Source organism: Mauremys mutica, chromosome 24, assembly GCF_020497125.1.
Source record: "Mauremys mutica isolate MM-2020 ecotype Southern chromosome 24, ASM2049712v1, whole genome shotgun sequence".
Lineage (NCBI taxonomy): Eukaryota > Metazoa > Chordata > Testudines > Geoemydidae > Mauremys > Mauremys mutica.
This window is the reverse complement of record NC_059095.1, coordinates 1347586-1467298: the sequence shown is the minus strand read 5'-3', so window position 1 is coordinate 1467298 and position 119713 is coordinate 1347586. Positions and strand designations below refer to the sequence as shown.

At 62.2% G+C, this 119713-nt stretch overlaps 3 protein-coding genes across 7 annotated transcripts; all 3 read left to right on the top strand.

Moving 5' to 3' along the window:
• The first annotated feature begins 983 nt into the window (after positions 1-983).
• JUND (JunD proto-oncogene, AP-1 transcription factor subunit) lies at positions 984-2249 on the top strand. The gene has a single exon (XM_044998733.1). The coding sequence runs from the start codon at positions 1209-1211 to the stop codon at positions 2175-2177; it is 969 nt and encodes a 322-aa protein (XP_044854668.1). The 5' UTR covers positions 984-1208; the 3' UTR covers positions 2178-2249.
• A 6318-nt stretch (positions 2250-8567) lies between these two features.
• Positions 8568-17626, top strand: LOC123355891 (uncharacterized protein PB18E9.04c-like). The gene is made up of 4 exons (XM_044998734.1): positions 8568-8948; positions 15380-15784; positions 16811-16971; positions 17514-17626. Exons 1-4 carry the CDS (start codon positions 8891-8893, stop codon positions 17559-17561), a joined length of 672 nt encoding a protein of 223 aa, XP_044854669.1. The 5' UTR covers positions 8568-8890; the 3' UTR covers positions 17562-17626.
• A 5837-nt stretch (positions 17627-23463) lies between these two features.
• PDE4C (phosphodiesterase 4C) lies at positions 23464-111745 on the top strand. 5 transcript variants are annotated; one of them, XM_044998446.1, is made up of 17 exons: positions 23464-23734; positions 27246-27322; positions 43032-43249; positions 89783-89974; positions 90599-90635; positions 91381-91454; positions 91746-91795; positions 94263-94375; positions 98990-99083; positions 103654-103832; positions 104350-104448; positions 105302-105466; positions 106500-106599; positions 107059-107213; positions 107930-108052; positions 108497-108679; positions 109257-111745. In XM_044998446.1, exons 2-17 carry the CDS (start codon positions 27281-27283, stop codon positions 109830-109832), a joined length of 2400 nt encoding a protein of 799 aa, XP_044854381.1. In that variant the 5' UTR covers positions 23464-23734; positions 27246-27280; the 3' UTR covers positions 109833-111745. The 5 variants fall into 5 exon arrangements, with proteins under 5 accessions (XP_044854381.1, XP_044854383.1, XP_044854384.1 ...); XM_044998448.1 differs by lacking the exons at positions 23464-23734; positions 27246-27322; positions 43032-43249 and adding an exon at positions 51594-51918; XM_044998449.1 differs by lacking the exons at positions 23464-23734; positions 27246-27322; positions 43032-43249 and adding an exon at positions 71354-71975.
• The last annotated feature ends 7968 nt before the right edge of the window (positions 111746-119713 follow it).

Sequence of the window (119713 nt, the reverse complement as noted above, 5' to 3'; positions counted from 1 at the left end):
GTTTGCCCGAAAACTGAAGCTTTGGTGAAAACTCTTTGTGAGTGAAAGGTTTGTTTTGCCACTGAGCTAGCTGACCCTGCCTGCTTCTTGCACCAATGGGTATTTTCTGGGGTAATGGTATATGGAGCTTTAATTGCTCTATTCTTAAGTGACAGCTGAAATCTCAGCTCCTCCTCACAGCTCCCTCCTTTCCAGTTTTATTGGATTTTTAAATCCCACCCCATCCAACTAGGTAATTGCACATCACTAGACGCCTCTCCCCCAGAATCAGCCTGTAATGAACAAGTGCCAGCCCTGAACCACCCCACGGCCCTCCAGCCTGGCAACAGTTCAGCGGAGCCTTCATTTGTGCCATCGTGTTACCATGGAGAAGGTAAATTAAGTCAAAACATCCCCTCTGCTAAGGTGAGGTTTGGATGTGAGTGTCTGGCACCTGCTTCCTCCTTGACACGGGGAGGAGGGAGCTGCCACTGCTGCTGGGTCCCCAGCGGGGGTGCAGGAGGGAGCGGTCCCGTCCCTGGGGGCTGTGACCCCTGGCTGGTGCCAGCCGGTCTGAGCAGCTGAGCGGGTCCTGCCCGGCCTTACGGGGGTCCCTCTCCCTGCCGCACCCCGGGGCGCTGCACCCCAGCCCAGCTCAGCAGCTGGGGGCCGGGGGGAGCCTGAGCCGGGGGCGGGCTGAGCGCCAGGCCCGCCAGCTCCCAGCGCGCCTATAAATATCCCGGGCCGGGCCAGGCCGGCTCCGCAAACACCCCCTGACCCCGCCCCCTATGACATCAACCCAGGAGGCTCCGCGCTGTTGTGCCGTTTACAGGCCGGTCGCCATGGTGACGGGGGGCGCCAGTGGGGGGGCGTGGCGGCCATGCCCCGCCCCCATGCAAATGTGCCCCGACGAGAACGTCATCTGCAGCCAATCCGGGCCGCACGCGGTGACCTCATCGGGCTGGCGCTGGGTATTTAAGGCGGCGCGGGGCGCCCCCCCCGACGCGTGTGTGCGAGAGCGCGGAGCTGAGCGGCGGCCGGGTGCAGCCTGCAGCGCCCGGGGCCGGAGCGGGACCGAGCCCAGCGCCCGGGGCCGCTGCAGCGGAGCGGGGCCGCCCCGCCCCCCCCGACCAGGACCGACCCCCGTGCCCGCCCCCCCGGCGCAGCCTCCCGCAGCCGGCGCCCCGCGGGCGCAGCAGCCCGGCGCCCCCCGCGGCCGGCGGGGGAGGATGGAAACACCCTTCTACCATGACGATGTGTTGAGCGGCTTCGGCAGCGGCTCGGCCCCGTCCCGCGGCAGCAGCAGCGGCCTCCCCCGGCCCTTCCCCGGCGGCAGCATGATGAAGAAGGACGCGCTCGGCCTCAGCGACCAGGTGGTGGCCACCCTGAAGGCGCCCGGCCAGGCGCTCCACCAGCTGCGGGGCGCGGCCGGCGGCGAGGGCCCGGCGCTGCTGAGCTCCGCCGAGCTGGGGCTGCTGAAGCTGGGCTCGCCCGAGCTCGAGCGGCTCATCATCCAGTCCAACGGGCTGGTGACCACCACGCCGACCAGCAGCCAGTTCCTCTACCCCAAGGTGGCGGCCAGCGAGGAGCAGGAGTTCGCCGAGGGCTTCGTCAAGGCGCTGGAGGATCTGCACAAGCAGAACCAGCTGGGGGCGGGCGGCGGCGCCGTCGGGGGCCCGCCCGGGGACCTGCCCCCCGCCGCCAGCCTGGCCCAGCCGCCGCCGCCGCCCCCCGAGCCGCCGGTCTACGCCAACCTGAGCAGCTACCCCGGCACGACGGTGAACTACGCCACCGAGACCGTGCCCTACCCGCCGCCGCCCGGGCTGGGGGGCGCCCCGCCGCACCCGCGCCTCCAGCCGCCGCCGCTCAAGGACGAGCCGCAGATCGTGCCCGAGGTGCCCAGCTTCGGCGAGAGCCCGCCGCTGTCGCCCATCGACATGGACACGCAGGAGCGCATCAAGGCGGAGCGCAAGCGGCTGCGGAACCGCATCGCCGCCTCCAAGTGCCGCAAGAGGAAGCTGGAGCGGATCTCGCGGCTGGAGGAGAAGGTGAAGAGCCTCAAGAGCCAGAACACGGAGCTGGCCTCCACCGCCAGCCTCCTGCGCGAGCAGGTGGCGCAGCTCAAGCAGAAGGTGCTGAGCCACGTCAACAGCGGCTGCCAGCTCCTGCCGCAGCAGCACCAGGTGCCGGCCTACTGAGCCCGTGCCCGGGACTGAGCGCCGGGCTGGGCCGGGGGCTGTGCGTGCCCGGGCCCCGGGACTGAGCGCCGGGCCGGGACTGAGCCCGGGCCGGGGGCTGTGCGTGGCCGGGACTGAGCGCCGGGCCGGGCGCCGCAAGACTCGGAACTGCCCCTGCCTTGCAGGGGGCCGCGGGCGCCGTGGCCAAGCTGGGGGGCCTTGCTCCGTCAGCCGGGACCCGCCTCTCCCGGCGAGCGCTGCGGCGCGGACTCCTGCCCTCGCCAGGGACCGGACAAGCTCGGCCCGCGGGCTCCGAGCGCACCAATCCACGAGACTGCAGAGAGAGCCGGGCCGGGGCGGCCCCAGGCGATAAGCTCCAGTGTTCTGTTGTTTGAAGTGTTCTCGCTCTATTTATGTTTATACTGGGCCCAATGTCCCCCCCCCCTTGTTCTATGCGCCACATTCCAGTGTGCAGTAAAGTCTTGTGCCAGGAGCTGTCTCTGCTGTGTGTGTCCTGCTGCGGGGGGGGAGCCCGCCACCAGCTCTGCCTGCAGAGCCGGGTGTGGTGGCTGCTTGCTGGGCGCTGGCCTGGCTGCGGGAAGGGGGCTGCCCCCTTTGCCCGACCTGAACTACGCGTTGCAGAGGGGAGGAGACGCTGCACCGGGCTGCAACTGGAGCGGAGGTGTAATGTGTGGTCAAGCGCGCCCCCTCCTGCCCGTTGTGGAAACCGCATCTATGCGCCCCCATAGGAAGAGGCTTCCTAGCTGGGTTCCTGCTGAGTAGGGGTTTGCCCTGGAGCACCTATCACCAGTGACTGCCCTTGGGGGAGCGAGGGGAGGTGCGCTCGGAAATGGGCAGTTCCTTGTAAGGACGCCTGGCCCAGTTGCAAGTCAGCTTGTTCATTTCAGGCTGCCTTTCCCCCCGGTTAGTAGTGGCAGTGACTGCTGGAGTCTTGCTGTTATGTGAATTAATAGTCAGGCCTTGGATGGATGGATGGGGGGGAACTGAACTGTCAGGTTTTTGGCTCCATCACCCTTGGCCTGGCGTGCACAGAGAGGGGTAGAAAGAAGGAAATGAGTTGTGATAGAAAATGGAAGTGTAAGGGGCTGCTTCGTTTCTTAGAAATCCTATGACTAGGCAAATTGACAGCTCTGCAACTTTCTTCTCAGGAAACGAACTTAAGCCCTATACACACCGATTGCCTTGGCCAATGGCCCGGGATTCTAGGTTACAGGAAAGGTCCAAAAGATTTTTCCCGGGTGGCGGCTCTGCCGTACTAAGATTTGCAGCAAACTGGTCAAGAGCTTAAAGGAAAACGCCTCTTTCAAAGTGTAAAACAGTGTCAGAAAGAGTGGGCCAGATGAAACTTTCACACTGAGGTGTCTTAGTACCCACAGCGGGGTTGGTGGTTTCTAGAAGGGATCATCTTGCAAAATCAAGACCACAACAGCTCATTAGGTGAGTTGTGGTCTAGGCTCTATTTTTACAAGACGTCTAAGTCACATTAAATTTTATCCACTTGGGGTGTGACTGCCTGTGAGCCTGGTGTGGGGCTGCTCGTACCGGGCTGTTTAGTAAAGGAGCATGAGGAGCTATTTGGAAAACAGGAATTCCAGGGTTAACGTGATCATGCTCAGGTTAATTTTCATAGGGCCAGGAAGGTAGGTGGTGATGTACTCTCATGGTACAGCTCAGGCTGAGACGAGTCCTCGACCTTCTCCACAGCAGTCTGAGGATCCTTTTGAAAAACTAGCCACTTCTAATAGGACTCAGATGGGGTGTGTACAGCTTATATGGTACTTGGTTGTGCAATGGTAGGCCCAGAGCTGGCTGACGTCACTGATACGGGTGCATAATCAAAATAGGAAACACAACCACTGAGGTGGATTCCAGCTCTGCTCAGGCCCTAGGGCAAAATAAGGGGAAAGGCAGTATTGGTAGGAGCTTTATTTTCAGCATTCCTAGACAACATTGTAAAATGTTTAAAGAATGTGTCCTTAAAGGCTGCACTTTGTTGTGGGAACAAGAGGACAGTTGTCTCCACTGTAGCAGAGAACCCCCAACTTCTGTTCCCAAACCTGCGCTGACCCAGGAATGAAGTGAACAAAAGAGCAGTAGTCGTTTGAGTGCTGTTACCAAATGGTGACAGACAGAAAATTGGCAGGAGCAGCCGTTTTCTAAGTAATGACGTGTCTAGGGAATGCCCTGTGGGGCAGTGTACAGCATCAACATGGCATAAAACATAGTTTGGGAAGGGCTAAGTGATGCTCGGCCACCTCTAGGGTGAAATAGCAGGTTAAGGGGGCACGGCCCCATGCATGTCCCATGGTAGTGTGCTGTATTGAGAATACTACACCCAGGTAAGGCACAGAGAGCAGCATGGAATTGCCCCGTTTGGAATTTAGCCAGACCCAAAGGGCTACCTCCTTTGTTCCTGCAGAAAGTGCAAATGGGCTTTTTACTGGCCTCCCATTAGATCCCAGGGGAAGCACTTCCAGCAGCTCTGGGCCTCTGAATAGCACATGGGTCTGGTACTGGCCAGCTGGGAGGTGCCACCTCCTGAATGGCCTGTGCCCCTGGCCCTCATGGCCGCTTGGCTTGGCGGGTAAAGGGGAGGATGGTTTAAAGCTCTTATCATTTCTGCTGGGAGACTGCTTGGCACTGAGTCTCTTCCTCACTTGTCTAAACAGATGACAAAACTGAGGGGAATAAAAACCCATTTGCAGCCAATATAAATTAAACCGCCAAGCCAGCCCAGAGCAGGGACTCCACTTCCTGGCCCCAGCCAGCGATCCCCACCCTGAGAACAGCTTGTGCTGGATAAAAGAGCTGGAAAGCCTCCTTTTGGGTTTTGCCTGGAAAGGAATAAACTTTGCTTTCCCAGAATGAAGGGACTCGCTGGTTGGATTGCCCCTAACTGCTTATTGTGCAGGCGATGGGGTCAGACTAATCCCCACCCAGCTGCCAGCGAAAGGCTTTTCTCAGACTGGGTGAAATAATCTAAAGTGATTTGTCCATGCTTCTGTCCTTAAGCCAACCAGAAACTAGGGATGGTGGAACCAAACACTCTGCCTAGGAGCCAGACTCCGCACACATACCCCCCCCCCAGTGACCCTGGGCCCCAGCGTATGGGCTGATGGTAGCACCATGGCAGGATTAGGCTCAGCAGTCCCCACTCAGGCAAACAAACCAGTTCCTGGAGTCCCCAAGAAGTTACTGGGTGACGTGTTCAGGTTGCCTTCATCTCCCGCCTGTGGTGCTGTCACGGTGCTGGGATCATTGCTTCATTCTCTCCATCTGCTTTGGCCCTGTGGGGTTCAAAGTGCTCCCTTCCCATCTGCCTGCCTGCCACCAGCCATGGACCTGGGCTGTCCTAGGGCCCCTCCTTCGTGCCACTGGCCCTCTGTCCCATTGCTGTCCATGGGGCACCAGCCAGAGTGCTCTGCTACCTGGACAGCTGCAGAGAGGGTGTGACCAAGTGGGGCTGTTCTTAATGTTTCCTCTGAGTACTGTGGGGGGGGGGGGGCTCAGTTTCTGGCCGACCCTCTGTCTCCTGGCAACTAATGGCCAGGCCCTTCCCCCTGCAAGGGGATGCTAAAGGTGGGGGAGAACAAAGAGGTCAGGTGACCTCCTGGCCTGGGAAAGGAACTCAGCAGAGAAGGAGGGGCTGGAGGGGGTTTCATTTGGGAGCTGGCTGGGGACAGGAAGTGATGGCAGAGGTGGGTGTCTGGCTCGCTGCCCCCAGGATGGACCTGGCTGAGGGGTCTGGTTCATGGTACCTACAAGCTCTGTTTTAGCCCGTGTTCCTGTCATCTAATAAACCTCTGTTACCGGCTGGCTGAGAGTCACGTCTGACTGTGAAGTGGGGGGGCAGGACCCTGCCTGGGTGGACTTACTGTGGGAAGTGTACAGAGGGGCATATGCTGAATGCTCCAAGGTCAGACCCAGGAGGTGAGGCCGTGTGAGCTTCTTGCCCTGGAGACAGTCTGCTCCAAGGGAGAGGAGGCTCCCCAAAGTCCTGCCTGGCTTTGTGGGGAGCAGTTCCAGAGCAGCGCCCAGGGACTCCGTGACACACGGAAACATCTGTCTTCCTTCCCCCACCGTGCACAGACATCCAGCACACTGATACTCCTGCCTCTTGGGTTTGCAGTCTGGGCTGTCCATCCCTCCCACCCCCGACTTATGCCCTGGCTGCCCCCAAAGACACAATGCACAGGCCGGTCTGTGTGATTGGCTGGGGCTCAGCGCCAGTAGAACACGTCTCAGGGCTGAGGTGTTAGTGAAAGCAATCCCAGTCCATGGGGAGGGACCAGGCCCTGCCCCCGTGTGGCTGAGGGCACTGGCTCTGCTTCCACCAGTCTTAGCCACCACAGGGCATGAAGTGCACGTTCCACCTGCAGCTCACTCGCCCACCCTTTGGCAGCAGTGGTGAAGGGCCAGGTTTGTGTGCACTGGCAGGGGGGATGGCATGGGGCACTCGGAGAAACCCAGTGCCCACAGGGTAGAATCGCCCAGGCACCTGGCAGAGCAGCTCGGTCTGGGCTCTCGGGGAGCTGGGGGACTTTTCAGGGTCCGGATGCCCGTTTAATAACAAAAGGTGCCAGGGAAGGGACGGGCGGGCTGGGGACAGGAGCCAAGGTGGCTTCCTCTTGCCCTCCACAGAGATGCTGCAGGGTGCGGTCAGGTTTAGGGTGTGCGGTCAGGTAGAAGGGGCAGGGCTAGAATCTCCCCTCCCCTCCCCCTCTAACCCAGGGGACATGGGAGTTAATAGTGCCACTGTCAGGTGCCTGCTCTCACATACAGGGACAGCACCGGGCCTGCAGGAGGCAGGGCCCCAGGGACATCTGTGCATGTGGCAGGTGACACCACCTGCTGCTGGGCAAGTGCCTCTCCCAGTGCACTGACTGGCTAGGCTGCAATGGGTGTTTCCCCCATAAATCCTGCCCCTTTGTCAGTGGCCTAGCACCCTTTTAAACACAGCGGTGACTTCCCTGTATGCATCCCAGGTAGGCCCAGTGCAATGGGGGGGGGGGACATTTGCCCCCCAAAACTATTTTCACAGGATCCAAAATTTTCAGGCTGAAACTCCTAGAAGGTTATCTGATGTCAAGCATTGGACAGCTGCAAATGGGAGAGTCTTCAGTCTCCATGTAAATTATAAATCCCAGCAAAATACTGACACAGGAGCCAAATCCCTAACACTTTTGTGAACTCTCAATCCCAGATTTCACAGTGCTTTGACTAGCTCCATGGCTCCTGGCACAGTGGTTGTTTTTGAAATGGTGACATCCAGGTCCCCAGAATACTCACTTGTCCCTGCTGATGTGGGGCCTGGCTTCTGGAGTGCAGAGCCCCTGCCCTGCCCTTGGGAACTGGGGGCCGCAGAGATGAGGGGCTTTGTCACACCTTTAAGCTGCTGTCTGAGAAGCACGGGGCTGGTTCCATGAATACTGACCCCCTTTGTAAAGCGCTTCCGAATCTGCTGCAGAAAAGCACTAGGGAAGAGTTGCCAGGTAGCACTAGGATTACTTGTGGGAATGGGGACTAGTGATGTGAGGAAGGGGTTTCAGGCTCTGCTCTATGTTTATGGAAACAGCTGTGTCCTCTACTGAAGCCACCTCTGGGGTGGAGCACAGGTCAGGTCTCTCCAGCAACCCTTCACGGCCAGGCTCTGCCACGACTCTGCCCTTCTCCCTACTGTCCATTCCTGGTGCGGGCCAAGCCAGGCCAGGGGCTCTGGTCCCTCTCCGAGCTGTCCTGAGTGTCCTTTCAGGCAGGGGGGCTGAGAGCCTGGAGTGAGTGACAGCCAGACCCCATGATGCCTATGCTTTCTCCCCTCCCCCCAGGACCCAGGCCCGGCCAGGTGAGCAGCCCCTGCTGGGGGTGGAAAGCATTCCCCGAGCAAGGGATTTGGCAACTAGGCAGCTGGCCCAAAGGGCACCAGTGACAAATAACCAGCTGATGGGGCCTGCAGGCCACTAACACCTATCCCAGAATCCTGCAGGGCACGGCTACCCCCATCCCCCAAAGGGAGCAGACAGGAAACAGCTTCGGGGGCGGCTGGGGAAGGACACACTGAACTTGCTGGCCACCCAGGGGAGTGGGAAATGGAGGGAGCTGGAAAGGGCCTGGTGGGTGATGCCGGATCTGGATAACGGGCTGTGGAGGGGGAAGCTTTGGCACCCGTTCTTCCAGCTGCCTGTGCATACTAATGATGGGGAAACCGAGGCAGAGAGCGGGGCAGTGACTTGCCCAGGCTCGGACAATAAATGAGTAGCAGAGCTGGGAACAGGAGGCAGGAGGCTGGACAGGAAATAAGGAGTGAATGTTTAACAGGGTGGGTAAGGAACCACTGGAACGATTTAATCAGGGAGGCCCTGCCCCTGGGGACATTTAAAGCAGGACTGGATGCTCTGGGACTGACTTCGGGACGGCTCTGGCCTGCGCTTGGCAGGCGCTCAGCGGAGAGGACCTGGAGTGGCCCTAACCAGTAGGCCCCACTCTCCTCCCAGGACTGGGCCGAGGACCCAGCAGTCCTGACTCCCCAGCCCGGCTGGTGTCTGGCTCTCGCCGGGTGCAGCCGCCTGTCCGGGGCCCCGGCTGGGGCGGGAGGGACCCGGGCTGCCCAGCAGGGGGCGCGGCGGCCTCAGTCCAGGTGCGGCGGGGCTGGAGCCCGGGGCGGCGCCTCCTGCGTGGCAGGATCCAGGCAGGTGTCCGGGAGCGGAGCCGCCAGCATGGCCCGGGGGACGCGCTGGCTGCTGATCGGCTGCGGCTTGTGCCTGGCGCTCGCAGGTAAGGGAAGGGGCAGCCCCGGGGGCCGCGGAGCAGGTCCCGCCCGGGGGGAGCCCCGGGGCTGCCTCCCCACCGCTGCACGGCAGGGTCCTTCCTTCCTGCTCCCCGGGGGGGGATCTGATGAGTTAATGCAGAGTCAGCCCCCCCCCGCCTCGCTCTGAAGGGGGAGGGGCAGTCGGGGGGTCTCTGATGAGTTAATGCAGAGTCAGCCCCCCCGCCTCGCTTTGAAGGGGGAGGGGCAGTCGGGGGTCTCTGATGAGTTAATGCAGGGACAGCCCCCCCCGCCTCGCTCTGAAGGGGGAGGGGCAGTCGGGGGGGGTCTCTGATGAGTTAATGCAGAGTCAGCCCCCCCGCCTCGCTCTGAAGGGGGAGGGGCAGTCGGGGGGTCTCTGATGAGTTAATGCAGGGACAGCCCCCCCCGCCTCGCTCTGAAGGGGGAGGGGCAGTCGGGGGGGGTCTCTGATGAGTTAATGTAGGGTCAGCCCCCCGCTTCTCTCTGAAGAAACTTTCTAATTCTAAAGCTTCTCGGGTCTGGGAGCTGGTCGCCCCAGGGAGAGTCTGGCTCGTCGGGGAAGGTTCCCAAACTCTGCCCTGGGGCCAGGCAGATTTCCCGCCCCCCCCCTTCCTGCACCAATATCCAGTGCTCTCAAGCCAGCTTCCCCGCCCCTCCAGGGTGCTGGAACAATGTGAGCAGTGCGGGGGCTGAGAGCCACTGAACCAAACCCTAAACCCTGGATATGATGGGAACCCCGTCAAGCCAGGGGGTGCGGCAGCCCCCCAGCTCCAGCACCAGTTCCCCCCCCTAGTTTGTGAGAGTGCCTGGGGCTGCAGGCTTGTGTGTTTCTGAAACGGAACGGGGGAGGGGGATGTTGAGAAAGTCACTGTAGAGTTTGTTACCCCAGTGTTGTGAGGGGGGGCGAGTGTGTCCCCCCCGCAGTGCCCCCCACCCCCAGCACTAGACCAGTGACCCTCCCAGCCGGCAGCACTGCTGGTTTGTTGCAGGACACTGGCGCCCTGGAGCTCACTCTGCTCGGATGCTGACAAACCTGCTTGGCCGGTTGCAAAGGCTCCATGTGCTTGGCCTGTCCCCTTTATTGATGAATTCTTAACCCTCGTTGCACTGGGCAGCTCTGAAGTGCAGTGAAAGATCTGCCATATTAACCCTTTCATGGCTGACCAGTGCTTCAGAAACTGCTCTGCTCTGCTCCTCCATCTCTGTCCTGGGCTTGGGAGCTGAGACCCGTGGCGGATTCTGGAGTGCAGAGCCAGGCATTCAACCCTCCAGTTACTTACTCTCCTCCCCATGGAGAGGGGGTTCCCCTCCCTAAACCGAGCAACTGTACAGAGCCCTGTCTGTCCTAGGGCTGGGATGAGTGGGGCCAGGCCTGCCTGCAGCCCCGCTGGACTCACTCTGTCTGGTGCAGGAATGGTGGTTATGGGCCAGAGCAGACCCGATGCTCTAGGCTGACCCCCTGCAGAGCACAGGCTGGGGACGCTCCTGCAGCGATGCCTGTGCCCAGCCCAGTGGAGCTCGGGAGGAGCTCTTGGGGAGAGCTGCCCAATCTCCATTTATAGCTGCTGAATGACAGAGAACCCAGCACATCCACTGGGCCTGACCCGGGCAGTCCCGCGCCCTGTGAAATACGAGCTCCTTAGGTCCAGTCCGAATTCGTTTAGCTTTGGCTTCCAGCCACCGGGTCTCGTTCTGCCTTTGCCTACTAGATTCCAGCCCTCTGCTGTCAGGAATCTTTCTCCCTGTAGGAGCCTGTCGGCTGTTCAAGTCCCCTGCGGCTGAAGGGGGCCCCCGCCCCCGTCTCTCACTGCCGAGCAGATTTTCCAGATCTTGAGTCGCTCCTGTGACTCTTCCGAGCCCTTTCAATTCGCCCCGTCCCCACGGCTGTCCGGGGTGGGCTCACCGGGGCTGGGCACAAGGCCGGCCGCCAGTCCGGCTGCATGAGATTCTCTCTGGCGATCAGACTCCACTGCGGGGAATGTTCAAGTGACGAGGCGGCTGGTCACCACCCTTCTGCTGGGCACCTGAGGGCTGATCTTTGTGCCCTGCTGAAGCGACTGTCAAAGTTCCCGGCTTTGGTTCCAAGTGGTGCCTGCAGCTCTCTTGGGGATGGGGCGGGGCGGGGGGGGGGGGCATTTGTCTGATGTAGCCAGAGCCAGCCCAGGGCTTCCCGTTGCCTTTAGCAGGTGCCTCGTGGCAGCAGAAGGTCTTGCAGATTCCATCTCCTCTGTCCTGCATCCCCTCCCTCCCTCTCCACAGGTTCCGGCTCCTCTGCTGCCCCTCCCCCCACCATTCATGGGACCAATCTGCCCTATGGCCCAAGTCTCAAAACTTGCAAACGCTCCCACTTGCTCTCCTGTGACTCCACGGCGGCTTTCCTAGCTGCCTCTGACGGTGCTGCCCAGCTCCCCTCCAGCATCGCCATCCCACGTGCTCAGCGTTCCACTCAGAGCCTGGGCAGGGGCTTGGTACGCGTCACCAGGGATACCATCCTGGTATCCTAACGGGCCAGGTGGGCCTCTCGCCTAACGAGCCAGCGCGTACCAAGGCAGGGCTTGGCTGGAGTGGTTCACGGTTCAGAGATCGGGAGGGAATTCCCTGGGGCCTAGCTCAAGGCTTGAGCCCGGGGCTGCAGGGCGCTCTGTGGGGCACTGGAATGGGGCTTCAGTTCTGTGGGTCTGACACAACCTTCCCAGGTGAGCGTGGGGGAGGCACCTAATCTCTGCCTTGCTCCCGCTCTGAGATGGGGCTAAGTCGCTTCCCAGGCTGCTCAGCAGAGGCCTCCAGATTTCCCGGCAGCAGAACCGCCGGACGCTTAGCTGCCCAGGACAGCTGCTGCTCTCAGCTGCCTTCCCTGGTTGGATTGAAACTTGTAACATGAATGTACCCAGACTTTCTCTGGCTCCGCCTTGCCTCCCATGATTGATGTGGCAGCCGTTTAATGGGGTTAGGGCTTCTGGCACAGTCATGGGTTACAGTGATGGCATTTAAAAATGGACTAATAATTCCTTGCGTCTGGAAGGGCTGGCGGAGCCTTGACAGCCTTGCAGACAAATGGGGTAGTTAGGAACTGAAAACCCTCCAGGCTAAAACAAGTGAGGGCTGAAACTCAACGGCACCACTCCAGGAATGAGTCATTTCGAACAGGAAATTAGCACTTGCCTTAGATCCTAGCTAGAGCCAGTGCCCTGTAAGGTGGTGGAAGGGCAGGTTGTTGCCTTGATGCCTGTGCTAGGAGCCGGTGTGAAGGAAACTGCTGTACCCTAAACTCCTAAGGGCCAGTTTACTCTGAAAGCTGTCAAATCGCAGGGGGTGGCCACTTGTTCGCCTCAAGGTGGCCTCCTAGTGAACAGAATCTGAGGGGAAGGACAAGACTAAGTTAACTTCTCACAGCGCACAATCAACCTGTGGAACTCACTGCCGGGGGATGTTATAAAGGCCAAAACTATAACTGGGTTCAAAGACAAACTAGGGCCGTTTCTGGAGGATGGATCCATCAGTGGCTGTTAGCCAGGATGGGCAGGAACCCAACCCCATGCTCTGAGTGTCCCTGAACTCTGACTGCTGGAGGCTGGGACTGGACGACAGGGGCTGGATCACCCAATAATCACCCTGTTCTGTTCATTCCCTCCGAAGCACCTGGCACCAGCTACTGTCCGAGACAGGACACTGGGCTCGCTGGACTGTTGGTCTGACCCAGTGTGGCCGTTCTTATCATCTTAACTGAGTGCAGAGATGCATCTGACAGGGCCAGAGCTTGGTGCAGAGCCGTGGAGAAGAGATCACAGGAGGCCGTGGTGGGTAGCTGAGAGCACCCACAGATCTCCTGTGAAATGCTGACACTCTTCAGGAGCTGGGGGTGTGACGGCAGGGCCAGGGACGTGCACCCTGGATTGGAAGCCCTGCGGGTCACAGACTCCAGGAGGCCAAATACACGTGCCTGAGCAAACAGAAGGTTTTGTTTTCATAGCAATGAAAGGAGACTCCAGACCTCCCCGTCCACCTGGTCTGCCGGTGAGCTGGGGGTTTTGGGGTGTGAGTGAAACGTTCTGGGGGGGCCTAAATATTCCCTCTCAAAATCCACCCGTTCTGCCAGCCAGGTGCACCCACCTCTGCCCTCAGTGGGCCGTGGTCACCCTTCCTGGGGGTCCTACGTGCCCAGAATCCCAGTCATTTAAATGGGGGTGCCCTTGAGCTGGAACGTCTGAGGGCTCTGGCCACTCTGCTGCAGGGTGGGGACCGGCTGCTCACACTGCCAACAGGGCAGCAGCTTGGGAATAGCAAATGCCATGGTGCGGATAAAGCGGGCGGGTCCATATTGACTTTGCATCAGCCAGGAGGGTGGGGCGCAGCCTGGGTGGAGGATCAGATACTTGTTCCCAGCTGTGCATGCAACAAAAGACACCTGTCTCCCACCCAGTCTGTACCTGCCAGGGAAACGGGAGTGTTACACACCTGCCAGCTTCAGCAGGGCTGGGGGCTGGAAGGACCTGTAGCTGTTTGCACCGTACTCGCTGCTGCTCTGGGGAGGGCTGGGGAAAGAGGCACCAACGGAGGTGACTTGCCCCAGGCCCCCCAGGGAGTCAGTGGTTAGAATCTGGGAGTTCCTGGCTCCCAGTCCTGTGCTCAGGCCTCTCAACCCTGAGGCCTCTGTGTTCTTGTGGGAAAATGTCCTAGGAACCAGTTTCAGGGTTGACAGGTTGCAGAGTAGCAGCCTTGTTAGTCTGTATCTGCAAAAAGAACAGGAGAACTTGTGGCACCTTAGAGACTAACACATTTAGTTCAGCATAAGCTTTCGTGGGCTACAGCCCACTTCATTGGATGCATGGAGTGGAAAACACAGTAGGAAGATGTATATATACCCAGAGAACATGAAACACTGGGTGTTACATACACACTCTGAGGAGAGTGATCAGTTAAGTGAGCTATTACCAGCAGGAGAGAAAAAGAACTGTTGGGAGTGGTATGAAAATGGCCCATTTCCAGCAATTGACAAGGAGATGTGAGGGACTGAAAGGGTGGTGTGGGGCAGGGGATAAACATGGGGAAATAGTTTTACTATTCAGTAAATGGCCCATCCACTCCCAGGCTTTATTCAAGCCTAGTTTGATGGTGTCCAGTTTTCAAATGAATTCCAGTTCAGCAGTCTCTCCTCGGAGTCTGGGTTTGAAGGTTTGTTGCTGTAATATCAGGGCTGCCCAGAGGATTCGGGAGCCTGGGGCAAAGCAATTTCAGGGGCCCTTCCATAAGAAACAGTTGCAGTACAATAGAATAGAATAGAACAGAACACTATATTCTCATGGGGGCCCCGGGGGCCCGGGGCAAATTGCCCCCCCCCCGGGTGGCCCTGTGTAATATTGCGACTTTTCGGGCTGTAAGCGAGTGGCCAGGGAGGTTGAAGTGTCTCCAACTGGTTTTTGAATGTTACAATTCTTGACCTAGAGCCCGCGGTGCTGAGAGAGGGAGGAAGGGGTCACAGCAGGCCCCTCTCCAGCCTGGCTCCTCTGCAGCCTGGGGCTGGTCCTTTAAATCTTGTGCAGCATCTGCGTCCTCGTCCGAGGGAGGAAACGCCCCTGCCCCTGCCCCCAGCACGGGGCTCAGGGCGCAGCCTCCAGGCAGCTCCCATCTCTGGGGTGCTGAATGCCGTGCCGAGGACGTGCTGGCCTGAGTCTGGCAATGCGGGGCTCTGGGGGCAGGGGCCAGGCAGCTCCCATCTCTGGGGTGCTGAATGCTGTGCCGAGGACGTGCTGGCCTGAGTCTGGCAATGCGGGGCTCTGGGGGCAGGGGCCAGGCAGCTCCCATCTCTGGGGTGCTGAATGCCGTGCCGAGGACGTGCTGGCCTGAGTCTGGCAATGCGGGGCTCTGGGGGCAGGGGCCAGGCAGCTCCCATCTCTGGGGTGCTGAATGCCGTGCCGAGGACGTGCTGGCCTGAGTCTGGCAATGCGGGGCTCAGGGCGCAGCCTCCAGGCAGCTCCCATCTCTGGGGTGCTGAATGCCGTGCCGAGGACGTGCTGGCCTGAGTCTGGCAATGCGGGGCTCTGGGGGCAGGGGCCAGGCAGCTCCCATCTCTGGGGTGCTGAATGCCATGCCGAGGACGTGCTGGCCTGTGGACCTGAATTTCCTGGGTGAAAACTGTATTGAACCCCAAACCTTCCAGGCATCCTCCATATGCAGGGAAAGGCCCTTGGGGAGGGGATGAGAGGGTAGGTGGAGGTCCCAGGCTGATGCGAGCATGAACGTGATCTGATGTGGGGGCCCTCAGCTTACTGTCACCACCGGGCCTCCCCTCCTAGTGCTGGGATCATCCTGGGCTGAGCTGGGAATGCCCCTGCAGCACTGCAGTGTCACAGAGCACAGCATCCTGCCACAAGTACTCCTGTCCTGAGAGCAAACCTGGTAACTGATTCCCCTTCCTCAGTTAGGAACGCTACTGCCACAACAACTGTCCCCCAGCAAACCGCGTCCAGCCGGCACCCATCCACCACGGCTACACCACCGCACAGCCCCCTGAGTGCCACCCAGCAAACCACACCCAGCCAGCACCCATCCACCACGGCTACACCACCGCACAGCCCCGTGGCTACCTCCAGAGACACCTCCCTTTCCGCTGCCCTGACCGACAACACCACTGCATCCACGCAGAACAGAACCACAGCAGCAGCTCCAGCCTCATCCAGAAACCCAGAATCTGCTTCCAGCTCTCCCCTGTCCCCGGCCAGCCCCAGTCACACCAACACCTCAGCTACTCCTGCTGCCAGCTCCAGTGAGACGCACTTGACTGAGCAGCTGGGGCCCAACAGCAGCACAACAGCCAGTGGCTCAGGTAAGAACCAGGCTGCAGGGAGGTGGGGTTTGCGTGGGGGCGAGAGGCGCCAGGCAAATGGCTCTGCAGGCCTCTGGCCCCAGGACAGGTGCAGCCCAGCGGTAGCAAGGCAAGCTTGCCTCCCCTGCCCCCGGGGAACCCCCTGAGTCCTTGACTTCTCCCCAGAGCCTGCCACAAGGGGAGGCTGGTGCTCACCCTGGGCTCTGGACAGAGGCCACCAAAGGATGGCAGCGGTCAGTCACTTCCGCCCTCTGTATGCCAGCCAGCGCCGCTAGGCGAGCCATTGTCACTGCCCTCAGGCCATGCAACCATGCTGCACGGTACGGGGCTCCCAGGGCCCCCTGCACCAAGCCCTGGTCAGGGGACACAGCTGCCAATGCAGGGGGGGGTGAGTGTGGGTGCGTTTGTGCGCAGGGCGCGTTACTGACTGAACGCTTCAGCAGGGGTCGCTGTCTAACTCTCACCACCAGATGGCGCAGCTGTCCCGTGCCGCAAGGTGGAGGAGACAGGTGTTCCCGCTAAGTGGGTGGGTACCTGGGCGGGTGAGATGCCCGATCACATGGGCAGTGACCTCCTGGCTCTTCTGTGCCCTGCCCCCCAGAGCACCTCCCAGGTGGTTGCAGTTATCTCGCTAGAGCAGCATGGCTGGCCCCCCAGAAATCGCACAGAGGGATTCGAACAGTCTCCAGCTGTAAGAGCTTGGGGGGGGTCTCTGCCTGGTGTTTCTGGGCCAGGGGTCCCTTTCCCAACTCCTCAGACCCAGAAGCAAGAGAAACTCTCATTTAAAAAGTAAAAAATGTAAAGCTGCAGCTCTGCAATCCCGGGGCTCCGGGGGACTCGCCTGAGACTCGCAGGAGCCAGCAGCGCAGAGCTGGTCTCCAGCCTCCCCCCACCCCACAATGCAACTCCTGAGCCCCAGCTGGAGCCCAGTCCTGCAGCCATGGACACGTGTAGGGTCAGCTGGGGGGGGGAAGCCGCTGAGCAGGGCTGGGGAGGTGTCTAAGCTGAGTTCTCCGTCCCCTCCAGCGGTGTCCTCCCTGAAGCAGCCCACGCTCTCCCAGAGCCCCGGTCTGGTGGCCGTGATCTGCATCTTCGTGGCCATCCTGCTCATTGCTGCTGGGGTGGTGGTGGTGAAGCTCTGCCGCAGGAGGGAGCCGGCATTCAAGAAGCTGGACGAGGTTCCAATGGTGCGTAGCTCTGCAGAGGAGCTGGCCTCTGCCCCGGGCCCTGCCCTGCTGTCCGTGCATCTGTCCCGCCCTGTAGCAGGTCCTAGCAGCTCTGCCCTGCTATTGCAGCGTCCCCCAGAGGGGCACAGGCAGAAAGAGCTGCCCCCTCCTCCACTGAGGCGCCCGGGCCCGGGCCAAGCGGGAGCTGCTGTAGCATCGCTGTGCCTCCGCGGCCGGCTGAGCCCGCAGCAGCCCAGCACTTTGCACCGTGTCCAGGGCTGGCTCTGCCTCCTGCCGGCACCCACGGGAACAGTGGTTGTTCTGCGGCGATGGGCGGCAGCCTCCTGCTCTGCACGGCTGCACGGCCGCCAAGTGTGGGTGCTGCTGTCTGTGCACGGGCCCAGCGGTAACAGCCCGAGGCTGAGTGCCCCCGGGGGGCTCCTGGCCCAGCCCCACCACTGCCGTGCTCTGGGGTAGCCGTTCCCTTCACTGCCCTCCAGCTGGGGGGCTTTTCCTGACTCTGAGTGGCCTTGGGGGCTCACCCTCCTCTCTCTCCTTCGCAGGGGAAGATGACCGAAGACTCGCCCTTCGCTCGCTACCCTCCAAAGTAACCGGCGTCTCCCCCCGGCGGGAGCTGAGCCCACCTCGTGTGGGGAGGGCTGGGGGGGGATCTGCAGCAGCAGGGCGGCTCCAGCTCCTGGCGGCCTGGCCAAAGCTCCCCTACGGCTCAGGGACTCGGTGTGAATAAAGAGGTTGCTGGTTCTGCTCAGTTTTGCTGGTCTCCGCTCCTGCTGCCTGTGGCCCCTGCCGCTCTCCCCACAGCTGCAGTGGGGGCAGGGGTGGGCGAGTGAGTGAACCCATCCCCCCTGCACTATCAGCTCTGTGCTGCCCTTGGGGGGCATGGGGGGCACCGGCTGCCTGACAGAGACCCAGGGAGGGAGGGGGAGCCTGGCCCCTCTGTCGCCCCACACAGGATCCACCCCAGGGTGCCTGGCCTGTCTTCCCATGTGCTGCAGCTGCCTGTGCCTGGGCACTGGCTGCTCGTCTCCATTGAGAGCCGTGTCCCCACCCAGCACTAGTGCCCCCTTGGCAGTGTCAGCCCTGGGCCGAGTGCTGCTCTCCTCGGGGGGCTGGCGCAGCCCAGGCCCAGCCGGCTCTGCCCCAAGCAGGGAGTCTGCTGGGCGGGGTCCTGGCTCCCAGGCTCAGGCCTGTGCTCACACAGTTGCTGGCCAGCCCTGAGGAGCCGTGAGAGGACGACGGCTGCGGGGCTGAAGTTCCCTGGCCCCGCGGCTCAGCTGGGAGCAGCCCAGCAGGGGCCTGGCTCTGGAGTAACGGGGGAGCAACCCGAACTCAGGGCCGGGCACCAGGGGGTCAGCACAGCGAGTCCTGCTCCGGTTCGAGCCACGGGCAGCAACTCTCCTGCTGTCACTGGCCCAAGGCACCTGGAGGGGGGGAGAGACTCCCACTAGCCAGGTAAAAGGGAGACACGCCTGCATGGCAGCCAGCTGGGCTCCGGCCTTCGGAGTGGGCCCTGCCCCCCATGTGTCTGCCCTGGCTTCCAGCTCCTCTGGTGCCTGCTCCCCAGGGCGTTCCCCCACCTGCTCTTCTGGGGGAAACTGCCCCTTTAAATCTGGGGGAGGCCTGTGGGGCTGGGGGCTGCGCCCCTCCCATCACCTCACCATGCCCAGGGCTGATCTGGCAGGCCAGGCCCTGCCTGTGCCCCCCAGTGCCCTGCCTGGCGTGGGGGAGGGGGGCATTCGAGCAGGCAGGCCGGCTTGGCTCCGTTGGAGGGGCCGCGGCAGGCGCCGGGGGGGAGCCGCGGAGAGTCAGCACAGGCTGGTAAGGAGGCAGTTTCCCTGTTGCCCCTGCCTGGGGGGCCGGCCCTGCTCCCCTGGGCCAGCGGGGCGGTGGGGGGGAGCAGTACAGAGCGGGCAGAGAGGAGGGGGCTAGACGCCGGCTCCCTCCCCTGCGACCAGGCTGCGGCTGGATCTGTGCAGCTCTGGCTCCATCGGACGCCTGAGCCGGGCACCTGCCGTCTCTACAGCTCAGCAACCCCTTGTTCCCTGGCCAATGCTCCTTCGCCGGGAAGCCAGGCCTGCACCCGGGGCCAGAGCCTGGGCCTCTGGGGTTCTAGTCCCGGCTCTGGCTTGCCGAGTGACCTTGGTCCAGGCCCCGCCCCTTGCTGTTGCGTTGCCCGAGTGCCGTGGGGCTATTGCTAGGGGCATTTGCCGCTGTCAGTTACAGGGTGGCTGGGACTGCGCTGTGCCCTGCTGAGGGGCAAGGACCTGCCCCTGCCCTGGGTAATTGCTTGTTTGCTGATGCCCATCACTCAGCCCAGGCCCCAAAGAATCCACTGCCCCGGCTTTCTGGCCAGCCCTGCAGGGAACGCGAGGCTGTCGGCAGAACCAGACCGCCTGGCATCACCCAGCGTCCTGGGGGCCATGGGCCTGAGCTGCTCTAGGGGGTCCTGAGCCTCAGTGCTCCTGGTACACGGCTCCAGCGAGCCCCCCGCCAGCCCCTCCTCCCTGGGCCGGCTCCGCGCTCTGCTGGTGCCTGCCTGGGGTTCCCAGGAGCCGTTCTCCTGGCCCAGGATAATTGCAAATCACCTGCAGACACCTCAGAAGGGGGAGCCCTGGGAACTGCCCCTCCCCCAGGTCCAGCGGTGGGCAAGGGGGGCGGGGTTCCCTGGCACAGGGGCTGAGGGTGACTTTCCAAGCCCAGTGTCTGGGCATAGTACTGATCTCTGGCCCCTGATCTGAGCCCCCGGCCTTGGGCAGAGCAGGCCTGTTGGCATCTTTCCAGGCGGTTCCACAGGACGCACAGGCTGAGCGACGGCCCCAGAGCTGCGGGGCCCAGCAAGGTGGTAGCTGGGACTGGAGACAGCTTCAGGGGGAGAAAGGAGGGGCAGCTGCCCCCTTTATGCAGGCCATGCTGGCCAGAGGGGCCGAGGCCTTTGTGTTGTGCTGCGAGTGCAGCCACGCAGGAGACGTTTGCACCAGGCTCCCGCGCAGAGACTCCTGGCTCCGGGTTTCCCTCCAGACCAGTGTCCCAGGGTGGCTGGCCAGGCAGCCATGGGCCTCGTGAATAGCAGAGGGTGAGAACTAGGAATCAGTGCTGGGAACGAAGCCTCCGGCTCTCCCAGACCTGTTTCCTTGTGTAACGTGTCAGCTGGCTGGGGCTCCATCTTCGTGCCAGGTCCCCGAGCCCCCATCAGCGGGTACAGGAGGCTCTGGGGGCGTGCGGCGTGGCTGGCTCCTCACAACACCCAGCACCGGCGCACTGCAGCTGTGGCTGTGTCCTCAGGCGTGTGACCCCCCCCCCGGCAGCATGGCTGGGGGGTCATGGAATGGGGAGGAGGGGGGCTGTAGCCCCAGCCCAGCCTGGGGGCAGGGGGCTGTTTTAATGAAATGCAGTGACCAGGGCAGGAACATGCCTGGCCGCTCACAGCTGGATTTGGGCAGTAAATCAAACAAGGAGAAAATTAAATTTCCCCCAGGAAAACAGCTTGTGCTGGAACTTGGCTTTCATCTGGCCAAGCGGCTGCTGCGCGTGGGGGGAGGACAGAGCAGAGACAGTTTCCTGGACCAAGGTCAGGCAGGGCTCTGTCGCCTTATCTCTGACATCAAGCTGGGAATGGTGCGGCAGGAGCCCAGCTGCCTCCACGCCCACCCCTCGCCCTGCCGTGGGCAGGGTGCTGCCCAGAGGGGCACCGGGTCCGTGCCTGAGGATGGTCACAATCCCTCTGCTCACTGCTGGTTAGCAACCGCGTAAACCTCTCCTGTTCCCAGCGCCTCGGCTTTACGGCCCCTGGCTGCTGCTGGGCAGGACTCAGTGCAGTGTTATCGGCGGGGGCCTGGTCCTGCAGGAATCTCTCCTCGGGGGATTTTCGTCCCGCTGGCTGGCGGGGCGGGGCTGGCTCCTGGCATCTCACTGCGGCACCGAACTCCACTGTGCCGCTGTGAAGAATGGCTCCAGGGAGCAGCGCTGGGGCCCAGTAGGGGGCGCTCTCCCCTCTCAGCCATTACAAGTGCCCCCCCAGCGGGAGCCCGGGGGTTCTGTGCTGCTGGAGGCGCCGGTTCCCAGCCCCTAATGCAGGTGTGTCACGCCGCAGGGCACCTAAAAGGCTGCCCTTTATTTCTGGCTGCTCCCGAGCAGCCGTCAGCCCCTCTGACCAACAGGAGCAAGGCCGAGCGAGCGCTTTATGCTTGTGCATGGCTGGGCGGGGGCTGTCACCCAGATGCACTTCCTGCCCTGGGCTGTAAAACAGCTGCCAAGTCCCAGCCCAGAGGGGGCTGCATGTCACTGCTGGGGGAGTGGGCCCTGGATGTAGGAAAGCCCTTCAGGGACTGAGAGGTGCTATGGAAAGGGAGGGAGCCAATGTCCCAGTGCTGTGATAGCTGGGTGCTCCCGTACCCTTGGGGGGTTAAAGCCCTGTGGCCTGGTACCCTGCAGCCCTGGCCCCAGCTGCATTGCTGTATTCCCGAGCGACACAAACCAGTCGTGCTTCACCTCACGCCCCCAGACAGCCTCGCTGCTGCTCAGCTTCAGCCAGCCCCCATGTGATGTTCCAGCTGCTGAGCAGAGGGTTCCCAGAACCGACTCGCCCAGGGTCCTGGCCAGCAGGGAGTGCCTGGGAGCGGAGAGACGCTCCTCGCAGGGCATCCAGGTGTCATTACACATGTGCTGCAATTGCAAAGTGTTCCTGGCCAGGTGCCTGCTGGTTATTTATCCAGCCCAGCGGCTCTGGGGAAGGTGACACAGAGTCACGCTGCAGCAAGCCGGGCGGATCTGCTCACCTGCGTGTGATACGGGTGCGAGGCACCGGCGAGGCATTGCTGGCTCCAGCCACACGGGCTTTACCAGAGCGCGCTCACTGGTGTAACAGTCGCCCTTGCGAGTCTTCGGGGGACATTTCCTCCCGTGCAGATGCTCCTTCCCTGGGCGAGGCCTCTGCCAGGACCAGCCATTCCTCCTCCTGCAAGGACACCACCTCAGCTCATTCTGCTCTAGCCCCTGGGCACGCGGGATGGTAGCGCCAGGTGAGCGCGAATGCTGCAGCTCTCCTGGCAGCTGTGCCAGCTGGCTGGTGGCGCCAGGCCGCTGAGGGGCGGCTCTGGGAATGTACCAACCTGCTTATCGATTGTGCTTTGGCGTAGTTTCCACAAAGTATTTATTTCACCATTAGCAGGTTAACTGCCCTGCAGGGCCGAAGGTCTCAGTCCGGTGATTCTCATTATGGGCTGCAGACTCCCAGCCAATAGGGAGGCAGCCCCTCCCAAGGGGCCATGTAGCTTCCCTCCCGCTGGAAAATCCCCAAGGAAACAGTGTTGTAGCTGAGCTGCTTGGTGTGAATGGGCTTTGTTCCTTCCAACCGGCCGGGGTAAAATAAACACCCAGAGCTGCGGCCGTGGGGGACCAGCATGACGCCGGCTGCCTGGAGCCTGGTGGCTTGGCAGGGACAGGGACAGGCACTGTTGTGCAGCGTGTGGTCACAAGCAGGCCCTTGCTCCGGTCTCGCTGGAGGCAGCGCCCACTCCTAGTGAGCTCGAGGGGTAAGGCCAAGTGTGAACCTGTTTCAGTCCAGCCCAAGGGCAGTGTGATGGGGTGTGTAAAGACGTGTGTGGGGATCCCTAAACACTGGCCTTGTCCACACACGCCCTGCACTGCCTGATCTGAAAGTGGTTTAGAACCAGTTTAGTCAAAGCAGCACAAAGCGCCGTGTGGACGCCCTTGCTGGCCTGAGCTGAAGTCAGCGAGGATTCGGTTTAAGTCCAGTGAGAGGTGGCTGCACACAAGCTGCACCGGTTTGAGCCAGGCTAAAACCCACCGTTAGTGGATCCAGGGCAGGCTTGGGTGCAACAAACCCCTGATGTGATGCCAGCTCATCTCTGGAGTGGAGTGTGTCCCCCTGTGCCCCCCCCCGCCCCTCGTGTCTCTGCTGAGCTCGGCACGTGGCAGCGCAGGTCACCCCTCTCGCCAGGTCAGCGCTGTGGGCGAGAGAGCTCCGACGACATGCTGGGAGGAGCCGGCAGAGCTCGGCTCTCTGGGCAGTGAGGCTCTGGCGGAGACCAGGGGCAGCAGGGACCGATGCTCTGGGCGCCTGCTCCGTGGCGTGAGACGCCCCCATCCAGGGACAGCTTACAGGCAAAGGCCGTACTGCTGGGGCGAGGGGCCGTGGCGTCTCAGGCAGTGCGGAGCAGCCTGGCCTGTCACAGAGATGGTGGCTGCCCGGAACCGCTCTCTGCACAAGGGGGCAGCTGGCCTGGCAAGTCTCGGTGTAAAAAGCAGCTCCAGGGGCCAAAGGCTGAGCTGGGCGTTGGGTTTCACTGGCTCACCCCCTGCCGTGCACTAATCCCTCGGCTTTCGCAGCATAACCAGTAGCGCGCCCGGCCCCTCCCTGTGCAGAGGAAACTTTGCCAGGTCTCTCAGGCCATCAATAAATCAAAGTGGGTAGCAGACGTGTAAACACTCAGAAAGCAAATGCCTTTCTCCGGCTGCTGGAGGGTGGACTGGCGCACGTGAGGCTGTGTGTGACCGCAGCTCCGGGCCGTCTGCAGGGTCTCTGCTCTGAGTGGGAAGCACTGTCCTCTGGGCAGCGAAGAGTTAAGGGGCTGCACTAAGGAAGTGTAGAGAAAGCTGCATGTTCATATCGCTTGCTCCAGACCGTGCAATTGCCCGCTGGCTCGCATGCAGCCGGGCACGGTTTGCTAAACACTTCCCCTCCGCTTGCTCCGGCAGCCCACAGACGGATTCAGCGTCCCTGCTCCGCTGACAGCCACTCAGCGTAAGTCTGCGGGTGTGGGGCAAGCGCAGGCAGGTGGGAACGTGGCTTTTGTTCGAAACTCAAACAACAGCGGGCAGAGGTTGTGCGTTGTCGAGTCTTGGGGGCAGGGATCCCTGGGATTCTGCTAGCAGCCAGGCCTTGTGCGAGGCTCCCTGGCTGGTTCGAGGTGCACTTGGTGGCAGTGGGTTTGCGTGTTAAGTGCCTGGCGTGTGGAGCAGTGCCAGGGGCAATCGTTTGCAGCTCTGACTTGCCTGGAATTTCTGGGCTCCCTCGCTCCTCTGCGACCTCGGCTTGCACTGTTGCTGGCATGTGCCCTGCAGCTGGGCTGCGGCCCACGGGGTGTGTGGACAGGAGGGCGACTGCCCCTCCGGTGGGTTTTCCAGATTAGCTCCAGGCTGTCAGTTCGCGCAACCACTCAGGGCAGGGGCCCGTCAGGAGGCTGCAGGTCAAACCTCGCCCCTACCTAGGCCAGAAGGTCCCACTCTGATCACCGAGGCTGACGGCCAGAGAACTGCCCCCCTGTGATTCCCAGAGCCGAGCCCTCCGGTGGGACCCAACGTCCCGGAGAGCTGGGCAGGTCTGTGCTCTGGGGCAGAGCAGCTGGAGCTCCCAGGCCGCAAGCAGAGATTCCTCCTTCGCCTGCCCGTCTAGCTGGCTCCCTTCGCTCTGGGGGCTGCAGGGCCAGGCGGGCCTATGGGCTCGGGATGGAGGGGCTGCAGGCAGGAAGGCTGGCGGGGCTTTCCCTGCCCACTCCACTGGGAGGGGGTCCCACAGCACAGAGGGTGCCTCTGTCACCCCCACGGAGGTGGGGGCAGGACTGGAATAATGGGGGGCTGCCGTTGGGATTGGGGGGCATCAGCAGAGCTGTGAGGGGGGCAGCTTGCACCATTCCTGGCTCCAGACCCCGTTGGTTTAGACCGAGAGAACCGGTCGGGGTGCATGAGCTCGTCCCCTAGGGCCCACCGCCGTGGGCCAGCTCCCCCACCCAGGCCTGGCTAAAGGCATGTCAGGCTCTGCTGCACCCCAAAGACAACGTGGTGCTCAGAGGCAGCGATGCCTGGACAAGCAGCCGCAGATGTGCCCCACTCTGACAGCAACTCCTGTAGGGACTTGCAGGGCCAGCCCCTGGGATCTTGTCAAGGTGGCATCCTGTGCCCTGCTGCCTTCCTCTGAGCCTGGGATTCCCTGGGTTCCCCCCCAGCCCCTGCTAGCAGCAGCAGATTGAAGTCACATATGGCTCCCAGCCTCTCCGGCATAGGGCCCCTCCCACTGCAAAGGCTGCAGCCCCTGGGTGTTTCCGATATTCCCCAGCCAGGGTTCAATCGTCTGAAGTAGTTGGGGTGTTCACAGCAAGGGTCTTCCTGAGGGGCCTGGGCTGAGCTGTGAGCACCTCCATACCCCTCCGGTCCCGTCCCGCCCGCCTGACTCTGACTGCAGGGGGCCCGCTGCACCCATCCCCTCTCCCCGTTTGGCACGACGCAGCCTGCTTCCCTGCAGCGCAGGGGCTGGCAGGGGCGGGGACGCCCTGGAGCCCGGAGCCGGTTGTTCGTGCTTCTCTGGACCAACTGGCTGGTTGAGGACACGCTCTGGGCTGGGTTGTGTGCTGCAGCGCAGGGCCCAGGGAGCAGGTCGCCTTGAGTAGCTGCCTCTCAGATGCCGCAGGAAGCTGGACTTAGTCTCCCCGTCCCCCCGGCACTGGGGCTGCGCTGGGGGAGGGGGACCCAGCCCTGCCTGGTAGAATTCGCACCTGAGCACCTCCTCCACTGGGGCCCTACTGGCCCAGCCTGGCTAGACGCCGCTAGGCCCCGTGGCCAGACCTGCAGGGAGCTGGTTCTGAGATGCATAGAGCTGGGGGGGCATCCACTGGTTTGCAAATGCTTAAGTGGGGCTCGGCCAGGTGCACATTCCTGGGGGAGGAACGCTGCCTCCTTCCACTGTTGCAGCCAGAACAACCTCCCCCCGCCGGACCCCGTAGGAGGAGGGGGCAGTAGAAGGGAGCTGGTGCCGTTCCCTCTCCCCCCAGCTCAAGGCTGGTTACCCCGAGAGGGAATGAAATGGCAGCTCAGTTCTGCGCCGGATGGCCTGGCCTGCTGCCAAGTGCAGCCCGTTCCCGGGGCAGGCTGGGGCCCAGAGCTGCCTGAGGATTGCTCAGCAGCACGGCCCTTAGCAGCTGTTTTCTCATTCTCCCAGGCCTGGAATTTAATCAGCCCCTGGTGTGGGGGGGAGATTTATAGAGCCCTGGGGCCGTGAGAGAGACTCCTGCTCAGCCAGATTTTTATCCCCTTCCTTGGCTGTGCTGCAGGGGAGTGTCTGACTGGTGAAGGGGCTTGAGGCTGCTGAGGGCAGGAGATGCCCCCCTCCAGCTCTCCTCCACGCTGCTGGGGGCTGGGGCTGATCAGGCTGGGGGTGATGCCAGCTGCCACAGGGCCCTGGCGCTCTGACAAGAGCGAGTCTTTGTCGCCCTGTGTCTTTGTACGTACGGCGGAGAGACTGTCCCAGGTGCCCCCTCCCGCTCGCGGCAGCTGGGCCCGGGGCGATCCCAGGACAGCCGGGAGTCCCGCTGCGTGGCGCCAGCAGCAGCCAATGCGCGCGGCAGGAGGCTGTTTCCCTCTCACTGGCGCTGTCCCTGGCACTCCGCCCGATGCACGCCGGGCAGCGTGGGTCCCTCTGCATTGTCCATTCTGCTGTGATGAGCGTCCAGACCCTGCGGTGCTGGGGACCAGGCCCCGGCCTCCTATGGGGCATGGATCAGCAGGTGCCATCCCGCCAGGCGCAGCCCCCACCCGCTCACTCTTTGCTGTTTGATCCCCCACAAATTAACATACAAGAAATGCCCCTAAAAGAGCAGGAGGTGCCTGACCCCAGGCATGTGGGGCTCACCGGGGCTCCGTCCCCTCCCGCTCCAGGCCTCCGACGTTCGGACCTGAGCAAAACCTTCCCCTCCACCCCCGGCACAGTCTGAAGCCAAAGGCCTGGGGCTGGTGTTACTGGGGCAGCCGTGACCCTGGCGGCATTGAGGGCGTCTCCTTTCAGCAGCTCCCAGAGAGGCCCGGCAAGCCCTGGGCGATGGATTGCTGCCGGGGTGGCGCTGGCCCTGACGGGGGGCGGTCGCACGGTTTGGCTGTGCTGAGAGGCCGGAAGGTGCCGTGGCTGGAGGTGCTTTGCCCCTCCCCCGGGGCACTGGCTGCGAGGGGTCTATTGATGAGGAGGGTTCAAATTAGGGGGCCAGTGGCTGAAGTCGTGCTCTCAGCTGGGGCCCGACAGGGCAGGTATCCTGCAGCGGGGGGTGATCTACCCCCTCCCCCACAGCACCCATCAGAGCCGCCCCATTGCTCCGGGCTCCAGCGCCTGCAGGTCTGGCTTCCACTTCCCGGGGGTGAATGGGGAAGGCCATCCCCTGCCGGCCTCCCCAGATCCAGTGAGGGGCGGGCAAGACCCTGAGCTAGAGCTGAGGGCGAGACCTGCCCTGTGCATGACAAGCCCTGACCCTCTCCCCCTCCTTCGGTTGCAGGGGAAGGCCCAGGGCCAGCCGGAGCAGGGGCCGGGATGCGCCGGAGTCGGACAGCCCTGTCCTTCCTGAGCATGGAGGTGAGCGGCTGGAGGCGGCGGGGGTGGGGCACCCCACTGGGAACCCAGCTGGCCAAGCGGAGTGGCTCACGGTCACCGGGGGCGGCTTGGGACTAGAGCCCGGATGCTGCAGGAAACGGCCAGACTGGGCCCCGGTGCGGGGAGGGGAAAAGGGTGGATGGTGCTAACAAAAGGAGCGGGGGCTGGCGTTGGGAAGGGGAGACCCCGGTGGGTGGTGGGGCCCGTAACCCCTACCCCGGGGGGGGTGTCAGCGTCGTACCCCCCTGGGCTGGGGGGAGGGGCCTCTGGCTGCCATGTCCCTGTGGCCCAGCTGAGACCAGCTCCAGCTCGTGTCCCCCGCCCAACAGAGGCAGCCCGGCTCCCCGGGGCTGAATGAGCTTTGCAGCGTGTGCCGGGGCGGAGAGCGAGGGCGGCTGAGAACCTCCTCGGAGCAGCTGCCCCCAGCTGCGCCTGGTCCCTGCCTCAGGAAGGAAGGAAGGAAGGAAACTTTCCCCATCTCACGGCCTCTGCTGACACCACCAAGTGAGCGTTCATCCCCACACTGAGCGTCAGCCCCAGCCAGGACAGACAGTGGCAGCTGCATTGATGAGGAAGCTCATGACAGCTCCTCCTTTCACGTCCATCCCAGTCTCATAAGCAAACCGTGGCATGTGGGTCGAGGTAAAATGACTCAGGTGTGTGCGTGACTGGCCAAAAGACAGAACTTCAGGGGTTACCCAAGGTTCGCTGTCTAGCTGGGAGGTGCATCTCATGGGTCCCACAGAGGCCAGGCCTGGCTACTTTCATTAGTGACGTGGATAATGGAGCGGGGAGTCAGCTGGTAAGAGCTGCAGATAACATCAGGCAGGGAGGGGTTGCAAGCACTTGGGAGGACAGGAGACTTGGAGACTTGGACGAACTGGAGAATTGGTCTGAATCCAACAAGATGCAACTCCATAAAGACAAGTGCAAAGTGCATCACTTAGGAAGGACAAATCAAATGCACAGCTACTAACTGGTGAGGTGGGAGCGCTGCTGAACAGGATCACAAATTGGATGAGTCAGTGATGTGATGCAGTTGCAGAAAAGGCTAATCTCATTCTGGGGTGCATGGCAGGAATGCTGGATATAAGACATGGGAGGTATTTGTCCTGGTTTACTCGGCACTGGCAAGGCCTCAGCCGAGTCCTGTGTCCAGTTCTGGGCGCTGCACGTTAGGGAAGATGGGGACAAATGGGAAAGAGTCTGGAGGAGAGCGACAAAACTCACCACAGGTTAGAAATCCTGAGGTTAAAAAACCTGGGTGTGTTCAGTCTGGAGAAGAGCAGGCAGAGGTGGGACCTGGTGACAGTCTGCAAATCCGTGAAGGGCTGATCTAACCCGGACGTGGCCAATTGATCTGTGTGTCCACTGCAGGTGGGGGCTCAGGCTGCAGCCGGGAGATTTGGCTTAGAAATGAGGAAACGTTTTCTAAGGCCGGGAGTTGAGCCCTGGAACAGGCTCCGCAGGGAAATGGTGGAGTCCCTGTCTCCGGAGGGTTTTAGGACCAGGCTGGACAAGTCCCAGTCAGGGCGGGTCTGGGTTTACTAGGTCCAGGCTCAGTACAGGGGGCTGGGCTCGGTGACCTCTGGAGTCGCTCCCAGTCCACAATTTCTGTGATTCTATGTGATGAGCAAATCCTGGGGCCCAGGAAATGGGGGGTGGAGAGAACCCCGGTGCTGCGGTGATGGCTGTGGCTTGGTGTGACGCAGGAGGGAGCGGGGTGGATTGACCTGGGAATGTCGTTTAGTGTTACTGGGGCTGTCTGCGTGGGGGATGGGAGATGGGGGTGACTTTGGGTGAGGGACGGTACCTGAGCCTGTAACCTGAGCCAGGAGGGGGATGGGGGAAATTGGACAAAGGGAGAGGGGGAGAGGGAGGGGGAGGGGGAGAGAGCCGGCTGGAGGGGTTTCTGGTTTCAGTTCTGGGCTGGCTGGGAAGAGGCAGGAACCCAAGTCTGGGGTCTAGGCTCCTTGCCCCCAGAGGGACCTGGCTGAGGGGTCCTGGTTGTACCTACAAGCCCTGCCTGGGACTGTGTCCTGTCGGCTAATAACCCTTCTGTGTTACTGGCTGGCTGAGAGTCCCGGTGAATCGCAGGAAGCCGGGGGTAGGGCCCTGACTCCCCCACACTCCGTGACACTTGGGGTAACAGCTTCCTCTCCGCACTAATGGGCCTCTGCCCTCAGGCCCCTTGCACTAGTGACTTATGGTGGCTAGTAAATTCATGGTGGCTAAGTCCATAAATGGCTATTAGCCAGGATGGGTAAGAATGGTGTCCCTAGCCTCTGTTCGTCAGAGGATGGAGATGGATGGCAGGAGAGAGATCACTTGATCATTGCCTGTTAGGTTCACTCCCTCTGGGGCACCTGGCATTGGCCACTGTCGGTAGACAGATACTGGGCTAGATGGACCTTTGGTCTGACCCGGTACGGCCTTTCTTATGTTCTTATGGGCGTGTGAGCACGGCCTGGGGGCCGGCTCTGACCGGCATGTGGTGTCTAGTGGTTAAGGTGCCCGTGCTACATGGAGCCTGGCAGGGGCCAGCCCAGCGCTGCGGTTTGGCCTGGCCAGGGTGGGGAGCTGCTCTCACAGCCGCTGCACTCAGCTTGGCTTGCTTAGCGCCTGCTGAGGGCCCCACCAGGTCCAATTGACCACAAGTGCCTGCCTGATTAGAGATTTAGCGCCAGCTCCTGCTGCTTCATTAACCTGAGAGGCCTCCTAATGCGAGAGCTGCTGACCCTCAGCCCCGTGCTGCAGCGAACAAGCCCCAGCATGCTCCGGCTGCGCCTCCGTCTCCGCTCCAGTGCCTTTCGGCTGGGGGGCATTCGAGCACCTGGACTAAAAGCCACTTTGCTTGTTTGGATCCTGCGGTTCCCTGGTTACGGCTCAAGGAGCCAACACGCAGCAGGCGGGCGCTGCTAGCCAGCTCCCTGCCCACTCGCAGTCTGTAGGGCCCCAGCAGGGGCAGGAAATCCCCCCCGCCTTGGTGTGAGCTCAGCCCTGCAGCGCCCGCGGGGCCCCTCACACACCACTCCCCGCAGGGACCTGGGTTCTCCCCTCTCCCTCGCTGGAGGAAAGGCGGCAGCATCCCCAGCACAGGGAGTTGGCTATCGAGCTCCCTTGACATGAACACGACGGTGAGCGTGAGGCACATTCTCCCCGAGCTAACCGGGATTAGAGCACTCGGCGGGAGTTAATTATACCCCAGTGGGCGGTTAATTATTATCATGCCTGGGATAATTGTACTTTCGGCCCCTAGAGGAGTTTTCCACTGCGCTAGGAGGCTGGTGCCCTGTGACCCCGGACCCAGCTCTCACCACCGGGCCCTGCTTTGCCCTGGCATGGGGGGCAGGCTGGAGGAGTGGGGAGAGGCTCTCTGAGGCGTGCCAGTGGATCAGGCCGGGTAGTGTGTGGGAGGCGCCGTGCTGGCCCCAAAACATTCAATTTAAAGCTAAAAATCTTCAAAGCCCCGCTCCCCTCAGCCGAGATTTTACCCTGAAAAGGGAGACGGGCCAGGGCCTCCCTGCAGTCCACAGACTGCGCTGTTGCCATTGATTTTCTAAGGAAGGCGCCCAGATACCCTGGTGATGGGTGACAGGATAAACCTCTTGGCTGGAGTGAGAGAGCCCAACCCACTTGCTTTGGGAGCGAGACACCCTCCCAGTGCATCATGGGGGACTCCCTCCCAACCCGCACAGCAGCTGTGTGCCCCACTACGCCCAGGGCCTGCGCACGCCAGTCTGCTGCCTCGCTCCGGCCCTGCCTTACTCCACGAAGCTCTTTCCTAAGGTGCCAGGGCGCTGCCCCCTGTTATTCCTCCCTGTGCCTGGACCGAGCTCCTTACTCACCATAGCTCAGCTCGGCTCTGCCAGGAGCCGGCCGCACGATGCCCTGACCCTAACACGAGCCCTCCTTGCTAACGGGGAATGTCCCTCTGGCCATTAACCGCCTTGGTGCCGCAGCTCCTGGCCGGCCGCTGCCAGCAGCAAAGCTCGTGGCACAACCCATCTCCTCGGAGCGAAAGGGAGGGGCATGATCCAGTGAGCCATTGCCGAGGAAGACCTCCCTGTGCTGGCCGGCCTGGGCCCAGGAAAGCAGCCCCTGTGCACAGGCTGCGGCCCCAATGTGGGGGCGGGCAGGAGCTGCGGCGTCACACACCGCCGTGAAAAGCCGGCTGCAGCGTGTAGCTACGCGGCTCAGTGAAAGGGGGCACAGCTTGGCTGAGCGGAGAGCCCTGTAGGGTCGGTACTCGGGTTTGTGTTCTTACTCCCCTAAGCCGGGCCGCCCCGTCTCCACTGCTGTTTCTAGCTGTACTGGGGGGTACGCAGGTTTGGGCACTGCCCACCTTAAACAGCATGAGACCGAGCTGAGAGCTGTGGTGCAAAGCACGGGTCAGGTACACGCTCACCATTGCCCTCTGCTGCCGGGCTCAGTCACTCCCCTGCGCTGAGGAGCTGCTCCCAGAGCCCAGAGCGGAGGGCCTGGACTTTGGGCCAAAGCCTGCCCCATCCATGCACAGCAGGCTGGGGGGTCTCTGCCCCCAGCTGACCGCTCTCTGGAGCTGCCCCTCCCTTTGCTAGCGGGGCCTTCACTTGCTCTCCAGTTACGTCGCTGGCTCCCAGTACCCTGACCCCTGCCTTGTTCCCCGGGTGCCCCCCAACGTGGGGAGCTGTGTTCAGCCCTTTGCACACGCAGCACCCTCAGGAAATGAGCCTTCCCTTGTCGTTCGCATTCTTCAGCCTAAAAAGGGAAGAGGCTGAAATGTCCTGGTCTGGAGGCATTTCACAGCTGGGTTAACAGCAGGGCCCTTCTCCGGAGCTGAGGACGGGACGGGAGGCAGCTGGAACAGAGCGTCTCACCCTGCAGCAATGAGTCATTAACGGGGCAAACCCAGCAGCGCTAGGCCCCACTGGCCAGGCCCCTGGCCTCTCTCACGAATTACGGTCGTCCATCTTCGCTGGAACAACGGAGCTGGTGTGACCCGTGTCTGCCGGCACCTCTCCTGCAGCCCCCCAGCTCTCTGCTGCTCTGACCGGGGCTCAGAGCCCCAAAGCTCCTACGAATTCATATCCCAGTAGCAACGAAAGGCCCCAGCCCGGACAGGGGCCCCATTGTGCTTGGCACTGCACCCCCTTTGCTGGAAGGGCTGCTGACCAGCCGGAGGCAGGGGAACGGCACAGAGAAGGGAAGGGACCCGCAAGGTTAGTGACAGAACTAGGAACAGAACCCAGGTGTCCTGGCTCCCTGCTGGCCCCTAGACCAGGCCCTGGGTTCTTGGGACAGCCCTGGAGCCCCCTGCCACGTGCCCAGCGCTCCAGACCTAGCCCTGGCATAGGAGGACGAAAGCTTTGCCCCTCTGAGTGCTGGAGGGGTTTCCTGGCAGGGGAAGGGCAGTGTGAGGTGAGACAGTCACTGGGCCTGCCCCCGCCTGGGGAGATGCAGCCTGGCCTCAGCTGCCCTCGCTGAGCCCCGTGTCAGGCCGCCAGCTGCCGTGCCTGTCCCCAGCCCTGCTCCTGCGGCGAGGCAGAGTCCTAGGAGCTGCGAGCTGGCCGGCCGCGGCTGAGGAGAGCCCTGCCGAGTGGCTAAGTGACGGGCTCCGTGTTCTGAGGCCCCCAACAGCGCCGAGGCCATCGATCAGCAGCGGGTGCTGGGCAGCCCCTCGGCTCTGACAGGCCCTGGCACATCGGGTAATTCAGATGTTCAGCGCCAGCCCACGAATGCAGCTGAGGGTGTCATTAGCACCGAGCGGCTGCAGCCGCTCCCAAGGGGCCAGGAGCTGTGACTTCTGGGCCGGGGGCCTCATCAGGGCAGCTTGCGCTCAGCAGATCCTGCCACCCACATGGGCCCCCCTCCCTCTGCAGTGGGGCGAGGGGGTTGGGCTGCTCTGCACCGAACCCCTGCCTGCAGACACCTCCACGTGCGACCAACGGGCCCGGCTGCTTGTTTGAGGCGCCGGGCACCGCCTCAATAGGCGGCAGAGCCTGGCGCTACTTGGAATGCTTGGGTGTGGGGTCTGCACAGGCCGGTCTCCCTGGAGCCCCTCCGGCTCACCAGCCCCCTGGGTCCCCTGGCCAAGCCGCGGGTGAGCTCCCAGCAGCCCCTGGCACCCCTGGCGGCCAGAGTTTTGTGTAGACTCTTTGGTCCATTTGCTGCCGAGGACTGAACGGCCTGGGACTGCTCTGAAAGAGACGGTGCTTGCGACCCCCCCAGCTGTGCGTGCGCACGACAATCGGGGAGTGAGAGCTGAGCACTGGTCCCGGTCCTGAGCACAAGAGGGCACAAGGCTACTAGGCATGGGGGTGAGGGAGCAGCCTGACTCCTTGCCCCTCCACTAGTGAGGCGGGGGGGACGACTCCATTCTGGGCCCAGCAAAACACAGCCAGTCCTGCCCTTCCCTTTGTGGGAGCCCTGCTCTGTGCAGGGGCTAGGTGCTGGGAAGCGGGACCCTGGCAGCAGCAGCCAGTCAGGCTGGGAGCTCATGCCATGGTGGGAGAAGCAGGAATGATGGTTCGGAGGCCAAGTCTCCTCCGGCCTGGATGTAAATGGAACCAGCTCTGGGGCGAGTTAACCCATCCCCCCTTGGCCCACCGGGGCGAATGGCTGGTGTCTGTTTGGAGCCTGGGTGTGTCTGGCTGAAGGGAAATGCAGGAATATTTTAAAAACTTGCTTTTAATCAAGAGAGAAACAAGGAAGTTTTATGCAAAGGCACAATATTGCTCTAACGCTGCTGCGCGAAATGCCTGTCTGATCATTTGCAAAAGATTCCATTGTTGCTGCTTTCATGATGCCTGACAGACAGCTAGAGAAATAGCTGTAATTGCAGCCTGCCTCTTGTGGGGCTCTGGGCTCCAGCTCTGCACTCCAGCTGCTGGAGGGGAGACAAAGCAGCCGTGAAGGCAGCGTCTCCGTCACCCACTAGCACACACAATATTTTGGCAGATTCCCTGTCACTCGTCTGCTTCTCTGTCACTGCCTGTCAGGCTGGGTTAGGGAGCCTGGGGCGGGTGCATCTGCCCCTCCCCTGTGCTGATGAGACAGGCGAGGCAGGGACACCGGCGCAGCACCCTGGGCACTGCAGAGGCGGGTGTAGCTGTGTCCCTGGCGGTGCCAAACCCCAGTGCCGCAGACCCCAGACGTGCGTGGAGCTGTTTGCACCACACTGACCCAACAGACATTCTAGGTATCAGCGTGACAATCCTGGACTCCTATGACAGGTTCCAGGGTTGTGGAGTGCCTGGGGGCCGAGCCTATGTGGGGGCTGGGAGCAGGGCTGATATGTGGGGGGGTTGCTATGGGGAGTTTGGGGCAGAGCTGATGTGGGGGGGGTTACTGTGGGGAGTTCGGGGGCAGAGCTGATGTGGGGGCTGGGAGCAGGGCTGATGTGTGGGAGGGTGACCAAGTGGGACTGTTCTTAATGTTTCCTCTGAATACTGTGTGGGGGCCTCAGTTTCTGGCCGACCCTTTATCTCCTGGCAACTAATGGCCGGGGCCCTTCCCCCCTGCAAGGGGATGCTAAAGATGGGGGAGAACAAAGAGGTCAGGTGACCTCCTGGCCCGGGAAAGGAACTCAGCAGAGGAGGAGGGGCTGGAGGGGGTTTCAGGCTGGGGCTGGCTGGGGACGGGAAGTGAGGGCAGACGTGAGTGTCTGGTTCGCTGAGCCCAGAATGGACCCGGCCGAGGGGTCCGGTTCTCTGTACCTACAAGCTCTGGTTTAGACCCTGTTCCTGTCATCGAATAAACCTCTGTGTTACTGGCTGGCTGAGAGTCACGTCTGACTGCGAAGTGGGGGAACAGGACCCTGTGGCCCCCCCCAGGACCCCGCCTGGGTGGACTCGCTGTGGGAAGCGCACGGAGGGGCAGAGGATGCTGAATGCTCCAAGGAGAGACCCAGGAGGTGAAGCCGTGTGAGCTTCTTGCCCTGCAGACAGGCTGCTCCGAGGGAGAGGAGGCTCCCCAGAGTCCTGCCTGGCTTGGTGGGGAGCAGTTCCAGAGCAGCGCCCGGGGACCCCGTGACGGGAGGGGCTGCTGCGGGGAGTTCGATGGCAGAGCTGATGTGGGGGCTGGGAGCAGGGCTGATGTGGGGGGGCTGCTGTGGGGAGTTCGGGGGCAGAGCTGATGTGGGGGTTGGGGGGGTTAATGAATCGCTGAGCAGGGGGATGAGCAGTGGGGTTCCGGTGACCCTTTCCTGCTCCGTCTTGTGGTGGGCGCGAGGCCCTGCTCCTGGGGCTGTTTTCCTTGCTGAGGCCGGCTGGGATCATGGAGTAGATGTGAGCACTATTGTCTCTCTACCCCAGGGCCCCCCGCATCCACCCCCCCCCCGCCACCTGCCTGTCACTCACCTGGAGCGCGGGGAAGGAGCCGGCTGCCCTGCTGAAATGCCATCATGCCGCAGGGCCGGCGCTGCTGCTGCTGGCACGGGCTGGTGCTGGTGGTGGCAGCTTCTCAGGCCTGCAGGAGAAAAAACGTCTGGTCAGGGCTGGGGCTGAGCAGGGAGCGGGAGGGGGGTTGTTCACCCTTTTTAGCCAGCACACAACATAAATAAACCATCAGCCTCCTCGCACACTCACACCCGCACACCCTTCTCTCACACCCCCACCCTTCCCTCGCACCTCCCTCCCCTCACACCCCACACACACGCCCAGTCCCACCCTTCCCTCGCACCTCCCTCCCCTCACACCCCACACACACGCCCAGTCCCACCCTTCCCTCGCACCTCCGTCCCCTCACACCCCACACACACGCCCAGTCCCATCCTTCCCTCGCACCTCCCTCCCCTCACACCCCACACACACGCCCAGTCCCATCCTTCCCTCGCACCTCCCTCCTCACACACCCCACACACACGCCCAGTCCCACCCTTCCCTCGCACCTCCCTCCCCACACACCCCACACACACACGCCCAGTCCCACCCTTCCCTCCCACCTCCGTCCCCTCACACCCCACACACACACACTACGCCCAGTCCCATCCTTCCCTCGCACCTCCCTCCCCTCACACCCCACACACACGCCCAGTCCCACCCTTCCCTCGCACCTCCCTCCCCTCACACCCCACACACACGCCCAGTCCCACCCTTCCCTCGCACCTCCCTCCCCTCACACCCCACACACACGCCCAGTCCCACCCTTCCCTCACACCTCACACAAGCTGCGGGGGGGGTGCTCGCTGCCCACCTCTCCTCCTCCCGCCATTGCCTTCCTCTCTCAGTGGGGCTGCTCAGACCAGCGCTAGGTCTGTTCCTCTGCTAGGACTGGAACGAGCCTTTCTGGGCCATTGACCAGAGACACGAGCTGCACACCCAGCTGTTGCAAAGGGCCTTTTCCTTCCAGCAGCTGCTGCTCCGGCTGGGTCTGGGGAAAGGCTGAACAGGGGCCCGGGGCAGGTGACGGCTCTGGGTGGGCTGGAAGTGAAGGGTTTCCTTCAGCAGCTGTTCCCGGACCATCCGTCATGGCTGCTCTCTGGCCAGAGGGCCCTGTTGCGTCAGTCAGGGATTGCTAATTAATGGCTTTATTTCTCCTAATTACGTTTAAAGGCTTCCCAAGCCCACTAACCATGTTAGGGCAGGGTGAGGCCAGCAGCTGGGAATCCTGTCTCTGCTTTTCAGGCCATCACTCTAAGTGCAGCCGTCCAGAACAAACGCTTCCAGAATTTGCCCTGCCCTGTGACTGCAAAGGGCGAGGGCAGGTCGTGTTCCTGGCTCCCCGGCCAGCCTGTTATTGATAGCCAGGGCCGGGCCATGGGAGGGGGTCCCTGGGGTAGCGCTGGGGGAGCAGGAGCTGGGACTGGCTCGTGCGGGGGGCACAGTTCTGATGCTGGTGCGCGGAACAGAAAGGGGAACAATACCGAACGGCCAGTCTGAGCCAGCCCCAGCTCCAGCACAGGGCTGGGCACCCTCAGCTTCTGCCGGCTTCCCTGGCCACACAGGACAGTCTGCACCCTGCAGGATTAGGCCTGAGATCGGTACCAGAATCGCAGGCACCTCTGGGCTTGGGTGGGGGGAGGACGCGGGCACAGCCCCTGCGCAGGTCCTTAACACCTCCCTGCCAGGCGTCAGGCCAAGGGTCGGCCTGGGTGCGACTCCCCTACGCACTGGGGATTGCAGCGGGGAGGAAAGTTGGACCCTGGCTGTTCATGGCCTTGCCTTAAGGACTCGCCCACGGTCACTGGGCGGAGCCAGGGCTGGGCTGCCCCTGCTGGGGTGGCCGTGGGTGACTCAAGCCGGCTGCTTGGCCTCAGCATGCAGGCTGGCATGCGCTGCCTGTGGCTCAGGGCTGGAAAGACCGCATGGCACATGCCCAGATGCTGGTGATGGGATTGCTGGACCCGTCGGCCTGGGGGTCGACGTGGGCTAGTGAGCTTGGAAGCGGCACGTGGCCCAGGGAGGGGAGATGCGGCTGCGCCTTTCTGCAGCAGCCTGTGGCATTTCCAGCAGAGTCAGGGCCTGAGCAGAGCCACAACTACGCAGCCAGCCACCCCCGCTCCGCTGGCACCGCACTGAAACTGGCCGTCTCCGTGGCGCAGCGCCCGACACAGTGTCTGCTTGGTGCGGAACAGCACCAATAACGACTCGGTGCTCAGGCCTCAAACCTGCCATGGGAGAGCCGCAGGCAGGGCTGTCCTCCAGGGCACGGTCATGTTGTGGCTTTGTCTGGGTATTCCCCACGCACGGGAGGGGGCTGACCCGCCTTGGTCCAGCTCCTCATCTGTCCATTTGTCCCAGTGCAAAGAGAATTTAAAATACTTTGCGAGCAAAGTTCCATCCCAGACCCACCTATCCGCAGTAACCTTATCTCTGTGCACTCCCTGGGGGTGCTTCCAGGCAGGCAGAGTTAAGGGTGTGCAGCATGGGAAGTGTCCCCAGAACTCCCAAGGGCGGGGGGGCCCCACGGGTCTAGCACCCAGGCCAGTAGAACTAGCAGGCAGCTGACAGGGCCAGGCTGCCACCCAGCAGCAGTTGTAACCACCTGGCGCTCCACTTCCCAGGACCTGCTGTGGATACAGCCAGGGAAGTTCTGCCTCCAGGATTTGACAGGGAGCAGCCCCAGGGGCCTGACTGGCTCCCTGCCCTATACGAACTCCTCGGCTTCGCCCAGCCTCAGGTTTGCCCTTGCTCTGACTGGTGGCCCTGACGGCCTTGGGCGGGATCCTGGCAGTGGAAGGGCAGGAGGAGCCCAGGGTAGCGCTGAGCCTGCAGCCTGAACGCACACGAAGGAAGGTTTGCGTGCGGTTTGCCCCTGGTGTTGTGAAGGGCCGTGGAAGGGGCTCCCCCTCTTCTCTGCTCAGGGCTGGCTGCCCCGCTTGGCTGGCAGCTGCTCAAGGCTCCTAGTGGCCTTGGTTCCCTGGCTCAAGAGCAGAGAAGCAGCCTCTGAACTTCATGCTCTAGAAAGCTGCTCCCTTCCAGCCTCACACCTGCTCGCGGCCCTGCGGGAAGCTGTCTCCTGCCATGGTGCGTGCTTTCTGCCTTGCTGCATCTATCACTGCCAGGCTGCCATCAGCTTAATTAACCACTGAGTTTGTTCTTATACTTCTTTTTGTAGTTAAAGGAATAGTCCCCCAGACATCCATCAATGTGGCAGCAGACGCAGCTTGCTGTAAGCTGGCTGCAGGTTTGTTAAACAGAGTGATTTACTGGCACCAGGACAGTGTCATTGCAATTAGCATTGTAAATAAGAGCTAATTAATGTCAACCTCTTACAAGGGTCCTTTGCAACCTGCAATGTGTGCAAGGCTAGTGCTCCCTCCCAACAACCATCCATCACAGCTAGGACCCGCGCACAAGATCAGATACCCCTTCCCGCTTCTCAGCACTGCAGGAGTGGTGAGACGAGCAGGACAGGAGGACTTTGCTCTGCCTTTCTCCCAGGAGGAGCTCCCAGCAGTCCTCACTACCGCCAGCCTGGTACTGCACTCAAAGGAGCATTCTGTGTTCAGCTCATCGAGACAGACAAAGAGGAACTGATCACAGAACTCAGCATTAATAGTAACTTAGGACAAGTGACCATGGCTGGATCACATCTATGATACGCAAATAGAATAAAGCCTAGACCAGTGATACTCATACTTGCTGATTTAAAAAGGCCAATTTCACGAAGCGGAAAGCAATTATGAGCCAGGTCAGCTGGGAGGAAGAATTTAACCAGAAGAATGTGAATGATAATTGGGACTTGTTTAAGCCACACTACTACAATTGAGAAATAAGACATATTGGTTTAAAAAAAAAACTGGTTTAGAGGGGAAACAAAGTCAGTTAAGGGGAAATTGATAGTAATGAATATAAATCAAAAACTAGGAAGTGTAGAAAATTGATAAGGGAAGCAAAGGGAAATAAGGAGATGTCTATCGCCAGCAGAGTTAAGGACAATAAGAAGGAGTTTAAGTTTATTAGGAACAAAAAGAATTTTGACAATGGTACTGGTTCATTACGAAGTGTAAATGGTAGAATTATCAATAATAATGCAGAAAAGGCCAGAAGTGTTCAATAAATATTTCTGTATTTGGAAGAAAAAACAGCTGATGTAGTCATATCCTACAGTAACACTCTTTCCATTCCACTAGCATTTCAGGAGGATGTTAAACAGCAGCTACCAGACTTTTAAAAATCAGCAGGTCCAGGTAACATCCATTCATGAGTTTTAAAGGAGCTGGCTGAGGAGTTCTCTGGACCATTAATGGTGATTTTCTACAAGTCTTGGTACACTGGGGACATTCCAGAAGACTGAAGGAAAACTAATGTTGTGCCAATATTTTAAAAGGGCAAACAGGATGACCCAGGTAATTATAGGCCTGTCGGCCTGACATCAATCTTGGGCAAGATAATGGAGCAGCTGATATGGGACGCAGTAAAGAATTATAGGCGGGTAACCTAATTCATGCAGATCCATGTGGGTTTATGGAAAATGGGTCCTGTCAAACGAACGTACTATCCTTTTGGTTTTTATGAAATTATGAGTTTGGTTGATAGAGGCAATAGTGTTGTGATAGACTTAGACTTCTGACTTGGTAGCACATGACATTTTGATTAAAAAAACTAGAATGATATAGAATTATCATGGCACACGTTAAATGGATTAAAAACTGGCAAACTGCTAGGTCTCAAAATGTAATAGTAAATAAGCAACAATTGTCCATCAGGTGTGGGGTCCCGCAGGAACTGGTTCTTGGCCAGTGCTGTTTGACACTTTTATTAATGACCTGGAAGAAAACATAAAATAATCACTGATAAGTTTAGCAGATGACTCAAAAACTGGGGACACAGGTGACTGATTCAGAGCAATCTGGATCACTTGGTGCAGGCACACAATGTGCATTTTAATATGGCTAAATGGAAATGTCTACATCTAGGATCAGAGTGCCAGCCATACCGCCAGGACAGGCGGCTCTATCCTGGGAAGCAGTGAGCGGGGTGACGGATTTGGGGGCTGTTGTAGAAAGACCTTTGAAAATGAGCTCCCCATGCAACACTTTGGCCAAAAGGGTTCATGCGACCCTGGGAGACCCAAACGGGCCTCTTGAGTAGGAGCAGAGCGGTTATGTTAGCTCTGTACTGGGCGCTGCCGCGACCGCTGCTGGAATCCTCTGTCCAGTCCTGGTGCCCACCATTCAGGAAGGATGTTGATAAATTGGAGAGGCTCAGAGAAGAGCCACGAGAACGATTACAGGATTAGAAAACCTGCCTTAGAGTGATGGACTCAGAGCGCTCAAGCTACGTAGCCTAACAGAGGGCAGGGTACGGGGTGACTGGCTCCGCGTCTATAGGTCCCTGCCCAGGGAATGAACGTTTCATGCTGGGCTCTCCACGCTAGCAGAGACGGGTCTAACACGAACCGCTGGCTGGAAGTGGAAGCGAGACGGGTTCAGACTGGAAATAAGGTGTGACTTGTTACCAGTGAGAGTAATTAAGCACTGGAACAATGTACCGCGTGTGGCAGCGGATACTCACTCCAGCACTGACAGTCAAGCTGGGCTGTTTCTCCCAGACCTGCCCTAGGAATCGCTGGGGGCTGGTCTCTGGCGAACGTGCATCAGGAACCCAGGGCACCCTGCAGAGGTGGAGGCCCAGGGGACACCCAAGCTGGCAGAGAACCACTGTGGCCAGCAGATGTCACCAGTGCCCTGCACTGCCTGCACCCACAGGCTCAGTCGGGCACTAGGGCGTGGGTGCGATTCCCAGAGTCCGGCTGAGTCAAAGCTGGGGGGTGGTTAAACTCCACCCCATGCCTAGGAGAGGGCTCCGCCTGCTGCTGCTCCCTCAGATTGGGGGGGTTAAGCCAGCAGGACCCCCCCCCCCGGCTCTTTCCTGCTCCCTAGGGCCCGCTCTCCAGCTTCAAAGGCAGCACTGAGGATAGCCCCCACCCTCGCCCCGGGAGCTCCACATGGGGCAGCAGCTGCCTGGCGGTGTGGCGCTTTCGCCAGCATCTGCTGCCCAGGGAGAGCAGTGCCTGGAAAACGCTGCTCGCCCCCTCCCCAGCAGGCACCCCCCCATACGCATGGCAGAGCCCTGGCTGCCAGGCCAGCTGTGCCACCGTCTCCTGAAACACCCTCACTGCCCCTTGGCGCACCAGAGGCCCAGACGTATTGATTTGGGGATATGAGTGAGAACAGGCTCTGGTTAGAGCCACCCCCGCTTTCCCAGCCCCTGCCCCACTCCCCTCCCTGGGCTCACGCCAGAGCTGACCCGCACCCCAGCTCCAGTCGCTGGGCCCTGCTGGTGAGCGCTGACAGTCCATGGTCAATCCACAGAGCCTTGTCAGCATTCATCGGCAATGCAATTTATTTTGAGAGGGCTTTTTAATTAGTTGAAGTGATGAGAGAATCTCAAAGAAAGAGACTTAATTATCAGCTGCCCAGACCAATCAGCAGGCATCAGTGGGCCTGCGGAGAAGCAGCATCAAGTGCATCTGACCAGCTGCTTCTCCCCTGCCAGCCAGTGAGCCCCCATCTTCTGCGGGGTGGGGGGGGCTGGAGCCTAAGATATACAAGTGCCGAGGGCCAGGCCTGGGTGTGCATGTGTGTGCTGTGCACACACGCGTGTGCTGTGCACACACACGTGTGGGGGGATTGTGTGCACATGCGTTTGGGGGGTTGTGCGCAGACTGTACTTTGCAGTGGTGGTGTAGCCATGTCGGTCCCAGGATATTAGACACACAAGGTGGGGGAGGGAATATTTTTTATTGGACCAATGTCTGCGGGTCAGAGAATCTTTCACACCCCACAGAGCTCTTCTCCGGGGCTGGAGACCTGGCGCTTCTCTCGCTCACCCCAGAAGTGAGTCCCAGACAGTATATTCCCTCACGCCCCTTGTCGCTCTCTGTGAACTGAACTACCACTCGCTGCAGAGAACAGCGCTGAGCCGATCAATGCCCTGGCAGCAGCATCTCCTGCCCCACGTCTCCCCTCAGCCATGCGGGTCCGGGGCCACCACGCCTGCTGTCCTGCCCCAGGAGCCATGCGCTGCCATGGTGCACCTGGGCAGGCCGGAGCCTGAGACTCAGCTGCCCCACCTCAGCCTGCACTCCTGGGCCTGGGCCAGGGCTTGGGGTGAGAGCGTGGGAGTCCAGCCCAGCCGGGGGTTGGGGAATCCGGCCCAGGAGCCGTGGTGCATTGTGCCATCAGGGCTGGCTCCTGATGCCGGAGCACAGCCCAGGAGCTCGTCACTGCCTGCAAAGCTAACGAGCCTCATTCTCTCCCCAGCGATCCAGAGATTCCCCAGACCTCGGCACCTGCAGCGCAGCGCCCCACATGAACGCCATCAAGCGGCGTTTCTCGGGGACCCCGCTGCTGCCGCCGCTGGCTTGCCGCCATGTGGCGCTCAGCGAGGCCGGCAGGCCCCCGGAGCCAGAGGGCCCCAGGGTCGTGTTCACCATCGAGGAGAGCAGGCCGAGGAGCAGCCAGGAGCCTGGCTTCTTACGGTAAGGCGGGCGCTTGGTGGGCCCCGTGCGCCTCGAGGTCTCCTGTCAGGGCTGGGGATAGCCTGGCCTTCCCTCCTGGTGGGGTGAGCTGGGAAGCTCCATCCTGTGCAGCAGAACCCGGCTCCCGCGCTGCCGGCCCTACCTGCTGAAAGGCCCAGGGAGGTGGAGAGGCCCATCGGGGCTCCAGCTCCCCCATTGCCATCTGCTCCATGAGGGGGCTTGGGGAGCCTTATGGGGGGCATAGAGCCAGCAGGATTTAGGCCTGGACCCCAGTACCCAGCACGGTTAGTGACGCTGCTTCAGGGAACACGGTGAATGTACCTGGAGCTCTGCAGACACGCGAGATGGAACGTGCCCGGAGGAGGGGTGGGGCAGGGCGGGGGGTGTCAGCTCCCGGCGGGGCCGGGGTGTGTGCAGCAGGGAACATTATGAACTGGAGTTTCTGCCGGAGAGAGGCACAGGGAGGGGAAATGGCTGCAAAGCGCCCAGGGACCTCAGTGCTTCCTGCAGTTTGTGTGGGCAGCTGCTGCAGAGGCGCGTGTGGGGACCAGCAGGCTGGGCCGGTTCTCGTGGATTTCATTCAGTCCCATTGTTCAGGAAACAGGCTTCTGGTGGCCCAGCTGCTTCCCTCTGTCTCAGGAATGCAGAGCTCCTGATAGCACCTGAAGGAAATCCAGAGCCAGCCTGTGGGTTTTACAGCACGTTAAAATATTGCTGTTAAACCAGAAAGCTTGGTCTTCCCCAAGGAGCCCCTGCAGGATGCTAGGAACTTACCCAGCTGGACACACTGAGCAAACTGCCTGCCAGGGCAGAGCTGCCACTCCCAGAGCAGCTCATGGTGATGCCCACAGCCTGCCCCCGGCCCCCCCCGTTACGGTGACATCACCATGCCTGGGGGCCCTAATGCTTCAACAGAGCCCTGCTCCTGCCCTCGGGCCAGCGGCCCCTCCATCTTCTGCTGCTCGTTAGCAGCCTGGCACCCGTCCCAGGCAGCGCTCCCGGCTCCGGTGACTGGCTAACCTACTTGATATTCATTCCCCACAGACCTGTTCCCAAAAATCTATTGCCTTGCTTTGATTCAGCTCTCACTGATAGCCCGGCACATATTTCATGCTTAGTTTTAAACTTGGCCAGGAGACGGAGCAGATGCACCGCGGAGGAGCGGGGGCTGGGAGGAGATCCCGCATTTGGAGCACTCTTCCCCTCCTGCCTGTGGTCCCCCTGGCACAGCTCCCTGCCCCGCACCGCCTCCCCCCCAGAGCCACATTCTTCATTTCCTTGCCAGGACTATTGATTGCGATTGTTCCACCACAGCAGATTGTCTCTGGCTGCTTCTCTGTGCTGGAGCCCGGCGCCTCGCCTGCCTCTCGCACATTTCGGGGGGGGGGTGTTGGGTTTTAATTTCTTTTTGTGGCGAGAAAAACAAGTGGCAGCAGCCCCACCTCACCTTCCCTGCCCCGCCGCGCGGCCTTGGTGCCAAGATCGGATCGGTGCTGCTTTTCATGGGGCCCCCAGGGATGCTTTGCACAGAACAGAGCTCGGGGCCATGTTATGCTGCTGGTGACCTGCTCTCCCCGGATGGGGACCCAGCTGGGAAAGAGGGGGGTTTGGGGCAGTTCTGCCCCTCTCGGTCGAGGCTGCTTTGTTTGTGGTTTTTGGCTTCACTCCCCCGTTTTGCACCAAGGCCTGATGGCACCATCCCCTGCCCCTCCGCTGGCAAACTGCGAGTCCCACTTGGCTGGGCCAGGGAGACGAATATGGGATGAAATCCTGGCTCCACTGAAGTTGGTGACAAAACCCCCATCAACTTCAGGGAGGCCGGGCTCCCACCCTCACTGCATAAAGCAAATGCATTCAGTGCCCATGCGGCTGCGCACCCTGCACCACCCCACCCCCGCTGCTGAAGGACCAGGTGGCTGCTTTGTTTCAGACGGAGCAGGTGCCCGCGCTGCCCACGGAGGCTTCGCCATGCATGGCAGGGGGCTTCACCTCCTGGTCCAGACAGCGGTTGCTGTCACATGAAAGCCCAGTGTGAGGGGAGGGGGATACTTGGCACCGTGCGCTCCTCTCTGTTCTCTGCATGGCCCCGCTCTGCTTTGCGCTCTGCCAGGCATGTTCCCGTGCCTAGGACAGACAGTGAGCAATAACCTCGGAGAGCCTGGTGCCTCTGCCTTTGCCGGCTGGCAGTGAACTGGGTCTGGCCACTTTGCTTGTGTTTTAATGGGAGCCCAGAGCTCTAGGCTGTCCAGCGTCTCTGCGTTTGGCCTGGCACCAGCCCGTGCGTGGTACTGAGGCCTGGCTCCCAACAGGGCCAGGTATAAATTGCTTTGGGGGAACAGGTAAGAAACTGGTGCTGGCCCATCAGAGGCATGCGGCTGTTCAGACGCAGTGCGGGAATCCCTGTCGGGCCCAATCCTGAGCTCTGCCCATTGGCCACACTTGGCTTCCGCTCAGGGTCCTGCCATTGTTCCATGTGCCCCTCCGTTGGAGAAGAGAGAAATCCCGGAGCCCTGCAGCCGTTTGGCCCCCAGCATGAGCACCGCACGTTGGTCCGGGAGGAACAATGGTCAGGACAAAGACACAGGCAGAGGCACTCCCGTGACAGCGAATCATTTCCTTTCCAAATCGCTCCTTGGTTATAACAGCAGTTTCCCAAGGCAGGTTTGAGAGCGCGGCTGTGGGGAAAGGCTCCCAAAGCCACCACTAATGTTGGTGTGCATCTGGCGGCTGCTGGGGATGGTGAATAAATAAACAGGATAATTAAGAGGACTAAGCCAGAGCCAGCTGAGCCCCAGAAGGGGGGATCTCTGCTATTCACAATGGTGCTAAACATGGGCACCGATGGGGAAAGCTTTGCACTCACTCACTGTCTGACCCAAACTTCACAGACGTCTGACGTCACCGGGCCTGGGGGACGCTCGCGGGGTGGGGGGGTGTTGGTAAGGGGCGTGGCAGTGACTGCTTGAAGCCCAGTGGCACGATCCCAGTGCCGGCCCCACACAGGTGTTTGCCACTGTGCTGGATGTTGTGAATGAAATCCCAAAGCCCGTGTGTCGCAGCTGCTCGGGCTGAGACAATCTACGTGTCACTGTGTGTCATTGGTAATGCCCGGCTCTCAACCGGGGTTGGGGTTTCCACCAGGTGGTAACATGCGAGTTGTGTGTATCCCACAGCACCAACCATGCTTGCAATCACCACAGCAGGTTGGTCCCAGAGACTGGGGGGAGGGGGTGACTTTGAGCAGGGAGAGGGGTTAATTTTGGAATAACTTGTCCAATAGGGATGTCTCCCCCTCACCCAATCCCTTAATGGCTGCTTCCATCCTGAAGCAGAAGAGTTCACACCCACCAATGTGTGTTTATTCTGTCTCATCTAAATACGGGTGTTCCTCATCATATGAGCGTCTAAACCTTTGCTACCTAAAGCATCAAGTAGTGACTGCTGCCATGTGCAGTGTACTGGTACTGCAGGGTGCTGAGTGCAGAGTATTGATACTGCGAGTTGTAGAGTATTGGTGATGAAGGGTGCTGCTGCATACAGAGTACTGGTACTGTGGGGCACAGGGTGCTGCTTGGTACAAGAGTACTGGTACTGTGGGTGCTGTGGGGTGCAGAGTACTGGTGCTGCAGGGTTCAGGGTGTTGCTGGATGCAGAGTACTGGTACTGTGGGTGTTTCTGGGTGCAGAGTACTGGTACTGTGGTATGCAGGGTGTTGCTGGGTGCAGAGTACTGGTACTGTGGAGTGCAGGTTGTTGCTGGGTGCAGAGTACTGGTACTCCAGGGTGTAGGGTGCTGTGGAGTCCAGAGTATTGGTACTGTGGGGTGCAGGGTGTTGCTGGGTGCAGAGTACTGGTACTCCAGGGTGCAGGGTGTTGCTGGGTGCAGAGTACTGGTACTCCAGGGTGTAGGGTGCTGTGGAGTCCAGAGTATTGGTACTGTGGGGTGCAGGGTGTTGCTGGGTGCAGAGTACTGGTACTGTGGGCTGCAGGGTGTTGCTGGGTGCAGAGTACTGGTACTGCAGGGTGCTGTGGCGTCCAGAGTACTGGTACTAGTGGGACTGATGGGAGATTTGAGATAATGAGCGGACAAAGGTAAAGCCTTAATCTTTGCAGGGCTCTTTAGTATCGGGCTTTCATTGGCACACTGCATTCAAAAGCCCTGGGCACGTATTTATAGAGCCCTGGAAATAACACCTCAGCACAATCCTTGCCAATCGCTTGTTAGTTTGTAGGGGGATTGCAGTGCTGAGCAGAGTCCCCCAAAGCTGCTGGGCTTTGCTGTGTCCCGTCCTTGTGGGAAGTCTTTCATGCCAAGAGGGGTGATGGCGCATTCACGCCTCCCCAGCCCTGGTAACCAGAGGGAGAGCTGGACTTGGCGGGACCCAGATGAGCCGTGTGGAGCTCAGCACATGTGATTCCCGTTGAAGGCAACAGGCCAGGCACCTTTGTCAGTATTTCACTTGAAACACCCACAGCCCAGCGTGGCTCTGCCTGGCTCCCTGAGGGGAGGCCGTAGCGGAGAGGCTGCAGCTCAGCACGGGCAGAGTCACATCTCAGCTCGTCCTGAGTGTCTGCAGCTGCAGGGCTCACTGAAGAGCAAAGGACAAGGCTCTTGCTCAGGTCTGGGGCTGGGGGGCTGCCTCCTCCCCGAAGCCTTAACCCGTCACCTCAGCCTGTGAGCACCAACAGGCCTAACAGACACATGCAGAGTGCCAGGCTGGCTGAGGAACCCAGGGGTGGCAGGGCCCGGGCACTGGCCGAGGGGCAGCAAAGGGCGTGCGATGCCTGAGCCTGGCTCTGCCGCTGGCTCTCCAGGGCATGTCCCTGATTCCTTCATGGAAGCCGGGGGGTCTCCTGAATTGAGCCCAGTGCCAGCAGGCCCAGCGTGGCTGATGGAGCAGGAGCATGGGCAGTGCAGCCTGGCACCGCCCTGTCCCTCTCGCCCATGGAACCAGGCAGAGCACAGGGCACGGGGCACAGCAGCAGGATCTGCTCCTGAGGCCCTGTGACGGAGCAGGAAGCAGGGCGGATTTGACCTGGGAACGTTGCAGGGGGGTTACATTGGGGATGGGGGACTTCCCTTGAAGGAAGCTCCCTGAGCTGTAACCTGAGCCAGGAGGGGGGTTGGGAGAAGTGACACCTTCTGCCCGGGAGACTGAATAAAGGACAGGAGGAGCAGGGGGAGAGCTGCTGGAGGAGGTTTTGTTTCCAGTCTTGGGCTGGGGGGTGCAACGCAGGGAACCCCAAGCCAGGGTCTAAGCTCCCTGAACCCCCCAGAAGGACTTGATTGAGGGGTCCTGGTTGTACCTACACGCTCCGCTTGGGACTGTGTCCTGTCGTCTAATAAACCTTCTGTGTTGCTGGCTGGCTGAGAGTCCCGGCGAATCTCAGGAAGAGGGGTGCAGGGCCCCGACTCCCCCACACTCCGTGACAGGCCCCTCTGCCCAGGTCTGGCCTCTGGCCACGGAAGTTACAGACCCCAGTGGTAGGAATAAATGGTCAGTTTTCAGAATGGGGAGGGGTAAATAGTGGTGTCCCCCAGGGGTCTGTACTGGGCCCAGCCCTATTCAACATATTCATAAATGATCTGGAAAAGGGGGTGTCACGGGGTCCCCGGGCGATGCTCTGGAACTGCTCCCCACAAAGCCAGGCAGGACCCTGGGGAGCCTCCTCTCCCTCGGAGCAGCCTGTCTGCAGGGCGAGAAGCTCCCACGGCTTCACCTCCTGGGTCTCTCCTTGGAGTATTCAGCATCCTCTGCCCCTCCGTGCGCTTCCCACAGCGAGTCGCCCCAGCGGGGTCCTGGGGAAGCCACAGGGTCCTGCACCCCCACTTCGCAGTCAGACGTGACTCTCAGCCAGCCAGTAACACAGAGGTTTATTCGATGAGAGGAACACGGTCTAAAGCAGAGCTTGTAGGTACAGCGAACCGGACCCCTCAGCTGAGTCCATTCTGGGGGGCAGTGAGACAGACACCCATGTCTGACCTTCACTCCTCGTCCCCAGCCAGCTCCAGACTAACAACCCCTCCAGCCCCCCCCCTCCTCTGCTCAGCCCCTTTCCCGGGCCAGGAGGTCACCTGATCCCTTTGTCTCCAACACCTTCAGTTGGCACCTTTGCAGAGGAGGGGCCCAGGCCATCAGTTGCTAGGAGACAGAGTGCCAGGCATTTAGGTGCACTGGCCCCTTCCTCTGCAGCAATCACACCCCCTGCTCCCACCACCTGGCTACTTAAGAACTGCAGAGGGGACACTGAGGCCCCACACAGTATTCAGAGAAAACATTAAGAACATTCCCAGTTCGTCACAGGGGGTAAACAGTGAGGTGGCAAAATTTGTAGATGATACAAAACTGCTCAAGATAGTTAAGACCCAGGCAGGCTGCGAAGAGCTGCAAAAGGGCCTCTCAAAGCTGGGTGACTGGGCAACAAAATGGCAGATGAAATTCAATGTTGGTAAATGCAAAGTGATGCACATTGGAGAACATAATCCCAACTATACATATACAATGCTGGGGTCTAAATTAGCTGTTACCACTCAAGAGAGAGATCTTGGAGTCATTGTGGATAGTTCCCTGAAAACATCCACTCAATGTGCAGCGGCCGTCAAAAAAGCGAAAGAATGTTGGGAATCACCAAGAAAGGAAGAGAGAAATATAAATCCATGGTACCCCCACATCCTGAATACTGCTGCAGATGTGGTCACCCCATCTCAAAAAAGATATATTGGAATTGGAAAAGGTTCAGAAAAGGGCAACAAAAATGATTAGGGGTATGGAACAGCTTCTGTCTGAGGAGAGATTAATAAGACTGGGATTGTTCAGCTTGGAAAAGAGGCGACTAAAGGGGGATATGATAGAGGTCTATAAAATCATGAGTGATCTAGAGAAAGTGAATAAGGAAGTGTTATTTACTCCTCATAACACAAGAACAAGGGGCCACCAAATAAAATTAATAGGCAGCAGGTTTAAAACAAACACAAGAAAGTATTTTTTCACACAACGCACCGTCAACCTTTGGAACTCCCTGCCACAGGGTGTTGTGAAGGCCAGTACTATAATGGGGTTCAAAAGGGAGCTAGATAGATTCATGGAAGACAGCGCCATCAATCGCTATTAGCCAGGCTGGGCAGGGATGGTGTCCCGAGCCTCTGTTTGCCGGAGGCTGGGAATAGGCGACTGGGGATGGATCACTTGATGATTCCCTGTTCTGTTCATTCCCTCTGGGGCACCTGGCACTGGCCACTGTCAGAAGGCAGGATACTGGGCTAGATGGACCTTTGGCCTGACCCAGTCTGGCTGTTCTTACGTTCAGTGCACTCTGACCTGGCCAGCCTCCCCCGTGGGTGTGAGAGCAACTGGGCTGCCTCCCCCCATCCCAGCCCGCTAGTCCCTGCATCTCCCCTCCCCCCATCCCGTCCCGCTGGGCCCTGCATCTCCCCTCCCCCCATCCCGTCCCGCTGGGCCCTGCATCTCCCCTCCCCCCATCCCAGCCCGCTGGGCCCTGCATCTCCCCTCCCCCCATCCCAGCCCGCTGGGCCCTGCATCTCCCCTCCCCCCATCCCGTCCCGCTGGCCCCTGCATCTCCCCTTCCCCCATCCCGTCCCGCTGGGCCCTGCATCTCCCCTCCCCCCATCCCGTCCCGCTGGGCCCTGCATCTCCCCTCCCCCCATCCTGTCCCGCTGGGCCCTGCATCTCCCCTCCCCCCATCCCAGCCCGCTCGTCCCTGCATCTCCCCTCCCCCCATCCCGTCCCGCTGGCCCCTGCATCTCCCCTTCCCCCATCCCGTCCCGCTGGGCCCTGCATCTCCCCTTCCCCCATCCCGCTGGGCCCTGCATCTCCCCTCCCCCCATCCCGTCCCGCTGGGCTCTGCCTCCCCATCTGCAGCAGGGGAGTGGGGCCGGCAGTGTCTGTCCAGCTCCGGGCAGTGCCCCGGCTTCTGGGCCCGTGGGGGGTGGGGGGCTCTGGCAGAGGGGTCTGGGCTGGGTTTGGCCCAATGACAAGTGTCACTGTCTCTTCACGGCGGGCGGTGCCTGGCAGCGATGGGGGGGCCCCACCCAGCCTGCCCCAGGAGCGGCCCCCGCCCCTTCCCCAAGCCCCTCCAGGGTGGCCGGCTGGGCCCCGGGCCATGGCCCGGCTCCTGCCCCAGGGCGCTTCCAGTGCGGCCCGAGGCCCCGGGGATGGCCGCGCCCAGCGCCTCGGGGCCGGCTGCGGGCAGGCGGGGCGGGGCGGGGCGGGATTAGCGCTTCCCCCCGCACCTGCGCCGAGCTCCGCTCCGCTATATAAGCGCCTGGCGGAGCGCGCTGCAGCCGCTGCGGAGCCCGGCGGCCGGGAACCAGGCGGAGGGGCCGGGGCAGGCGCTGGCCGGCGGGGCGCAGCCGGGAAAGTTTCCGGCCGGGGGCTCCCAGGAACTTGCGGTGCCGGGGGCGCCTCGGAGCCGCTTCAGCACCCGGCGGGCGGACAGCGCCCCGGGCCGGGCCATGGAGCTGAGCCGGGAGGGGGCCGGCACCGCCAAGCCCCCCAAGCACCTGTGGCGCCAGCCCCGCACCCACATCCGCATCCAGCAGCGCTTCCACTCCGACACCGAGCGGTACCTGCTCCGCCGCGCCCCGGACGGCGCGCCCCGGCCCGGCCTCAGGCGGCCCAGGATGTCCTGGCCCTGCTCCCTGCAGCGCCGGTAAGAGCCGCGCCCCGCCCCGCCCCGCGCGGGGGTCCGGAGCCCCGGGTACTCCGGGGTGAAGTGTCTCTGTGTCCGGGGGCTCCCTCCCCAGCTCCGGGACCGCGCCCCAGAGCCGGCCCGGCCTAAGGCACGTGTAACGCCCGGGCCGGGCCGGGCTGCCTGCGGGCGTTACGGGCTGAGCCGAAGCCGAGCGAAGCTCTCGATAAGGGGGGTGGAAGGGCTTGTACCCGGAGAGCCCCTGGCCGGAAATCAGTGCGAGCCGGCAGCTCTGTTCTTCTCCCCGCTGCGCGCTGAGCCGGTCCAATCTGCCCCCTCCTGGGTCCCGGGGAAAGTCCAGCGCGAGCTGCCAGCGGCTTCGCGGGGAAGGGGCCCGGGTCCGTGCCGGGCCCGGGGAATTCTCCCCCCATCGCCACGGTCAGGGAGTGACTAAGGACGGGGCGGGCTGGGAGGGAACCGGTCTCAGACCGAACAAGTGAGGGGCCCTGGAGACATTCATTCCTCGGCTGCCGCTTTCGAATATTTATTTGGTTTCTGCTGCATGAGTAAGATTGATGGTGGCTCAGCTGGGTTGGAAATCAAATCCTTCAACTCTGGGGCTGCAGGGCTGGTAAACAGCAGCCGGTGGGTTTGGGTTTGTTTGTTCTGTTTTACAATCTGTGTATCCAGCAACACAGACACGAGTCTTGTGGTAAATCAGCTAATCCGACTGATCAGCCTCCTGGGAAGGAGCAAAGGGTGTCATTATTTCTGTCTGTTAGCAACTCCCCCCCCCTCCATCTGTACATTGCAGGGGCATCTGCCAAGAAATCCGCTTCCGGGGGGCCGGTTTCAGGCCGCTGAAGGCTTGGCTAAGGTTGTCTCCGTTCGCCGCAATGCCTGTCCTGGGCTGGTGGGCTGCGGGGTGAAGTCCTGGCCGCACTGAGGGCCATGAGAGTTTTGCCAGGATGGCCGTGCCGCCGGGCATCTCCCAGCGTGCGTACTTCTGGCATTGCTAGCTCGGCACTCGCTCACTCACCGTATTTATACTCTTTGCTGAGAACCGGCGTCGGGGGCTGGGTTTCACCCACACGCGCTCCAGGGAACTGGCAGGGCTGTAGTGTGGGGATTACACTGCCTGCAGACATGCAGCCTGGATGCTGGGGCATTTCCTAGTCTGAGAGCCAAGCCTGGCACCAGTACTGTGCCCCTTCTCCCTCAGGCCAGGGCTGTGGCGGCCTCTCCCCCGCTCGGCAGGGGCCCCATGTTTACAAAGGAGTGACCGTCCTAGAGGAAGTGACCCAGGGGGACCAGAGGCCCTTCTCCCGCGCCCCACTGTGTGCGGAGCCCAGCAGATGGCCGGAGAAGCGCAGCCCTGCTAGGCAGCGCTGGAAGGACAAGCAAAGCCAGCATAGAGCTGACTGAGCAGAGCTTTTTCTGGAGCAGCCGGAGGCCTGCCCTCTGACTCAGCCCATGCTGGGTGATCCCTGCTTGGGTCTGGCCAGCGCAGAGGCAGGTTTTCTCCAGGGCCTGGGGGGAAGCGTGAGCTGGGGTTTAGCACAGCCCTGGTGCTGGGGTGGTGGTTTCCAGCTGCATTTGAACCAGAGGCTGGCTTCCATTTCCTGAGGGTTGATTGGCCAGTCTTGGGATATTCAGGCCAAGGAACCTGGGGACCTGGCCTGAGCTGCGTCCACACTGCAAAATGATGACATTTGGACTCAAGTCCCAGTGGGACTCTGGCTTGGACCCACCCCCTCTGCCAGGTCCTGAGGGCTTCCTGGCCCAAGTCAGACAGATTGGTGTGGGCTTGGGCTCAAGCTGGAGTCTGAGCTTGGGCTCACATTGCAGTGTAGACGCACCCTCCTCTGCACAGGCCGTTAGGTGAAATGGGGTGGAAGTGACTAGCATGGAAGGGCTCCAGGCTGTGGGATGGTCTCCAAAGGCAGGGGCAGCTCTGTCACTTGGGACTTGACAATGTAACTGGACCAAGCAGGTCTAGCCTGAGCTGGCTGTGTGTTGGCAGGGGTGGGAGTGGGGGGCATGATCCTGTCACTCTCCTTTCTGGGCCGGGGTTTCTGGTTTTATTGTTCTCTGCAAGCCCAGCTGATCTTTCCAGGCCTGCTGGCAGCCTCTGGGCACAATCTGCCACCAATGTTCTTTTGCCTTTTGACAGGGATTCACTTGGCCTGCGCTTCTGACTGGTCGTAGGCACATGAGAGTGGAGCAGGTGTCATGGCAGGAATCCTGACTCTGAAGTGGCTATTGAAAAATGAGTGGGATTTGTGTTTGCCCTCCTGAGAGTTGCCCTGGAAGTTAGATTCTCCAAGTGCTGCTTGGATAGTCAGGAAGGACCAGAATAAAGCCACTGAGGGTCCAATCACACCCCAGTCCCAGCTCGGACCCCAGACACCTGGTAACTGCACCCAGCTGCTCAGATATCCAGAACTAGCTGCATAGATTGTTCTCCGCTGAATTTCAAATAACAAGTCTGTGAAAAATGTCACCTGTCAGACTTTGATCTTTAGCTGCAGCCGCTCAGAATGTGCTGCAGTGAGATCACAGCGGGATCCTTATTCTAAACGAACGGCCTTGGTACCAAGAGGCCAGGAGCCCACGGGGTGGGGGGAAGCTGGTGCTCTGGGGGTTTGTGCTGAAGCCAAGTTTGACATTTTGGTTTTAAAAATGAGGTTCATTTCCCACATGGTGTGATGGTGACCAGCGCTCCTCTGTCTCCGTGGGCTCCCCCAGTGGCATGGGGATGCGTGTGGCCATAAGAATGGCCAGACTGGGTCAGACCAAAGGTCCATCTAGCCCAGTATCCTGTCTTCTGACAGTGGCCAATGCCAGGTGCCCCAGAGGGAATGAACAGAACAGGGAATCATCAAGTGATCCAGCCCCTGTTGCCCATTCGCAGCTTCTGGCAAACAGGCTGGGGACACCATCCCCGCGCAACCTGGCTAATAGCCATTGATGGACCAACCTGTCCTCCATGAACTTATCTAGTTCCTTTTTTTAACCCTGTTGTAGTCTTGGCCTTCACCACATCATCGGGCAAAGAGTTCCACAGGCTGACTGTGGTGTGTGAAGAAATACTTCCTTCTGTTGGTTTGTTTTAAACCTGCTGCCCATTAATTTAACTGGGTGACCCCTAGCTCTTGTGTTATGAGAAGGAGTAAATAGCACTTCCTTACACCTAATCTGCCAGGGGGTGCTCCCCCCGGCTCCGCCCAGGCGCTTCCCCCACTTCACCTCTTCTCCCCCCCAAGGCCCCACCCCAGCCCTCCTCCTTCCCGCCCTGTCTCTTCCCCGCCCAGTTCTGCTCCCCTCCCCCAAGCACGCTGCACCCTCACTCCTCCCCCTCCCCCCAGCGCCTCCTGATGCTGCGAAACAGCTGATCTGTGGTAGGTGATGGGAGGGAGGGGGAGGTGCTGATCTGTTGGGTCCGCCGGCGGGCAGGAGGCACAACGGGAGGGGGAGATTCTGGTAGGGGGGTTGCCAGTGGGTGCAGAGCTCCCACCATTTTTTCACCCATGGGTGCGCTAGCCCCAAAGCACCCACAGAGTTGGTGCCTATGCTTCCTTATTGACTTTCTCCTCATCAGTCATGATTTTATAGCCCTCTGTCGTATCCCCCCCTTAGTCATCTCTTCTCCAAGCTGAGGAGTTCTGCTCTTGTTAATCTCTCCTCACACGGAACCTGCTCCATCCCTTCATCATTTGTGTTGCCCTTTTCTGAACCTTTTCCAATTCCACTATAGATTTGCAACAGCTAAACTTCCTGTCTGGGGCTATCCCAGAGGGATTCTTCCTTTCAGAGCCAAACCCACTAACTCGCCAGGGGGCTGGTGACAGAGGGGGCGAGTCCTTCGGAGACCCTGCTTGAGAGCTTGGCATCTTTAGCCATTACAAAATACGGTTTTCCCGAGGAGCTAATTTCCAATATTTGTGCCGCCTGTGACTCAGGCCCAGGTAATTCCGCTGACAGACACATCTCAGTGACTCAGCTGAGCGGGGAAGAGGGTTGGCTCATGTAGAAACGGCCTTGAGTTAAAATGGCTCGGAAGTTAACTCGGCCGCGTTTCTTTTCCAGCTCCCTGACTCACTGGTTTGTAAACTCAAAGTTCCCTGTATTTAAATAGCTTCTTTGTGGGGTATGGAAAGGGGGAGGGGAGAGTTCTTCTTCCCTGTTCTCTTCTGTTCCATAAACAATTGAAGTGAAGAGCCTTGAGGTGGCCCGGGCAGGTGCTCTGAAGCCAGCAGATGCACCTGCAACCTTAGCTCTGCCCATGCGTTTCTGCAGCATCCGCGCCCAGCCCAGTGGCAGGGAATAGCCTACGGGGTAGCAGCATTCTCCGATGGCTTTGGGGGCTGAGCGGGGAGTGCCCTGCCCTGCATAGATGGGGGTGGATGCAGGCCGGGGAGAGGGACTTCTGGACTGGGGCAGACGAGCCGTGAATCCGGGAGTTCCATTCTCTCCCCCCCCCCCCCCAGGCAGTGTTCTGCAGCTGTTGTTCATAGCCCAGGCGTATTGGCGTGTGCGGACAGTGGTTGTGAATCACACCCGAGCCCTGCTGGGGTGGGGGTAGTGCTGTCGGGTAGACAGGAGCCCGTAATCCGTGCAGGAGCGATACGGAGAAGTGATTGCAGGCACTGAGCAGGACACTGGAGAGGCTGCAGGGAGGTGGTTTGCTATAAATATGGCTGTGATTTTCCCCCCCGCCCCACAGACTGTGACCCCCCCCTCTTTCCCCCACCCCCCAGCCTCTGCCCCCCTCAGCGGGGGGAATGTGTTCCAGTAGCCCAGGTGACGAACCTTCCTTCCATGGGATGCCCCCCAAGGGTGATTTCCCTTCCCCACCAGGTTACTGGATGCAGGTTTCCGTGCTGCTCACTGAGCAACCAGCCGGAGTGTCTCTGGTGCAGAGAGCAGGTGCGAGCACCTCTTTCCTGGACATGGCGGCAAGGCCAAAGCTGGTAGCTCCGTGCCAGGTGGTGCTTCCAAGTTCTTGCCATGGTGGGCGGTTAATGCAGTGCCGCTGGCTCAGACAGGCTCCCCTCCCACTGGCCGAGGCCTCCGCTGGCCGGCCCTGAAATCATGGATGCTAGAGACGGGCAAAGCTGCGTAGGCCCCTCCGTCCGGTTCCTGGCAGTGCCGCCCAATCCTCGTGTGTGCATTCACTGGAGTGCTCCCACCCCTTCCTGGGGCGAGGGATCATTCCCAGCGCTCTGCGTCTCTTGGGAGGCTTTCCTCACGTTCTACTTGACTCTTCCCCTCTTAATTTGATCCCGTTGCCCAGTCCTTCCTGGGGGTTCAAACCCTTCCCCTGTTTCTAAGCTGTCTGGCTTCCCCCCCCACCCCTTGGCGTAGCCCCTTCTAACTAACCCCGTCTACCCCAGCCCTGAGAGCCCTGGGTCGAGCTGGTCGCTCTTCTCGGCACTCCCTCCAACTTGTCAGCTGTGGCACTGAGGGGATGGGGATGGGGGGGATGTCAGAGCTGTACTGGGGGGGCTGCCCCCTCCCTGCCCTGTAGCCTGGTGCCGTGTGTGCTGCTCGTGCAGGGGCACTGCAGGAGGTAAAGGGCATCCTAGGATGGCACAGTCCCTGCCCCAGAGAACTACCCAGGATTGGGCGTCTCTTCGCGAAAGCCCCACTCTTGCTTGGACGGAAGTTCTGGGCTGGAGATGGATCGTTGGGGGATTCTCTGGCCTGTGTGGTAGAGGGGGGCAGCCTGGAGATCTCTTCTGTGAGGCCGTTGCACTAAGTGAGGAGTGGGGTGAGGGAGCCGGGGTAGGGTCGGGGGCCCCGGGGCAGCGAGTGCGCGCACACACCAGTGGTTCCAAGGCTCACAGTTATTTAATGCCATTGTTTATTTACTCATTAAGTTGATTAAAACAAGGGCAGGTGCCGATTTCCTCGTCACTGGCACTAGCAAAGCCACTGCCGGGAGCTATTTCTACACTCTGTTCTGCGTGCTATCTAACCAGCATTGCGTTTCCTTGTTGTGAAAACCGACTCAAACCGAGGGGAACTTGCACAAGCCGAGTCTGTTCCCAGGCCTTCGCCGTCAGCCAGCCAGGGTCTGCAGCCTCAGGCCCCTGCTCTGCTGCCTTTGCCATAGAGATGGCGGACAGAGGCCCAGGTGCGTGTGCGTGTGCAATGGATGTGGCTCCTGGAGCTCAGTTTAGATTTGAGAAGTTTGCACTAACCCCCTGCTCCGTGATGAGTAATCAAAGACTTGATAGAAACACCCACAGAATCAGTCAGGAACCTGTCCCCTGCTGGAGTGGGACGCTGCCTGTCTTCACAGCCTCGCAACCTGTCTCTGCATCATCAGATGCAAATGCCACCGGCGCTCGGCATTGTCTGCATGTTCTGGTTGAAAGCCGAGAATCAGGGCTGAGCCGCGGCCCTGGGCAGGTACAATCTAGCACCCAAAGGTGCAGCGGCTGGGGAGCGATGTGCTCTGGGGTTAGCATCCCTGAGCCAATCGCCGGGGCAGCCAAGTTGTTGTTTCTCAACAGAAAATGGATTTTGTGCCTGACTCTGGAAGAAAATGGTCCTTAAGCACCTGTCTCAGGAGGGGATAAATGATGGTGAAATTAAAGAGACGCTTCCTGGGAAGGGTTGTTGTGTGCAAAGCCCTCGGGCTGTTTTTCACTAGCAGGGGACACAGCGAACATGGAAAGGCTGTCATCCCCTCACCCCTAAGTTTTGTTTAAATCAAGGGAGTGGCTGGTGCAGACGCAGCTGCCTGGAAATTGCTCTTCAAATGAAAAGACACAATCCCAGCCCCTTTCCTCTGCCAAGTTATCTTAATTCCCAGTTGTGAGGCTCTGACGCGGGATCTCTGGGTGTTGGTGATTACAGCCCCCAGCGAAGGATGCTGAACGAGACCTTTGCCCCCAGCTCTGCGTAGGAGCCGCTTGCAGAAAAGGCCATAAAGGCGCTCCCTGCAGGGCCCCAGGGAAATGACGGTGGGGTGCCGGGCAGGGTGCTGGCTTCCGCGTGCTCTGCCAAGAGCCATGCCTGCTGCCCCCCAGCAGGACAGAGGTGGCGCTTGGAAGGGATCATGCAGGAACAGCCACTTGTGTCACCTGGGGGTTAGAAAATCAAATGGCTGCACAGTGCAGCTCCTGGTGCAGGCCCGGAGAGCCAAGGGGGGACGGGTCTCAAGCCTGATCCCTGCTAGGTGTGTGCTCCCACGCCCAGCAGTGCCAGCCGTGCCCTCGGTGCCAGTGCCTGTTAGCCGGGTTCAAGCAGCTGCAGCAGCAGTTTTGCCTGTCTGCAGGGGGGGCAAAGCTCTGCCTTGGGATTCAGGCGCTGGCCAGCAGCCTCCTGCGGGTGCATGAGCAGGGGGACAGACTGCAGAGCCTGACTTCCCAGGGGGGGCTTCTGGGGGGCCCACCTCTTCAGCTGCCCCTGATCCCACAGCTGTCCCCAGCCCTGCAGCTGTGACAGCCAGGCGGTAACAGAGGTCACCCTCTGGGCTGACTGCTCCGGCCTGAATCCTCTCCCAGCACCTTTGCTCTGGGGACTGTGGAGCGCCCGAGCCCTCCCCTTGCCAGGCACGTGGGTGGCGGAGCTGGGCTAGAACCCAGGAGTCCTGAACTCCAGCCTCTCCCACAACCACTGGGTGAGACCATTGCCCTGTTCTGTCCTGCGAGTTGGAGGCCTGAAAGAAGACTAACCCCGAGTGACTCCATGTTCTGGCTGGGATGGGTCCACAGGGCGATGGACCCCTCTTTCCCAGGGCTAGGGAAGGGCTTCTCGGAGCCAGTGCAGCTCCTCAGACCTCAGCCTGCCAGAGCGTCACTGCCCGGGCTCAGCTCTGCCCCATGGCGGGGAGCTGCAGTCTGAGGCCTGGCTCAGAGCCAGCGGTTCTGCCCCCCACTGCTCAGCTCTTGCCGGCCAGGTGCTCATGAGCTGAGTCCGTGCCCTGGTGTAACGGAATGTCCCATTGACTGATGGGGGCCGGTTCCACTCCCCATGCTGGAGAGCACAGAAGGAGACGCCGTCCTGGCCCAGGAGGCTCTCTGCATCGGGCAGGGTGAGCAGCATGAGAAGCCCAGGGCTGGACGAGCCATTTCCTGCTGCAATGGACACAGAGGGGTCAGTCTGGTCCACAGTCCAGTGCCTTGGCCTTGTGCGATGAAGTGGGGCTGTTCTGGCTGTGTGCTGTGAATGCTGAGTGGGGAGTCTTGACCTGGGAAGGCTGCAGGGGAGTTTTGCTGGGGAAGGGAGGGTACCTGAGAACCCAGGAGGGGGGTTGGAGGCCAGGTGACACCTCTGCCCAGGACACTGGAAAAAGGCTGGGTGAGGAGCTGGGGGGAGGCTGAGTGAGAGGCTGGGGGGAGTTTCAGTTTGGAGCTGGCTGGGAAATGGAGAGGGGCCCCGCCGGGGCTTGGGCTTCCCAACGGGGCTGTGGCCTCCCTGGGGCCCCAGATGGATCTAACTAAAGGGGGTCCTGCTGTCTGTACCGGCAAGACCTGTTTTGGGCTGTGTTCCTGTCAGCCAAATAAACCTTCTGTCTTACTGGCTGGTGGAGAGTCCTGGTGGATCACAGGAAGCCGGGGGTGCAGGGCCTTATGTCCCCTCACACTCCGTGACCCCTTGGTGCCCATCTCTGGGGCTGCAGGGCCTCGGGCCTCCTGAAAAGGCTTCTCGCCACGAGGTCTGCATGGAGCAGGCTGGTTTGCCCTGCTCCCAGCTGTCACTGACACACACCGGCCACACACTGAGCTGCTGTTTCCGCTCGCTTCCCCACAATCCAGTGGGCAAGAGGAGACACCCCCCATGTGGATACAGGTCACCTGATGGAACCTGCCGGGCCGGAGTGTGCTCTGGGGGGGGAAGAGCTGTCGGGCCTGGGGAGCCCCTGGGGCTGGTGTTCAGTAATTAGGAGGAAGCAGGACATGGGTGGGAGTCTTGACAGGGTGTTAACACCGGGGCACAGATCTGGGGTGCAGAGCTGGCCGGAGGAGGGTGGGAGCCAGGGCACGGAGCTGGCTGGTGGTGGGGTGTGGAGCTGGCCGGAGTGGGGTGCAGAGTTGGGGTGTGGAGCCACCTGGAGAGGGGCAGGAGCCAGGGTGCGGAGCCGGCTGGAGGAGCGTGGGAGCCGGGGTGCGGAGCCGGCTGGAGGAAGGTGGGAGCCGGGGTGCAGAGCCGGCTGGAGGAGGGTGGGAGCCGGGGTGCGGAGCCGGCTGGAGGAGGGTGCGGAGCTGGCCGGAGGGGGGTGCGGAGCTGGGGTGTGGAGCCACCCGGAGAGGGGCAGGAGCCAGGGTGCGGAGCTGGCTGGAGGGGAGTGCGGAGCCGGCTGGAGGAGGGTGGGAGCCGGGGTGCGGAGCCGGCTGGAGGGGGGTGCGGAGCTGGCCGGAGGGGGGTGCGGAGCTGGGGTGTGGAGCCGGCTGGAGGGGGATGCGGAGCCGGCTGGAGGAGGGTGGGAGCCGGGGTGCAGAGCCGGCTGGAGGAGGGTGGGAGCCAGGGTGCGGAGCCGGCAGGAGGGGGGTGCGGAGCTGGGGTGTGGAGCCGGCGGGAGGGGGATGCGGAGCCGGCTGGAGGAGGGTGGGAGCCGGGGTGCAGAGCCGGCTGGAGGAGGGTGGGAGCCAGGGTGCGGAGCCGGCCGGAGGGGGGTGCGGAGCTGGGGTGTGGAGCCACCCGGAGAGGGGCAGGAGCCAGGGTGCAGAGCCGGCTGGAGGGGAGTGCGGAGCCGGCTGGAGGAGGGTGGGAGCCGGGGTGCGGAGCCGGCTGGAGGGGGGTGCGGAGCCGGCTGCAGGGGGGTGGGAGCCGGGGTGCAGAGCCGGCTGGAGGGGGGTGTGGAGCCGGGGTGCGGAGCCGGCTGGAGGGGGGTGTGGAGCCGGCTGCAGGGGGGCACAGAGCTGGAGCCATTTATAAAAAAGGTTGGAAAATGAAATGTGGCCCAAAGCGCAGAGGCCTGGAGGGTGACCTGAAGCAGAGCCCTGTGCTGGGGCTGCCCCGTCTTGCCAGGGAACAGGACGTGCCAAGCCAGGGGGCTCAAGCAGAGCTGGAACGGGGGTAATAAGTGACTGTCCTTCTGCGTAGAAGATTCTTGTGTCTCTCACCAAGGCCCTGCTGCACCTGGTGGCCCCTTCCAGGCAAAAATCCCAGGCCAGGCCCAGCCTCTCCTGGAGCAGGGCCCAGTGTCCTGGCAGGGAGTGGAGGCGGGGGTGGGGGGGGGAGAGCTCTGGGCCTGGGGAGGCTTCTCCTTGCGTGTTGTGATTTGCTGCAGTTGGACCCAGCTGGGTCTGGCCTCACAGGCAGGGGCTGGGCCCAGCTCCCCTCTCCCAGGGAGGGAGCCGTTCCCTGGCCTTAGGGCAGGTTCTAAATCGCTGGACTCACAGGGCAGAGCTCACACTGTGAACCAGGAGGGCTGGAACCCGGAGGCTCGAGTCTAGGCCGTGACTGGGCTGGGGGGGCTACCCCGAAGGAAGAGGGGGACCCCCTTGGGGGTCTCCTCCAGAGCTGGGCCGTGGCAGAGCCCGTGTGGAGTGGCATGGCCGGGGTGTGCAGCAGATGGGTCTGGACTTCTGGGATTCTCCTCCCTGCCCATATCGCTTGTCTTCGAGGGTGGCTTCCCCTGGGGCAGGGACCTTCCTCCAGAAATCCACATCCTTTTCTGCTCTTTCTCGCTGATCCTGCAGCGGATTCAGGGTGTGGACGTAGCTTGGACTCTGGCCCACAGGCTGTGATCTGCATGTGCTCTGAGGAAATATACCTGACCTCCGGCCCGTGGGTTTCTGCCTCAGGCAGAAGAGGACACGGTGCCCTCTAGCACCAGGCCGGGAATCCCCGCCGAGCCCTTGCCTGGTCAGCGCAGCCCAGGCTGCTCTTGTGCCAAGCGGTGCCCTGGCAGCTGGCTCTCCGGTGGCTCTCCCAGGGCTCCACGTGCTCTTAGCCTCCTGATCTTGTTTTTGTGCCTTCCCAGCCAGGCTGAGCAGCCAGAAATAAATCAGTGACTCAGGCCGAGTAAACACAGTCTCCGAGCAGGTGTTTTCCCAGGGCGCCGCTCTCTCCGTGCGGGAAAGTGACCTGCCCTGTCCGCTGGGGCGGGGGAACGGGGAGCCCCTTTCTCACGGCAGAAGTCAAGACCCTTCTCAAAGCCTTGCAGAGAGCGGTGTGATCCCACCCGCTGGCCGGTGGGCGTTACTGGCCCAAACCTCCCACAGCAAGGGGGCGAGGCCTGGCAGCCCCATAACCATCCTCTCTGTGCTGCGTGGTGACCGAGACCCCGGGCCAGGCCCTGCTCCCCTCAGACCCTGCCCCCGCCCCCCTCCACGCACAGTGGGGGAGTCAGGGCCCTGCACCCTCACTTCCTCCGATTCACCCGCCCCGCTCCCTACTGCGTCCCAAGCGGCTTGTGGGCTCTCTGGGGCCGGAGCTGGCTCTCGCTGAGTCTGGGCTGGGCAGGCACTATCGTGTCCCGAGCTGGGGTGGGTGCTGCTCTGGGAGGTTCTGCTCCCCGTGGCCCTGTGCAGGAGGGAGGTGATTACCTCCCCTCCAGGCAGGGATGGGCGCCCGGAGAGGAGAGCTGGGAGGAAGAGCTGGTGGTAGAACCCCGATCCCCTGAGCTGTGGAGAGCTGGGGGAATCCTGTGCTGCCGGGCCCTGGGGCTGCCCTGGCAGCACCTCACCGGAGCTCAGGGTCTCTGCATCCCCGTTGGGACAGTGAGAGCAGCTCCGCCATGCTCGGGCCATGGGGACCCTCCCTTGGCAGTTCAGACCCCACGCTCTGCTGGGCGCTGGTGCCAGATGCTGCAGAGTGAGGGGTCTCAGAGCCCCTGCCCAAGGGGAGTGTAATGCACAGAGAGGGGGATGGGCAACGCCATGCTCAGCTGGTGCCGCAGATGGTGTTTGTGGGTGGGACTCTGCTCTCTGCTCTCAGTTAATCCCAGGGGGATGGCGCCTGCCCCCTGCCCACCCCTTCTCGCTGCCCTCTCAGCAGCGTGGCTGTTGGGATTCTTTGTGGTCCCTGGCTCCAGCCTGCCCCCTGCCCTGCCCCGCACTCTCCTGGCCTCTCCTGGCTGCTGCATCATCCAAGGCTGGGCTGAGCAGGGAGAGTTTCGCTGCCAGGGCTGCAGGGAATGAGCTGGGGGCCCTTCTGCTCTGCATGGGCCCCGTGTGCCCCTCTCCTCCTCAGGGACTGGGCCAGGGGCAGCCACCCAAAGAGGCAGCAGGCGTTTCCTGTGTAGCTTGCAGCGCGTGGAACCTCCTGGCCCAGGCGGCTGCCCAGAGTGCCCAGGGGCAGCTGGGGGCAGGGCTGGTTGTTGCTCATCCATCAGGAGCGAATGAAGAAGCATGAGGCCGGGGCAGTTAGTGGTAAGCGGCCCCGGGGGGCCCCGCAGCCAGAGGGTAATTTAATTGCACTCGCCTGCTGTCCCTGCAATGCATGGCTGAGCTGCCAGCAGGGGACAGTGCCCATATATAACCAGCCCTTAGGAAGGGGCCGTGGGGCCTGAAAAATGGCCTCGCTCACTGGCGTGCAAATTAAACAAGTCTGTCACTGTCTCTGCACCTCCCCCACTGCCTGGCACAGCCCCCGCTCACCCCCACCCAGGCTGGGGGGCTCCCACAGCGGCCTGCTCCCTCCAGCTCAGCGACTCCCTGCGCAGGGCGGGTGAGAGCCCCCAGCGGCTCTGTGCCTCACGTGGGCTGAGCCTCACAGCACCCGCAGCGTTTCCCCAGCTTCCATTAGCCTCCCTCCTTCGCTGTTCAGCCCTCCCCGTGTCAGGGAGCCTGACGCTGCCCTGTGCCAGCTCTCTCCTTGCTGCATGGTGCAGCCCTGCCTTTCCTGCCCTCTGCGAGCTGGAGAGACGGGACTCGGGAGGCTGAAACCCTGGCCTGCTTCTGTCCCCCTCTGCCCAGTCTGGCAGTGTCTGAGCTGCCAGCCCATTGCCATGGGAGCCGTCACAGAGCCAGCACTGGGCCAGCACGCCTGCCCTCCAGCCTCGGCCCCCAGCCCCGTCAGCTGGTGTCAGCGTTAGGGCTGAGAGGTGGATTGCCAAGAACACAGGAATTCTGCTCCAGCCACTGGGCAAATGGCCTGTGCAGCAAGGGGAAAGCTTCAGCCACCATTGTGCTGCCTGAGGAAGGCTGAAAGTGCTGGGTTCCCTGCCCTGCTCTGCCAGCCCCTCCTGCCCTGGCTGACCCGCTGTGTTTACACTGGGTCTGCGTTAATCCATGCTTGGCTGCTCGGGGTGCTGAGAGTCCAGCCTCAGGGAGGGGCCGCTCTGCTCCCTGGGCATTGAGATTGGCATTGAATTACCCCCCCCCCCGATTTCACCAGCGCCAGCCAGGGAGCCATGCACCTGCACAGCAGGGGCGTCTCTGCACTGCGGGGTCTGGCTGGCCCCTCGCTCCCCCAGTGCCGGGGATGGGCGAGGCTGCCAGGCGTGGGTGGCTGCATGCGATGCTGAGCAGGGAGAACTGGCACCGCTCTGGGAGTCAGACCCGGGCGGGGGGATTTGGGGGCAGGGGCAGCAGGTGGGAGTGGGGTCAAGGGACATGGATCTAGCTGGTGAGGCTGCTGCCATGGAGGGGCCCACGCGTCAGCCCAGCAACCCCTGCCATCTACGCGCAGCGAGGGCCTGAGTTTGAGTCCTGCCGTCCTAGAGTTGCAGCCAGGGCTCTGGGCAGGCTGTGGGCGGCAGGTGGAAGCAAGTCAGCTCTGTGCTGCCATCTAGTGGCATTGCCTGGAGCATCAAAACCCTCAGCTCTTTCCATGGGGCACTCCTGTTTATGGTTCGCTTTGGGGTAGGCCCTCCTAGGGCCCCAATCACGGGCCCTGGGTCCCTGGCGCTAGGCGCTGTACAAATCCAGGCACACAGCCGGTCCCTGGCTGCAGAGCTGGCAGTCGGAGTAGCTTTAGTTAGTACAAACTCTTTGTGGCTCTTCTGCCTGGGGACTGTGGCAGGCGCCTACTGGGGACGAGGACGTGGAGTTAGAAATGACCAAGTTTGAGGCAGAAGTCAAACTCAAACAGCTTCATGGGAGCAAATCGGGGGGGCTCAGAAAATCTCCATCCAAGAATTTTAATGGAACTGGCCTGTGAAATTGCAAGGCCAACAGCCAGGGTTTCTAATGAATCGCTAAACTCGGGCTTGTGCCCTATGACTGAAGAATTGATTTAAGTTAAGGGCCAATGGTGGCACATGAACAAATGGATATAAACTGGCCAAGACACCAGACAAACGTTTCTAACCATCAGAGGAGTGAAGCTTTGGAGCAGTGGGAGCAAAAAACTGAACTGGCTTCAAGACTGAGCTTGATGAGTTTATGGAGGAGACAGTCTGATGAGCGAGGGAAACATTCTAGAGCCCAGAACCATCCTCCAGGAGCTTAGCTGCCCTCCCAGGGCCTTGCCTGAGTCAAGGGGGGGATGTGTCTGAGGCACAAGGGGTGGAGCAGGGGGTTACCACACACACTGGAGACCCCCCTGGAGTCGGTCACTGTCCTGGGGCCTGTATTGCTCTCATCGGTGTGAATATCACCAGCCAAACCCCAGAGAATTTGCTTCCTGAATCCTTGTTTCGTTTTGTGACCCGGACAAAGATCCCAACCTCCCCCTGCTGGGGGGGGCAGGGGGGAGGACCCTAATCATGGAATCATAGAATATCAGGGTTGGAAGGGACCTCAGGAGGTATCTAGTCCAACCCCTTGCTCAAAGCAGGACCAAACCCAACTAAATCATCCCAGCCAGGGCTTTGTCAAGCCTGACCTTAAAAACCTCTAAAGAAGGAGGTTCCACCACCTCCCTAGGGAACCCATTCCAGTGCTTCACCACCTTCCTAGTGAAAAAGCTTTTCCTAATATCCAACCTAAACCTCCCCCAACTTGAGACCATTACTCCTTATTCTGTCATCTGGTAACAGTCTAGATCATCCTCTTTGGAACCCCCTTTCAGATAGTTGAAAGCAGCTATCAAATCCCCCCTCATTCTTCTCTTCTGCAGGCTAAACAATCCCAGTTCCCTCAGCCTGTCCTCATAAGTCATGTGTTCCAGCCCCCTAATCATTTTTGTTGCCCTCTGCTGGACTCTCTCCAATTTATCCACATCCTTCTTGTAGTGTGGGGCCCAAAACTAGACACAGTACTCCAGATGAGGCCTCACCAATGTTGAATAGAGAGGAATGATCACGTCCCTCGATCTGCTGGCAATGCCCCTACTTATACAACCCAAAATGCCGTTGGCTTTCTTGGCAACAAGGACACGCTGTTGACTCAGATCCAGCTTCTCGTCCACTGTAACCCCTACGTCCTTTTCTGCAGAGCTGCTGCCCAGCCATTCGGTCCCTAGTCTGTAGTGGTGCATGGGATTTTTCCATCCTAAGTACAGGACTCTGCACTTGTCCTTGTTGAACCTCATCATATTTCTTTTGGCCCAATCCTCTAATTTGTCTAGGTCCCTCTGTATCCTATCCCTACCCTCCAGCGTATCAACCACTCCTCCCAGTTTAGTGTCATCTGTAAACTTGCTGAGGGTGCAGTCCACGCCATCCTCCAGATCGTTAATGAAGATATTGAACAAAACCGGCCCCAGGACCGACCCTTGGGGCACTCCACTTGAAACCGGCTGCCAACTAGACATGGAGCCGTTCAGCCTGACGATCTAGCCAGTTTTCTATCCACCTTATAGTCCATTCATCCAGCCCATACTTTTTTTTAACTTGCTGGCAAGAATACTGTGGGAGACCGTATCAAAAGATTTGCTAAAGTCAAGGAATAGCACGTCCACTGCTTTCCCCTCATCCACAGAGCCAGTTATCTCCTCATAGAAGGCAATCAGGTTGGTCAGGCATGACTTGCCCTTGGTGAATCCATGCTGACTGTTCCTGATCATTTTCCTCTCCTTTTAAGTGCTTCAGAATTGATTCCTTGAGGACCTGCTCCATGATTTTTCCAGGGGCTGAGGTGAGGCTGACTGGCCTGTAGTTCCCCAGATCCTCCTCCTTCCCTTTTTTAAAGATGGGCCCTACATTAGCCTTTTTCCAGTCATCAATGGGATCGCAGGGAGAACAGAGGAGCTCAGCAGAGCTGGGCTGTCTCCTGCCGGGTGCATGTGCAAAGCAGTGTACAAGGGTGAGTCACGTGAGGGTGCCATGGTCCAGCTCCGAGCACTGCTAGTGCAGACAGCAGAGTTTGCAAACTCTCCAGGGCAGAGGCTTCTCTCAGTCCTTGCTCCCAGCAGCACCAGGCAAGCGCATGGCATGAGAGCAGTGCGTTGTGATGATGATAGTCGGTCAGATCCTTGTGTGACGGAGCAGGAAGCAGGGCGGATTTGACCTGGGAACCTTGCAGGGGGGTTACATTGGGGAGGGGGGACTTCCCTTGAAGGAAGCTCCCTGAGCTGTAACCTGAGCCAGGAGGGGGGTTGGGAGAAGTGACACCTTCTGCCCGGGAGACTGAATAAAGGACAGGAGGAGCGGAGCGGGGGGAGGGGGAGAGAGCTGCTGGAGGAGGTTTTGTTTCCAGTCTTGGCCTGGGGGGTGCAACGCAGGGAACCCCAAGCTGGGGTCTAAGCTCCCTGAACCCCCCAGAAGGACTTGATTGAGGGGTCCTGGTTGTACCTACACACTCCGCTTGGGACTGTGTCCTGTCGTCTAATAAACCTTCTGTGTTGCTGGCTGGCTGAGAGTCCCGGCGAATCGCAGGAAGAGGGGTGCAGGGCCCCGACTCCCCCACACTCCGTGACACTTTGCAGCCGGCCACTCGTGTGCTGGGGGCTGCCTGAATCAGGGTTTCCGGGTTTGGCTGTGGGATACCCCAGACCTGCCCACAGGGAGCGGGGGACCAGAGCCCTCCACACCGGGCTGCTGATCTCTCCCGGGCAGGCAGTGCCAGGCTGGCTGCCCAAAACCAGTTAGAAGGTTTGGGTCGTTGTGTATTTGAGTCCCTGCAGGGGGAATGCCCTAATGTGGGGTCTCTTGCTGCCCTGCTCCCAGGCCCCAAACAGCAGCGTTCAGTGCCCAGCGTTGCCTTGTGGGCCTGGCCCAGCCGCCTGCCAGCAGACAGTGGCACTACAGCTCACCCTGAGTCCTCAGGACAGCGGCAGGCTGAGCTCTCCCCGTGTGGCAGGCTCCCCCTCGAGCGCTGGGACTGCATCCCCCGCTGCTGCATCTGCCAGGCCTGGCCCCAGTGCCAGTCAATCATGCCAACCAGGTCTCCTTTACCTGCTGCTCAAAGAACTCGACAGGGCTGGTGCAGGACTGCCCGTGGCTGGTTAGATCCTGCCATGCTGCAGTCCTCGAGGGGCTGCTGCACTGAAAAGCAAGGCAGCTCCTCTGCGTGCGGAGGCGCAGGGTGATACAGGGAACGGTGGCGTGAGCTGGATGTTCCTGTGACTCATGTTAGACATGGCAGCCGCGGGGAGCTCAGTCCCCATGGCCCAGTCGGCCCGTGGCCTCCCTGCTGAGTCAGACTCCCAGGGAGCCACTTGATACGAGCTGGGAGGGCCGTTTCCGGGCCCCATTGCATACTGGAGGACCCTCCTGTGATGGGTCTGCAGGGCAGGAGGTGCGTGGGGGGGTGACAGCCAGCTGGGCCTTCTCCGCCTTCAGGGAGCTGGCGAGGAGTTAACGATGCGTCATCTGAGCTGCAGTGAGACGTTCAGTGGAGACAGACAGGGCTTCAGAACATGCTCCTTGAAACGGGGGCCCCACTGCTGGATTGTGCTGGGGCCTGGGACTTGGGAAGGGTCACGAGGTGGGAACCCAGGTCCCCAGTCCAGTTCCAAGACTGAGTGCCTGCAATGCTCCCCCCCCCGGCGCCCCTTTCTCTGCAGGGTAGCAGGGCTCAGGTGCTGGGGCACCATGGGGCGGTGAGAGAGAGCTCTGGGGAGGGAGGGGTTCCTGGCCCCACATGCTATGGAGGGTGGCCAGGGGCTCCTTGCCTCAGGGCAGCTGCCATCCCTTCATGCCCTCCCGTGTTAACCGCTCCCGGCCCGGTGGCGCCGAGCGTGTCTGGTTCATTTGTCTGTCTTGGCCCAAGGCCCAGATCTCACCCACTCTCCAGTACGAACTAGGGGTGAGTGGGGCCCCTGCGGCTGGCCGCAGCGCGAGGTCCGTGTCAATGCTTCTGCTGCCGAAGAGGGTTTGCAGGGACAAGGCTTTGGAGCCAGGGGGGAGCCCAGCTGGGCTCTGCCGTGGGGTCTGGGCTGCGGCTGACCATCCCTGAGCCGGTGCAGACAGCCAGAGGTGGTGCGTTTCCCAGCGGCGCTGGGAGCAGAGGAGGAGCCGGTGGCTGTGCCCGGCAGTGGCTGTGCCGGCATTGGCTGTGCCTGGCAGTGGCTGTGCCCGGCAGTGGCTGTGCCTGGCAGTGGCTGTGCCTGGCAGTGGCTGTGCCCGGCAGTGGCTGTGCCGGCTCGGGGGCTTGGAGATCACTCAGCCTAGCCAGCCACATGTGCTCCTGGCTGCCCAGCTGTGCCACTGGGACTCCGCTCACAGCCACTTTGCACATCTGCCTGTGCGGGAGCGACGCTGACCCACTGCTGCCTGCCCCCTCCCCAGTGACTTGCACCCCGGAAACCCTGTCGCCTGGCCCCACTGCTCAGGTGTTCTCACTGCCCTGGGGCCTGGCGCCGATGGTGGAGTCTGGAGCGGGGTGGGACCCAGAGCTCCTGAAAGGGGCCTGGGCCAGCAGCATGGCCTGGAGGCTTTGTGGGCCCGTCCCCGTGCAGCGGTGCCATGTGGGGAGGTTCTGAGCAGGGCTGGGGGGCTCCCACTCTGCTTAGTGGGGCTGCAGCTGGCGGGGCCGTTGGGAGATGTCCCTTTTCCGGCACAGCTGCTGAAGTGGCCTATGAAGCTTGCACCAGCAGCAGTGTAGCGCTCCCAGCCGGGCTGCCCATTGCCCGTGCTCCAGGGAGGGGCTCTGCCCCACTGCTCTCCTTGCCAGGCCTCTCTGGGGGTCCCTGGGGAACAGGGGAGGAGCACGGGGGGACCCCTCTGGGTTTGTCGCACTCTTGGGTTGGGAGAATGAAGGGGGCTGGAGGGGGAGAGCAGGACAGGGCTCTAGGCTGGTGCCCCTGTGGCTGGCAGAGCGAGGGGGCACCTTGAGCTGAGCCTCCCCCGGGCAAGCTGGTGCCAGGGGAAGCCAGTGGGCCAGCTCCCCAGAGGGCGTAAGCTGGCGTAGCTGCACTGAAGTCTTTGGATTTACACCAGCTGAGGATCCAGCCCCTGTGGTTTACGATCCTGAGCAGGGAAAGTCTCCCCGGTCCTGCCCCAGATTCCAGTGCAGTTTAACGTTAGTCTCAGCAGTTGTGGCAGCTGGTGCTGTGGAGGGGGAAAGGGCTGAGTGCCCAGTGGGGGAGCAGCACGGCTGGGGGGCGCTGGCTGCTTCTCCCTGCCATGGAAGCCCCAGCTCGTCCATGCAGCGGGCGAGGGAGCGAGTGTCCCTGGCCCAGCCCAAGCCACGAGGGGGGCTGGCTTCGTATTTCAGGGTCTGCTGAGCCAGACAGTTGTTTAATTTCCCAGGCAGGGACGGGAGGGGAATGGAAAGTTTCCCTGGGAGCGAGGGCGCTGTGTTTGCAACGCGCTTCCTGCTTTGTACCAAACGGACAGTTTGTCTTCTCTGAATGGGACCCGGGGAGCCGGCGCTGCGAGACCCTCAGGAAACGGAGCCGCGTAGCAACGTCCCGCCGGCCCCCCAGTCCCGCTCGTTCACCTTCAGCCAGAGCACAGCGCGGAGCCGGAGCGCGAGAGGGGCAGCAGCCTCCATGGAGCTTCTGCGCACAATCAAACTGGTGGCCTGAAAGTGACTGCGGCGGCCCCTGCGCCCCCTCTCCGCCAGCCTGGACCCCGCTGGGGGCAGGGGAGCCCTCCAAGGGATTTTCCTGGGGGAGATTTTTGAACAGGGGGGGAAGGCCTGGCTGAGCCTCTTGTGCATGTGGGCCCCCCCCCACACACTAATTTGTGGCTCCAAAATGCTGAACCCGAAGCATGGCTCCCCGGGGGCCTCCCCCAGTGCCTCCCCCTGCAGCTCCCCCCGCAACTCGCCCATCCTCTTCAGGAAGCTCATGATGAACCAGAGCATCCGCATGCAGCGGCGTTTTACCGTGGCTCACCCCCTCTGGTAAGGGCTGGGGCTGCACCGCCGGGCAGGGCTGGGCAGGGCTGGGCAGGTAGGGGGGCTGCACTGCCGGGCTGGGCAGGGCGGAGCTGGGCTGGGCAGGTAGGGGGGCTGCACCGCCGGGCAGGGCAGGGCTGGGCAGGGCAGAGCTGGGCTGGGCAGGTAGGGGGGCTGCACCGCCAGGCAGGGCAGGGCCGGGCAGGGCAGGGCTGGGCAGGTAGGGGGGCTGCACCGCCGGGCAGGGCAGGGCTGGGCTGGGCAGGGCGGAGCTGGGCTGGGCAGGGCGGAGCTGGGCAGGTAGGGGGGCTGCACTGCCGGGCAGGGGAGGGCAGAGCTGGGCAGGGCTGGGCAGGTAGGGGGGCTGCACCGCCGGGCAGGGCAGGGCTGGGCTGGGCAGGGCGGAGCTGGGCTGGGCAGGACGGAGCTGGGCAGGTAGGGGGGCTGCACCGCCGGGCAGGGCAGGGCTGGGCAGGGCAGGTACGGGGGCTGCACCGCCGGGCAGGGCAGGGCTGGGCAGGGCAGGTAGGGGGGCTGCACCGCCAGGCAGGGCAGGGCTGGGCAGGGCAGGGCTGGGCAGGGCAGGTACGGGGGCTGCACCGCCGGGCAGGGCAGGGTGGCCAGTGCAGGGCGGTGTGCACAGGCTGCTGCCGGGCTGGTTCCAGGGTTGGCAGCTCACAGGGTGCTGAGACCTGAACTCACTGGGAGACTTTGAGAGGTGCCTGCAGATGAGCTGGGCGGTTAGGCCTGTCTCTGTGGCCTGGGGCACTTCCCTTCCCCGCCTCCCTGACCCCAGCCCAGCTCTGCACGTTATGTGGGTGACACAAGGTACCAGCCATGGGTGGGTGCTGACAAGAGCAGAGAACTTGGGGTGTTTGTGGGTGATGCCAGGAGGTGCCCAGAGCTGGTTCCCCAACCAAGCGCTGTCTTTAGCGGGTGCTGGGTAGGTGCCTTCAGGCCAGGTGTGTGGGGCTGCTCCCTGCTGCTGGTCCTTCTCCCCGGCCACACCGGGGGAGGCTCCTGCAGAGCTGGCGTCAACCCTGCTCGGACCCTGCAGCCCTGAGCAAAAGCAGCTCTGAGGCCAGGAACCTGGCACGGGGCTGGAGGGTTCCCCCTGCCCAGCCCCCAGCAGGCCAGGGGCATAGGGGGCGCGGGGCTGAGCCGTGGAGCCAGGAGGAGCTGAGTGGGGAGAGCTGGCTCAGGCCAGGCCAGGCAGCTCCGGCTCTGGGGGATCGAGCCCTCTACCCACTTTTGCGAACCGGGGAAGGTCCCAGTCCAGCCTCCTGCTGGCTGAAGGGCCTGTGTTTGCCTGGCCTGGCCAATTACTTCCTACCACTTCCATACTCCGCCTGGCAGAGGCCTGGGGCCAGGGCAGCCCCTCTCCGGCCAGCGGGCTGCCGGGCCGCATGGATGGAGGGTGCTGGGGATCCGGGAGGAGCCAGGCTGTCTGGGAGCTGGGCTGCAGCTGCGCGGCAGATGTGGGAATGTAAATAGAAAGGGTGTTTGTTACGACAGAGAGAGGAAAACAAGCAGCAGACACATCCTGTGCCCCCTTCCCCCCCAGCCATGCCACAGGCACCTGCTGCTGGGTCCTGCCAGCAGGAGCCAATCTGCACCTCTCCTTATGCACCTGCAGGGAGCCCTGGGACTCCACCCATTTCCCCATCATCTCCCCTGCCCCCAGCATGCCCAGCCCCACCCCTGCTAGCACACGCAGGAGCCAGCAGCCCTGGAGGCAGCAAGGCTGGGGGTTCATTGATGCCCCAGCTCTGCATTCGCTCAGCTCCCACCTGTGCCCGAGCAGAGCTGTGCCGCCCAGGCTGGAGGGCGCGAGCTGGAAGTGCCCCAGCTTTGCACACTGGCCTGGGCACTCGGTCACCCTGCCCAGGGGCTTGGTGCTGCTAAGCGTGTGGACAGGCTGCCCACCAGCCGGGCCCTCCGTGTGCTGCCTGCATGTCAGCACAGGGGACGTTTGGGCCTTTGACCCCGGCCACTCCCCTGCTTGGGCTGCCCACTGGCATGTCCCACACAGAGTCTGGAGGGGCAGGTGGCAAGCGCTCTGGGAGGGGCATTGGTGCATCCCAAGGCCACTGCACCCACCCGGCAGGGGCCCAGCTATGGGGGTGGGGCGCTGCATCTGCCCACGTGGGGCAGGGGTCGGCCTGGTGAGTGAGCATGGAACGAGCCGTGTGGCGGGCTGCACTCCTGGGCCACTGCTCTGCAGATGCTGCCTGGCGCCGGCCCACAGTCCCGGTGACATTTCCAGACAGGCTGCGTAAGGCAGCGTGTGATGCTAGCAGCACCATTCCATTCCTGGGATTTCTCCCCCCCACGACTCCCTGAGCTGGGGGGCGGGGTGCACGCAGCCCCTCCTGCAGGAATGATGGCCCCAGAGCTGGCCCAGCAGGTCCTCTCGCACGGGGTCACGGGGCTGCCCGGCCTCCGGTGCAGGACGTGAGCAGCTGAGCCCTTTGCAATGGCAACAAGAGCTATTTATAGAGGAAACAAACCTCCCAGGCCGGCCGGCCGGCCCAGGGTGCAGACTGGCCGGTGAGCATCAAAGGAGCTAGCGTGGGACGGAAAATCTGTTTGAATTCAGTAACTAGTCTCCTGGGAAAGGCGCGGTGTGCTGGGCCCCGGCGTGCCCCTGGCACCTCTGCAGCACGGCCCTTGGGCACCCCGGGTTCCCCAAGCTGTGCCAGCCTCTCCGTTGGCCTGTCTGTGCTGACACCTAGTGGCTCCGGGCTGCACCACATTCTTTGGGGCTGCACTGGTTTCCCGCTAACCTTACCTGGGTTTTTGAAAGAATAACTGGCCCCCCTTGGCCCAGCCATGGGTCGGCCCCCTTTGCTCCCGTTTTATGGCTGGGGGTCTGCCCCTGCTGCTGGCACGCAGCATGTCAGTAGCAGAATTGGGAACAGAACCCAGGAGTCCTGACAGACACCCAAACCGGTGCCCAGGTGATGGCACGGCCAGGCAGGCTCTTCAGCACACGGGGCACCTCGCAGACGTGGGTGCTGAACCTGCCCTGAAGTGAGGGCCCTGCTCGTTGGGTGGCACTTGCTGCTTCAGGGGCTCGGGGCTCCTAGGGGCAGCAGGGCATATGGCAAAGCCTCCGCCACCACTGGCCCTGCTCTCCCCCAGCACCCTCCCCGGGAGCAAGGTCCCTGCCTGGGTCCCAGCAGCAAGCCCTGAATACGGTGAATCCCCACTGGCACCTGACCCATGGCCTCCCTGCCAGGCAGCTGGGAAATGGCTGGCAGCAGCCTGAGTGCCACTGGCCCAGCCCTGGCTAAACAGATGCCAGGCAACCCACCCCACGCCACACCAGCCCCTTCCTCCCTCTGCTCTTCGCCTACAGCAGGGGCCCTGGCTATTCACAGTGGAAATGGCTACCAGTCCTCGGCTCTGGATGCTGGTGCTGACGGCTCCTATGTGGCTACGGTGAGTGGAGGTCCCTAATCTTTTAGTGGCCTCTCCCCACTCAGGGCTCGGCCCACACGAGGCCATGGCAGGACTTGGCTCAGGCTCTTTGCAGGTCTGGGCCCTGTGGCTTTTTTTCAGCGGAGGTGCTCGTGCAGCTGGTGCACGGTCTCTCTCATTAGGCACTTGGTTTGGAGAGGGGGGCCCAGGCCCTTGGAATTAATGGAGATTTGCGGATCTTGTGGGAATGCCTTTGCCGCACTGCTAGGAAGCGAAGCCGGCCAGAGACCCAGCACTAAAATCTGAGGAGGCTCCCCTGTGCAGGTCCAGCCCTGCCCCACGCTTGGGGCCAGGGCTCTCAGTGACGTTGCAGCCTGTTCCCTGGGGCTGCCGGTCTGTGGTGCATTCCTGCACCCAAACAGCCAGGGCTGTAGCCTGCCTTGCTGGGCCGTGCACTGTCCCAACGCAGCACAGCTGTTCCTGCTGGGCCCTCAGCATCACTCTCCTAAGACCAGATCTTCCAAGAAATTCTTGCTCTCGGGGAGAGGGGGCTTCTCCGTGGTTCTGAGTGGGAGCTGCTGGATGCTGCCCCTTGGGCCTGACTCCAGTGGTGCTGAGCCACCTGCAGCCTGTTGGTCTTCCCTGGGGACAGTGGGTGCTCCGCCCCTGCACACCAGGCCCTGGGTGGGGAGAGCTGGGAACCCCAGGCCAGGGGGCATTTTACCAGCCTGGGCATGAGGAGTTAGGTGGGGAGCAGCCTCTCAGATGGACAGGCCGACGGACAAACTCCTGCTGAGAGAGGAACCCGCCCCACAGGAGGTGCAATGGGAGATCCCAAGCCCCACGTCGCTCTGGACAGGAGGTGCCCAGGGGTTCCTGGGCAGCTCCAGCCGTTGCATCCAGTGGCCGTTCTCTGGACCAGCTCTGCCCTGGGCGGCTCCCAGCGCCCCAAACGCCTCGCGGGGCCCGGCTCAGGCAGCTCCTGGGCCGGGGAGGGGCCTTGCTGCTGGAGCTTGCAGGCCGTGTAGATGGGAAGCAGGACACGGAGCAAGAACTCTGCTAGCAGCACCGCTGAGCTCCCTCTGTGACACCATGGCAGGTGGTAAGGGGCAGTGAGACCTTTGGCTTTTAAAGCACCTGCCTATCAGTAAAGCAAAGCCATGGCGAAATAGCACCAGGGCTGTGGCCGGCTCCAGCTGGAGGCCAGGGATGTGGAGTCCTGGCTGGGCACCCACAGCACGAATGGTGGCTGCATTCAGCCCTGCTCCAGGGAGCTCGGCAGAGCCTGAAACAGCCCCACATGTGGGGAGGGCTGAGTCCTGCAGGATCAGGTCAGATCCAGTGAGAGAGAATGGTGCAGACGAGGTAACGGTGCCACTTCGGCCTCTCCGCTGTCTCGCCCGATTCCTTGCTGGGAGCCCACGGCGCAGCCTGGCAGCAGGAGGAGAGAATGGGGTCTGGACACTCCACCCCACAGATCACGAGTCCGGCCCCAGAGCCGGGAGCATTGGACAGATCAGTCTTCACCTGTCTCTGAGCATCTGCGTCGGCCCCGGGCCACAACTTCAAACTTTGCTCGACAACCAGGAGGAGGAGAAATTTCTTGTTCTTTCTTCAGCGAGAGACTCCCCCACCCCAATCCCCTGACTCCAGCAGCGGGGGCAGCCAGGGAGACACCAGATATCATGAGCCTGACAAGGAAATCTGAGCTCCCATTGGCATACACAGGGAATCTCTCCTTCTGCAGGGAACAAGGGGGCTGCTGCAAGCGTCTCCAGAAGGGTCCGTGCCCCCTGCGGACTCTGGGGCCATTCTGCCAAGCCAGGGGCACTGATGCAGGGGATGTGGCAGCATTTTCCTCTGGCTGGAGAGCAGCTTTGCCAGCTGGGGGTTTGCAGGCACAGTAGCCGTGGGCATGCAGTGACCTCCTTTGCCAGGGCTCTGGGCACAGCCCCAGCTGCCCACACTCCCTGATCTCCCTGCCAAGCCTGGGCTGTTGGGTCAATCTCCTGTGTTGCTTTGGGCTCCGACACGCTGTGAATCGCACGAGCTGTTCGCCTGCCCGTGGCCCGGACGCGCTTCCCCTTCCAGCGCGTTTCACACGGGGGTTCTGTGTGCAGGGGCGGCGTCTGGGAGCCGGAAGTAGGGGTGGGCACTGGGGGGCATTGGAGGAGCATGTTCCTTAGGTGCTTCTGACCTGGCCCCAGCACTTTCCTTTTGCACCTCTACAGCCCCAAGGATCAACACCTGCCTGGCCTTACCCCGGCGCGGGGCCTGCCGCAGTCATGTGCCTGGCTTCTCTCCCCTCCGTCTCTCCCCTCGCGGTCCGGCCATCTGCTCGGGAGCTTGGCTGTGTCAAGGACCGGCCCTGGAGGGGATCCTGCCGGAGAGGGGACAGGGTCCGTGGGCATCGTCCCGATGCTGGGCCAGGAGGCTGAGGAGCGATGGGAAGGGGCTGCTGAAGGGTGAGCTACGTCTCTCAGCAGGGGCTGCCCGGCGCGGCCCGGCTCGGTTTCCTCGCCCGGGGCTGTGAGGCAGCCTGGCAGATGCGGCCGAGAGCTGCCCCTGCCTGAGGGAGAGCGGTGGCGCCTGCCCTGCTTGCCCTTGGGAGCCAGAATTTCCTATTTAGGAGCGAATGCAGCAGTTTCTCTTGGCCCGGAACCAGGCTGCAAACTATGAGGTGCTTCTTGTTCCACCATCATGGCGAGTGGCCGTGCTGGGAGGACACAGAATGTTACGGAGCCATTTCATCCGGGAGTAGGGTGACCAGATGTCCCGATTTTATAGGGACAGTCCTGATTTTGGGGGCTTTTTCTTATATAGGCTCCTACTACCCCCCACCCCCGTCCCGATTTTTCACATGTTCTGTCTGGTCACCCTGTCCGGGAGCCTGGAACAAACCCGGGACCACCTGCTGGCAAACACCTTCTCCCGTCCTCCCAGGGCTTCACCGGCACGGCCGAAGGGCCCCCAGAACCCTCTCTCTTCCCTGCCTCAGGTTCACTGTCCTGGGTCCCTCTGCGGGGGGTGGGGGGGCTCATCTTTCTGGGCTTGGGGCCACTCGGCTCAGGGGTGGCTGAAGTTACTGAAGCTGCTGGCACCTGCATCTGGCTCCCGGGAGGATGCTGCCAGATGGCTGCCCCCCCGTCCGCAGGCACTCCTGCATGGGGTACATACGGGAGGGAAAGGGGGGTAACGTTCGGGGTCCCTGTCCTCCCGGCCCATCTGTGTTTGGGAGGCCCGGGGCCCTGGGACGGAGCAGGGGCGCGCCAAATCAGCTACTATGGAGCCACAGCTGCAGCATCTCCGGGGCTCTCTGCACCGCACTCTGGCACCTGAGGGAGCTGTGGAAATCGGTCTCCTAGTAACACCCCCAGCACCTCTCTCCCACGGCGTCACCAGCATGCTGCAAAGCCCAGTGGGACGCCCCCACCCCGCACCCAGGCTGCTCTAGCAAGCAGTCCGGACTCCTGGGTTCCCAGCTCTGCTGCAGATCTTATCCCCTCTGCTTCACTCAGGAGAGCTGCTGCCACGTGCAGAGAGATGCTGAATGAATGAAGCACTGGGGACGCTGGGCGCAGGCCTGTGTCTGCATAAGTGCAAAGTCTCGATGTTCTGAAATCAGGCAGTTCAGTGGACCAGGAGAGCGCGGGGGGTTGGTGGTTTGCGCCGAGCTCTCATGTATTTAGGGGAGGAAAAACCTTCCTGTGCTGCCCGGCCAGGCACCTGCTGGCCTCACACTGCTGGGCCAGGACAGCCCCATCCCAGGCCAGCTCCAGGGCGAGTGGGACAGACCCAGGGCGAGGAACTGGAGTGACAAGTACCAAGGAGGAGCCCTGCCAGCAGGATGTATGAGCCAGGGGAATCGTCTCCCCAGAAAAGGGCTCGGAGCCCCTGTGCTGGAGACGTCTTGTAAGGATCCCGTTGGCCCCAGGGGGAGAGATGGGCTCCATGAGACCCAAGGCTGCCTCCATCGGGTACTGGCTGGGATTGTGCGGAGAACAGACGTGGGGGCCCATCCGCCAGGGAGAGCTCTCCCGCTCGGCCTGCTGCCCCCATGGGCTTCCTGCGAGGGGCAGGGGCCGCCTGGGCCCTGGCTCCAATTGCCTTCAGAACAAGGCAGATGAAAGCTGCATGGAGCCTCTTCAGCACCTCCCACCCCCGGCTGCGTGTCTGGGGCCGGCTGGCTCATGGAGGTCACTGAAGGTCGCATCTCAGCACGGCCGGGTGGATCGATGCTTGAATTGATTTGGGAGCCGCTCCAATGACGCACGTCCGCCCAGCACCAGGGCAGCTGGGATCCGGCCTGCAGCTGGGATGGGCAGTGCGGGGAGCCCGTGTTACCCCCCAGCCACCGTGGCTACCCTCTGTGTGAGGCTGGGCAGCACGGGCAGGGGATGTCGCTCTGGCAGTGAGAATCGGGCCAGGTCTGGCCTGGGGTGAGCTCCAGATGAGAAGCTCCCTGCGGGGTGAGCTCGGCTCTGGGTCCAGGATGCTGCTGCAAGCCCAAGGGCTGCAGTCTCTACCCTTGGCACCGTGGTTCCCCATCAGCCTTGTGGCACGGGGCGGACATGGGCATGCAGGAAAGTGACTTGCCAGAGTGGCCGTCCCAGGCCCAGCGTGAGGACCCGCCACTGCTCCTGGGATTCCCCTGGCCGGGTGGCTTTCCTCCTTACTCTGCTCCCTCGGCCATGTCCTGGGGCCATGCACTTTCTCACGACACCATGGAAACGGAAGCCAGGCCAGAATCTGGCAGGGAGCAGATGGGAAAGTGGGAGCCGCAGGGGTGCTGGGCCAGGCCAGGAAACCTTCCTGACGTTTTCCCTGAGCGCGGTTCTGAGCGGCCCCGTTTCTGTCACAGCGGTGGCTTGGAAATCAGCTGGAGAAGGGGCAGGCGGGGAGAGGTGCCTGGCGGGACCTGTGCAGGCTCTGGTGGAGCACAGGCCGTGGGGATGGCTTCACTGTCACACAAGGCCGGGCCGTGGGTCCTTAGCTCGCCTTTTGTGCTGGTGGAAGGTGCTTGGCACGACTCTGTGGCCCCGAGTCTCTTCCACTGCTGGAGAAAGGAGAACGAGCTCAGAACTAACCCCCCTGCACCCCCCCTGCCCCGCTGAGTGCGTGGCTGTGAGGCAGCCGTGGGGATGCACTGAGTGGGGGTGCAGTCAGGTACCACGAGGAGCAGCCTGGCTTGGGCGGCTCTAGCAGGAGCACAGTCTGCAGTGTCCACACTGCAGATAAAAGTCGTGTTCGTAACCCTGAGAGCTATGCTGCAATTCGACGTGTGTCAGCCCCTGGAGCTGCTCTGATTAACTCCAGCTGCTCACCCGAGGGGACAGCTGAGGTGCCGTGTTTTCCCTGCTGTTCTAACCTGAGTTAGCTCACGTGGGTTACGAACACCCCTTTTATTTGCAGTGTGAATGTAGCCTGTGAATCCAGACAGCTCTCGGTCTATTTCTCAGAGCGCCTGCAGCTCCCTTTCCCGGGCGGGGAGACTGTCTGTGCCCAGTGTGCGTTGGTAAACATGCCGCTCCAGTCAAACCCGTGCTGGTCCAGGGGCTCTTGCCAGCTCCATTCCTCGACGGAGGCGCACGCCATCCTGCCTTGCCAGCACGGCGTGTTCTGCAGACAGCATCGGGCACACAGGAGTCTGCCTGGCATTCCAGAGACGTCTGCAGAAAGGCTGTCAGGGACCATGAGCTGCTCCCAGAGTCCAGATGGGCACAGGACCGGGGATGCCCCCTCCTCCCTGCCAGACCATTCACACTGGATGTGGAAATGGTCGCAGTGTGAAAGGCAGCTGTGCAGAGATTATACTCTCTGTGCTGAACTAGAGCGGGGATAACACCCAGCCGGGGGGCCTTGCAGGTGCGGGTTGGTTTTTGCACCTACACAGGTTAGAAGCCTTCAAACCACATACTGTCCCACCCCCCTGCCCCAGCGCTGGCTTCTAGCCTGTGGGAGGGACCCAGCCATTTGGAGCAAATATTACAGGGCTGGATTTTGCTCAGAGCCTAGACTCTGCCCTGGCTTCTTGGCTGGAAACATCCCAGGCAGTGTCCATGCCAGGAGCTGTGTGTGTCTGTGACGGGGGAGCAGAATGGGCCGTGGGCAAAGGCACGAGCTGTGAGCTGGAGAGGGGGGCTCAGGCCCCTCTGCTCTGGGGGTCCCTTGGGGTTTGCTTGCACCTGTCTGCGTTTGGTTTTCCTTGTGATACGGACATAAGGGAATTCAGAGACACGCAGGAAAAGCTAAACAAACCCGTTAGCTGACAGCCCTGCAGATCAGAGCAGCCGCTAGCCAGGCCAAGGGGAGGAGACTCCTCCGGAGCACCCAGGTTCTGCAGAAAGTGGTGTTGGTGTGTCAGCTGGGGACACTGTTTCCTTTGACCCAGGGCCCCAGTCTGGTGCGAATGCGACGCTGCACTGCTGGGGATGCAGCCTTTCCCGTGAGTCGTGAGACTGACGCCCCGGCAGCACATGGCCATTAAAACCCCCAGTTCAGCTCATTAAATTCCCACCGTTTCTGTCTGCCGGTTTGACCCGCTGGAGTGACAGATGGCTCCTAGGGCGACTGGAAAGGGGAGTTCAGGGGAAGTCTTGTTTCTCTCTGCCCCGGGTGTCTGCTCGGCTGACGCTCCCCAGCACTGCCTGTCTCGAGCACCGGTGGTATCGCTGGCGGGCACAGCTCCGAGGGGAGCTCTCGCCCAGGAACACACCAGCGCAGCTGCCACTCTTGCCCAGTTTGGGGCCTCTCCTGGCGCTAGCACCTACTTCGCCTCGCAGAGCCCTGGAGGGCAGTTCTGCCTGCAGAGCCCTCCAGGGGTCTGGAGGAGGAGGACGGGCTGCGAGGCGCTGCTGCTACTGCTGCTGCAGTGAAGAACTGACAGGTGCGTGGCCTGCCAGCCCTGCTCACTGACCCGACCCAGCTGCGTTCTGGGAAGGGCTGAGGTGCTCAGTCCCTCAGACCTTAGGAGCTGGGCTCCTACTGGGAAAGCCTGAGAGCCACGCCCAGGGTGGGCAGAGGAGCTGCTTTCTTAGGGTGGTTTTGCCTAAAGAATTGCTTTGCACCCTGTGGCCCGGCTCCAGGTCTGTGCGCCTGGGCTAGCTGGCCGGCCACTTGCCCTGGGGGAGAATGCGGACAGGTGATCAGCCCCAGGCACCGCGAGCAACCTGAGGCCAGGCTGGGGGGTGCTGCTGCTACAGCCTCACGGTCGTCCCTGTGTTTATCCTTCCAGCCCCCTGGGCGGCCGGGCCAGGCTGTTACCCCCTGGGCAGATGGGAACTGAAGCACAGCGCCCAGGGTCCCAGGCAGAGCAGGGACTTGGACCCCGGTCATCAGGTGCTAGGCTGGGGTCCACCCACTCGCCCTGCTGAAGGACTGTTGGAAACATCAGCAGAAGCCAGACTTGTGTCTGTGTGAAATGCCAGGGAAAGGCCATAGGGCTTGGAAGCACCATTCTGTGCTGTGCCAAGGGTGCTGTCTGACCACGGCCCCCCGACACTGCTCCATGTCAGACCCTCCAGCGCAGCATCACCCCGTCACTCCGTGGGAACAGTCCCCGCACCCTAAGCAGCGTTAGCTGCGTCCACACACAGCGTTGGGCCGCTTCCGCTGCTGTGGTGGGGTAAAGGAGCAGCCCTTTGGCTCTGCAAAGCAGCGTGCAGCGAGCCCAGCAGGGCAGAGGGGTGAGAGGCCGGCTGGCTGGTGCGTAGGGCCCTGCGTGGGATGCGGGAGAGTGGGTGCAGGGCCCTGCTGTGTGAGCGTGGGCCAGCTGCTGATTCTGTCCGTGCTTCCGTTCCCCATTTGCCTCCTGGGGCTCACAGCCCTGCCTCGGCCGGGGAGTGATGGGAAATGTGTCCCGTGCGGCGGGGGTCTCGGATGTGACGGTTGTGGGGGCTGGAGAGCGGGGCTGAGCGTCACTTCCCATTCCTGGACAGGCTCAGCTGTGGCTCTGGGGAAGGGGGGATCTGGGGCTTGGAGCGAAGGGCTGGGGTAGTGTTGTCTCACCCTGGGGTGTGAAATCCTGCCTGTAGTCCCCTGGAGCTCCACATCCATGTCCGGACACCCGCCTGGGGGAGGTGGATTTGCCTGTCACGGTCACCGGGGCAAGAAGGCTGCCATGCCTGGAACCGCTATGTCATGACCCTGCTGCCAGGTGGTATCCAGCCCCCATGTCCCCAGCACGGCCCCAGCTACCCTGCTTCTCCAGGGGGCCACCCTAGGTCTTGTGTTAACTCCTCGCCTGCTGGTTCCAAGAGTGGGTCTGCCCAGCTGCCGGCTCTGCTGCCTGCACCCCGGCACACTGGTTCCTGGGGCACGAGGCAGCCTGTGCCAGCCGGGCCCCGGGGGCGCGCCAGGGAGAGGCCGTGGGCAGGAGCCAGCAGGGCACATGCTGGGCTGGAAGGAGTTAAAGGGAAATATTTGCAGAGAGCTGAACGTGCCAGCTGGCCCCTCCCTCCTCCCCCCAGTGACATCACGGTGGAGCTGGCTGTGAGCTGGGCTCGCAGAGGGTCCTGTGCCGCTTGCTGGCAGGGGGCAGAGCCAGGCAGAGCCAAGCCAGCCAGCGGAGGGAGACGGGGGGAGCCTGCAGCCGGCCTGGGGGAGCAGGCAGCGTGGAGCGGGGACACGCAGGGAGAGCCAGCCATGGCTGTGTGGAGCCGCTTCGTGGGAGCAGAGAGGCAGAGGGGAGCTGGGCGCAGCATGGCGAGGTGCCCATGCCAAGCCCACCACAGAGCCCCCTAGACCTCGGGGTGCAGCGGACGGCGCCGTGGGCGCAGTGAGAGCGGTGCCGCAGGGCGGCCCATGGGAGGCTCGGGCCAGGCCCCCACGCTGAGCTCGCTGGAGGAGAAGACTCGCCCTCCCTGCAGGTGTGGAGGGGCCCGGGCCTGCTGGCGTGAGAGCAGCTGGAGGGCACGGGACAGGATGAGCCTGCCCACAAGCCGTGGCTCCGTGGCCCTGGTGGACTGTGCTCTTATGGTCTGCAACGGCTACCTGGCCGGCTCGCCCCGCGCCGTCAACCGGCCCATCGACATCGTGCAGAAGCACAGACGGTAACTGCGCCGCTCGCCGTGTGGCCACTGCTCCCCGGTGGAAGGGGTCAAATCCCAGGGCCAGCCCAGCTCGGGCGCTGGCTGCCGACACTGCCAGCCCACAGACCACAGCGATGGGCTGGGTGCGAAAGAACCAGCCTGGGGACCCCACTGCTTGTTGGCTTTGGGGCTGGAGCCTGCTGCCTCGGCGCGCCCTGTAATGCCAGGGGGTCCAACCCCCGTGGCTCCTTCTGGCTCTGCTGGGGACAATACCTCGCTCCAGCCCCTCCTGGGACTGGTGGGGCAAGGATCAGAGTGGGGGCTGGCTGCCCTTTAGCGGGCTCTGGGCGCGTTCGGAGGGGAGAAGGCGCAGGGGGTAACGTGTGTCGAGGGCTCTGCACCCAGCCAGGTGTGACCTGGAGTGTGTGTGTGGGGGGGGAGGTAGGGAGACATGCTGCTGCAGAGAGGAGGAAGGTTCCTCTGGGGGGGTGGAGGGGCCGGGCAGCGGTTGCTGGGTGGGGCCAGAGCCGGGCGTCTGGGCACGTTTACAGCCCTGGAAAGCAACTAGCGGGCACGGGCACGGGCAGGACATGGCCTCCCCGGCCTTCCCCACCCGAGCTGCAGCAAAGTCCGTCCCCTGACCCTGCTTGCTCAGCCCCACAGCCTGCGACTGGTTGCTGGGACTTGCCGGCTGCCTTTCCGCATGCCCCTGGCTAGTGCCGTGGGAACGCTGCAGGCTGACAGGAGCCGGGGCAGGGAGCAGGCTGGATGGAGGCCCCGTTAGTGGCAGAGGATTCCCGGGGTGATCAGCGTGCTGGGCTGGGGCTCGCTGGGCCTCTGCCATGGAGTCCTGCACTGCACACCTCTGAGGAGGCAGGGGCTGAAGGTCCAGCCGGTGTCTCTGAGCCATGGGAAGCCAGGTTGCTGGGGAGGGCAGGTGGGGTTATGCCTTCACCGAGGGGCGCGCTCCCATCAGGCGAATGTCTCCACGGGGGACAGAGCCCAGATTTCCCCCTGTGCTATCTCTAGGACTGGAATAAAGTGAAATGGGGCCTCCCGTCCCCCCCATGGGTCAGCGCCATGGACGGGGGGGGGGGGCAGGCCATGTGGTGGCTTTCTCCTGCCAGGGGCTCTCTGACACGCCCTGGCACCTGTGGGGCTTGTCATCCGAGGGGACGTGTGCGCTCCGGGAGGGGAGAGGCTCATTAGAGCTACTGTCATTTCTGTCTGTGCTGCGAGAGGCAGGAGCCCCCCACAGACACACGCCCAGCTCCTGCCCCAGACTGCCCAGTGCAGCTCGGCTGGAAGGGCTGGCGTGGGGCGCCGGCTGGGGCCGCGAGTCCTGCACCTCTCCCTTCATAGCAACCTCCGGCTGGGAGCCACTCGAGAGGTCACCGAGCCCAGCCCCCTGTGCTGAGCCTGGACCAAGTAAACCCAGACCTGCCCTGACAGGGGCTTGTCCAGCCTGGTCCTAAAACCCTCCGGAGACGGGGACTCCACTGCCTGCCTGGGGAGCCTGTTCCAGGGCTCAACTCCCGGCCTTAGAAAGTGTTTCCTCATTTCTAAGCCAAATCTCCCGGGCTGCAGCCTGGGCCCCCACCTGCAGTGGACACACAGATCAATTGGCCACGTCCGGGTTAGATCAGCCCTTCACGGATTTGCAGACTGTCACCAGGTCCCACCTCTGCCTGCTCTTCTCCAGACCAAACCTGCCCCGTTTCGTAACCTTTCCTCACCGGTCAGGTTTTCTGAACATTAGCGGTTTTGTCGCTCTCCTCTGGACTCTCTCCAGTTTGTCCACATCTTTCCTAAAGCGCAGCACCCAGAACTGGACACAAGACTCAGCTGAGGCCTCGCCAGAGCCCAGCACAGCGGGACAATGACCTCCCGTCTTGCCTGTTAATACGCCCCAGAAGATCAGCCTTTTTTGCAGCTGCATCATATTGTTGACTCTGATTCATTTGTGGTCTGCTGTAACTCCCGGATCCTCTTCAGCAGCGCTCCCACCTCGCCAGTTACGCCCCGGGTTGTAGCTGTGCATTTGATTTGTCCTTCCTAAGTGACACACTTGGCACTTGTCTTTACTGAATTTCATCTTGTTGAATTCAGACCAATTCTTCAGTTTCTCCAAGTTGTTTTGAATTGTAACCCTGTCCTCCCAAGTGCTTGCAACTCCTCCCAGCTGGGGCTCAGCTGCAAATCTTATCAGCACACTCCCCGAGCCGCTATTGCTTTGTGGAAGCGACGGAGTCAAGGGCTTTTTCCATTGACACGTCAGTAAATTCTGTATCGCCGGCAGAGCAGGAGCTGGGCCTTCTCTTCTGCTGCTCCCTGACCCCCCCCTGCTCCTCAGCAATTCTCAGCCCATCCTGGGGCCCCCTCCATCTCCCACTCCACGCTGCTGTTTCCACCTCCCGGCATCCACTTGGAAGTGGCAGGCGTCCTGCAAGGAGGACAAGCAGCTCAGGCCAAAGCAGATAACTCCGTTGTCAGCGTCCAGGAAATGGCCGTGCTGCTGAAAAGCAGCCCCGGGCCTTGGCATTGCACCGTCGAGGGGGTGGGGAAGGTTCCCGGCTCAGCTCCCCAGCGGGGGCTGCGTTTCCATATGCAGCTGGAGCCATAAACAAGGGTGGGTTCCACCCGAGCATGGGAACTGGAGTGAGGCTTGCCTGGGGGATGCAGTTGGGAGTAACGGGGTGATGGTAAGGAAGGTGGGGACGTGCTTCCCAGCACTGAGATGTTAGCGAGTGGGACTGAGTGAGAGCTCGGGGACTCGGCACAGCCGAAAAAACCTGCGAATGCCAGAAACTGCAGCAGACCAACCTGTCCCACAGCTCTTGGTCCCAGGGAGCAGTAGCGGGAGAGAGGCCCAGCTGGACGGCTCAGCCCCCCTCGGTCACCCAGCTCCGTGGAGGGGCCATGCTGTGCAGGGGGTGGGTGCCAGGAAGGCTGCTAGCCTGTTTCGGGATCTCTCTGTAGTTCTACAAAGGTGTGCCAGGCGCTGTACGGTGCTGAGCTGGGGAGGGAGCCAGACCAGGGATGGCTGTTAATATTTATGGGAGCGTTGAAGGACTGTTTTCACTGCCGGGCGAATCTGAGCTGGGCAGGCTGCAAGCCGGGACGCTTCAGACAGGCTAGAGCCCAGTACCCTGGCCTCAGGGCTGAGCCAAACCAAACCCAGCCGGAACTCGCCAGCTCCCTGGAAAGTTTGTCCCACATTACCAAGGGGGAGCTGCTGCCCGGCTCCCTGCCTCTCCTTGGACAGCCAGTGTGGGGCGGGCAACAGCCCTCTGGATGGTCCATGGTTCCGCCAAGCCCATTGCTCCCTTCCCCGCCTCAGCTGTGACCTTCCTGCAGGGAAGGAGACAAGTGCCCTGATTAGCCGCGCTGGGCCAGTCGATGGGAACGGGGGCGCCTGTTTCCATCCCAAAGTGGGGGCAGCAGCTGCTGCTGGAAAATCCTATTGAGCAGCTGTTAGAGCAGCATTCGGCTGCGCTGACCTCTTCTTCCCAAGGTCGGCTCAGCTGCCGCAGGTGGCTCCAGCACTGGGGGATGTGCTGGTCCAGTGGTGTGGCTTGGGCAGCACTACCAGGGCCACTGCCTTTGATCGGGCAGGGGCAGAGCCGGAGCTAGCAGCACTGAGCCCCTAATTGGTGGTGACCTGTGGGTCGGGTCCCTGCACTGTCCACAGAGCCTGGCTCTTGGCAGCTGTCCCTAGCAGGGATCATGGGGGCCTGGCGCCCAGCCTGCAGGGCTGCCGGGAGTGTCTCCATGGAGCGGGGTTTGGAATGGGCCCTTGGAGAGCTGCCTTCTGCAGGGGCTTGTTCATGAGCGGTGGGTGAATATCACTACCTCTGTTACACAAACAGGGAAACTGAGGCAGAAGGCGGCCTAGCGAGTCAGTGGTAGAGCTTGCAATAGGACCCAGGAGTCCTGGCTTCCAGGCCCCTGCTCTGTGCACTTGACTGCATTTCATTCCCTCTTGCTACACGGGCACTAGACGAAAGCTGTGTCTGGCTACACGGAGCCCTTCCTGGCCTCCCCCGCAGCCTGAGCTGCCCCAGCACGGCTCATAGCCCTGCGCTAGGGGGTGGCAGCGGTGCTGGCTGCTGGCCGAGTGCAGAAATCCAGGTAGATGAGGCTTAGGCAGGGGGGAGCAGCACGTAGCAGGCCCAGGGCCAGGCCTGAAAGAACCTGCCCATTCAGCAAGGCACAGGCCTTGGCACCGTCCCCCAGCGTCACTGCATGGTCCAGATCGGCACCCACCCCACTGCTGCTCCCACAGCCAGGACCCCATTCCCCTCAGATGAGAACAATCCGTTTCCTCTGCCAGAGCGGATCCCACCGCCTGAGATGGGCAGGGTGCCTGCCTTGCCCCAGGGGGCCCAGAGATGGGCCAGTGGCAGTAGGGCTGGGGGGTTGCAGTGCTATGGGGGGTAAGGGGTAGGTGGGGCACTGCAGGGGGCTGGGCCTGAAGCTCTTAGCCCCATGTGTCTGGGCCTGGTGCTGGGGGGCAGGCGCGGGGCTGGGCGTGCTGGGGTGGAGTAGGGGTGTGACAAACCGGGGTGCTCTGCAATTGTAGGGTTACACTCGAGAGCTAGGGCTGGCCACAGCAGGGCCGGCTTTAGGCCGATCCCGCCGATTCCCTGGAATCGGGCCCCACGCCTAAGAGGGCCCCATGCCAGGGCCCCACGCCTTAGGCACCTTTTTAATTTTTTTTTACTCACCCGGCGGCGGGGGATCCACTCCGGGGGTCTTCGGCGGCATTTTGGGGGTGGGGGGCCCGCTCCAGGGGTCTTCGGCGGCATTTTGGGGGCAGGGGGTCCTTCAGTGCCATGGAAGACCCGGAGCGGACCCCCCGCCGCCGAAGCCCCAGACTGCCGCCGGGTATTCGAATTGGGCCCCACAGTTCATAAAGCCGGCCCTGGCCCACAGCATCTCGTTGCCATGGGGGTCGCCCACCATGGGGGTCTCACCCACAGAGCCAGCAGCAAGCAGGCCTTGTGACAGTCACCCCAGCGTGCCTGGCTGCCTGTGGGGCAAGGCTGGGTTTGCCCCACAGCCCTGTCCCCTGATTGCAGAGTGACGCAGGAGTCTGGGCTGTAGCTGTTCAGAAACCCCTTTCCCTGCCCCTTATCAGGCCTTTCATTGGCCTGCGCAGCACAGCCTGTGCCCACGTTCCCTCCCCTTGCTCCGGCTCCTGGCCTGGCCCGTGTGCACTGAGCGGGGTTCAGAGCTGGGAGAAATTAGCCAGGAGCGTCCCAGAGCAGCCCGCACGGGGCAAGGCAGTGTGGGCCCATGGCAGGCTCTGGCTCTCCGCCTCCCCTCTCCTGAGCATTTCCTCCTTCCCTCTCTCTGCAGCTTTGACATTGAAAATGGCCTTTCATCGGGGAGGAGCCCGCTGGACCCCCAAGCCAGCCCCGGCTCCGGGCTGGTCCTGCAGGGGAACGTGCCTCACAGCCAGCGGCGAGAGTCCTTCCTCTACCGCTCCGACAGCGACTATGATCTGTCTCCCAAAGCCATGTCCCGGAACTCCTCCATCGCCAGCGACCTGTAAGCACCAGCCCTGCCTCGGGCCGTGCAGCCCTCGCTGCGGGGAATTCGCCCTGGGCTGGCAGGCCAAGACACCCGGCCAAGGGCCAAAGCGGGACTGGAGCAGGCCCTAGCCCTTGTGTGGGCTCTGTGCCCACAGGGAATCAGTCTGTCCGTCTTTAGTCCAGCCAGACAAAGCTGAAATCTTCAGGTCTGGTGCCCTCGTCCTCTGGAGATGGGAGGGGAGCTCAGCAGTGTGGGCCTGGCGCTGAAGGGAGCAGAGGCACCGGGGCACCAGGCTGTAGCTGTGGAACAGGGCTAGGGAGCAGCGGGAGCTGGAATTGCATTGCTCGGGGGCATCGTGCCAAGGGGCACCAGCGTAACTCAGGGGCCAGGCACCACAGCCTGGGCCCGCTCAGCAGCCAGGCCAGCCTCAGCTGGGCACCCCAGACTCACAGCTCGCATGTCTGGTCTCCCTCGATTAGGGTGGAACCTGTCCTGGGCAGAGGGTGGTTCCATGCCAGCACATCACTCACCCCCTAATTTGTGGTGCCCAGGCCCTGGGCCAGCCCTGTGCATGGGGTGCCCGCCCAGTCCCTCCCTCACTGCCCTCTCGGGGCCTCATGTGCCGTTTTGCCCTTGCAGGCATGGAGAAGACATGATCGTCACGCCCTTCGCGCAGGTAGGGTCTCCTCCGCCCTGGCTCGCCCGCCTGGCCTCAAGCTGGGGCAGTTGGGAATCGCTCTGGAGTTGGATCTAAGCCAAGTGCAAACCCCATGCTCCCCACAGACAGGCCCGTCTCCATCCAGCACCCACCACGTCTTACCGCCACTGTACTGGCCCCCTACGCTGCCATAGACACGTGTGCCTGGAGGCCAGGCAGCTTGGGGCACCGGCGTGCCAGGCACTGCACAAACACGCAGCAAACGGCTGTCCCTGTGTTGAACGGCTCCCGCTAGGGAAAACTCTGCCTCCTGCATAATGGGTCCCAGCCGCTGAGTCCGGCACTCTGGGAAGGGAGTATCAGGACAGAATGACGGGCACAGCACAGAGCATACACCCACCCCATCCAAACACCAGCTTCTCCCCCACCCCCCATCCTGGCACACGCTTCCAGAGCTCAGAAAGGCCGTTGGGACATCCCCTGTCCTCTCCGCCTCCACCCACCTCCCAGGCCTGGGGCAGATCCTGCCTGTGAGCTCTGGCACTGCACCCCCCACTTCCCCCGTCAGGGGCTGCTGGTCCTGCCATCGGTGTGAATTCCAGTCTGAGCTCTGACTCCAGGGGAAGTCTCCGATTCCAGGCTCCCAGCCATGGGGCTCTCGGATGTAGCTCCCCGGAGTACTGCTGAGCTGACTGGCCCCAGGCCCGCACCCAGGATCTTTCTTGTGCTGCTTGCGCTCAGCAGCTGCGTTCCTCTCCCACAGGTCCTGGCCAGCCTGCGCACCGTCAGGAGCAACTTTGCCCTGCTGACGCACCTGCAGGACCGCGTGGCTAGCAAGTGAGTGGGGAGCCGCCAGCAGCAGAGGGGTTCGAACATGCATGCGGGGGGCCCATCCCAAGGGCAAGTAGGGAGGATCCCCCAGATCCAAGAGCACAGAGCGAACGCTCCGGGGACAATGGGCTGGGAAGGGGAGATGGGGGAGAATCTGATTCCCGTGGACACAGCAGAAGCTGCTTCCCAGTGTATGGGGGGGTGGGGAGCTGGCCTTGGGGAGGGGACTGTGTGTTTGAGTCAGGTGCACCCCAGCAGTGCCACGCTCAGCCGCTGCCTGTCCCACGTGTCTTGCAGGAGAACTTCTAGCAGCAACCCGCCATCTGTGTGCAAGGCCAGCCTGTCGGGTAAGTTCCCTGCGGGGCCAGGCTCACCGCAGGGCGCAGGCGGCTCGCATGGGGGCAGCCGGCAGCAGCTGATTGGAGCTGACAGGGGAGGGTGAGAGGGACCCTCCCTAGGATTCTCTCTCCCGACTGGCCTCCCACCAGGATCCCTCTCTCCCAGCCCCATCAGAGCCGAGGCCCTGGGTTCCCCTGCAGGATGGACGTGACTCTCCGGCCTCAGCCATCACCCACCTGCCCTGCTGAGCCTGAGGCTGGGATGTCAGAGCAGCTGCCTGCTGTCCAGTGCCAGGGCTGCAGCTTGCCTTGGTACTGGGACGTCAGCCTGGTGAGAACGGTGGACGTGGGCATGTCATCTGCTCAGGCACCCAAAGCAACTCCACTTGCTCCCAGCTCGCAGGCCTGGCAGCTTCCAGGAGATGGGGCCTCCCGTGGCCAGAGGCCTGTGGGAATGAAGCTCCCCTCGCCCTCCCCAGCCCGGTCCCCCAAGGGGTGAGCGTGCCGGGGCTCTGGCACGGCCCCTCCTGATCCATGTCGGGTTTTTCCTGCTCCCTCCTGCCTGGCTCCTCTTCATGCCGCAGCAAGGATGGAAAGTCTCCTATTGACGTCAGACGTTCCATTAATAAAACTCTCTGCTCGTGTCTCCAGGCTTGAGTTCCAGCCCCGGCGGGAGGCCTGCCCCTGCTTCCTCTGACCCCAGCCAACCCGCAACACACAAACAAACCCGACTGCAGCTGGCTTCAGCCTGGGGTGTGAGCATGGGGGGTGCTGATGCCATGGGGGGCCAGAGGGGCACCCCTCAGCCAGCCACTGGGGAACCTGGGTGCCTTTGGGTGGAAGCAGGGCATAAACGCCCTTATCCCAGAGCCTGGCAGCCCTGCAGAAGTCTGTGCCCCGTTGAAAGGCCGAGCACTTCTCGAGGCTGGCCTGGCCTTACTGGGTAGGGCAGGGGGCCTGGGCATCGCCCTCCCGGGCGGCTGGATGGGAGGGTGTCCCAGGACATCTCTGCTATAAGGTGGGGCTGCTGTCTGGGGCAGGGCCATAAGACCCAGTATAGGGCCCGACCCTGGCAGGGGGGCCTGTGCCTGTTGGCTTCCTGCCTGGACTTGGGGCATCAACGCCCACCCGAGCTGGCCTGGGGACTGTGATGACACAAGTCTCTCAAGATCCAGTGGGGGAAGTTGCAGCTAGCCCAGTTCAGACTGGGAATAAGGTGCAATGAGCGGAATTAGCCATGGGCTGTGCTGGGGTCCCCTCAAGAGGGATGGCTTTTCTGAAAGCTACAGCCTGGCTCCAACCGGCCTTAATTCAGGGCAGGTGTCAGACAATCACATCCCCTCCGCCCTCAGAACCGAGCTAGCAGGGCGGGCCAGGGACATTCACCCCAGGGGCCAGGCCTGCGATACCTGCTGCCCAGAGGAAACGGCAGCTTGGCCAAGCCACACCGTTCCCCCCGACTCCTGGGGTGTGCAGTGTGGCCAGTGCTTGGAAACACCAGCCACGTGGGCCTGGAAAACCCTCTTGTTTCATGGCAGAAAGTGCAGCAATTCCCCCCGCCAGGCTGGGGTTCAGCTCCCCCCCAGCTCTGTGCCACCAGGCCCTGCGGTGGTGCCAGGGTCAGATTCTTGGACAGGCTCACAGCAGTGTCTGGGTCCTGGCACCGCCCCACGGGGGCTTGGGGCAGTCCCAGCTGCAGGGCCGCCCAGAGGATTCAGGGGGCCGGGGGCAAAGCAATTTCGGGGGCCCCTTCCATAAGTTGCAATATTATAGAATACTAGATTCTCGTGGGGGCCCCTGTGGGGCCCGGGACCTGGCCCACTTGTCCCCCCCTCTGGGCGGCCCTGCAGCTCCAGGGCAGTTCTAGGGACGATGCCTCTCACAAGCTCTGGTGTTTGAGGTGGGCCCCGGGCAGGAATCGCCTGGTAGCCGGTGCCTGCTGCAGCCCGGGGAGCAGAGCTACCTTCTCGAGCCCCTGTGGACATCGTTACATGTCTGACCCCAAATCGCCCCACAGCCCCGGTCCTGCACCTCCCTTGGCACCGAACCCGTCAGGCTCACCCTCCTGCTGTCGCCATGGCAACACAACAAATGGCTGCAACTTCCACCTGATATTTGCTATTTGTGCTTTATGTAACGAGCCGGCCCTGCGAGCCCCCCCGGCTTGGCTTCCCCTCCAGCCAGATGCGGCCGGCCGGCAGGCTGAGCGCGGCACGGCTCCGGCTGGACAGGGCAGAGCAGGCCAGGCAGAGGGAGAGAGAACTTCGGGGCGACAGGCTGCTACGCTCTCCGGGCACCAGCCTGTGAAGCGAAGGCACCTCGGGGCCCAAGCTTTAAATGCTGGGAGCAGAGAGGCTGCAGTGCACGGCCCAGGGGGCACGGGCGTAATGCTGAGCCCCTGGGGCGTGCTGACATGGCCTCCAGCCAGCCAGCCAGCGAGCACCCTCCCCAATGCCGCCTGCTTCTCTGTCCGCAGAGGATGCCTGTCAGAAGCTGGCAATCGAGACCCTGGAAGAGCTGGACTGGTGCTTGGACCAGCTGGAGACCCTGCAGACCAGGCATTCTGTCAGCGAGATGGCCTCCAACAAGGTAAGAGACGTAGCAGCTCCTCGTAGGAGCCTGTGACCCCTGTCAGACCCTGACAGGCAACAGAGATGCTGCTCCTGTCTATAAACCCCCACCCAGCCGTCCTGTGGGCCACCACTGTGCAGAGAGCCGGTGGACAGTCCCAAGGACCCAGGGCCACACCTCATCCTGCAGAGCCTGGACGCAGGGGGTTGCACTCCTCTGCCCCCCCCCAGGAATGCAACCTGCTCTGGGCTGGAGTGTGGCAGCTGTTTGACACACAGCAGGTCAGGACAGGAAGTGGAGAACACTCTAGCCAGCTGACATGGACCAGAACGGTGGGGCTGGCACCTGCCGCTGGGTGCTTGGCAGATTATGGCCAACACTGTCAGCAGAAGCTGCTGGTTTAGGTACCTCTGGGTTTGGTAGCTGAGTTCCAGCAGAGTCCAAGGCAGCTACGGGTGAGTAGCCCTCTGGAAACCTGGCTCCAGGCAACTCCCGCGGGCAGGGCCCGGCTCAGCATAGGTGCCTGCTGCTGCTCTGTGTGTCTCAGTAGTGCCCAGGTGCCCCAGTCGCTGGCCACAACCCATTGCGCTGGGCGCTGCACAACCCCAGAGCAGAGAGACGCTGCCCCACGTGACAGTGATGCTACCGGGCGCACCCCAGCGCTGTCCTCGGCCTCATTGCCCCCTGTGCGTGGGCTTCCACTGTACGGATAGGGGGCATGTGGGTAACATTCCACCACCAGACCCCGTGTGTGGCCAGGGGTGCGCTCCCTCTGGGGTGGAGCGCAGGGGGCTCCTGGCTGCTTCCCAGCCCGTGACCAGAGTGGCAAGCAGCAGGCTCAGCAAGTTGCTCAGCTCTGGGATTCCCATCGCAGCCTGAGCTCAGGAATTACGTTCCCCATCCCAGGGCTCTTCTCTGACCGAGGCAAGTCAGGTTCTGCACTGGCACATTCTTTGCTCCCGGAGCAGATTTGCCTTTCGGGGGCAATGGCTAACGGGGTCCTTCTGTGACAGGGAGCCCCACTCGCTGGCTGCGGGCCCAGGCGGGCCGAGGGAGGCGTTAGGGTGTAGTCAGATTTATGGTTCTTACTTGGACTGTGTGGGCTCTGGTGCCCTTCTCATTGGGTTCAACACACAAGGGCTGCCCATACCCCCAGCCCCGCCCCAACCCGCTTGCGCCGCAGCAGCCAGCGAGAATCTGGGCTGTGCAGTGGGCCAGGAAGGTTAAACCTGGGCTCTGGCAAACCAAACGGGGCGTGAGTGCCAAACCCGAGCGAATGCCCTGCCCAAAGCCCCTGGCCCTCTCTGGCGAGGGGTCTCAGCTGTAGGCCCTGCTGCCCTGAGCTGTGGCGTCCTGGCACAGGGAGAGTGTGTCTCAGGGAACCAGGTCCCGAACCATCGAGCGAGGGCTCAGAGCTTAACACCAACACCTTGGGAGCCAGCCCAGCCCCTAGAGTGCTGGTCTAATGCCTCCACCTCAGCGCAGACCGCAGCCCTCGGCACTAGCTTCAGCCAGGCCTTCACACTCAGTCACCAGGGTGTGCCGAGCAACCCAGGAAGAGCCAAAGGGCTGCCCCTGCTTTGTGGAGAGAGGGGAGCACCAGGGCGGTGCTGGTGCGTAGTCACTAGGGCCTTGTCGGCACTGGCAAGAACGGCACCGGAATTCACCAGGGCGGCAATGGAGGAAGTGTGGCCGCATGGCTAAGGCACTGCTGTGGGAGTCGGGGGAGCTAGGCTCAGTTCCCAGCTATCGCTCTGACTCCCTGGGTGACTTTGGGCAACTTCCTGGATCTCTCCGTGCCTGAGTTCACCACCTGTGAATGGGAACAATGATGCTGCCTGCCTCCAGCGGGGCCGGGAAGATAGGCCCATGGACACTTCGGAGGTGCTCAGATTCTTCTGACGTGCGGAGCCAGGCTCAGGTGCTCTGAAAGCTGCCTAGTCCTGCCTGGAGAGGGTTGGATGTTGTCTCCACTGTCGTCCTGGAACTCATGAGGCGGAAAATCCTGCTCTCCTCCGGAGGGACCTGCCTGGCCAATTGCTCTTGCAGAAGCCAAGCCCACGAGCGATTTGGTTCCTGGCCTTCCGCTCTGACGAATGTTTGGAGCGCAATAGAAGGCAGCGGAGATGCTAATGTGTGTTCAGCGCCAAGTTCTCGGCTCACGTCACCCGCTCCTTCCTTCCTGTTGTTGTGCAGATGTTGCTGCGGCAGCACGTGCTGCACAGCTCAATCTGCGCCTCGGCTTCTTCTCCGGCTCATTTCTGTTTTCAGGAGCTTGACTTGCCAAGTGGCTCAGAACTGTGGGCTGGGCCTTCCTTAGAATAGTTCTGATCTGCGGGGGTAGCCCCGATACACACATGCACCGCGCAGAAACGGAACCGGGTGCCAGGGGGTAACCGGGAACAGACTGTGCCCCCGGCTGCGTTCTACACACACGTCGTCTCTCTCGCCAAGAGCCGAGGGCCTGGTAAAAGGAATTCCTTCGCCCAGCGAGTCGCTCCAGTACCCGCAGTCCGGCAGCCCTCTGCCCAGGGCACTGGAGCAGTTTGTACATTGGGGGGTGCTGAGAGCCATTGACCCCCTAAAAACAACAAGGAGTCCTTGTGGCACCTTAGAGACTAACACATTTATTTGGCCATAAGCGTCCGTGGGCTAGAACTCACTTCATCAGCCCAAATAAATGTGTTAGTCTCTAAGGTGCCACAAGACTCCTCATTGTTTTTGCTGATACAGACTAACAGGGCTGCCCCTGTGAAACCGGTCACTATTGCCCCAGCTGTAAACCCTGCATATAATAGAAACCGTTTCAAGCCAGGGGGTGCACCCCCAGCCCCCCATGCCCCTGGCCCCACCTTGCCATCCTGAGCTGCACCCACCTCTAGAACTGGGCCCCATTTCCTGCACCCAGGGGACAGAGGCGAGAGCTGACACCCCCCCGCCTGTCCTGCCCACTGCGCCGAGCCAGGCTCCGTCCCCTGGCCCAGCTCTGAGACGGGGGGCTGCCGTGCAGCACAGGAAGGGGTAAAGCGGCTGGGGCTCAGGCAGCTAATGGGAGCGCAGGGCTGGGGCCGGCCCCTGCCACGGAGCTCGCTCGTTGGGCGGCAGCGCGCTGGGGCGGGGCTACCTGCCGCAGCAGGAGCAGCCCTGGGGTGCCTGGGGCATGAGCAAGGAGCCCGAACCCCAGCAGCGATGCAGCCGGGAGTGGAGCCACTGGGCCCCTGCGGCCTGCGCTGCACCCTGCGCGTCCGCATCCTGCTCCGATTCATAGGGCATCAGGTGTTCGGCTAATCCCCCACCTCCCCAGCCCCCTGGTTCCCAAGGGGCATCCCTGGCTCAGCCCAAGGCTCCCGGCTGCACAGTGCCAGCCTTGCTCAGGGGGAGCTGAGATGCCTGACGCCAGCCCTTGGTCCTCCGCATCCTGGGGCTTTATCAAGGTAAGTGGGCGAGCTGGCCCCAGGCCCAGGGCTTGTCACTCCAGCAAGCTCCCCTGAGTTCCCTCCGTGCGGCAGCCTGGCCTGGGCCCACCCTCTGGCTCTCACACCCCAAGCGGGGTGCAGCCTGCTCTTGCTGGGGCCAGGCTGCATCCCCGGGCACCCTTGTGCCGGAGAGCCCGTGTCTAGCGTATCTCCCCGTGGTAGCGGTTCGGGGGAAGGGGGTCGGAGCCCTCCTGCAGCCCAGTCCTTATCTCGCCAGCTCCCCTGCAGTGGGGAGAGAGGCAGGTGATTCCAGCCGAAGAGTCCCAAACTGCAGCCCTGGTGCCCCTGGCTATGCACTGAGGTGCAGGCGCCCACCTGGGAATGCAGGGCCGGCTGTATTTCCCATTGGGTGTCCTGTGCGGAGCCCTGTTCTGCTCCGAGCGATTGCCTCCAGCCCTAGCCCTTGCTGATGGCTTTAGCTGCCCCAGTCATGTTTTGTCTTCTGCCCCAGAGCCAACGTCACCCCCTGGAAATTCTCCTGGTGAGCTCGGCCTGTGGCCTTCGCAAGGTCCTTGCCGGGCACCCTCTCCAGGGTGGCATTGAGCCTGTGCCCATGGCTCCTGCACTCTCTGCTCCTTTCACACGCACATGGTGCTGCGCAGTGGGACTGATCCAGCGTGTTGTGATTGTGCCACGTGCAATGGGTGTCACACATGATGGTGTGAACGCAGGGTCCAGCCCACTCACGGGGAAGGAAATCGGTCTGAAAGCAGCCTGTGAGCAGAGCAGTTTGCTTCAGTTGCACCTGCTGGGATATTCCTTCCCCAAGAATGAGCATGGAAAGGGGCAACAACCCAGATGCAGCAAGTTCGTGTAACAGCCCTTGGTCACATCCGTGCAGCTCGCACCTCTGTGGGCTGCGTCTCTGTGTTTACGTGCTGGTGCCGTGCCGCGGCGCACGGTCTGGTGTAGTACGCGTTGGAGGGCCCAGGTCACTACGAGCACATTATTATAAAACCCGTGAGAGCCTCCCAGGGCAGAGTGCTGCACCCCCCAGGGAAAGGAATTCCTGTTGCCATCCCCAGAGCCCGCTTGGTGCTTCCACTCCACCCTGTCCCCATCCCGCTGGGCAGGGCCATGGAGGCTGGGGCGGCGATTTCTCCTGCTCGGGTCTCCTGGCCGGGTTGCTAATGGGCACCATTGCTTGTCTTTGCAGTTTAAAAGGATGCTGAACAGGGAACTGACGCACCTATCCGAAACCAGCCGCTCTGGCAACCAGGTGTCTGAGTACATCTCCAGCACCTTCCTGGGTGAGTAGCAGGGCTGCGGGATGCCACGCTGCCCCGTCCATACGTCCTTTAGAGAATGTGATGTCTGGAGTTGAAGGACCAGTGAGAAGCCAGGGGGTGCGGCTGGAGCCAGAGATTTTCTCCTGTGCTGCACTGTGTCCCAGCAGCTCCCCATCGTGTGCTAAGCAGAGACTAGCCCCAGCCATGTGTGGAAGCCCCACTGTCTCTAAGGCTTTCCTAGACTGAGCAAAAGCCAGGCAGAAAACATGGAGGGGTAGTGATGGTGCATGTGGTGGAAGAGCCCTGCCTGTTGCATTTTGTTTCTCAGTGGATTCTGTGTAATCTCTTTGGGGCAGGGTGTGTTTGCAAAGCACCAGGCACAAAGGGGCTGGGGTGAGTTGGGTGTGGCCGTAGTCACTGGGATAATGATTGTTGTGGGGGCAGAATCATAGAATATCAGGATTGGAAGGACCTCAGGGGGTATCTAGTCCAACCCCCTGCTCGAAGCAGGACCAATCCCCAGACAGATTTTTGCCCCGGATCCCAAAATGGCCCCCTCAAGGATGGAGCTCACAACCCTGGGTTTACGAGGCTAATGCTCAAACCACTGAGCTCTCCCTCCCCCCACGCGCTGCACTGTTCCCACACCAGGAGTAGCTAGGGGAAGGTGCTGCACCCAGCAACGGCGTGTCAGCCTGCTAGGGAAGTCGTGTGACATCACTAAAAAGACAGGACAGCCACAGTCTCCTTCTGAGTCCTGCGCTGTGCCCTGGCTAAGTACATCAGCCACTTCTTCCCGGTGACGGGGCCGTGGGAACGGCTGCCCGCGAGGCCTCCCCTTTCTCTCCTTGTTACCCCGCAGAGAAAGGAGAAGTGCCCTTCTCCGCCCTCGTGACGTCTTGCCGGGTGACTGTGGGAATGTGGTCTCTGCTGTATGTGACGGGGCTGATTGAAGTGGCAAAAGGCCGCTCCTGGGCCCCCTCCAGCCCCGGTCAGGATTGAGGGGCAGGCGGAGGGATTTCCCTGCGTCCCTGGGCTTGCTTTGTCTCTGCATGTCAGTGTGGTCGGGGTGGGGTCCAGCAGCCTTGCAGTGGCCAAGGTGTGGCCAGCGTTTAGGAAGGGCTTGGTTTAACATGTCCCCAGCTGCAGTCCAGCCTGTTGCCCCACGGCTAGAGCCACTCTGCCGGGCCTTCCAGCCGGAGATAAGGAGCCGGCCACGTTTCTAGTGCCACAAAATAGTGATACAGAGGCCAGCAGATACATTCCTCAGCATGCGCTGATGTCGCTGCTGCCAGCCCCCCGCTTCCAAGAGGAGGGTTTGCCCGGTAACGGCGGGTCTGTCTGCAGAGCACTCGGGCATGGGACTGCAGCACGTGTCGGCATGCCCAAGAGCACCATAGCCGTGGTAGCTGGGGGGTGCTATCACCCTGAGGATGTACCCAGCGTCCTGGGGGCCGGCACCTGTGCTGCTCCATCAACACTGCTGCTGTTACTGGAGCCAGCCAGATCAAAGCGAGCTTGGTGTGCACCCGTGCTGCAGATCGCAGAGCAGGGTGGACAGGCCATTGAGATACAGCTACCCCAGCAGTTCTCAAAGTGCGGGTCGGGACCCTGTTCTAATGGGGTCGCCAGGGCTGGCATTAGACTTGCTGGGACCTGCAGCTGGAGCCCTTGGTCTTGGACTGTGGCCTCCCCACCCAGGGCAGTGGGGCTCGGGCAGGTTCAGACTTTGGTCCCCCCCGGGGGCGTGTCGTGATTTTTGTTGTCAGAAGCGGGTCGTGGAGCAGTGAAGTTTGGGAACTGCTGGGCTACGCTCAGAGCTGGGGGCGGGTCCCAGCTCCAGGAGACCTGCTGGCGCTAGCTCTGCTCAAGCTGGTGCGTTAAGAGAGTGTAGCCAGGGTGGCACGGCCGGGCTCGCTGGGCCGAGCACATACCCCGTCCCGCTGGCCGCGCGGCCGCAATCAGCACTAGGGCGGGGGAGGCGCCTCCAGCCCCAAGTGCAGACGTAGGCAGAGCCTGTGAACAGGTTTGCCATGAACCACCAAACAAGTGAGCTTAACGCTTGCTCCCAGCTCTGGCAGGGCCTGTGCTCATTAGCTGCATGCTCCTGACACGGCCACTCAGCCCGCCGCTCCCTCCTTCGCCAGCGCTGCTTGGAGCGGCTGCACCCCACATGCCAACAACAAAAATCCGACTTGTCAACAGGCAGAAAAAAACACAGGACTTTTCGGGTGACCGGAAACAAGGGCCCAGAGCACCAGGCCCTCACTGGAGAAACTGGGTCTGTCCCAATAAACCAGAGTGGAGGCTGCTTTAGGGTCACAACACAGCGGTGGTTAATCTCCAGCATCAGACAGTCTGTTGGTCACGCTGACCCTCACACCATCTGGGCTTGTACACGGGTCGACCGACCTGCCCAGGCTCTGCCAGCCCCTGTGCTTGCGGCCTAGGGCCTTTGGCTGAGTGACGGCGTTTCCCTGTTCTGGAGTCGGCGGGGGCAGGAATCCCATGTGCTTTGGGGTGACAGGCAGGCAGGGGCTGGGCACCAGAGCGGCACCATGCCATCCCCAGGAAATGGAGCAGCTCCTCAATGCTCAGCGAGAAGAATTAGCTGACTCCCAGCATTTGCTTAGGTGTCGCAGCCCCCCTGGGACGGGACAGGCCGTGATGCCCGGCACTCACTGTTGGCATGGAGCTTGGGGAAAGCCCAGCACCCAGATGGAAATCGGGGTCCTGCTGGTCTCTGCACAGAGCAGCAGAGGCTGCCAGGGCCTCAGAGATCTTGTGTAGCCCTTGTACATTCCCGGCGCTGTGCAGACGTGAGGCTAATTAGAGACCCTGCCCTTCCCAGAGACCTGATTGCAGCCCAGGCTAATGAAATCACATGGGAAATACTGACTGGCCTGCCAGGTGGCGTGACCATGCGTCTCCAGCTACACCCAGCGCAGGGCTCTGTCCCCTGTGTCCCTTTGTAACTGCAATCCAGACCTGACCTGGAGGCGAGATGCTTCCTCTGCGTCTCTTCCTTTCCCAGCAGAGCAGAGGGTGGAGCGGGGTCCTGGGTCCTCACTCCGGCAGGATTCCAGCTGGAGTCCGCTGGCAGGGGGCTCGTCTCTGGGCACCTGGCGCTTGAACTGCAGCGCCGTGTCCAGGCAGAGCTGGGCAGCATGCGCTGGGTGCAGCTGACGGCCAAGTCCTTGGGGGTTCTCTTGCACAGCCCAGCTCTGCATGGGGCCGTGCACAGACCCTGCATTCCTGGGGCTGAGGGCTCAGAGCAGCGCTCGTCCCTCGGGATCAGCCCTGTCCCACACACGGACTTGGCTTTACTTTCATTTTCCACGGGTCCCCCCACCCCCCTCTTTAGCAGCTGCCTGTTTGAGGAATGCAAACGCCCTGGGGCTCCCTGCAGTCTCAGGCCCTTTGCTGAGATAGTGGGGCTTTAACAAAGGGAGTGTTCCTTTGGCTACCTACCTGGCTGCGGGAACAGGAGAGGCCTCCACAGAGAAAATCTGCACCACCCCCGCCCCCAGAATGAATGCAGCTTCCCAGCCCTGCCTCTGGGCTGCGTCAGCAGCTCCATTTTACAGATGGGGAAACTGAGGCACGGAGCAGGTCGGGGGCTCTTCTGGGAGCCTCTGGCAGAGCTCTGAACCGCACCCTGATGGCGATGGAGCAGAGTGGCTGTGAAGAACCCCGGCTTGCCACGGTTCCCAGTGCTGGGCAGGGGGTTACACAGGTGATCCATGCCTGTGCGTGTGCACCGGGGGAGAGGGGAGGAATTGGTCTTTGAAACATCAGTTTAGCTGGGAAGCACCAACATTCCTCAACACATTGTCTCTCGTTGCCATGGCAGCGATAATATTATTAGACTCAACTTACGTCAGTTCTGGGTCTGAGTCGTATTGGCGGGCGGGCGGGTCAGGCCTGAGCGGCGTGAAGCCGTGGGGCTCGGGCGGAAAACACACAGGGCTTGTTCCAGAATTTGAACTCTCCAGGAAACTGACAGGGCCCACAGGCCAGGGCACAGAGCCGGCTGCTCTCAGGCGCTGAGTGCGGGCGCTGGGCCGCGGTGCGGGGCTTTGACAGGCGCTTGGCAAGGGTAACGCAGTGTTCTGCAGGGGAAGCGGGGCCCACTGTCCCTGCTGGCCGTCCCCAGCTGCCTGGGGCACAGGGTCAGGGGCTTTCCCCCAGCTTGGCAGTGGTGTCCCGTCCTGTTCCCCCCCGCTGGAAATCTGCCACTTTCCTGCTGCTCAGGGACCTCACCCAGCCGCGCTGCCAAGGGCTCTGAGGTGGGGGGCGTTCAGTGGGCTCCGACCAGCCTGGTGCCCGCTGGCTCTCAGAGCAGCCTCTTGGCTCACCAGCTGCTCAAGGAAGGACAGAGGCAGGTGCCGGAATTGGTCTGATTTAGTTGGGGTTGGTCCTGCTTTGAGCAGGGGGTTGGACTAGATACCTCCTGAGGTCCCTTCCCACCCTGATAGTCTGTGATCCTTGATCTATGACCCAGGCAGCGTCCCCAGCTCCCAGCTGGCGATGGCCTGGCGGGGGCCTGTGCCCAACACGCCGACCGTTCTCTGCATGTTCTCTCCCCCAGACAAACAGCATGAGGTGGAAATTCCCACCCCCACGCCCAAGGAGAAGGAGGCGGAGAAGACGACGCGCCCCATGGCCCAGATCAGCGGCCTGAAGAAACTGACGCACAGCTCCAGCTTCATCAGCTCCAGCATCCCTCGCTTCGGGGTCAGGACGGACCAGGAAGGGCTCCTGGCCAAGGTGAGCGGGGCCCTGAGCCCACACGCTGAGGGAGGGAGAGGAATGCTTGGCCCCAGGGCCCCTCGGCCCCGTGTTCCCCTGGCTGCCTTCCCCCCGTCCTGCCGCCAGGCCTGTGCCGGCCACGCCCCTCCCCCGTCCTGCCGCCAGGCCTGTGCCGGCCGCGCCCCCCTCCCCGTCCCGCCGCCAGGCCTGTGCCGGCCACGCCCCCGCCCCCCCGTCCCGCGGCCAGGCCTGTGCCGGCCACGCCCCCCTCCCCGTCCCGCCGCCAGGCCTGTGCCGGCCGTGCCCCCCTCCCCGTCCCGCCGCCTGGCCTGTGCCGGCCGCGCCCCCCGCCCCGCCCGCCGCCAGGCCTGTGCCGGCCGCGCCCCCCTCCCCGCCCGCCGCCAGGCCTGTGCCGGCCGCGCCCCCCCACTTCCCCGCCGCCGGGCCTGTGCCGGCCGCGCCCCCCTCCCCGTCCCGCTGCCAGGCCTGTGCCGGCCGCACCCCCTGCTGACTCACTGCCATGTGTCTCTCCCAGGAACTCGAAGATACAAACAAATGGGGTCTTGACATGTTTAAAATCACAGAGTATTCTGGCAACCGCCCACTCACGGTCATCATGTACAGCATCTTCCAGGTGAGTGAGCCATGGGCAGCGTGGAGAAGGGGGTTGGGGGCAGCAGGGGATAGGACGGGGGCGGGGGGGCAGGATGGGGACAGCACGATGCCTCTCGTTCTGACCTGGCCTCCCCGCATAGTCGCTGGCCTTGCCTCTCCCAAGCTCGTCCTTGTCCGCACAACCCTACAGGGCAGCTGTGTCTGGGGAGGTGCCAGGGCAGCTGCAGGTCGGAGAAACTCCCTGGAGCTCTGAATTAAAAACCTTTGTCCAGCCAGCTGGTGGGGGGTGGGGTGTCCCTGCCACAGACAGAGCTGTCCCCCTGCCCTGATCCCGCTAACTCCCTCTCTCCCCCCGCAGTTCCCACCCCGGAGCTCAGCCAGGCCCTGGCTGTGGCAGTGCAGGGGGGAGGCGTGGGTGGGAGCCCCTGGCTATGGGAGGGGATGGGGAGGATTTGTCCAGCCAGCTGGTGGGGGGTGGGGTGTCCCTGCCACAGACAGAGCTGTCCCCCTGCCCTGATCCCGCTAACTCCCTCTCTCCCCCCGCAGTTCCCACCCCGGAGCTCAGCCAGGCCCTGGCTGTGGCAGTGCAGGGGGGAGGCGTGGGTGGGAGCCCCTGGCTATGGGAGGGGATGGGGAGGATTTGCAGAAGCAGCCGGGCAGCGGGCACAGTGCTGCTCTCACCATTCCCACCCCATCCCTTCCTGGGCAGGCTGGCGGAGCGCGTTGGCCCTGGGGCACCTGGGGCTCTCTCTCCCGTGAGCTGGGCCCCTGAAGCTGGGGACCGACCCTGGCTCGTCCTGAAGCTGCACTGGGGTAGCGGGAAGGTCAGCGCCCTGCGCTGAGCCCATCCCACCCTCTCTGCCACCCAGCAGGAGCGGGACCTGATGAAGACCTTCCGCATCCCAGCCGACACCTTCATCACCTACATGATGACCCTGGAGGACCATTACCACGCCGACGTGGCCTATCACAACAACATCCACGCCGCAGACGTGGTCCAGTCCACGCATGTGCTGCTGTCCACGCCGGCTCTGGAGGTGAGGGGGTGGGGCCAACTCTCGGAGGTGCTCCCCCACCCAGGCTCCAGACTGGGCGGCCGGCGGGGCTGCACAATGGTGTGAATCCGTGGAGGGATCGGGTCTGCCCCTGGGCTCCAGAGCTCAGCGCCCCCCAGAGCACGTCTCTCTGCAGCCTGGACTAGGTCTGCACCATGTCACAAGCCGCCCATCCCCAGGGAGGTTTGTCCATCCTTTAATGAAAGAGCCATAGAAATCAGAGACTCAAAGAACTGGAAGGGACCTCGAGAGGTCGTCTAGCCCAGCCCCCTGCACTCACGGCAGGACTGAGTATTATCAGCCCATCCCTGACAGGGGTTTGTCCAACCTGCTCTTAAAAATCCCCAATGACGGAGATTCCACAACCTCCCTGGGCAGTTTGTTCCAGTGTTTAACCACCCTGACAGTGAGGAAGTTTTTCCTAGTGTCCCACTTAAACCTCCCTGGCTGCAGTTTAAGCCCATTGCTTCTTGTCCTGTCCTCAGAGGTTATTGAGAACAATTTACCTCCCTCCTCCTTGTAACAACCTTTGACATACTTGAAAACTGTTCTCATGTCCCCTCTCAGTCCCCTCGTGCAGCCCAGTTTCCTGGAGTTTTGGGTGGTCCCTGAAGGCAGGTCGCACTGTCTGGGCGGGACAGTTGGCTGCAGGGAAGAAGGGACGTGGGGGCAGGGGTAGGAGTTACACTTCCGGCCGGGTCTCCCCACAGTCCCATCCTGGACCTGTTCACACCAGGATCCCAGCTGGGGGATGCCTCCCACCTGGAGCGTGTGGGAAATACCCCGACTTTCCCTCGCCCCAGCTTGCTGCCGAGACGTGCAGGCAGGCTGGGACGCAGGCGCCTCCAGCCGCAGTTAACCAGAGCTAAGAGGCTTGCTCCCAGTGGGCCGCGGTGACGTACACCTCTGGCTCGCCCAGCGTGCAAAGCCACGTGTTCGGTGTATGGGCCCGCCACGGCCGCCGTCCTGCAGAGCGGCTTGCTTTCCCTTCTGACTCTCTGTCCCTCGGTTCCAGGCTGTGTTCACGGACCTGGAGGTCATGGCTGCCATCTTCGCCAGCGCCATCCATGATGTTGACCACCCAGGCGTGTCAAACCAGTTCCTGATCAACACCAGTGAGTGCAGATCCCCCAGGAACCTGCTGGTCCCGGGAAACGCGTGTGTCCTACGGCTGGCTGCCCCAGGCCACTGTGATGAGACGCTGGCCAGCAGGGCCGGCTTTAGGGCGATTCCCGGGAATCGGGCCCTGCGCCTAAGAGGGCCCCGCACCCTCCGCCGAAGTGCCCCCGGACACAGCGGCAACCGCTTGAGCTGCCGCCGAATTGCCGCCGCTCTCTGTGGCAGCATTTCGGCAGCAGCTCTTTCGAATCGGGCGGGCTGGGCCCCCCGGACGGCTTCTGCACTTGGGATCGACGTGGCCCCGGATATCACACGAGGTGCCCCGGACCCGGCTGGGGCCAGTCATTTCCCAGTGCAGCAGGGAGAGCCGCCAAGAGCCCCCGGCAGCCACATGGATGGGCTGGCGTCCGGGAGCCTGCGTCGGCCTCTCACGCTAACCCCGCCTGTCTCTGCAGACTCGGAGCTGGCTCTGATGTACAACGACGTCTCTGTCCTGGAGAATCACCACCTGGCCGTGGGCTTCAGGCTCCTCCAGGAGGAAAACTGCGACATCTTCCAGCACCTTGGCAAGAAGCAGCGGCAGTCGCTCCGCAAGATGGCCATCGACATGGTGAGGGGGCAGGGCCTGCTCGGCGCTCAGGAGACTGCATGGGGGTCAGGCCTAGGTACTCCCTACAGACGCCCCACACGCAGCTGGTGCCAGAGCCACCCTGAGCACCAGGGCAAGGCGCTGGGGCGCTCTCATAAAGCAGGTGACGCAAGGTCAGCCCCCAACGCCTGCATGGAGTGACGGCCTGACAGGAATGGGCCCCCTTTGACTCGACACCTGTCTGCCCCTCGTGCCCTTGCTGCGTCGCTATTGCAGAGCAAGGGCCCCGATGCAGCTGGGTCTGGGGTCTTCCATGCACCTGCACCCGCTGCTCCCAGCAGGGCTTGGCAGACTCAGGGTCAATGATCCACGGACTCAATGGTGGCCCGGAGCAGCTGGACACGCTGTTCCCTTCACTCCGAACAGGACCTGGCTGCTCTGGGCACGGCTGATCTTGGTCTCCATGCTGTGTTGTGACATCCCTGGAGTGGGAGAGTCACAGCCTGTGAGGTCCCTTCTAGCTGCCCCCGCACCAGCCAGCCTGGGATTGTTCCCCACCCAGGCACCAGCGATGAGACTGGCCCAGGAGGCACAAGAGACCTGCATTCGGTTCCATGGAGGTGGCTGCTGGAGCCAGGGTGCTGGGGGAGTGGAGGGACAGGCTGCCTGGTTTGCTGGCCGTCGGGCTGGGCCGCCCGGCTGGACACAGGCTAATGGGTGCCCTCTCCTCCATGCAGGTGCTGGCAACGGACATGTCCAAACACATGAACCTGCTGGCAGATCTGAAGACGATGGTGGAGACCAAGAAGGTGACCAGTCTGGGAGTCCTGCTGCTGGATAACTACTCCGACCGAATCCAGGTGAGAGCAAGGGGCTCTGGGACCCCGACCCCATTCACTGCAGGCCCCAGCCCTTCCTCCTCACTGCTTCACCCATCGGCCGGAATGGTCTCCAGCCTGTGATGAGACAGTGACATTCCTCGCTGATGCCCCCCTCTGCCCTCCTGAACCTGAGACAGATCCCAACCACCCCCCTCCTGTGGCCCCACCACAGCGCTCAGAGCTCCAGAGCCAGGTCTGGCTCCAGGCTGGGCTGCTCCGGGGCTGTCCTCGCAAGAGAATAACGACCGAATGCCCAGCCAGGGCCCTGCCCCCTCCTCTTTGGGCATCTCATGCAGACACTGCCAGGTCCCAGCTCAGTGCTGCCCCCGAGGGACGGGCCCTGGGAGTGGGGCCGGCCAGGGCAGCCAGGCATCGGGGAGGTGGATGGGCTCTTTGCAAAGCTGTGACTGTCCTTCCCCCCAGGTGCTGCAGAACATGGTTCACTGCGCTGACCTCAGTAACCCCACCAAGCCCCTGGAGCTGTACCGCCAGTGGACGGACCGGATCATGGTGGAGTTCTTCCACCAGGGGGACCGGGAGCGGGAGAAGGGCATGGAGATCAGCCCCATGTGCGACAAGCTCAGCGCCTCCGTGGAGAAGTCCCAGGTGAGGCTGGGGCTGGGGCTGGGGCTGGGGTTCGCTTCCCAAGCAGGCGAAAGGGGCCAGCGAGGCGCGGTGGAGCACAGTGGGAGGGAAGGAGGAATGTGGCCCTGGGAGGAGTCTTCTCTAGGGGACCTCTGCACCCACCCATCACCGAGAAGAGGGCAGGGGCTCTTGGGCCAATCCCTCTGCTGCCACCCCACTGCACTCGCCACCGGGGAGGATCCTGCTGCGGCCCCGTCCATCCGGCACGTTGGCTCCGAGGCAGCGTCTGGGCTCTTGTGGAAGGATCCGGGTGGGGAGAGGCAGCCTGGGCACGACTCCCTGGGGGCGATAGCAGGTGATGAAGCAGGGAGGAGCTGGCACCACTCCCGGTCCTTTGGTGTCGCCCATGGGCCGTCCCGTCAGCAGGCTCTGGAAATCAGCAGGTCCCGGGGCCAGGTCCCCCCAGGGTCAGAATTGGACGGGGGAAGCTGATGTAGATGCTGGGCCTGACTGCAAGACTCCCGGGGGGCAGGGATGCTGCCCCCTTGGGGACGTGCCTGGACCTGCCCGTAACCCCCAGCTCTGCCTTTTCTCACAGGTGGGCTTCATCGACTACATCGCTCACCCGCTGTGGGAGACGTGGGCCGATCTGGTGCACCCTGACGCCCAGGAGATCCTGGACACGCTGGAGGACAACCGGGAGTGGTACCAGAGCATGATCCCGCACAGCCCCTCGCCGCCTGAGCAGCAGGATCCCGAGAAGGGCGGTGCGGGGGAGAAGTTCCAGTTCCAGCTGACCCTGGAGGAAGAGGGCGAGTCGGACACTGAGCCGGAGGAGGCCGAGAGCCCGCTGGAGGAGGACAACAGTGGCAGCGACTCCAAGACGCTGGCCACAGATGACTCGGAGTCGGCAGAGCTCGAGCGCCTGTCCCCCGGCTCAGCTGGCAGGGACTCTCCGCCCCCCGCGCACAGCGGCCCGCTCAGGAACACGCTGGTCAAGCAGAAGGAGGTCTTGCACTTTGACAACAGGAGGGCTCTGGAGAGGACGCTCTCGCAGCCCGACGGCGGCACCTCACTGGGGTGCCCGGAGCTGGGCCGCAGGGGGAGCCTGGAGGCCAGGGAGCTGGGCCTGGACACAGAGGGGAACCTCACGTTTCTGCCGCTGGGGACGTAATGGGCGGCGCCCGCTGTGCCCGTTGGTTGGGTCTGGGAGCCACCTGGAGACCGGGCGCCGCAGGGTGGTTAATAAAGAGAGCGAGATTGGGGCGCGGAGCACATGAGCTCTGTGGGCCCCCACCCTCCCGTAGCACCCGCTGGGGACAGACCGGGACCCTCCGGAGGGAGCAGGTGGGGCCGGTCTGGAATTGCCAAGCTGCCGTGTGCCCTCGAGTGATGACCGGGCAGCTCCGGCGCCTCCCACACGGCCTGGGAATGGCTCTGTACCTGAGCAGGCCCCCAGCCGCCCTGGGCGGGTCTGTGCGCTGCTGCTGGGCTCGGACAGGGCTGCGGCTGCAGCATTGTCATGTGTGTCTTGCCTCACTATCCTCGGTCTCACCCTGTGCCCTCCGCCTCCGCGCCTGCCAGCCAGGGCCCGACCTGGACCCGGATGGGCAGAAGGGCTGGGAGCTGCAGGGGGGCAGACGGGCCACGCAGACCCATGGGCATCCCTGCTGCTCACAGCTAAGCACTGTGTCCCCTTCGGGCTGCAGCTCTGGGCTCCCGAGTGGGGAGCATGTTCCCTGGTACCCCTGGGCCGTGCCCCCTCGGAGCCTGGCCCCCTCCCCCCTGCCGGGATGCACTGACTCTCCTCCCCGGGAAGCCAGGCCTTTGATCCACATGCACACGGGCTGTGCCAGCCCGGGGCCCCAGCTAAGCCTGGCTGGCCTGGCTCCCCACCTTGAGCTCCTCAGCAGCCAGGCTGCAGTGTCCTGCCTGTTAGCGGCTCAGCAGCCCCCACCGGCCGGCCCAGCGCTGCCTCCGAGCGCCGAGGCTGGTGAGCCCCTCACCCGCTGTTCCCTTGCCGCGGCAGAGTCCAGCCAGTCCCGCTCCACTTACCTCCCGTCCCGGGCAGTTCCCCACCCACCCCCTCCCGCGGAAGGGGATGTGGGGTGGGGACCCCCCTCCAGGAGGTGGGGCTTTGCCCCCACGTTCCAGCTCCAAGCACTGCATCCCGTGGCTGCAGGGGCTGGAGCGCTGGGTGCATCCAGGCCGCAGCTGGGATTTCCTCACGGGGTGACGGTCACATCATCTCCCCGGGAGCTCTGGGGCCAGGCGCTCGGCTGCTGTGACCTGGCGCAGCTCCTTGGTACCCAGCAGAGCCGCTGGCCTCGGGCGCGGTGAGTAACAGAGCCGGGAGGGAACCTGTCCCATGTCACCGGGCGCAGGCCCCTCTCCCACAGGCCGCCCCGGGCTCGGTGCGTGGAGGCGACTCCCCGTCGAAGGGTCTGGATTCTACCCGCGTAGCTCCCACCGCCTGCGGCTGGGCCTGGCAGCCCGGGCACAGCCGTTCCCATAGCGGAAGGGGAAGAAGCTGTCTGGGTCTCAGGCACCTTTATCGGGGCTCACGGTGCCCAGGCCGGGAGCTGGGCTGCTCCAGCGACCTTCCCCGCCTCTGCCTGTCCTGGCCAGCTTGCGAGTCCCAGTGAAGCCAGCAGGAGGCACTGCTGGTAATGGGAGTCTATGGAAGGCCCCGGGTGGCAGAGGGTCTCTATTTACAGGAGCTGTCACAGAACAGCATCTGGTGCTGCCCGTCAGGGACGCCCCCTTCTCCTGCGCTGGATACACGGGACCTGGACCACGCAAGTACGTTGTACTGTGCTGTGCTGCTGTCAATCTCCATTGCCTCTAATTGATGCAGCTAAACGAACTGGCTGCCCCCCTCGGCGGGGAGACGGGCAGGACAGGGGCTGGGCACCAACATACCCCCTGCTTCCCTGATGCCAGACAGCCCTTTGCAGGCAGACGCTGCAGACTATGAACCAAAGGGAGAGATGCGTATTCCCATTGCAAAGCAGCAATGGCTCCCCAGTGCAACAGCCCCCCCGGCTGGGGGGGGGGGCTGAGTGGGCCTGGCAGTGGGAGCTGGGAGACCCTTGAGTGCTGGGGGGGGGGGCTGGGGAGACCAGGGAGTGCTGTGGGGGGGCTGGCTGGGGGGGCTGGAGAGACCAGGGAGCGCTGTGGGGGGGCTGGCTGGGGAGACCAGGGAGCGCTGGGGGGGGGCTGTAGAGACCAGGGACCGCTGTGGGGGGGGGGAGACCAGGGAGCACTGTGGTGGGGGGTTGGCTGGGGAGACCAGGGAGCGCTGGGGGGGGCGGCCTGGGGGGCTGGGGAGACCAGGGAGCGCTGGGGGGCTGCAGAGACCAGGGAGCGCTGGGGGGGGGGCTGGCTGGGGAGACCAGGGAGCGCTGCGGGGAGGGGCTGGCTGGGGGGCTGCAGAGACCAGGGAGCGCTGGGGGGGGGGGCTGGCTGGGGAGACCAGGGAGCGCTGGGGGGGGCTGGCTGGGGGGGCTGGAGAGACCAGGGAGCACTGTGGGGGGGTGGCTGGGGAGACCAGGGAGCGCTGCGGGGGGGGGCTGGCTGGGGGGCTGCAGAGACCGCAGTGCACTAGGCAGCATGTTTAATTTATTGTGGGGCACGTTCACTTTTTAAAGCCTTTTGTAGCTCACTTTTTAATCCCGTCACCTCCTCACTCCCGTGTCCCTTGTTCCACGCGGGTTCTACTGTGACCGGCACTCGAAATGCTGCATTTATACCTTGCACTGTGGCGGCCCAGCCGAGCTGCGGCCCCGTTCCTCGTTGGCCGTGTGTCTGAGCTGGGCAGAGACTCTCCTCGGCGCGTATTAAACCTGTTCCGGCTCTTTCATTTCTCCAACGTGATCCGTGTAAACGTGTTTCTATCGTGAGATAAAGGCCCAAGGGTCTAACAGGGTGCATCTGGTGGCTGCGATGGGCTGGGCTGGGAGAGCTGCATTGCTGCCCTGCCCTGGGTGCTGGGTGCTGCTTTAATGGGAGCGGCCCCCATGGCCAACTCCTGCCCCAACTCAGACTCGGGCACTTCCTTCTCCAGTGGGGCTGGTCAGCGCTGTAAACGCAGCCATGTGGCCAGCGAGTGTCACGGGGTCCCCGGGCGCTGCTCTGGAACTGCTCCCCACTGAGCCAGGCAGGACCCTGGGGAGCCTCCTCTCCCTCGGAGCAGCCTGTCTGCAGGGCGAGAAGCTCCCACGGCTTCACCTCCTGGGTCTCTCCTTGGAGCATTCAGCATCCCCTGCCCTCCGTGCGCTTCCCCCAGCGAGTCCGCCCAGGCGGGGTCCTGGGGGGGCCACAGGGTCCTGCCCCCCCACGTCGCAGTCAGACGTGACTCTCAGCCAGCCAGTAACACAGAGGTTTATTCGATGAGAGGAACAGGGTCTAAACCAGAGCTTGTAGGTACAGAGAACAGGACCCCTCGGCCGGGTCCATTCTGGGGGGCAGTGAGCCAGACCCCCATGGCTGCACTTCACTCCTCGTCCCCAGCCAGCTCCAGACTGACACCCCCTCCAGCCCCCCCTCCTCTGCTCAGCCCCTTTCCCGGGCCAGGAGGTCACCTGACCTCTTTGTCTCCAACACCTTCAGTTGGCACCTTTGCAGAGGGGGGGCCCAGGCCATCAGTTGCTAGGAGACAGAGTGCCAGGCATTTAGGTGCACTGGCCCCTTCCTCTGCAGCAATCACACACCCTTATCCCACCACCTAGATACTTAAGAACTGCAGAGGGGACACTGAGGCACCAACACAGTATTCAGAGAAAACATTAAGACCATTCCCAGCTCCTCACAGGTAGCGAGCGCGGTGCCTGGCAGAGGGGCGGCCGTGCCCCCAGCAGCACCCTGGCACAGCTCCTTGCTCCTGGTCCCAAGCCGCCTGTGGACACTGGAGGGAAGTCGCCTGCTCTGGAGAACCAGCCGCATGGCTGGTTAGAACCAAGGCAGCGGCTGGTGGCTGGGCACGTGGCAGCTGGAATTCATGCCGTTGGCTCAGCTCGCTCTCAGCAGAAAAGCTCCGTTCCTTTGAGACAAGCTGAGTTCTTCCCAGGAAACGTGAATTCGTCTCTGATGCTCCCGGCCCAGCTAAAGTCAGAATTTGAGCCTGGCCCCTGCGCAGTGCAGCGCACTCCTGGCTCCCCTCCCGCAGCCTCGCCTGTCTCCTCCTTGGCGCTCGCACGCGTGATTTATCCCTAAGCACAGCTTTACACGCGCTCCAGCCTCGACGCTCGTCTCTTGAGACTTCAAATTCCAGCCCAACGTCTCCTGCCGCACACGTTCCAGATCCCCACAGCCCGGCACCGCCTGCCCTGCCGGCCCAGCACCAGGCAGTGCGAGGACGCTGGCGCCCAGGGGCTGGGGGCAAGCTAGACTGCTGGACACGAACGGGAGTCCACTCCATGCCAGGACTACGGGCACCGGGCTGAGCCAGCCCTGCTGGGTGTGTCACCGCTAACCTGAACCAGCAGGACCTTTCCCTAGTCTCAGCGTACGTTTCCAGCTTGTTGCTTTGGGCCTCCGCTCCCTTTTCACACTATAACCCCCCCATGCCCGGGCTCGTTCCTCACCTAGTGCTATTCATAGCCCTGCTGCCCGAGAGGTGCCAGCCCGGGGCCCCATTGTGCTGCTGTGCTGGCACTTGGCAAACGCACTCAGTGACAGCCCTGCCCAACACGGCTTACCCCCTCCCCCAGTCCTCTTCCTCAAAAGCTGGACTTACTCATTTAGCAGACTTTAGCCCTCCTCAAAGCCCTGCCCCTCCCGCCTCTGAATCCCCCTCGGATTTCCCAGCTCCCGTGTGGCATTGAGGAGCCTAGAACCGAATGCAGGAGTCATGGTCTGGGCATCACTGGATCTGCATGGAGAGGGGACCGGACGCCCTCCGGATCTGGGTACAGAGTGTCTCTGCAGACAAAATTCACCGACACGTGGTCCTGTATTTTTACATATGGTGATAGCACCTGGGGGCCCCAATCCGGCACCCGCTGAGGGCTGTGCAAACAGCACCGCTGGGCGAGGTGCAGCACGGACCCAGGCTGGCCAGGGCAGCACCGTCACACGGGTGACTAAGAGACACTCGCAAGCTGGGATTGTGACAAGATGCAAACGGGAGGGTGGGAGGAGGATGCAGCAGCAATCAAATGAAGCTGTTATGGCTACTACGTGGCTGGCTCTGCTCCACACCTGCCTGGTCGCGTGCAGACGGTTTATACTCTGTACAGCCCAGGGTGGGGTCTGACGGAGGGCAATTGGGTGACATCGGGGGTTGAACGGTGAGTTTTTCCCACAGTGGTCGGCCGCCACAGAGAGCTGAGCTGTCCCTGGAGTATTTGGCTGTCATGACACAGCCCAGGGAGAGGGCCCCATGTCCTGAACACAGGGTGCAGAGCTACAAACTTGGCTCCTAAAACTAATCTCTGCCCCAGAACGACATTAGCCAGCGCTGCTGACTAGCCAAGGGAGCCTGGGGCTGTCCAGGGCAGCTGTGTCCTTCGCCGGGGTGTCACGGCTACCCAGCCTGGTCCCTGGGAGAATGACAAGCACTGGCTTCAATGGCTCAGCTCTCCCCTTTCCCAGCAAGGTGGCTGAGGGGCCAGGCTGAGTACATGGGCAGGGACAGAGGAAAGGAGCCGGCAGCTCCATGGCTTGGCTGGGAGGGAAGAGCGCGGAATGTGCCGCAGTAGTCGGTTCCGGCGCACGCCTGCAGAGTGTATTTTAAGAGAGCTCTGGAGTGCATCATCCTGCCTTCTGGGGGGGCTGTTCATCCTCTCCCCTGGCCTCCGGTGACCCTGGGAAGGGCCTGTGCTCTGGGCGGTTTGATGGGAAACAGGCCCAGGCCAGAGGAAGTGTGTTGCATTCCCCAGGGGAGTCTCACAGGGAGAAAGCTGAGCACCCAGCCCAGCCATGCACAGCACCGGGCAGCACTGCACAGGCTCACACGCTGCAGCATGCAGCTTCGCCACTGGCACTTTCCACCCTCCACAAGCCATTGCTGGCTCTCCTTAGCCACACACAGGCTGCTCCCTGCACAGCACCTTGGCTTGAGTCAAGTGCAGAGGGCAGGTGGGAGTGGCGGGGGGGAGGCAGGCTGTAGCTTTTGCTGCCTGCTGTGAGCGGCAGAGATTCGCCCTAGCCACTGCTGCTAGGTGGGTGTTTCCTCCCTCGCAGGCTGCCTGCCTGTGACATCCCCTGGGCTATGGGGGGGGGCGAGCGGCCTGCGCCAGACTGGCTCTCCTTCCCCGCGGGGGTCCGGGCAGTGCTGTGTCAGCAGGGGTTAAAGGACGCAGGCAATTTGCAAGCTGGGTACAGCCCCCGACCAGCCCAGGAATGGCACCTGCAGCTCTCCCTGGCCCTCTAGAGACCTCTGTGCTGCAGGCCAACCCGGGGTACCCTGTGCACACTGAGCGGGTAGAGCCCTGCAGAGGCCCCCGACTCCCTGTAACACTGAGCGGGGCTGCAGCAGCCACCACCTCCCATTGCAGGGCAGTGAATGGAGCTGGGGCTGGAGCCGTGGGGAAAGGTGCCTGGGGCTGAAGAAGGGGGCCGTGGAGTCCAGGGCAGGAGGCAGAGCCCCGGGTGCCCTCCTGCCTGAGTCTGCTCCACTTGCCGAGGCACCTGAGCCAGGGGCCGGCTCAGCCCCCAGTGCCTCACGGGTACTGCCGCGGCCTCGCTCTCCTGCTGGCTGTGCCCGCAGGGCACCAGACCCGTCGACCATGAGGCCCCGTCTGGCCTTAAGGGCACGGAACCAGCTCGTACAGGGCAGGGCCGGCTACCCCCTGGGGCAGGAGCCACCTGTCCTTGGTGCTCCCAGAAACGGTTCAATGGCGCCCCCCAGTGGCCAGACGGGTTAGTCACACGGGCCCTGCAAAGGCCAGGAAGAGGTTTGGTGCCCTGCCTTTGGTGCCAGCCACCCAGCTGGAGGGTGGAACGGGGGCTCGCCCTGCTATACCCGCTGGGTCGGCCACGTCGCCTCCATCGCGGCCTCTGCCCAGGGCACGACGGGGCTTGAGGCCCAGGGTCCATCTCCTCACTGGGGGCTGGGAAGGGGCAAAACGTCACATCCACAGGTGCTCTCCAGCTGGTGGCTCCGCCCACCCCCTCCCTCGGGCGGGCAGTGACCTGTTTCCATCACACTCGCCCTCCCTGCGCTCACTTGCCACCGCGTGGGCTGTGCCACGGAGCTGCAGGAGCTGTGCTGCACCCCCTTGAGAACGCCGTGCGTGTGCCAGACCCCGCCTGGGACCCACTCCAGGGCAGGCCACCCACGCAGCCTCACCGCCAGCACTGCTGCTGGGAGCCAGCTCACCATCGACGCCCGCGATGAGAGACCAGAAAGGCCTCCCCCGGTCGGGGGCAGCCCACCCGTTTGGGGGCTGTGCAGTGTTGTTCCCTACAACCTGCTTTCTGAGCATGTTGCTGGGGGTGCCTGGCCCCGTGTTCTTCGGGGAGTGTTCTGAGCCCCAGCTGATGCTTCAGGAACGATGACATTAGTGTTGGAGAGATTCAGTGGCTCAGGCTGGGTCGCTGTGACCAGCTGTTGGGCAGGTAATGTGAGATGGGCTGTGATCTCAGGGCTGCATGCAGGGGGTTTAACGCCTGAAGCCACTGTGGCTGTGTGCGCGACTGGGACATATGGTGCTGCCACCTAATCCCCCAAGCCAATCGCCTGAGCCCTTTGGGACAGGGCGCTGGCCGGGCCTCAGGGACGGAGCGACGGCAGAGCTAGTTCCAGGCACTGCTGCCTGTTGGAGCAGGGGTCTCGGTGCTGCTGTGACATGACAGTGCAGCCTTTGGCTCAGCCTGGTTCTCCCAGGAGCTCAGCCCCTCCCCTGGGCTCAGGTTAGTATAAACGGAAGTGACTAGGGTTCGGGGCCATGGAGACAGGGTTGGGGTTAGGGCTCCCTGCCCCAGGATAGGGTTGGGATTTGTGGGGCCCCAGGGCTAGGGTTGGGTTGCAGTCAATGGAGCTTCCCGGGTTGGACCACAGAGAGCTCCCTGGGTTCAAGTTCGGTTTGGGGCTAGTAGAGCTCCCCAAGCTCAGGGGAGAGCTGGAGTCTCGCCCCAGGTAGGCGCCGGGCTCAGGGGAGAGCTGGGGTCTCGCCCCAGGTAGGCGCCGGGCTCAGGGGAGAGCTGGGGTCTCGCCCCAGGTAGGCGCCGGGCTCAGGGGAGAGCTGGGGTCTCGCCCCAGGTAGGCGCCGGGCTCAGGGGAGAGCTGGGGTCTCGCCCCAGGTAGGCGCCGGGCTCAGGGGAGAGCTGGGGTCTCGCCCCAGACTAGGCGCCGGGCTGAGGGGAGAGCTGGGGTCTCGCCCCAGGTAGGCGCCGGGCTCAGGGGAGAGCTGGGGTCTCGCCCCAGGTAGGCGCCGGGCTCAGGGGAGAGCTGGGGTCTCGCCCCAGGTAGGCACCGGGCTCAGGGGAGAGCTGGGGTCTCGCCCCAGGTAGGCGCCGGGCTCAGGGGAGAGCTGGGGGTCTCGCCCCAGGTAGGCGCCAGGCTCAGGTGAGGCTTCCTGAGCTAAAGTTAGGGTTGAGGTTTGTAGAGCACCGGGGCCTGCACTTAGGAGCGGGACTGCTGAGATGCCCAGGACTAGGGTGTGGGCTGAGTCTGGAAGGCTGCCAGGGCCCGTAGGGCTGCCCAGGCTCAGGATGGTGCTGTAGGACTCCACAAGCTGGGGTTCAGGACATGGCCGGGGTAAGGATATGGGCCCATCGGGCTCCCAGGCTAGCAGAAGGGTCATGGCCCATAGGACTCGCTGGGGTAGGGTTGAGGTTGGGCTGGTGACTCTGCTTGGGCAGGATTTAGGCTCGGGGCGCTGGGGCTCCCCAGGCTGGGGTTAGGGTTCATCCCTAGCCATCGCTGGGGTAATATGGATTGTGGCATCTTGGGCTCGCTGGGCTAGAATTTCGTTTTGGGCTTTTAGGGCTTGGCAGCTGGGGTAGGGTCGCCACCTTTCTAATCGCACAAAACCGAACACCCCTGCCCTGAGGCCCCGCCCTGCCCCAAGGCCCCGCCCCTTCTCCAAGGCCCCATCCCTGCTCGCTCCATCCCCCCTGCCTCCATCACTTGCTCTCCCCCACCCTCACTCACTTTCACCTGGCTGGGGCGGGGGGTTGGGGTGTGGGAAGGGGGTGAGAGCTCCGCTGGGGGTGTGGGCTCTGGGGTGGAGCTGGGGATGAAGGGTTTGGGGTGCAGGAGGGGGCTGGGGCAGGGGGTTGGAGTGTGTGGGGGGGGGCTCCAGGAGGAAGTTTGGGTGTGGGAAGGGGGCTCTGGGCTGGGGCAGGGAGCTGGGGTGCAGAACGGGGTTTGGGGTGCGGGGTCCCAGCGGCGCTTACCGCAGCTCCCGGGAAGCAGCCACCAGGTCCCTGCAGCCCCGAGGCACATGGTCAGCCAGAGAGGCTTCACGTGCTGCCCTCATGCCCACAGGCGCCGCCCCTGCAGCTCCCATTGGTCACAATTCCCGGCCAATGGGAGCTGCGGAGCCGGCACTGGGGGCGGGGGCAGCGCATGGAGTCTCCCTGGCCCCTGTGTGCGTAGGGGCCACAGGGAGCCTGCCTTAGCCCCAGGCCCCCACTGCGCCACCAACCAGAGGCACCGGGGTCCCTCTCCGACCGGGCGCTGCACTCGAAAACCGGTGATTGACACGGGGCTGGGGCGGCTCGTACCACCGACCCACGGGGGGGTGACATGTTGGGACAGAGGGAACTGGCAGCGCATACCACTATCTCCTCTGGGGGCAGGTGGGAATGTGACAGAGGAGGTGGCGCATATGGTGGCTTGTACCACTATCCCTTGGGGGGTGAACCTGTGGTGACGGGGCGATGAGGTGTGTGGGGTTGCTGTGGGCAGGCCTATGGTGACAGAGGACATGGTGTGAGCCGGCTCATACCACTGCCCCTTGCGCAGGATGGTGCCATGTCCTGACAGGGGAGAGGGTGAGAACCAGCTCATACCACTGTACCCTGTGGGGGTGCTGGCTCGTACCACTGCCCTATGGCGTGGAGGGGTGGCACGTCATGTGCCAGTAACAGCCATTGCCTTGTGGG

Excerpts from the sequence above, each read along its gene's own strand:
- JUND (XM_044998733.1), top strand. The coding sequence starts at position 1,209 with ATGGAAACACCCTTCTACCATGACGATGTGTTGAGCGGCTTCGGCAGC.
- LOC123355891 (XM_044998734.1), top strand. The coding sequence starts at position 8,891 with ATGGCCCGGGGGACGCGCTGGCTGCTGATCGGCTGCGGCTTGTGCCTG. Across the intron at positions 8,949-15,379 it reads CTTGTGCCTGGCGCTCGCAG|TTAGGAACGCTACTGCCACA; the intron begins GTAAGGGAAGGG and ends CCCCTTCCTCAG. Across the intron at positions 15,785-16,810 it reads CACAACAGCCAGTGGCTCAG|CGGTGTCCTCCCTGAAGCAG; the intron begins GTAAGAACCAGG and ends CGTCCCCTCCAG.
- PDE4C (XM_044998446.1), top strand. The coding sequence starts at position 27,281 with ATGCGCCGGAGTCGGACAGCCCTGTCCTTCCTGAGCATGGAG. Across the intron at positions 91,796-94,262 it reads GTGCAAGGCCAGCCTGTCGG|AGGATGCCTGTCAGAAGCTG; the intron begins GTAAGTTCCCTG and ends CTCTGTCCGCAG. Across the intron at positions 108,053-108,496 it reads ACTACTCCGACCGAATCCAG|GTGCTGCAGAACATGGTTCA; the intron begins GTGAGAGCAAGG and ends CCTTCCCCCCAG.